Below are 144,179 nucleotides of genomic sequence, written 5' to 3'. Positions count from 1 at the left end.
GCTTGTGTGATTGAGTTTGAAGGTAGTTGGGATACACACTTGCCTTTGATTGAGTTTGCTTATAACAATAGCTACCAATCAAGCATTGGGATGCCTCCATATGAAGCTTTGTATGGCAGAAAGTGCAAAACTCCCTTATGTTGGGATGAAGTAGGTGAAAGGAAGATGATTGGGCCAGAAATTGTTCAGCAGACAGAGGAAAAGATCAGATTGATCAGAGATAGACTCAAGGCTGCATCAGACCGTCAGAAGTCCTATGTTGATCTGAAGAGAAGAGATATTGAATATGCAGTGGGTGATAAGGTATTCCTCAAAGTTTCTCCTTGGAAGAGGATTATGAGATTTTGCAGAAAGGGGAAACTGAGTCCTCGTTTCATCGGACCATATGAGGTTCTGGAAAGAGTGGGTCCTCTGACATATCGATTGGCATTACCTCCGGAGTTAGCAAGGATACACAGTATCTTCCATGTGTCCATGTTAAGGAGGTACAGATCTGACCCATCTCATGTGCTATCAGTTGAAGAGATTGAGGTAAATCCAGACCTCTCATATGAGGAAGAACCCATAGAAATTTTGGCTTATGAGGTGAAGCAGCTAAGAAACAAATAGAAACACCTGGTTAAAGTGCTGTGGAACCATCATTCAGGCCAGAAAGCTACTTGGGAATGTGAAGAGGATATGAGGAGACAACACCCACAGCTATTCAGAGACTAACGCCAGGTAAAATTTCGAGACGAAATTTTTTTAAGGGGGGGAGAATTGTAACACCCCTAAGATCAGTAGTGCGTTCTACTGTTCCAGTGACCAGTGTTGTCTGGACAGCTAGGATGCCTAGAACTACACTTCGATATGAGTGAGGAGACATAAAATAATGAAATACAAGAAAAAAAAAATACAAGAAAAACAAAGGAAAAATAATAGCAAAGAAATGTAACCAAGTTAAGCGAGCCGAGAACCCTAGCGATGGGTGACTGCATCGGGAAGTCGTGGCGTGGATCGTTGACCAGCCTTGGACCGTGGGAAACCCTGGAAAATATTTTTAGGACTTAGATAAATGTCTATTGAAGTATAAATGCCATTAGAAATATAAAAAAAAATTAATTAATTAGTACAAAGAAAAGTGAGAAATCGAAAAACGGACAAAATCCGGTGTTACCGAAAAGTCGGGAATGCAACCCGAACAGGGGCATTGTGGTCATTTGACACCCCGAGTTGTCTTTTGACCTAAATTTCCATTAAAAATACATGATATTACACTTGGAAAATATCATGAATAATTAAATTAGTGGTACCTAATGTAAATAGCAAAAATTATGAGTTAAATGTGGAAAAATGAAACCTTAGAATAAACAATGATTTAATTCCCACATAGTGCTCCACTAACTCATTTAAGTGGACCACTAAAGCTTCATTTGGGCAGAATATTTTCATCTTCTTCAACCTCCCAAACCAGAACCAGCCGAATCCTTTTCTTCTCTCAAGTTCCTCCATGGCCTTCCATGGCCAAGCTCCATGCAAGCTTGATCTAAGCTCCTTTCTTCCCACTTTCCTTCATTAAAGATTGTCCATACACCTTGGGCAGTAGATAGGCAACAAGAAGACCAAGTTTTGGAGAGATTTTGAAGAGTTTCCAAAGTGGTAAGTTTGTGTTTTTGATTATTGCTTCATTAAAGTTTGTAAGGATGTTATGGGTACTTGAATTGTGGAAAGAATTTTGGAGTTTGATGTCCTAAGGGAGATGTTTATTTTTGGCAGCCATGGAAACTCGTTGAGGATAGTTTATTCTTGCTTGTAAATGGTAGATTAAAGGGTTGATTAAGTGTTTATGTGTGTAGGAATTTATTTAGGTGATGTATATTAAGTATATGTAAATGTGTACTTGAATTTGGAAGCTTGGAAATTAATGGAGTGTGATGTATGAATCGGCAGCTTGATTTGGTGAACCATAAAAATGTTATTTCATGTTTAGTTTATGGAATATTAATGTTGAATTGTTGTAGTTGTTATGGCAGCTTGGGTATATGTATGATGGTGTGAGGTTGGATATGTAAATGAGCTAGGTTAGGTGATTGAATTGTTGTAATTTGAGCTTGAAAAATTCTGTACTAAATGGTGCATAATGAGTGTGATTGTAAGCTGCCAAAATGACCAACAATATGTTGTGAATTGTGTTTAGGTTTTGGTACAAACTAGAATTGGCATGAATGTTTAGTTTGGTAAATGTTAAAAGTGTCCTTTAATGAGTAATGAATAAAATGCAACAGGGCAGTTTATGTTATGGGCCTAGAACCTTAAGTGTGTGGCTCCAATTGGTATGAGACCAATTGGAGGTGAAACTAGACACAGAAAGTTCCAACTTTCATGAAGGAAGCTTACCAAAATTCTGCTTGTAAGGTAACTTGAAAAGTGACCAAATCCGGATTATTGCAATTAAGGCCTGAAAATTGACCATTTGGGCAGCAGTTAGTGTTTTGGCCATAACTCACTCAAAACAGGTCCAATTGACCTGAAATTTTGACCATGAATAGTTAAGACCTATATCTACAAGTATTATGAAGATACCAAAGCCCAGAAATGATCATAAGCAACTCAAACAGCTTGCACAAGTTTGGGTCCAAAAACTGGCCGAACCTAAAATGACCTAAAATGACCTAAAGTGACCAATTGTGATTCATTTTGACCAGCAATAGTAAAATGACCATAACTTGGTCTACATAACTCAGAATGACCTGAAATTTTGCCCCGTGTGCAATAAGACATAGATCTACAAGTTTGTAGTTTCGACTAAAACCCGAAAATCAAGGGAACTAGGTCCTCCGGCTAGGTCAAACTAATATCCCGAAATCTAGTAAATTGCAGTAAAATACAAAATACATGGAAATGAATTGGGTAATATGTACCAACCCTAAAAGGCTACAAATGTGACATATTAGTAATATTAAAACCTAATTTACCTAGAATGCATCAACGGTCAACATATTAGGTTGACTAAGCAAATAATAGAATTTAGTGAATTAATTATCAAGCATTAACGTTAGAGACAATTTAAACGAGTACTGAAACACTTCAAATTGTTTGTTTCAGTTAGCAAAGACTCAGGGAAGGGGAAGAAAACACTGAGTCAGAGCCAAGAGACAGTTATCAGAGGTTTGTGCACAACTAGTTTTTAACTGATTTTGTTTTGAATATTTCATATGATTAAATGACATATTTTTCTTACGTATTATATTTAACAAGCATTAGATTTAATTCAATGATTATTGAAATTGTTATAGTTTGTATGAATTTAGCTTTGTGAAATGGTATTTCCACAAGTATTAAGCATTGTTATGGATTGAATAAATTATGTTTTGGAAAATTGTGATAGAACATGTTTTGAATTGTGATTGTAATTTTCATAGAAAAATGCAAATTTATGATTTGAATTGTGATGAGCATAAAATTTATTGGATATTGGAATTGAATTTGAATCGAATTATATTGTGATTTATGCTCATTAAAGGATTGTGATATTGTTTTATATCTCACTATAGATACTTGACTAGGTTATTACCCGTCTCTCTCATTTGTTGAGAAGACAATGGAGTTAGTTGTGTTTTGATTACCATGGTACGTGCACAGGCTTAGATTTTCCTCTGATTTGAGGTTAGATCTAAGTTTTTTTATCGTTATCGCCCTTGCAGAAGATTCATTAATCAAAGTCCCGACATAAATATAACATATTTATGAATGAGATTCATGAGGAATTAATTTAATTTTGAATATTGAATTTTAGAATTAAATTTCATATTCAAGAGTTGGATGTGAAAAAATACCATGAAGAATGATCATGGACTTAGGAGACCAATGTGATTGATTTTTTATTTTATTTTATGGAATTGTAATAATCATTTTATAATTTATAAAGAGATGTATCATAAAGTTATTATGATTAGTCCTAGGTTGTAAATTTATTTGTTTAAGCTTGCATGCTCAATTTTTTTTGTATTTTTCACCTTGGTATGCCAAGAATACATTATGTAATTGGCTTTGGTGGAGATTACAAGAAGTAAAAAGAGCTTAAATCATTAATGGAGATCAGTGGGAGCACAAGACTTCAAGAGTTGAAGATTGTCAAGCAAAGCTTTAAATAGATAAATGATAACCTAGGATGCCCTTGAATTCAATCTTTGCGGCTGGGATTGGATGCCTATAGAATAGTCTTTGATCATGCCTTTTACATTACTGTTGATGAATGTATGTATGAGATATGTATATTTATGAATATATATGAGATATGCATAAAAAATTGTTAATGTGGAAAGTGAGACGAAATAGTAATTAAGTCGGCCAAGAAATCTTCCAATCAAATGATTAAGTTGGTAATGGTATAATTTTGAAAATATCATCATGGCTTTCTATTAAGGTAATTATTTAAGAAATTTTAAACATTTACATTGTTGGCTATGGTTACATAGGAATGATGTATTTGGTTTAAGACATTTTTTTAAAATAATTATTAAACATGAGATGTTGTAAGCATGTAAATACTTTAGTGATCAAGAATGGATGCACTTGAGGTCATTAAGATTCAAAATTGCAACCTTACTAACTTAGTGGGCTTAACTTAACTAATGCAAGATAAACCAAGAATAGATGTACCTAAGATTTTGAGCATTAGGAGCTAAATAATTGATGGAACCTCACATGAGATGTAATGAGTGTCACACCCTACCCCTCCGTAAAGCATAATATGATCCGTAGTATACCTAATGAATTACCAAACTTCACCTACTGATAGCTCATTAAATACATTAAAAGGGATTTTAAACATTTTCTTATTTCTCTTTACAGTAGTGAGCACTTTTGACAGGTGTTAAAAAAAAAATTTAACTGGAGTGAAACCAAATAACAAATCTGAGTATCAGTAATTTCTATAAAAATTTTGGCAGAGTGCCATCTGTATTTTGAATAAAGCAGTTCTTCAAAAACCTGTAAAAAAGCTTATATATTTCTTCAATCCCAAACTCCAATAATAGTTCAACACAATAAATTTCTCAATTCAATTCAACATCAATTTTTCAGTGTTTCCAAAAGTTGAGATAAAAGAAATATGTCACAATATTTTTACAAGCCAAAATAATTTACAATTTTAGTTTACAACTGCTCAAGACCAAGTATAATATATACATACAGTGCACATATATTACAACAAAAATTATAAAATATGGTATACTTAATATACTCGACGAAATCTCAAAATGTAGCACAAGCAGCCTACTCACGCTTCCGTCTGTCATCTACCTGCAATAAAGAATGAAAAAGCTATCGCTAAGCCAATGTCTCAGTGGTGCACAACATTAAGAAAATATAATTTAAAATCATAAACCATAAATCATATGAACTGTGGATACTTAAAATTATAGTTAAATTCAAAGGACAGAGAATGTCATAAAGAATTTAAACTCCATTTTACAATATCACAATAAATATCAATAAATCACATACACAGCTTAATCATGAATCCAAAGTCCAATTCGTCCCAAAAGCCGATGGCTAATGAGGAATAACATAGCTAGCTAGCAAATAAATGAGTACTCATCCTATTCGTCCTCAACAGGCACACACCTCAACACTTCCGCTAGAGAGGGAATTCAAAACCAATTCATCCCACTAGATAAGCTAGTGAGGAATTCAATCAAATATACATAATAGCTATGGTTTCAAACCATTTGCAATATTTTTCAAGCAATAAGTATCCATCAAATTTCCATTCAAACAATTTCCCATAATTTAAAATAATAACATACAAATTGTCATAATTTATTTCAATTAAAAATTCAAAAGAAATACTGTTATGCACAAACCTCTGAATTGTAACTTCTTGGCCTTGACTCAGTGTTTTCTTCCCCTTCCCTGAGTCTTTGCTAACTGAAAAACACAACTTGAACTATTTCAGTACTTATTTAAACTGTCTCTGACAATAAGGTTCAATAATTAATTTTTTTAATTCTATTATTTTCCTTAGTCAACCTATAATGTTGACCCTTGATGCACTTTAGGTGAATTAGGTTTAATGTTACCGATATGTCACATTTTTCATTTTAACATGCTACCAATATAGTGCAATTTACCATTTTTACAAGTTGACATTCATTGCCAAATTATTTCAAGCATTATTGTATGTAAATGTCAAGTCCTCAATTTTTGTGTACTAGATTGGTCTAGCATAAAGTCCTATTTCTCTTGGTTTTTAGCTTCTGGTCAAAGAAGCAAAATTGTAGCTCTATATCTTATTGCACTTGGGGCAAACTTTCAGGTCATTCTGAGTTGTATAGACCAAGATATGGTCAATTTACTAAAGCTGGACAGATTGCACCTTTAGTGCAAAATTTGGTAAATTTTAGGTCACCTTTAGTTCTGGCAGCTTTAGTACCCAAATTTGTGCAAGCTATTTGACTTGCTTATGGTCATTTCTGGGTTTTGGTGTCTTCATAAGAGTTGTATCTCTATGTCTAATCTAATCATGGTAAAAATTTTAGGTCATTTGGACCTTTTTTGAGTGAGTTATGGCCAAAACACTAACTGCTGCCTAAATGGTCAATTTTCAGGCTTTTAAGTCATTAATCCGGATTTGGTCATTTTTAAGGTCAGTTTCTAGGCAAAATTTTAGCAATATTTCTACATGAAAGTTGGCCTATTTGGTGTCTAGTTTCACCCCCCATTGGCCTCATACCAATTGGGTTTACAATTTTGCACTTATAACCTAATTTAGGTACTGTCAATAACACACAACCTGCACAAGACAATTACACTTCCAATTTGACATTCCTTCTCCTCCTCATGACTTCATTATTTATTCATAGCACTTCTACAAATACTAAACACAATTCCAGCAAGCATATTGGGCAGAACTCTTAAGTGCTTAATGCACACAATTCACCATTAAAGACCAACATTCAATTCCACCGAAATACAACATACTTCAACACCAATATTTCACATACACATCCATGAAAACTACATATGCTGCCCACTATTTAACACCATCACATTTCATCAATAATTCACATAAACTCACATACAATTTCATAGTATTATAGGCTACCAAACATGGCAGTTTACCAAAGTATCAAGACCCATTTTCAAACATTTAATTCAAGCAGTAACATGCACATCCTTGAATATTAACTTACTACATCTTCCATTTGAGTTAATAAACCTTAATTTCCATCCATTAGAGGTAAGAAAAACTCACACACTACAAACCTTCATGGCTGCCGAAAATGGCTCAATTCCAACACTCAACAATTCATCAATTTTTCTTCACCAAACAACATCCCTTAACTCAAGCATCACTTTTACTAAAGGAAGGAAGAGAATTGGACACTTACCACTTTTGGAGCTTGTTAAAACTTCACCAAATCTCTTCCTTTTTATTCCCTATAATCTTCCCAAGAGGTGTGGACCAACTTTAGTGAAGAAGCTTGAGAAAACTATGGTTTATTCATGGTGGATATGAAGCTTTTGCTTGGGACGTTAATGGTGGTTTTAGGAGGAAATGGGATTCGACCAAAGTGAATTATAAGGAAGAAGAAGATGTTATGGGATTACACATGTCCATTTTGTTGTTTAAATACTCCCCTTGTGGTCTACTAACTTATAATATATATTAATATAATTAAACTTTTAATTATCCTAAGTTTACCCCCCATTTCTTTCACTATTCTTATAATGTATCACAATTTAATTTTTCATGACATTTTCTAAGTGTAATATCATTTATTTTTAATGGAAATTGAGGTCAAAAGGCAACTCTAGGTGTCAAATGACCAAAATGCCCCTCTTTGGGTTGTATTCTCGATTTTTTTATAACACCGATTTTTGTCTGTTTCTCGATTTTTCATTTTTCTTTGTACTAATTTATTAATTTTTCTTTGATATTTCTAATGATATTTATACTTCAATAAGTCTTTAATTATGTCTCGAAACTAAATTTTGAGGGTTTCCTGCAGTCCTGGGGTCGACTATTGCCTACGCTATAACTTTCCCGTGCGGTCACCCATCGCTGTGGTGCTAGCTCGTTTAACTTGATTACATTTCATTGCTATTATTTTTCTTTTGTTTTTCTTGTATTTTCCTTTCTTGTATTTCATTATTTTATGTCTCCTCACTAACATTTAAATGTAATTCTAGGCACTCTAGCTGTCCGAACAGACACTTGTCACCAGAACAGTAGAACGCACTATTGAACATAGGGGTGTTACTGTAACACCCTCCCGGTAGCAACTCCGTATATTCTACTGTTCCGGTGACCGGTGTCGGTCCGGAAAGCTAGAACGTCCGGAAAAATATTTAAACTAAAGTCAGGAACCATAATTAACTCAAATATTAATAAGAAAAATTTAGGAAAATTTTTTGAAATAAAATACAACCAAGTTAAACGAGCCGGTGCCCAAGCGATGGGTAACCAGAGTGAAGTTGCGGTTCTCGCAACGAGGAGCCCTAGACCCGGGGAAAAATTCATAAAATAATTTTTGGGACTCCAGAGAAGGGTCATTGAGGTTCCTATGGCATTAGAATGCCAAGAAAATATTTAGAAAAATTTTTCAATCGGTACAGATAATTTTGACCCGTTAAGCCAAATGGAGGGCATTTTTGTCATTTCGCCTTCACAGGTGATTTTTGGCCGACTTGTCCAGTTAAGTAAATAATTATTATGATCTAAAATATGAATAAATAATGCTAAAAATTCAATTGAAAATGAGTAGAGAAGAGAAGAAAAAAAATGGAAGAAAATACCAATTATGACATCATATGATGTCATTAAACACTTACCCACCAATCACATTTAGTCAACACTTAAATTAACTAATAAAATATGTATAAGAATACAACAAAAGCTCCTAAAATTCCAGCAGCCGTCACCTTCACAAAGCTCACTCGTAGCTTTCAAATTCCATAGCCAAACCTCCATTGATTTTCAACCAAAGCTTCATTTCTCTCCTCTTTTCACCATAATTCCTCCTATTCCTTTCACTAAAAATTATACCCACACTAAGGAGAAGTGTTTGGCAGCCAAGAAAACAAAAGAAAGTGAAGAATTAATAAGAGAAAATTCTGCCACTAAGGTTAGTGCTATATCTCTCCATTTTTCTCTTTAAATTTGAAGTTAGGTATATGGATTTAGTTAGAAATTCATGAAATCAAAAGAACATATCCATGTATGGACCACTTAAAAATTGTTGGCAGCCTTAGTGATGGAAGTTTTGATGAGTGTTGAATGAATTTAAGTTGTATATGGGTGGTCTTGAACATGAGTATGAGACATAAACATCATTAAGTATGTTGAATTGATGTATGTGCATTAATGGTTATTTGAGAATTAAGGTTTTAGAGAGAAATTTGGACTTTGTGTATGTGATGTTGAAAGAACATTTTAATGGTCAATTAGTGACCATTTTAGGTAAGTTGACCATAATTTGAAGTACATTAGAGGGTTACAAAGAGTTTTGGTAGGCTGCCTAAAGACAACAGAAATGAGGCTGTGAGTCCAGCCTGTTTGGACTGCCATATCTTTGGCTGTGTAGGTCCAATTGGTGTTTGGCCAATTGGAGATGAAACTAGACTTATAATGGCACATTTTTTCTGAAGAAACCATGCCCAAAAGACCAAAGCAAGAGGACCAAAAGTTGGCCCCAATCCGGGTACCCTGTAAGCCAATTCTGCAGAATGTCCAAATGAACAGTAAGGCCATAACTCACTGTAGAAATGGTCAATTGACCTGAAATTTTTACAGCAATAAGATAAGACATAGAAAAACAACTTTCATGAAGAAACCTACCCTAAATTATGGCCAGAACCCATCCAACAAAGTGATTCCAGTCACTGTTCATGTTACTGTAGATATGGTCAATTCTGCAGTTTGGCAATCCGGCCAGCTGTGGTTTTTGGACCATATCTGGAGCTAAAAAACTCCAAATGGAGTGATTCAAAAAAGAAAATTCAACTAGACAAAATAAGGAACAACTTTCATGTTTACCATTTTCTCAAATTCCCACTGAAACAGTACTTAATGGAACAGTAAAGTTAGGCTTCAAAAACTGAAAATTCTGCCCTCTTGTTTTAAGCTTAGAAATGGTAATGGTAATCAATTCCAACAAGTTTTAAATGTAAAATGTGGTGCATTGAGAGTGTTAAAACCAATGTACCTATTTTCTATCCAAAAGTCAACATTTTTGTTGACCAATGAGGTGAATAGTGACACTAAAACTTGAAATTCAAAATTTGAAATTAGAAATGCATCTAGGGGACTTTAAATTGCAATTGGCAATTAATACTAGCAAATGTAAAACTCAAAATGTGGGATCTTGGTGTAATTAGAATTAACATATCCCTTAAGTATGAAAAAGTCAACATTTTGGTTGACTAGTAAGGTGAATAGAAATCAAAATGAGTAACAAACTAAGATGAAGACCTAGAACCAATTCTAAGCTTAAATGCTTAGAATTGTATGACAAATGTGGACTATGCATCCTAGTCAAAATTGTTAAAAAGAAATTAAGGCCATAAATTTGAAATCCATGAAATATTTATGGATTACTTGAAACATGAAAAATAAGTCACCAAATTGATGTGAATAAATAGTTAGGGCTTATATGCCCATCACAAATGGAATTCATAAAATATTAATAACTCAACTTGAAATATAAAAATTGTAATTACATAAGTAGATTCTTGAATGTATAAATGAGAAAGGAAAAATGTTTTGAATACAATGGTACATGTGAACCATTGTTTAGAATTGTGATCAATATGAATAACATAATGAATGGATAAATAAACCATATTAATGTATGAATGAGACATTAGTTCTCATTATTGTAGAGAGAAGTATTTTGAGTAAAATGGTATAAAAGGATAATTGATGTGAATTGTGATCATATGAATGATCAAATGAATGTATGAATTATAATTGAAATTTATCATGAAATAATAATGTCATAAAACATAAAATATTAATATTTAATGATATTATGTGCCCTTGTATTGCCTAGACACGTGTGTCAGATTGGATAGATTGGCATGCCAATAGGGTATTGTTTTAGCAGTACTGCGAAAGGCTTTATGCCTGTATTCATGGCTTTATGCCCGTATTCATGGCTTTGTGCCCACATTCATGGCATTATGCCAACATTCATGGCTTCTACGCCCGATTATGTGTTATCATGACTTTCTAGCCATACTGACTGCATACGTGGTTGACGTTCTGCGTCCCATGGTATGACGGCCCGAGGCACCAAGGTGTCCAGTGCCAACGACCCGTTATCCAGTTTAGTCAGCCTGTCATAGGTTACTTGGGCAGTGAAATTTATTGAGATAAGTTAAGAATATTAGCAATTTAAAATATTAGAAATTAAATAAAATAAATGAGTAAGATAACCTAAAATAAATTAGAATAGTTATTTATTAGAAAGAATCGAAATGAACTGGACAGATATTAAAATTTACTTATTATGAGATAATCTGAGACAACCTAGCAAGTATTGGGAAAATGCTAAAAGATTAGCAAAAAAAATTATAAAATAAATAAATATTGCAAATGAGACTTATATAATAATATAAGCATAAATTTATTATTTTCAGATCATTTTTTTTCTTGTACATTATTACTGTACATTGGCGAAATAAACGCTTCCAAAGAAGACTAAATTAGGATAAAACATATTAAATTTTAGAAACTGCATGTGAAGTATAAATAGATCTTAATTATTTGAATGATGTTTTATTTCTATCTTTATTTGTATATTATTTCCTTGTTATATTATTGCACCACTAAGCAGCAATGCTTAGCGCGATGGAATTGTTTCCTCGCGCAGGTACTGAAGCTAGAACCCACTGGACGTTTGACTAGAAATTTTGAGAGTTCAGATCTGCAGAGTGTCAAAGGTTGTCACCTCCTCAGCAATGCATGTAGATAGGGCTCATATTAAGCATATCATGTATTTTGTGTATGTTAATTATTTCTTATATTGTAATATAAATTAGCAAATTGTAATTAATTTGTATATCATGTAAATTATGAAATTTTGTAATTATTTTGTAAATTATGTAAATTAAGGAAATTTGAAAATTTTGCTTATGTAAATTGAGAATGTTTACATATGAATTGAGTACGAATGGAAATGTATGGAAATGATTATGAAATTGAGTTATATGAATGAGATGTGAATTATGAGAAAATTATGAGAATGATTGATGAGATAATTATGATTAGCATGGATAAGATTTTATTTTGGAAATATTATTGAAATTTTCAAACAGGTAAATAGTAAAATACGTCAACTGGTAATAAAATAAGGGAAACTCTGCTGGTTTCTCCGTCGAAGAATAATTAATATTAAAATATAACGAGATCAAAATATAAAAGGAATAAAGTAAGATAAGATAGGGTGCTCCGGCACTGAATGTAGCACACTTTGCTCAGCTACACTGTAATCGGGTGAGGGGTGTTACAGTTACAATGAGCAAAGAGTTAGTCACTTATGAATTGTTGTGAATTCAAGAATAGATGTACTTGAGAATAATTAATAATTTATATGAATTCAGTTACCCACTAGAATTCTACTCCAACTAGGATTTCCATTACCTACTTTAGAAGTGCAGGATTCACCAAATTAGTAGGAACACCGATTTGATTAAAAGACCATGATCATTTTGGTTAATTATATTATATAATATAATAATTGGAATCTTGTTATTTTCTGTAATTTAATCCGATAAACTGACAACACAAGCATCCAATGTTTTAACTGGCATACTTGATAACAATAGGCTAACTGGGCCTAATTTTTTGGATTGGTTGAGAAATCTAAAGATCGTCTTGAATTTGGAGCTTATAAAATATGTTATAGATTCCAAAGTTCCTGGTCCTTTACCAGAAGGGGCCACATAAGAGGAACAAAGCACTTTAGACAAATAGAAGGAGCATGACATGCGAGCCAGGTGCTACATGCTAGCTTCTATGATCAATGAGTTATAGAAGCAACATGGAAAAAATGCAATATGCATCTGAAATCCTGGATCACCTATAATAGTTGTATGGTGAACAAAGTAGAAATGCTAGATAAGAGATATCTAAGTAGCTATTCAGGATGAGGATGACGAAAAGGATGAATGTGGGAGATCATGAGCATAAAATGATCAGGCTTATTGAGCAGCATGAGGTACTTGATTTTACCATGGACTTCTTATTGCAAACGGATTTAATCTTACAATCCATTCCAAAGTCATTTGGAACTTTTATCACAAATTTCCATATGACAAAATAGGAATACACACTGGTTGGTTTGTTGAATTTACTAGTCATTGCACAGAAAAATATGCCTGGCAATAAAGGGAAAGAAGTTGCCTTGGTTGCTTCTTCTTTTGGAAAGTCTAAGAAGAAGAAAAGCAATAAAAGGAAAAAAAAACTTCTATCCCTGATCCTTCTGGTAGGATTGCCAAAAACCAATCCCAAAAGAGAAAGAAAACTGAAGTTATGGCTGATAAAGGAAAGTGTTTCCATTGTCAGAAGGATGGGCACTAGAAAAGAAATTGCCAAGAGTAATTGGCATCTCTGAAGGACAAGAAGGATAAGCTTTTAAAAGGTATGTCTATATCTTGTTATTTAGATTCTGATAATACTCATAGTTTATCTATAGCTTGGGTTTTAGATACTGGTACAAGTTCTCACATTTGTTTTGATATGCAGGAACTAGCAAATAGTGAAAGTTTGCATGCATAGGATGTTAGACTCCAGATTGGCAATGGAGTAACTATTGCAGCATTAGCCATAGGTTTTAAATCATTATATCTAAAAGAACTTTTTTTTTTTGGATTATGTATTGTATGTACCTGATGCTTTCAAAAATATCATTTTTATATCTAGTTTGACTAGTAATGGATATGAATTTCATTTCATAGATAATGTTTGTAATATTTATTTTAGAAATAAAATTGTTGGCATGGGTTATTTACAAAATGGTCTTTATTATTTGGATAATGAAAATGAAACAAATCCAAGTAATGAAATTGAGTTTAATGCTATCATTGAAAACAAACCAAGCCCAAAACAATTTTGGCACTTAAGATTAGGTCATATTACAGAAGATAGGATTACAAAATTAGAGAAAATGGGGATTTTCCCTCCATTAGGTTTTGAACCTACTCCAACTTGTGAATCCTGCCTTTAAGAAAAAATGACTAGATCACCCTTTATTGGACAAGGATTAAGAGCTAAAGAAGTTTTGGAGCTAGTACATAGTGATATATGTGGCCCATTTAAAAAAATATCAAGAGGCAGTTTTTACTACTTCATTACCTTTACAAATGATAAATCAAGATATGAGTATTTGTATTTGATGAAATACTATAACGCCCCACTTGGGATAGTTCCATACATTCTATTGTTCCGGCAACTAACGTCTGTCCGGAAGGCTGGGATGTCTGGAACTACCTTTGAATTTAAATAAGAAGTCATAATTTAAATTAATAAAGATCAAGTAAGGTTGAAGAAAAAATAAAAGAAGTGGAGTATAAATCAGTTAAATGTGCATAAGTCCCGATGATGGGTGACTCCACTGGGAAGTGATTATAGGTCTAGTGCCTACTATAATTTATGTAGGACTTGTAAGATTCTTAATTAAGGCTTAATTGAAGCATTATTATGAATTAATAAGTTAAAGAAATGAAAAGAAATAAGTTCAAATAAGCAGAGTAAAAATCAAAGTGAAAAACGAAGTTAGGGACTTATCGAGCATTATGAAAAAGATGAACAAAAACTTTGTAATAGCAAATTTTGGTCAATTAAATTTAAAGACCAAATATTGACAAAAAAAATGAGATTAATTAAGTAATGAAGTGAGATTAATTTAACTAATCATGATTAGAAAAATTAAACCTAATTAAAAGAATAGTCAAATGTAATGATTATGAATTTCCCCATAATTACAAGTTTGCCATTCACTAATATTTACAAGTTTGCCATTAGAAAATTAATTAATATAAATATCCAATAGAAGAGACAAAAGCTATCATCTTCTTCTTCTTCTTCTTCATCAAGTTGGTCCAAGCTTCTTTCTTCCTTTCCACCATTTTGGTTTCTTTGAAGCTTGATTTCCCACCCAATTCTCAACTTCTATTACTTCAAATAGCCAAATTAAGTTTCAATTTGGTGAGAGCACCTCTTGTGAGCAAGAAATTTGAAAGATTAGGATTGACCAAGTTGGGGAAAAACTCAAGAAAAGAGCAATAAAGTGGATTAGAGGTGATATTCAACCAAGCAAATATTAGGAGCTTAAATTTAGGTATGTGCACTCTTAATGACTTGATTTCTTCTAAAGTTGTTACTGAGGGTTTCATGCCTATTAGGGTTTTTGGCAAAATTGAGTTTATATGCCTAATTTTTATGTAGAAAAATGTTGCTTAGTATGTGTAAAGTATATATTGCTTATTGGGAATTATGTTACTTGTATATGTTGAAGTAGGCATTATGAATAGGCATGTAAAGTAATCTGGCCGAATTTGACCAGATTGAACTTTTTAGTCTATGTCTTGAGTTCTATAATTCCAAATGACCTGAAACTTATGGAAAATTAAAGCTAAGATATAATTCTAAAACTTTTGTGAAGACAAGTTGCTCGAATTCTATGTACCTTGAATAATTGCTAGAAGTTGAGTTGCAAAACCTAGAATCTAGGAGCAGGGCATCCTGAACAGTTCGGATTAAAATGGGTATAACTCACTCTAGGGAACCCCAAATGAGATGACTCTTAATTTCTTTAAAAGCTAAGACACAAAAAAACAACTTTCCTAAGAACCAAATGACAAATTCTAATTGTAACTTGTTCAAATCTAGACCCCAAAAACTACTCCAAACATGTCTTGCGATTAGTAAAGAATGCATATGAGCATATTCTGCTTGTTTGGACATAACTCACTATGTAAAATTCCAAATGAAGTGAATCTTACCTTGTTGGAAAGCTAAGGCACAGAGGAACAACTTTTATGCAGGCCAAGTTGACAAATTATGACTGAAACTTGATTGAAATTGAGTTCTAAAATCTATCCAAAGTTTGCCTTGTATTCTGAAAGAAAAAGGAAATCTGACCAGACCCTGGTTATTTGTTCATAGCTTGTGATTTATAAATTGGAATCAAGTGATTCAACAACCAAATGAAAGGCAAGACATAAATCTAAAAATCTTATGGAGAAAGCATAAGCTAACTCTTGCTTTTACCTGAGCTGATTGTTGATAGAATAATTAGAATGTATAGTTATTTTAGGAATTTCACTAGGAATTTATTTGGTTAGTTACTAGTGGAAGTTAGAATAAGTATTGAAGCTTTTAAAATTGTGTGTTTCAGTGGAGAAGAGAAGTTAAAAGTAAAGGGAGAAATAGATCAAAGAAATGAGACTAAGATAAGGTTTGTGCACAACTCTAACCTTCTTGTGTTTTAAATTACAAATGAACAGAATAGATTTTCTACAAGGTCAAATGTGAATTTCCTTGTCTTAAAAAAATGTGTGATTGTAACACCCCTATTTGTATAGCCTGGTATATTTCACTGTTCCGGTAACCGGAGTTAGTTTGGACAATTAAGGGGATTAGAACCACACTTAAGATAACTAGATAAGCCATAAATACAAATAATTAGTAATGGTCAATTAGTTAAGTATAAATAAGAAAAACAGAGCATAAGAAGTTAAACAAGCCGAGAGTCACAGCAATGGGTGACCTTCTCGGGAAGGACTGCGAAGTCAATTTAAACTCAAATTTTGAACCGTAAAATGTGATATCGCGGTCCTTAAGACTATTACGAACACAGTGGAAAAGAGAAAATCATAGAAAAAAGTTGTTAAGCTAGTCAAATAATTAGGTCAGGGAGCTGGAAGAAATATTGAATTATTTGCAAACTGGGTTGAACCGGCAAGGGGCAATTTGGTTAATTGACCCCGAGAGCTGACTCCTGATGTAATTGTCAAATAAAATCGGAGAAAAGAAAATTTCAGAGTCGAGAAAGGGAGATGACATCATGCATGACATCATGCATGATGCCATAAAGATTATAATTAATAAACTTAATTAAATTGATTTATGGTCTTCCTAAGACATAAAAAAGAAAAGAAAAGAAAAATAAAATAAAATTCTTCTTCTTCTTCTTTCCCTAAGTTGCCGCCCCACTCTCACTCTCCCTCTCCATTTCTAAAACTCCATTAAAGCTTGCATCAAGCTTTTAAATCCCTACTAAACCCTAATTTCTCCCATAATTACTTCATAAAACCTTACCACCCTCACTTGAGAAGGAGATTTAGCAAAGAAAAAAGGAAGAAAAAGAGGAAATTGAAGAAGGGAACATCCAAATTAAGGTTAGTGATTTAAGTTTAAAAAATTCAGTTTATACTTTGTGTTTAGTTCAACTAACTTAGGAATAAACTTAAAATGAAATAAACATATTTATGGAGGAACAAACTAAAAATTCGGCTAGCTAGGGTTACTATGCATATGCTTATGTTTTGATTGAATTTAATATGTTAGGCAAGCTTGTATGAATGTGGTAGTGAGATTGATATGCTTAGATTTGGTTAAATGCAACAATTTAGTGAGTTTAGGTTTTGGACACTTAGGGTTTAGAGACAAAAATGTGAGAAATTGGTAAATGATGTCTTTGACCTAGTTTGAAGTGAGAAATGATCATGTGTGACCAAATGAAGTGTGTTAGAAGTGTTTGAACCAAAAGCAAATTCGGATTCAATGTGGTCATGCTGCAGGCAGCTGGACCAAGGTCCCTTTGAGGGACCAAAACTAAAAATTTACAAGTCCAATTGGTATTGTGACACCCCTTACCCGGCTACAGTGTATCCGAGTAAGCTATGTCACACGGTGTACCGGCACACTCTATTTTACCTTAATTAATTTTTTTTTGGTCAAAGTTTTGAATATAATTTGTGAAAGATAACTCATTTAAGTCATTTATTGAAATCATAATTTATTTGAGGTTCCGAAAATTTTAAAGAAAATCCGGCAGAGTACCGACTAAAAATGGAGAAAACAGTTCTTCGGAACCTGTTAAAAACACTTCCAAATAATTTCCAAACAATCCCAACTTCAATTCATCAACAAAATCTCAATATCAAGATCTCAACAACATTTCAATTTTAGTTCTCAATAACCTTTTCATTTCTCAAACATCCATTTCTCATATACAAACAATAAATAAATGCTCAAATTTTGCATTCATAGCCATAACTTTCATTATTTACATGAACATCAGAATACATTACATAAGTTCAAATACATATGAGAAAGTAAAAATTAGCTACAAAATATCAAAATGACACCTAGTGTCCTACCAATGTACTGTAGAAGTTGAGGTGACACGGACACTGTGCAGAACTGCCGGACAGACTCACCAAGTATGCGGTCTACTGGGCTCACGATGTCACATCCCAACTTAGCGGGCCCCAGCTCAAGCCCCTCTCTGGGTGGCCATCTTGCCGGCGTACCCCCCTAGAGGCCGGCGGTGAGACTCACAGTCTTGTCGCTCTGGTGGAGTTCAATCCCTTCGCCTGCAGCTAGGATTCGAACCCTTATCACCTCACGGGTTTGCTTCGCCTCTTACCAATTGGTAAGAGGCTGCAAACCCGTGAGGTGATAAGGGTTCAATCCTAGCTCACAGGCGGCGGGATTGAACTCCACCAGAGCGGACAGTACCTTGTGAGTCGCACCACCGGCCTCTAGGGGGGTACGCCGGCAAGATGGCCACCCAGAGAGGGGCTTGAGCTGGGGCCCGCTAAGTCGGGATGTGACAGTCTTTCTCTGATTTTTCAACTTTTTCTGATTTTTCTTTTGTTTGGGTCGCTTTTGATTCAATCCTTTCTAGCTCGAGTGCTTGAGACATGAGTTCTGAAAAATTGCTATGTCTGAATCCCACTACTTGCATTCTTAAACTGGGCTTCAAACTAGTCTCAAATCTCTTGCATCTTGCCTTGCTAGTAGAAAGGAGACTCCCAGCATAGTGATTTAAGCGGGAGAACTCTCTCTCATACTCTGCCACTGATTTACTCCCTTGCTTCAGACTCAGAAACTCTTGTAACTTTTGATCCACATATGCATCTAGGACGTATTTTTGTCTGAATTCTCTGATGAAGTCATCCCAGGTCAGTACTGGTGGTTCAGCTAAGCTGTGGGGGATGGTCTTCCACCAATCATACACATCCCCTTGCAGTAGTGACACAGAGTATTCAAACTTCAGCTCATCTTGGCAGTGCAGCTTCTTAAATACTCTATCCATCCTTTCAAGCCATTGCTCTGCCTCAAGCGGGTCTACTATACCCTTAAATTCTGTAGCCTTATACTTCAATAACTTATCATACTGTCTAACTAGAGGTAGTGGTTGTGCCATAGGTGTCTGGGGTGGGGCTTGAGTAGGCATACCCCCAGCCATTTGTTGAAACATCGCAGCCATCTGCTGTACGAACTATGCAGGAAACTGCAGCATTTGTGGGGCTGGTGCTACTGATCCACTAACATTCTGTAAAGCTGGGGCTTCCCCTTATGCCTCAGCTTCAACAGATTGCTCGACTGAGCGATCCCCTTCTTCCATTTCAGTCTGAAATTAGGGTATCTCCTGAACAAATAACATATGGAGATTTCCCTCTGTTAGTTCATATTTATGATGTAATGCACTGTATGTAACAAATATGGACATTGAGCAGTTGTACTTAACAAGGAAAGACACAAATTCTCAAGTTAAAACATAATTCAAAAATTTTGCTCTGATACCAATAAAACATGTCACACCTTACCCCTCTGTAAGGCATAACATGATCTCGTAGAATACCTAATGAACTACCGAACTTCACCTACCGATAACTCAACTTCACCTACCGATAACTCATTAAGTACTCTACAAGGGATTTTAAAATAATTTTCCTACTTTTGATAAGTGGTGAGCATTTTCTAATTGGTATCAAAACATTCAATTAAAGTTGAAAGCTAGTTGAAATTTTTGGCCCATTTTATTTTTTCGCAAATTTTATAAAAATTTTGGTAGAGTTCCGTCTGTATTTTGAGAAACAGTTCTTCAAATACCTGAAAAAAAGGCACTTCCAATAATTTTTCTCAATAACTTCTTCAAATTCACAATCATCTCAATCAATTTCAATACATTATCAACTTCCAAAATTCAAATCCACCATTTCCAATATCCAACAATCATCAAATACCATTAATGAATTTCATTCAATTCAAAATAAAATACTACCATTCATATTTCATTAATGATAAAATAATTTATATACATCATTGCAAAAATTTACATTAAGAGAAATTCAAACTAAAATTTAATATAAACTTTATACAAACTTTGTACAAGCTGCTCAAGACCAATTTTTCATGTCCATACATTTATGTACATTACATACATCAAAATAAATTTTTACAATCAGGGCATAAAATAAACCCGATATAACTTTAGGGTAAGTCGCTCCACAATCTTCAGCAGCTCACTCTGCTGCTCCTCTAGTCTCTAAATTTGCGACAGCAATAACGGCTTTCGCTGAGTACTAAGACTCAGTGGTGCACAACATTCTAAAATAATCTTTATGCAGAATTTAAATCACATTTATTCAAAAATTGGACTGAACATGAGAATTAAATACAAAACATGAATTATGAGATTTTAGTCCAGAAAATTTCATTTCGAAGTGCTAAAACACATTTCATAAAACCCACAGTTATATCATGCCATCCGAAACAAATATAATGTCAATAGCCAGAGGCTAAGGAGAAGTCACATCACAAGGCTAGCTAGCTCAAATATATGGATATCCAGTCAATTTCTTCTTCTACTGGCACACACCTCAACACTTCAGCCAGAGAAGGAATCAAAATTCGAAACTGATTACCCCCACTAGTCATGCTAGTGATGTGTTCAAATATATGGTCATGATACTGTGGTTTTAAAACTTATCTTAATAATTTGCTAAACATTGCCATTTCAATATATACAAATAACTTTCAACAATTTAAATCAAAAGCATCATAAGAATGTTATAATTCAATATTTCACATTATTCAAAACAATATGCAGAAGATAATTTACAAAAATTATACGTTGTGCACAAACCTTAAGCGAGTCGCCTCTTGGCCTTGACTCGATTCTTCGGGTTCCTTTCTGGTATTCTTTTCCACTGAAACACATAGTTTCAAAGTGTTTTAGTATCATAACTTAGCATAAATCCAAAAATAAATTTAAATTCACTTTTACCTAGCTCTAATGTGCTAAAATTGACATTCTTTAAATTTTGTGTTTCGGGGTTACTATTCACTACACTATTCAAGTCAATTTGTTAATTTTTTAAGGCTTAATAGGAATGGGAATTCCAACTTCACCCACATACCACATTTTGGTAACTAAATTTGTTGGTTTTGGTTGTTTACTCAAATTCTAAGTCTTTTAGGCAAATTTGCAAATTTTCAGTTTTGGTGTCTTAAGTTGCACTGTTCCATTGGTCACTTTTCTGTTAGAATTTGGCAAAACTTCCTTCATAGAAAATGTTCCCTATTGTCTTAAGTTTATTCTCATTTTTGAATCACTCCAATTGGAGTTTTTTAGCTTAAGTTATAGCCATTTGAACCATGGCTACAGGATTGGACTTAACCAAGATTTCTAGGCAAATTTGGTTCTGGCAGTTTTAGGTCACCGAATTTGAGTGGCCAAATGACTTGGTTAATGACATAATTTGTGTTTATGTTCTTCATGAAAGTTTTAGGTCTATATCTCATCTGTCCACTGGTAAAATTTTAGGTCATTTAGACCTGCCTAGCTCATGTTATGGCCAAATGAACAAACACTATTCATTTGGTCAGTTTGTACAGGGCGGACTGAGAATTTCTGGATTTGGTTAATTTGTTCACTAGGTTTTAGTCACTTTTTGGGCATAATTCCTAAATGAAAATTCTGTCATTTAGTGTCTATTTTCATTCCCAATTGGTCTCATACCTGTAACACCCTCCCAGTAGCAATTCCGTATATTCTACTGTTCCGGTGACCAGTGTCGGTCCGGACAGCTAGAACGTCCGAAAAAATATTTAAACTAAAGTGAGGAACTATAATTAACTCAAATATTAATAAGAAAAATTTAGTAAAAATTTTAGAAATAAAATACAACCAAGTTAAATGAGCCGATGCCCAAGCGATGGGTAACCCAGTGGGAAGTTGCGGTTCTCGCAACTAGGAGCCCTAGACCCGAGAGAAAATTCATAAAATAATTTTTGGGACTCCAGAGAAGGGTCATTGAGGTTCCTATGGAATTAGAATGCCAAGAAAATATTTAGAAAAATTTTTCAATCGGTACAGACAATTTTGGCTCGTTGAGCCAAACGGAGGGCATTTTGGACATTTCACCTTCGGAGGTGATTTTTGGCCGACTTGTCCAGTTGAGTAAATAATTATTATGATCTAAAATATGAATAAATATTGCTAAAAATTAAATTGAAAATGAGTAGAGAAAAGTGTTAGTAGTATGCCCTAGAGCATATCATTTAGTATGTATCTTGTACATATTTTTATTAATAAAAGGCATTTTCACTTTTCCGTTTACATAATATATTTATGTGTAATAGAAAAGGTCCATTAATATTTTGTTAGAAATATTATTCTTAAGTTGTTAAGAATATGAGTGACAATATTTCTAGCACGAAGTATCATAAATAGGTTCACAATCGAGGATACTTCATAATAAGGACATGACTTATCCAGAAAGATTGTATTCATGTTTGTTCCCAAGTTATTTATATGAGATATAAATAAGATGGAATGGTGAGTCTCATGCCATATAACAAACATGATAGGCACTTATAAGTGATAAGTAGGCCGAATCAGTGACACTTATGACAAGCACATGGAGTTTACTCTTGTTAATGTTTTGTCATAAATCATATCAGTGCATATAATCTTTAGACCTGAGATAGCACAGTTATCTTGTATATAGGTAGTTTGAGTTTGATACTGCTTTCATACTTGTACTGTGTATGGGTATATGGGCATGTGTTGGCTCCTACTAGTTATATATGGAGGTAGGTGTTGATCAAGATGGAATCTGTTCCTCTAAGTAAATAGAGATAAAATCCTATGTTCATTTAATTGTTCTTGATGTTTCAAGTTCCTGGCCAGGACAGATAGATTTATTCAGAAAAGAGTTTCTGATGAGAAAATCTTTTTAATCAAGAACTGGAATTAAAAGAGAACATAATATTCATAGCAAATGGAGTTTGACAGAAACCATGACTCCAGCTTGAGTTGGGATTTTGTAACAGAGAGATTCTAGTGCATGGTAACATATGATTATAGGTTCATTTAAGGTAAACCTTATTACTAATTGGGTGGCCATGGCATGCTCTGCTAGGTGTTAACCATGGTCTATGAGGTTCATAAAATGATTTAGAGAAATCATTTATGGTAAGAAAGAGTTCTGATGATATTAAGAGTTGATATCATGTCTCATTGCCAATTAGTGATGAGCCTAGTAAGTCACACACATACACAAGTTATTACCTAATTAAATATGATTTAATTAATTAATTAAAGAGTTTAATTGATTAATTAAATAGGTTTGGTTTGCAATTAGATTGCAAAGTCCCTAGCATGACTTGAAACCAAATCTAGATTATTAGATGTATAATATAAGTTAAATTTATATTTAAAAAGTGTTTAAATATGAATTTAATTAATGAGAAATTAATTAATAGAGATTAATTAATTAATTTATATTTGATATAAATTAATTAGAAGAAGAAAATAATTATTTTGGGTTAAGAACTCAAAATTAAGACACAGGGGCATTTTGGTCATTTTGCAGTGTGACACGTGGCACCATGAGATGGTGACACATGGCATAACACATAAGCTTGCCAAATATTTTTTTAATCTTGTAAGATGATTAAAATCAAGATTAAATATAGGTTTGACACTTGGCACAATGTGATTGGGTCACTTAAACCTAGAGCTAATTAAAGGTGACATGTGGCAAGGGTTTAATGTGTTAACCTAGCTATTTAAGTGTTGTTATGAGAAAATAAAACACAACCAGCAGCCACACTCCTTTGTCACGCCACTTTGAGGGTTTTTATCTCTTCTTCTTCATCTCTTATCAATTCAAAGAGATTAGCCATCAATCTCTTGAATTAAGAACACTAGGAATTGTTTCTAGTGTCCTGTTTACATCTCTAATCTCTTAAAAGGCAGAACTTGAATTTCTAATTAATAGAAAAGGCTTTAGAAGCTGTTCAAGGGCTGCCATAGGTGTTCTTGGTGTGGACAAGCTAGAGGGACAATATCTGGTGTCCTGAAGACAAATCTCAAAGGCGCAGACACGCTGCAGTGCATCAAGAGGTTAGTGTAATCGTTCTTGATTTAATCTAGGGTTCTAAAATTAATCTGATTAATTTTAAAATCTTAAATGGAAAATACAGATCCAAAAACATATTAAAAGAGTTTTAATATGTTGTTTATCATTGAAATCAAATAGATAAAAATAAATCTTGCATGATACATGTGACCCTAGGTGAAAATTTTTGAATTCAATGGTATAAACTTGTATTTTTCACGCTTCCGTTCCTTCAATTTGTATCAGAGCCACTATATTTGCCATTTAGATTGTTGATTATATGATTTAATTGTGTGTTTGATCATGAGATCAAAAGTTCATTGCTGGTTGCAAAGCAAGTTGGCGGCATACTTGAAAAAACACCATCAATGGTGCGCATGGTTTGGCTTCCATGGGTGGTTTAAGGTTTGGCTTTTAATTCTGCAATTGTTGTATGATCTAAGGCCTATTCTTTGACTAATTAAAGTGTTTAATTAGTAGTTTCTATCACACAATTAAATTATGATTCAAATCAGAATTTTAAAAATTGTTTGAATGTGATTCAAATCTGAATTTTAAAAGTTGTTTGAATGTGATTCAAATCTGAATTTTTAAAGTTGCTTGAATCATATTTAAATCTGATTTTTTAAAATTGATTGAATAAAATTCAGATATGATTTTTTAAAAAATATTTGAATGTGATTCAAATCTAATTTTTTAAAAATTGTTTGAATGTGATTCAAATCTGAATTTTTGAAGTTGTTTGAATGTGATTCAAATCTGAATTTTTAAATTTGTTTGAATGAGATTCAAATCTGAATTTTTAAATTTATTTGAATCATATTCAAATCTGGATTTTTAAGTTGAATATGAGATATTCAATTTAATTTAAGTATGTATGTTTTATTTAATTGTTAAATAGTGATATGCATGATGGATGATCATGAACTATAAAAGACCAATGTGATTGGATTTATTTCTTTTATGTTTCTTTGGGATTGTAAATTAATTAATTTATTTTAATTTATTTTGGGCATGTATTATTAAGTTTGTAATAATTTTTGGGTTGTAATTTCATTTATTTAAGTTCTTGTAAATTCGCCTTGGTATGCCAAGGATTACTATGTAATATTGGATTGCAAGAAGTTCAAGGAGGTCAAGAGCATTGGTGGGACCAGTGGGAGGAATTCAAGATCAAGTGTTGATTATGTACTCCTTCAGCAACTCTTGTAAAATGAATGAATAAAATGCACCTAGGAATGCCCTGATTCAATTCTTGGTGGCTCAGAATTGAATCCCTTAGAAAGTCCATGATCATACCATATTTACTGCTTATCCATGAATGCATGAGATGTATGGGAATCTATGCAATTATATGATATATGCATGCTAAATGGATAATGTGCAAAGTGAGACCTTAATAGTAAATATAATGACCATAAAATCTTCCAAACAAATGATTAAGTTGGAAATGCTATAATTAAAGTAATTATAACATAGGCCCTCCATTGGGGCAATTATTTTAAGAAATTTTAAATAGTTGCATAAGATGCAATTTATTTAAGAGATTTTCTTAAGAATAATTGTTAAGCATGAGATGTTGTAAATATGTAAATGGTTTAGTGGCCAATATTGGATGTACCTGAGGACATTAAAATTATTTGCATAATTACTGGCTCAATGGGATCAACTTAACTAATGCAAGATAAGTCAATAATGGATGTACCTGAGATTTTGAGCATTAGGGGCTAGGTAAAGGATTGAACCGCACATGAGATGTGATGGGCAAAGAGTTGCTCACTTATAGTTTATTGTAATTCCAATAATGGATGTACCTGAGGATGATCAATAGAATTATAAGAATTCAATCACCCACTAGAAATCCATCCAACTAGGATTTTCGTTTTCTACTTTGGAAGTGTAGGATTCGCTAAGTTAGTGGGAGGACCAATTTGATTAAAATACCATAATCATTTTGGTTAATTACATGATACATTTACTACTTAATCTGGTTATTTTCTGTAGTTAATTTTCTGATAAAAATGAGCACAAAACAACCACCACCATCCAATATCCTTGCAAGCATACTTGATCACAATAGGTTGACAGGACCTAATCTGTCTGATTGGCTAAGAAATTTAAAACTTGTCCTGAACCTTGAACATATAGGATATGTTCTAGATTCAAATGTTCCTGGTCCCTTACCTCCAGAGGCCACACAAGAGGAACATGATACTTTGGACAAGTGGAAGGAGCATGATATGAGAGCTAAGTGTTACATGCTTGCTTCCATGAGTAATGAGTTACAGAAGCAACATGAGAACATGCAGAGTGCGAGTGAGATCCTCCTTCACCTACAAGAGTTATATGGTGAGCACAGCAAGAATGCTAGGTATGAGATATCTAGACAGCTATTCTGTATGAGGATGTCTGAGGGACAGAATGTTGGGGATCATGTCCACAAGATGATTCGGATGATTGAGCAGTTGGAACATCTTGACTTTAACATGGATTTCCAACTACAGACGGATTTGATCCTTCAGTCCCTTCCTGAATCTTTTGGGAATTTTGTGACAAATTTCCATATGACTAAACAGGAATGCACCTTAGCTGGTTTACTCAACATGCTGGTTATTGCCCAAAAGAATATGCCAGGCAATAAAGGAAAAGAGGTAGCTTTGGTTGCATCTTCTTCTACTGGAAAGTCCAACAAGAAGAAGGGCAATAAGAAAAAGAAACCTCGATTCTGGTCCTTCCAAGAAAATAGCTAAATGTAAAAGGAAGACTAAAGTCGATGGTGGCAAAGGAAAGTGTTTCCACCGCCAAAAGGATGGGCATGGAAAAGGAACCGCCTGCAGTATCTTGCTTCTCTCAAGGACAAGAAGGATACACCTTCAGAAGGTATGTCCATATCTTGTTATTTTGCTTCCGATGATACTCCTAGTTCATCTACAGCTTGGGTTTTAGATACGGTGCCGCTCACATTTCTAATGATATGCAGGAACTAGCAAATAGTAGCAGCGTGTGTTCTCAAGTTATTAGAGTCCGGATTGGCAATGGCTCAACTGTTGAAGCTTTAGCCATAGGATCTAAATCTTTTTACATGTTTGGACATGTTGTGTGTTTGTATAATATTTTATATGTACTGATGCTTTTAAGAACATCATTTCTATATCTAGTTTGACTAGAAATTGCTATGAATTTCAACATCGATGATGTTTCCAATATTTATTTTGGAAATAAATATGTTGGTTCGGGTTATATGAATGATGGTCTTTATTATTTGGATAATAATGACAAACACAAATTGAATGCAAGTGATCTAAAAGAATGCAATGCCATGGTGAAAACCAACTCAAGTTCAAAATATATTTGGCACTTAAGGTTATGTCATGTTGCAGAAGATAGGATTGCAAACCGGAGAAAATGGGTATTCTCTCCTCATTGGGCTCTGAGCCTACTCCAACTTGTGAATCTTGCCTTCAGGGTGAAATGACTAGATCACCCTTTGTTGGACAAGGGCTAAGAGCTGAAAATATTTTGGAGCTAATACATAGTGATGTATGTGGTCCATTTAAAGAAATGGCTAGAGGGGGTTTTCATTATTTTATTACCTTTACTGATGATAAATCAAGGTTTGGGTATTTGTATTTGATGAAATACAAACATGAATCTTTTGAAAAGTTCAAAGAATTTAAATCTGAAGTAGAAAATCAAACAGGAAAGAATATTAAAGCTCTTCGATTAGATCGTGGAGGTGAATATTTGAGTACTGAATTTGATGAATACTTGAGAGAGCATGGCATTGTTTCTCAGCTGACTCCTCCAGGAACGCCACAGCTGAATGGTGTATCTGAAAGGAGAAATCGTACCCTATTGGATATGGTACGTAGTATGATGAGCTATACCGATATGCCAATCTCCTTTTGGGGATTTGCATTAGAATCAGCTTTGTATATTCTGAATAGGATTCCATCAAAATCAGTTTCTTCCACACCTTATGAGATATGGCATGGAAGAAAACCAAGTCTTAAGCATGTTAAGAATTGGGGTTGTCCAGCTTATATCAAAAAGCTGAACACTGATAAATTGGAGACCAGATCAGAAAAAGGTCGATTTGTTGGATATCCAAAAGATAGTTTTGGATATTATTTTTATTTGCCTACTTCACAAAAGGTTGTGATAAGTAGAGATGCCACATTTCTTGAACAACAGTTTGTTCAAGAAGGAGGCAAAGGAAGGCAAATAGAGTTAGAATTGGAGAATTCTGACCAACCAATGCATCGATGGATATAGATCCATCTAGTCAACCAATACCCGTTGATGAAACATCTACACTGTTCCTCGTAGAACAACTGTGGTATCTCACCCACCAGTGAGATATGGTTTTCTTCATGAAGAAGAACAAGAGTTGTCTACTCATGAAGAAGTAGATCATGGAGATGATCCACTTACCTATGAAGAAGCTATATCAGATATAGACTCTTCAAAATGGATTGATGCTATGAAATTCTAGATTGATTCCATGTATAAGAGTCAAGTTTGGGATCATGTTGACCCACCTGAAGGTATTATACCTATAGGGAACAAATGGGTTTTCAAGAAGAAAACTGGTTCTGATGGAAAGGTAGAGACCTATAAGGCAAGGCTAGTAGCGAAAGGGTTTCGCCAAAGGCAAGGAATCGACTATGAGGAGACTTTCTCGCCTGTTGCCATGCTTAAATCAATTAGGATTTTATTAGCAATAGCTGCGTACTATGATTATGAGATTTGGCAAATGGATGTCAAAACAGCTTTTCTCAATGGATACATTGAAGAAAACATTTTCATGGAACAACCTAAGGGATTTGAATCCCAAGATGGTTCCAAGGTATGCAAGCTAAAGCGATCCATTTATGGGTTGAAACAAGCTTCGAGGAGTTGGAACATTCGTTTTGATGAAGCCATTAAATCCTTTGGTTTTATCAAAAATGAGGATGAGCCATGTGTATATAAGAAGGTTAGTGACAGTGCTATCACTTTCCTTGTCTTATATGTGGATGACATACTATTGATGGGTAATGACACAGGTATGTTGACAACTATAAAGGTATGGTTGTCAAATACATTTTCCATGAAAGACTTAGGGGAGGCAACCTATATTCTTGGGATTTGCATCTATAGAGATAGAGCGAAAAGAATAATTGGTTTATCCCAAAGTCTATACTTGGAAAAGGTGTTAAAGAGGTTTAACATGCTTGATTCCAAGAGAGGATTGTTACCAGTGAGACATGGTATCCATCTTTCTAAAGAGATGTCTCCAAATACACCTGAAGAAAGAGATAAGATGGCCAGGATTCCAGATGCTTCGGCTATTGGAAGTTTAATGTATGCAATGTTGTGTACTAGGCCGGATATCGCATATGCTGTTAGTTTGACTAGCAGGTATCAATCCAATCCAGGTTTGGAACATCGATAGTCCAAGAATATTCTTAAGTACTTGAGAAGAACTAAGGATTTATTCTTGATTTATGGAGGTGGAGACTTGCAATTGGATGGTTATACTGATTCTGATTTCCAATCAGATATCGATGATAGAAAGTCTACCTCTGGATATGTGTTCATTTGTAATGGAGGTGCAGTTAGTTGGAAGAGTTCCAAACAGAGCACGATCGCGATTCCACTACGAGTGAGTATATTGTTGCATCGATCTTGCAAAGGAAGCTATTTGGATAAAGAAGTTCGTGATGAACTTACAGAGTTCCTTCCATTGAGTCAATAGCCCACTACACTATGACAATAATGGAGCATCATACAAAGCTAAGGAACCAAGGTCTCACCGTAAATCCAAACACATAGAAAGGCGCTACCACATTATCGGAGAAATAGTTGGGCGGCGATGCGACCATGCAGAAAATAGCATCAGCTGAAAATCCAGCTGATCCATTCACTAAGCCTATGTCACAGACTCAGTTAGACCGACATCTTGAGAAGATAGGTCTAAGATATTATAATGAATGGCTCTAGTGCTAGTGGGAGATTGTTAGTAGTATGCCCTAGAGCATATCATTTAGTATGTATCTTGTACATATTTTTATTAATAAAAGGCATTTCCACTTTTTCATTTACATAATATATTTATGTGTAATAGAAAAGGTCCATTGATATTTTGTTAGAAATATCATTCTTAAGTTGTTAAGAATATGAGTGACAATATTTCTAGCACGAAGTATCATAAATAGGTTCACAATCGAGGATACGTCATAATAAGGACATGACTTATCCAGAAAGATTGTATTCATGTTTGTTCCCAAGTTATTTATATGAGATATAAATAAGATGGAATGGTGAGTCTCATGCCATATAACAAACATGATAGGCACTTATAAATGATAAGTAGGTCTAACCAGTGACACTTATGACAAGCACATGGAGTTTACTCTTGTCAATGTTTTGTCATAAATCATATCATTGCATATAATCTTTAGACCTGAGATAGCACAGTTATCTTGTATATAGGTAGTTTGAGTTTGATACTGCTTTCATACTTGTACTGTGTATGGGTATATGGGCATGTGTTGGCTCCTACTAGTTATATATGGAGGTAGGTGTTGATCAAGATGGAATCTGTTCCTCTAAGTAAATAGAGATAAAATCCTATGTTCATTTAATTGTTCTTGATGTTTCAAGTTCCTGGCCAGGACAGATAGATTTATTCAGAAAAGAGTTTCTGATGAGAAAATCTTTTTAATCAAGAACTGGAATTAAAAGAGAACATAATATTCATAGCAAATGGAGTTTGACATAAACCATGACTCCAACTTGAGTTGGGATTTTGTAACAAAGAGATTCTAGTGCATGGTAACATATGATTATAGGTTCATTTAAGGTAAACCTTATTACTAATTGGGTAGCCATGGCATGCTATGCTAGGTGTTAACCATGGTCTATGAGGTTCATAAAATGATTTAGAGAAATAATTTATGGTAAGAAAGAGTTCTGATGATATTAAGAGTTGATATCATGCCTCATTGCCAATTAGTGATGAGCCTAGTAAGTCACACACATACACAAGTTATCACCTAATTAAATATGATTTAATTAATTAATTAAAGAGTTTAATTGATTAATTAAATAGGTTTGGTTTGCAATTAGATTGCAAAGTCCCTAGCATGACTTGAAACCAAATCTAGATTATTAGATGTATAATATAAGTTAAATTTATATTTAAAGTGTTTAAATATGAATTTAATTAATGAGAAATTAATTAATAGAGATTAATTAATTAATTTATATTTGATATAAATTAATTAGAAGAAGAAAATAATTATTTTGGGTTAAGAACTCAAAATTAAGACATAGGGGCATTTTGGTCATTTTGCAGTGTGACACGTGGCACCATGAGATGGTGACACATGGCATAACACATAAGCTTGCCAAATGTTTTTTTAATCATGTAAGATGATTAAAATCAAGATTAAATATAGGTTTGACACTTGGCACAATGTGATTGGGTCACTTAAACCTAGAGCTAATTAAAGGGTGACATGTGGCAAGGGTTTAATGTGTTAACCTAGCTATTTAAGTGTTGTTATGAGAAAATAAAACACAACCAGCAGCCACACTCCTTTGTCACGCCACTTTGAGGGTTTTTATCTCTTCTTCTTCATCTCTTATCAATTCAAAGAGATTAGCCATCAATCTCTTGAATTAAGAACACTAGGAATTGTTTCTAGTGTCCTGTTTACATCTCTAATCTCTTAAAAGGCAGAACTTGAATTTATAATTAATAGAAAAGGCTTTAGAAGCTGTTCAAGGGCTGCCATAGGTGTTCTTGGTCTGGACAAGCTAGAGGGACAACATCTGGTGTCCTGAAGACGAATCTCAAAGGCGCAGACACGCTGCAGTGCATCAAGAGGTTAGTGTAATCGTTCTTGATTTAATCTAGGGTTCTAAAATTAATCTGATTAATTTTAAAATCTTAAATGGCAAATACAGATCCAAAAACATATTAAAAGAGTTTTAATATGTTGTTTATCATTGAAATCAATTAGATAAAAATAAATCTTGCATGATGCATGTGACCCTAGGTGAAAATTTTTGAATTCAATGGTATAAACTTGTATTTTTCACGCTTCCGTTCCTTCAAAAAGAAGAAAAGAAAATGAAAGAAAAACCTAAATATGACATCACATGATGTCATTTGGAAGGCTTCCACCAATCACAACTCAACAAGCCAAATTAAAAAGAGATAAAATGATAAAAAATGAAAACAATTTCTGTAATTCCACATCTTCTTCAGCCGTTTCTCTCTTCCCTCTCCCTTCACCATTGTTATTCCAAACTTCTCACTAGAAATTCTCTTGAAAAATCACCATAAAACCTTTAGTCTTCTTCACAAAAACTTGATTTTACCTCTTGGGAAAGTGTTTGGCTGCCAAGAAAATTAAAGAAAGTGAAGGAAATTGAAGGGAAAATTCTGCCCTCCTAAGGTTAGTGCCCAATTTATTCTCTCTTACTCAATTCATGTTTAAGGACATGATTTAAGTTGAAATTGTAAGTTTAATGCATAACTTAAATTTTGAGAACTTGGAGACTTGACCAAAATTAGGGTTTGCTTATGAAATTGTTAAAGAACATTCTAATGGTCAATTAGTGACCATTTGAGGTAAAGTGACCATAATTTGAAGTGCATTAGAGTGTTACAAAGTGTTTTGGTAGGCTGCCTAGTGACAGCAGCAGGGAGGCTGTGAGTCCAGCCTATTTGGACTACCATATCTTTGGCTGTGTTGGTCCAATTGGTGTTTGGCAAATTGGACATGAAACTAGGCTTATAATGGCACATTTTTGCTGAAGGAACCATGCCCAAAAGACCAAAGCAGGAGGACCAAAAGTTGGCCCCAATCCGGATACCCTGCAACAGCACCTACAGAAATGACCAACTGTTCATTTGGCCATAACTCACTGTAGATATGGTCAATTGACCTGAAATTTTTACAGCAACAAGTTAAGACATAGACAAACAACTTTCATGAAGGAACTTACCCCAAATTATGGCCAAAACCCATCCAACAAAGTGATTTCAGTCACTGTTCATGTTACTGTAGATATGGTCAATTCTGCAGATTGGCAATCCGGCCAGCTGTGGTTTTTGGGCCATATCTGGAGCTACAAAACTCCAAATGGAGTGATTCAAAAAGAGAAATTCAACTAGACAAAATAAGAAACAACTTTCATGTTTTCCATTTCTTCAAATTCCCACTGCAACAGTGCTTAATGGAACAGTAAACTTATGCTACAAAAACTGAAATTTTCTGCCCTCTTGGTTTTAAGTTAGAAATGGTAATGGTGACCAATTCTAACAAGTTTTAAACGTGAAATGTGGTATGTTGAGAGTGCCAAAGTCAATGTACATATTGTCTATCCAAAAGTCAACATTTTTGTTGACCAATGAGGTGAATAGTAACACCAAAACTTGAAATTCACAAATTGAAGAATTTAAAAGTTTCAAATGCCCTAGTATACCTAACAAGATTGGTTTGGATAGTTTGGCATGCCAATAGGGTTCAGTTAGCAGTACTGCACATGGTAGTTTGCCATTCTGTGATTTTATGGCTTTTAGCCATTCTGACCTTGTATTGAGCTTTGGCCTTGTGCCTGATGTTATCACAGCTTGTTAGCTGTTCTGTTGCACACCGGGAGATGCATATGTGACTGATGGTGTGACGGCCCGAGGTACTTGATACCCAGTGCCAGTTTACCCGTTATCCAGTCCAGTCATCTAGTGTAGGTTACTTGGGCAACCAAATGAATGAAAGTGGACAAAGATAATGAAATAATGGATACACCAATACCAAACAAAGAAATCATACACATTCTATATATACTTATTTTCTGCTATTTTCTTTTATTATACTATTGCACCACTAAGCATTATTGCTTAGCGCGTTGCTTTTGCCACGCGTAGGTACTGGAGATACAGATCGTGAGCCCAGTAGACAGCCAAATGAACAGTAACTGTTCATTTGGCCATAACCTAAATGTGACACCCCTTACCCGACTACAGTGTAGCCGAGCAAGTTATGCCACTCAGTGTGCCGAACACTCTATTTTATCTTAATTCATTTTTATTCTTCCTTTTGAATATAACTTATGAAATATAATTCATTTATTGAATTTGTAATTTATTTGAGGTTCCGAAAATTTTATGGAAAATCCGGCAGAGTACCGGCTAAAAATGGAGAAAACAGTTCTTCGGAACCTGTGAAAAACACTTCAAATATTCACATTCAATCATTTCCAAACTCCAATATCAAAATCTCATCAATATTTCTCAATTTCAGTTCTCAACATTTGTCAACCATTCATTTCTCAATCATTCATCCATCTCATATGATACCATGCATATATCATAGATAAACATTCACTTTTCCATTTACAACCACACTTTTCATTATTTACATGAATATCAAAATATATTACATAATTTCAAATACATATGAGAAAATAAAATCAATTACAAAATACCAAAATGACATCTAGCGTCCTACCAATGCATCACGATGTGAGGTGACACGCACACTATGCGTAATCGTGAATCGCCTTACCGATTGTGTAGTCTACTGGCGCTCTGTCCAATCTTCAGTACCTACACGTTGCAAAAGCGACGCGCTAAGCATAAAGCTTAGTGGTGCAAATAATAAAATAGAAAGAAATAATATGCAAATAAAAATCATAATTTCTTAGCCATTGTGTTCATAAGAACTAAATAATTACCAACTTAGTGTTTAGTCGAGGGCTAATATTGTTTTATGATATTAACTTCCTCATGACTTTTAAGTTTCTTTGTATTCTATCGTAATCATTCCTGATATTTAGTTTTCGTATTTTCTTTAACAATCAGTTCAATTACAGTTATACTTTTCCATGCCCAAGTAACCTATACAAATTGACCGGACTGGATAAACGGGTAACTAGCACCGGGTACGTGTACTCGCCGTCACACCATCGGTCACAATGTGTCTCCCGGCAGGTAAACAGAATGGCTAATAAGCCATATAAGCAATAAGGCATAAAGCCAAGTAAAACATCATAATCAGTATAGCCATAGGCTATCACATCACAGAATGGCAATGAAGCCATATATCATACGCAGTACTGCTATCAGAACCCTATTGGCATGCCAACCTATCCAAACCAATCACATTAGGCCTACTAGGGCATTTGATACTTTTGAATTCTTCAATTAATTTGAATTTCAAGTTTTTTTTATGTCACTATTCATTTCAATAGTCAACAAAAAGTTGACTTTTGCATAGAACATAGGTGCATTGGTTTTAACACTCCCAATGTACCCCATTTTGCATTTAAAACTTGTTAGTTTTGGTCACTTTCTCAAAGCTTAGGTCATTTTGGCAAAATTGCTAATTTTTGGTTTTGGTGTCACTATTCACCTCATTGGTCAACAAAAATGTTGACTTTTGGATAGAAAATATGTACATTGACTTTGGCACTCCCAATATACCACATTTGGCATTCAAAACTTGTTGGCATTAAGTGTTAATACCATTTCTAAGTTTAAACCAACACAAGCAGAATTTTCAGTTTTGGTGAGTCAACTTCACTGTTCCATTGGACACTGTTACTGTTGGAATTTGAAGAAATGTAAAACATAAAAGTTGTTCCTTATTTTGTCTAGTTGAATTTCCTTTTTTGAATCACTCCATTTGGAGTTTTGTAACTCAAGTTATGGCTAAAATAAATTTACTGTTCACGTGCACTGTTCATGCTGAGATTTTGGGTCTGGCAGATTTTTGGTTCAACTTTGGTCAGTAATATGATCAAGTTAAGTTCATAATTTGGTCTAACTTTCTTCTTATGAAATGTTCTACCATACCTTAAGTTTCCATCGGTTCAAGAATCGCCTAAATCCGAGTTTTCTAGAGAGAGTTATAGTCCTCCAAACATTGCTGCTCAAATGAAAATCTGCAGAGTTGCAGGTTTGAACAGTAAATGTGACTGCCATTTGGGTTAGGTTCTGGTCATAATTTGGGGTAGGTTTCTTCATGAAAGTTGTTTGTCTATGTCTTAACTTGTTGCTATAAAAATTTCAGTTCAATTGACCAAATCTACAGTGAGTTATGGCCAAATGAACACTGTTCATTTGGTCATTTCTGCAGAGGCAGTTTCAGGGTTCCGGATTGGGGCCAAGTTTTGGTCCTCTTGCTTTGGTCTTTTGGGCATGGTTTCTTCAGCAAAAATGTGCCATTATAAGCCTAGTTTCATGTCCAATTGGCCAAACATCAATTGGACTAACACAGCCCAAGTTATGGCAGTGCAAAGGGACTGAATTTTCAGTCCCTATGCTGCTGTCCTAGGGCAGCCTGCAATCCTCACTTTGCAATCTCATTTTTCTGTCCATTTGTTGTTCAAATTACCTAAAATGGTCACTAATTGACCATTAAAATGCTCTCTAACAATTTCCTAAGCCAAGTCACACTTTCACCTTTCCAAACCCTAATATCCAAATCAATTTACTCATAAACCTTAATTACATACTTAGTTCAATATCCATGCATTTTAATACCTTAACCCTCATTTCCAGCCACTATAAGTTTATTAAACAATCAAACTCAATCTTCCATAGGGCTGCTGAAAATTGAAGGTACCCTTAACACATGTAATTTACTTCAATTCCTTAAGATTTCTTAGCTCAAAAATGTTCTAACTAGAATTTAAAAGAAGGAAAATGAGATTGTAGGACTAACCTCAACTTGAAGAATCTCCAAGCTTGCCAACTTTAATTTCTCTTCTCCCTTTTGCTCCCAAACACCTTAGCAAGCTTCTAGAATAAATTTTTGTGTTGAGAACTTGAGGAAATATAGTGGGAGTTTAGGGCTTCATGAGCTTGCCAAGCTCATCAATGGAGGGAGGGGAAAGTCACGTTTTGGTGAAGAAGAAGAAGAATGGCTGTTGCTCACGTTTTTCTTTCCCTTTAGTCCATTTTTTAGTCTCTTTTAAGTGTTTTAAAAATGCTTGTTTGAATGCAATTGGTGGGGACTTGTAAGTGACATCATAAAGATGTCATAAATTGCTTTTTATGGATTTTTCTTTCCTTTTCTTTTCTAATCATTTTCAATTCAATTTTCAACAATATTTATTCACATTTTAGATCATAATAATTATTTACTTAAATGGACAAGTCGGACAAAAATCACCTCTGAAGGCGAAATGAACAAAATGCCCTCCGTTTGGCTCAACGGGCCAAAATTGTCTGTACCGATAGAAAAATTTTTCTAGGTATTTTCTTGGCATTCTAATGCCATGGGAACCTCAATAACCCTTCTCTGGAGTCCCAAAAATTATTTCATAATTTTTCCCCCGGGTCTAGGGCTCCTCGTTGCGAGAACCGCAACTTCCCTCCGGTTACCCATCGCTTGGGCACCGGCTCGTTTTACTTGGTTGTATTTTATTTCTAAAATTTTTACTAAATTTTTCTTATTAATATTTGAGTTAATTATGGTTCCTGACTTTAGTTTAAATATTTTTTCGGACGTTCTAGCTGTCCGGACCGATACCGGTCACCGGAACAGTAGAATGTACGGAGTTGCTACGGGGAGGGTGTTACAAAGACAAAGAGGAAAAATCAGTTAAATGAAGTTCTGGTGTTACCTCTGGAAAGAAGAAGAAATTTAGTGGAGCTAGTAGAGGTCGAGGTGGAAGATTTGGAAGGGGCCGATTCTCTGGACAGAGACCCCCTAGGTCTGGTCAGCAGTTGAGTAGAGGTTCATATCCTGCGCACCCCTGTGACACTTGTGGCAAGATTCATGGGGGAGAATGCTATTGGGCTACAGGAGCCTGCTTTAACTATGGAGGCAAGGGCCATCTTGCTAAAGACTGCACTAGTGACTCGAGATACGGTCCAGCTCCTACTACTGCCAAAGGATCTATTCAGAGTCCTGCTCCCAGAGGTTCATAATCAGTTGGCAGAGGAAGAGGTAGAGGTAGAGGCACTGCTTCTGGCACTCAGGGTACTGTTGGTCAGTCAATACAAGGAAGTGCGTCAGCCAGAGTCTACACGATGAGACAGCGAGAAGAGGCTGAGACTTCCGATGTGGTAGCTGGTACATTTTCTATCTCTGATCAAGAAGTATTTGTGTTGTTTGATTCGGGTTCAACCCATTCATATGTTAGTGCTAGCATAGTCAGTTCACTTGCTGTTCCATGTGTCCAAATGGGTTTTGAAGTACTAGTAACTAGTCCATTAGGACAAGAGGTTCGAGTCAACAGAATCTATAGAGACTGTTCTTTGGTGATCCAAGGACATGTTTTTCTGTCGGATTTGATTGAAATTCCCTTCAGAGATTATGATATTATCTTGGGCATGGATTGGTTAGCCAGGCATCACGCCATACGGTGATGTGATAATACATGGGGAGAGGCATTTACTGCCATCAAACATCATTCCGATTGCACTAGCCAGAAGGATGATCAGAAAGGGGTGTAAAGCATACTTGGCACATGTGATAGACACCCAAGTGGAAAGTCCAGCATTGAGGGACATCCCTACTGTGTGTGACTTTCCAGATGTGTTTCCTGATGAATTACAGGGATTACCTCTAGAAAGAGAGGTGCAGTTTGAAATTGATGTTATGCCTAGTGTGGACCCAATCTCCATAACGCCATATAGAATGGCACCAGCAAAATTGAAAGAGTTGAAAGTACAGTTGCAAGAGCTACTTGATAAGGGCTTTATCCTCCTAATGTGTCACCTTGGGGAGCGCCGGTGTTGTTTGTAAAGAAGAAGGATGGCACTCTCTGCTTGTGTATTGATTATCGGCAGTTAAATAAGGTGACAATAAAGAATAGATATCCATTGCCCCGCATTGATGACTTGTTTGATCAGTTGAGGGGTGCAGCCGTGTTCTCCAAAATTGACCTAAGATCAGGTTATTATCAGCTGAAAGTGCAAGAGCAGAGTATTCCTAAAACTGCCTTCAGAACCCGCTATGGCCATTATGGGTTCTTGGTTATGCCATTTGAGTTAACTAATGCTCCGGCTGCTTTTATGGATCTGATGAACACTATCTTCATACCATACCTCGACCAATTTGTTGTGGTATTTATTGATGGTATATTGGTCTATTCGAGGAATGCAGAAGAGCATGATAGACATCTGCGGATTGTACTATAGACTTTGAGGGAGAAACAGCTATACGCCAAATTGTCGAAGTGTGAATTTTGGCTAAAGGAAATATCTTTCTTAGGGCATGTAGTGTCAGAAGATGGCATTAAGGTAGATCTAAGTAAGATAGAAGCTGTCCTTAATTGGAGGCCACCCAGAAATATCACAGAGATTCGTAGCTTTCTAGGTTTAGCTAGATACTACCGTCGATTTGTGAAGGGATTCTCCATGTTGGCATCTCCATTGACTAAGCTATTTCGAAAAGATGTGAAATTTCAGTGAACGGATAAATGCCAACAGAGTTTTGATGAATTGAAGAAATGTTTGACTGAAGCTCCAGTCCTTACTTTACCTACTATGGGTAAAGAATATACAGTTTATAGTGATGCTTCTCACAATTGGTTAGGCTGTGTATTGATGCAAGATCGAAATGTCATTGCCTATGCATCACGCCAACTAAAACCACATGAAAGGAATTATCCAATGCATGATTTGGAGCTTGCAGCTATTGTGTTTGCTCTTAAGATCTGGAGACATTATTTGTATGGGGAGAAATGCTACATTTACACAGATCATAAGAGTTTGAAGTATTTGGGCACCCAGAAAGAGTTGAATTTGAGACAGAGGAGATGGTTAGAGTTAGTAAAAGACTATGATTGTCTGATAGACTATCAGCCAGGGAAAGTTAATGTTGTGGCTGACGCCTTAAGTCGCAAGACTATGGCAAGTCTACGGGTTACTCCTTTGTCTATGGTACATGAGTTAAGATCATTGCATGCCAGCTTAGAGATTAATGATGATGGGCAGACAATAGTTGCATAGCATGTACAGCTAGTGTTGATTGATCAGATCAGAATGGCTGCTCAGAATGATCAGAAGTATCAGAAGCTATTGGAAGAAGTCCGGCAGGGCAAGAAACCAGAATTCTCAATCAAAGATGATGGTCTACTGCTATACTAGAGCAGAATATGTGTTCCTAATGATATTGATTTGAGGCAGATCATTTTGAAGGAAGCAGATGAGTCTCCTTTTGCCATGCACCCTGGTGGCACAATAATGTATAGAGGGCTAAAAGAGCATTACTGGTGGATGGGTATGAAAAGAGATGTGGCAGAGTTTGTTTCCAAATGCCTAACTTGTCAGCAAGTGAAGGCAGAGCATCAAGTACCCGCTAGGTTGTTACATCCACTACCAGTACCGGAATGGAAATGGGAGAGAATAACGATGGATTTTGTGATGGGACTTTCGAGGACACAGAAGAGTCATGATGTAGTATGGGTCATTGTTGACAGACTGACTAAGTCTACTCATTTTCTACCAGTTCAAATGGACTACAGTTTAGAAAGATTGGCCAGGTTGTACATTGATGAAATTGTGAGACTACATGGAGTGCCAGTATCCATCGTATCAGACAGAGATCCTAGGTTCACTTCTAGATTCTGGGGTAGTCTTCAGGGAGCCCTAAGAACTAGATTGAACTTTAATACTGCATTTCACTCACAGACAGATGGCCAGTCTAAGAGGGTAATTCAGATCTTGGAGGACATGCTACAGGCTTGTGTGACTGAATTTGAGGGCAGTTGGGACACACACTTGCCTTTGATTGAGTTTGCTTACAATAACAGCTACCAATCAAGCATTGGGATAACTCCATATGAAGCTTTGTATGCCAGAAAGTGTAAAACCCCGTTGTGTTGGGATGACGTGGGTGAAAGAAAGATGATTAGACACGAAATTGTTCAGCAAACTGAAGAGAAGATCAGGGTGATCAGAAAGATGTGTTGGGATCACCCCTATTTGTATAGCCTGGTATATTTCACTGTTCCGGTGACCGGAGTTGGTCCAGACAATTAAGGGGATTAGAACCACACTTAAGACAACTAGATAAGCCATAAACACAAATAATTAGTAATTGTCAATTAGTTAAGTATAAATAAGAAAAACATAACATAAGAAGTTAAAAGAGCCGAGAGTCACAGCGATGGGTAACCTTCTCGAGAAGGACTACGAAGTCGATTTAAACTCAAATTTTGAACCGTAAAATGTGATGCCGCAGTCCTTAAGACTATTACGAACACAGTGGAAAAGAGAAAATCATAGAAAAAGGTTATTAAGCCAGTCAAATAATTAGGTCAGGGAGCCGAAAGAAATATTAAATTATTTGCAAACAGGGTTGAACCGGCAAGGGGCGATATGGTCAATTGACCTCGAGAGCTTACTCCTGACGTAATTGTCAAATAAAATTGGAGAAAAGAAAATTTCAGAGTCAGAAATTAAATTAAAGAACTAATAGAAAAAAAAAAGAAAATGAAAAAGTGAAGGGAGATGACATCATGCATGACATTATGCATGATGCCATAAAGATTATAATTAATAAATTTTATTAAATTGATTTATGGTCTTCCTAAGACATAAAAAAGAAAAGAAAAGAAAAGAAAAGAAAAGAAAAATAAAAGTCTTCTTCTTCTTTCCCTAAGTTGCCGCCTCACTCTCACTCTCCCTCTCCATTTCTAAAACTCCATTAAAGCTTGCTTCAAGCTTTTAAATCCCTACTAAACCCTAATTTCTCCCATTATTACTTCATAAAACCTTACCACCCTCACTTAGAAGGAGATTTAGCAAAGAAAGAAGGAAGAAAAAGAGGAAATTGAAGGGAACATCCAAATTAAGGTTAGTGATTTAAGTTTAAAAAATTCAGTTTATACTTTGTGTGTTTAGTTCAACTAACTTAGGAATAAACTTAAAATGAAATAAAAACATTTATGGAGGACCAAACTAAAAATTTGGCCAGCCAGGGTTACTATGCATATGCTTATGTTTTGATTGAATTTAATATGTTAGGCAAGCTTGTATGAATGTGGTAGTGAGATTGATATGCTTAGATTTGGTTAATTGCAACAATTTAGTAAGTTAGGGTTTTGGACACTTAGGGTTTAGAGACAAAAATGTGAGAAATTGGTAAATGATGTCTTTGACCTAGTTTGAAGTGAGAAATGGTCATTTGTGACCAAATGAAGTATGTTAGAAATGTTTGAACCAAAAGCAAATTCGGATTCAATGTGGTCAAGCTACAGGCAGCTGGACCAAGGTCCCTTTGAGGGACCAAAATTGATAATTTACAAGTCCAATTGGTATGAGACCAATTGGGAATGAAAATAGACACTAAATGACACAATTTTCATTTAGGAATCATGCCCAAAAAGTGACCAAAACCTAGTGACCAAATTGACCAAATCCGAAAATTCTCAGTCTGCCCTGTACAAACTAACCAAATGAATAGTGTTTGTTCATTTGGCCATAACATAAGCTAGGCAGGTTTAAATGACTTGAAATTTTACCAGTGGATAGATGAGATATAGACCTAAAACTTTTATGAAGAACACAAACCCAAACTATGCCATTAACCAAGTTATTTGGCCACCCAAAGTTGGTGACCTAAAACTGCCAGAACCAAAATTTGCCCAGAAATCTGAGTTAAGTCCAATCTGGCAGCCATGGTTTAAATGGCTATAACTTGAGCTAAAAAACTCTAATTGGAGTGATTCAAAAAGGATAATAAACTTAAGATAATAGGGAACATTTTCTATGAAGGAAGTTTTGCCAAATTCTAACAGAAAAGTGATCAATGGAACAGTGCAACTTAAGACACCAAAACTGAAAATTTGCAAATTTGCCTAAAAGACTTAGAATTTGAGAAAACAACCAAAACCAACAAATTTAGTGGCCAAAATGTGGTATGTGGGTGAAGTTGGAATTCCCATTCCTATTAAGCCTTAGAAAATCAATAAATTGACTTGAATAGTGTAGTGAATAGTAACCCTGAAACACAAAATTTAAAGAACATCAATTTTAGCACATTAGAGCTAGGTAAAAGTGAATTTAAATTTATTTTTGGATTTATGCTAAGTTATGATACTGAAACACTTTGAAACTATGTGTTTCAATGGAAAAGAATACCGGGAAGGAACCCGAAGAATCGAGTCAAGGCCAAGAGGAGACTCGCTTAAGGTTTGTGGACAACTTATAATTTTTGTAAATTGTCTTCTATATATTGTTTTGAATAATGCAAAATATTGAATTATAACATTCTTATGATGCTTTTGATTTAAATTGTTGAAAGTTATTTGTGTATATTGAAATGGCAATGTTTAGCAAATTGTTAAGATAAGTTTTGAAACCACAGTATCATGACCATATATTTGAACACCTCACTAGCATGACTAGTAGGGGTAATCAGTTTCGAATTTTGATTCCTTCTCTGGCTGAAGTGTTGAGGTGTGTGCCAGTAGAAGAAGAAATTGAATGGATATCCATATATTTGAGCTAGCTAACCTTGTGATGTGACTTCTCCTTAGCCTCTAGCTATTGAGATTATATTTGTTTCGAATGGCATGATATAACTGTGGGTTTTATGAAATGTGTTTTGGCACTTCGAAATGAACTTGTTTGGACTAAAATCTCATAATTCATGTTTTGTATTTAATTCTCATGTTCAGTCCAATTTTTGAATAAATGTGATTTAAATTCTACATAAAGATTATTTTAGTATGTTGTGCACCACTGAGTCCTAGTACTCAGCAATAGCTGTTATTGCTATCGGAGATTTAGAGACTAGAGGAGCAGCAGAGTGAGCTGCTGAGGATTGTGGAGCGACTTAACCTGAAGTTATATCCGGTATATTTTATACCCTGATTGTAAAAATTTATTTTGATGTATGTAATGTACATAAATGTATGGATATGAAACATTGGTCTTAAGCAGCTTGTACAAAGTTTGCATAAAGTTTATATTAAATTTTAGTTTGAATTTCTCTTAATGTAAATTTTTGCAATGATGTATATAAATTATTTTATCATTAATGAAATATGAATGGTAGTATTTTAGTTTGAATTGAATGAAATTCATTAATGGTATTTGATGATTGTTGGATATTGAAAATGGTGGATTTGAATTTTAGAAGTTGATAATGTATTGAAAATGATTGAGATGATTGTGAATTTGAAGAAGTTATTGAGAAAAATTGTTGGAAGTGCCTTTTTTTCAGGTATTTGAAGAACTGTTTCTCAAAATACAGACGGAACTCTACCAAAATTTTTATAAAATTTGCGAAAAAATAAAATGGGCCAAAAATTTCAACTAGCTTTCAACTTTAATTGAATGTTTTGATACCAATTAGAAAATGCTCACCACTTATCAAAAGTAAGAAAATTGTTTTAAAATCCCTTGTAGGATACTTAATGAGTTATCGGCAGGTGAAGTTCGGTAGTTCATTAGGTATTCTACGAAATCATGTTATGCCCTACAAAGGGGTAAGGTGTGACAGTGATTGATTGAAAATTGTTTATATTATTTTGAGAACATTTTTAATGTTAAAAAGAATTTATTATTGTGATGAAAAGGTGGACGTTTACCCATATATTATATTGTAGCATGGGGGTAGCCGGATGTGTGTGATTTACAAGTGTTTATGAAATTAATGTGTTGCCAACCATAAGTGATGATTTGAAATGTTTGTTTATTTAAATGGAAATTGTTTTAAAATCACGGTTGGCATGACAGACTTTCATTTCCTCCCTCACTTTATAAGGTTGAGATTGGATATGTTTCTCCTCCACTTGTGGGGTTGAGATTGGTTATATTATCCTCCCTTTTTCGCTTACTAGTTGAGGTTAAGATCAGATGGGTGCACTCATATTTTCTAGCTAGCTTTGCCTCTCTCATTAGTTTCAGCTAGTTAGGGTTGAGATAGCTTTGTCGTAGTGTATAACATGGCATTGATTGAAAATTTTATGTCATTGCACAAACTGTGAGATGTCAACAACACTAACTATTTTTAAATGGTATAAGAAATGTGTTATTGAAAGTTATGTATTTATTTTCGTGTTTTATGAAATTGTGAATAAATGAAATATTTTATTATGAAATGATATTTATGTTTTACGTGAGGTTTTATAAATTAATAGTTGTACAACACTGAGTCTTTGTACTCAGCAATAGTTTTTTTTTTATATCGTCGTAGGTAAAGAAAAGGAAAAGACTGTCGAGTGAGCATAATAGACACCGCATTCCTTTTTTGCAAGCGGGGTATAATTCTAGGGTTACACTTTTGAATTTTTTTTTTCTCTGATGTAAATAATGACTATATATATGCAAGAAATATTTGAGTAGTTATATAAAGGTGATGTAATATTATTTTATTAATATCAAATGAATGTAAATTTGTAAGGATTTATTTCTTTTGATTGTGAATGAGGAAAACAGTTGTTGAATTATTGATTTTATAAATTTGGTATTATAAATACATTGTTATAGTTTGTTTTCACAGGTTTAAAATTTTTGGGTAGATAGATTTTTAACTGTCACTACGCCAGATTTTCATCTAATTTCTTTAAGTTTTAAAAATACTTATTTTTTTATTTTTATTAATTTCATGGTATTTTTCTTAAACCTTAAAATAACTGTTAAACCTTTTATTGACAAGTTTAACTTGAAAATGAATTTGTTTAATGGATTATCGGTAGAGGGTGTTTCAATAAATCATTAGGCATATTGTAGCACCCCTATTTGCATAGCCTAGTATATTTCACTATTCCGGTGACCAATGTCGGTCCGGATAATTTAGGGGATTAGAACCACACTTAAGACAACTAGATAAGCCCTGAACACAAATAATTAGTAATTGTCAATTGGTTAAGTATAAATAAGAAAAACAGAACACAAGAAGTTAAATGAGCCGAGAGTCACTGCGATGGGTGACCTTCTCGGGAAGGACTGCGAAGTCGATTTAAACTCAAATTTCGAACCATAAAATGTGACGTTGCAGTCCTTAGGACTATTGTGAACACAGTGGAAAAGAGAAAATCACGAAAAAGAACTGTTAAGCCAGTCAAATAATTAGGTTAGGGATTCGAAAGAAATATTAAATTATTTGCAAACCGGGTCGAATCGGTGAGGGGCAATTTAGTCAATTGACCCCGAGAGCTAACTCCTGACCTAACTGTTAACTAAAATCAAAGAAAAGAAAAATTCTGAATCAGGAATTAAATTAAAGAACTAATGAAAAAATAAATAGAAAAAAAAAGGTGAAAGGTGAATGACATTATGCATGACCTCATGCATGATGCAATAACTATTATAATTAATAAATTTATTTAAATTGAATTGTGGTCTTCCATAAAGGATAAAAATCATAAAAAAAAAAAAACAAAAATAGTCATCTTCAACCCAAGTTGCCATCCCTCACTCTCTCACCTCTCCCACTCCACAAACTCCATTAAAGCTCATTTTTTAGCTTGAATATTACCAAATTTCCACTATAGAAAAGTAAGCCACCATAGTTAAAACTTAATTTTGCAACCAGAAAAGGAGCTTGAAGAAGAAAGAAGAAAGAAAGGAAGAGATTGTAAGGGAAAGAAATTCTGCATAAGGTTAGTAAGCAAACTTGACATTTTTAGTTTAATTATTGTGTTTGTAGCTTAACTAACTTAGAATTATGATTAAAATGAAATGAAAATAATTGTTGGAGGACTACAAGTAAATTCGGCCAGCTAGGGTTTGCCATGGATATGCTTGTGTCTTGATTGAATTCAATATGTTAGGAAGCTTAATTGAATGTGGAAGTGATGTTGGTATGCTTAGAATTAATTAAAAGTAACAAATATGTGAATTAGGGTTTTGGCACCTAGGGTTTGGAAAACAAAAATGTGAGAATTTGTTAAATTGTGTTTGACCTTGTTTAAGGTGAGAAATGGTCATTTGTGACCAATTGGTGTATGTTGGAAGTGTTAGAATTAGGTTTAGATTCGGATTGGATGTGGGCAGTATGCAGGCAGCATGACTAAGGTTCCTTTCAAGGACCAAAACTGAAAATTTACAAGCCTAATTAGTGTGAGGTCAATTGGGAATGAAACTAGACACAAAATGACACATTTTTTATTTAGGAACCATGTCTAAAAAGTGACTAAAACCTAGTAAACAAATTGACCAAATCTGGATTAGGCAATCTGACCTGTACAAAAATGACCAAATGTGTTCTTTTGGCCATAACTTGGGCTAGGCAGGTCTAAATGACCTAAAATTGTACCAGTAGAAAGATGAGATATAGACCTAAAATTTTATAAAGAACACAAACCCAAACTATGTCCTTAACCAAGTCATTTAGCCACCCAAAGTTAGTGACCTAAAACTGCCAGAACCCAAAAATTTATCCAGAAATCTGGGAAAGTCCAATCCGGCAGCCATGATTCAAATGGATATATCTTGAGCTACAAAACTCCAAATGGAGTGATTAAAAAAGGAGAATAAAGTTAAGATAATAAGGAACAATTTCTATGAAGAAAACTTAGCCAAATTCTAACAGCAAAATAACCAATGGAATAGTGCAACATAAGATACTAAAACTGAAAATTTGCAAATTTGCCTAATAGACTTAAAATTTGAGTAAACAACCAAAACCAACAAATTTAGTAACCAAAATGTGGTATGTGGGTGAAATTGGAATTCCCATACCTATTAAGCCTTAGAAAGTCAACAAATTGACTTGAATAGTATCATGAATAGTAACTTCAACATGAAAATTTGCAAGAATATAAGTTTAAACATATTGGAATTTGTTATGGGAATTATTATGAAGCAAAGATACTAAGACACTATAAATTTTGTGTTTCAACTGAAAAAGACCCGAAAGGTCTAAGAAACTGAGTCAAGGCTTAGAGGCAACTCACGTTAGGTTTGTGCACAATAAACCTTATTTGAGCATTTTTTCATTGAAAAATTGATTTAGTATAATTTATGAAAATTTGATGTTAATCATGAATTGTGTTGCCACCTTATGAATGAAACTATGAATTTGGAAATTTATTGGATGTCTCATGAATTATTTGAATAAAATGTTTGAAATTGATTTTTGATTCACACTTAGCGTGACAGTGCCTTATTATTCCTCCTCCATTTATAGGGTGAGATCGATTATTTTCCTCCCTTTCTGGTTTACCAATTGAAGTTGTAGATCGAATGAGTACTCATTAGCTAGCTAGCCACCTCCCTCATTGATTTCGATTAGTGGGGTTGTACATCGCTTTGTCGTGGTGTACAACACGGCATTGATCAAAAATTTTGTGTCATGGCTTAAGTTGTGTATAAATTGGCAATACTATGTTTATTAAATTGTTTGACCAAAATTGTGCTGTAATGAGTTTTGATGATTTGTGTAATATTTAAATTGTGATTATCAATGAATGTTTTATGTATTATATTTCAAATTTTTATTGTGTACCACTGAGTATTTTTATACTCAGCGATAGCTTGTTTTGCTATCGCAGATAAGGGCAAGGAGAAAGCAGTAGGGTAAGCTACTGAATTGACAAGGACTTCACTGATCTTTTTATACGAGTATTTGTTTATACCCTTGTAGTTGTTTGATGTAAATATTGTAATGTCATATGTATTAATTTAAAGTTGAGCAGTTGTACAGTAAATTGTAATATTGTTATTTTGGATTTTCTTTTTGTAAATTAAGATTTGTATTCGTAAATTAAGTACTATATGCAATGTGAATGAATTTATGAAGTATTTGAGATGATAAACTTTGGTTGAATTGTGGACTTAAATTTAATTGTGTTGACTTGAGTCATTTTGGTGGTTGAGAGTTATGGAAACAATTATTTGAAGTATTTTTATAGATTTTTGAGGAACTGTTTTCTCAAAATACAAACGGCACTCTGTCGAAATTTTTCCAAAATTTGCGGACAAATAAAAAATGGACAAAAATTTTTACTAGTTTTGAAACTTCAATAAAATGTTTTTAATTCCTACTAAAATGCTCACCACTTCCAAAAAGTAAGAAAATAGTTTTAAAAATCCCTTGTAGGGTACTTAATGAGTTATCGATAGGTGAAGTTCGGTAGTTCATTAGGTATTCTACGAGATCATATTATGCCTTACAGAGGGGTAAGGTGTGACATGTTTTAGTGGTATCAGAGCATGGTTTTGCAATAAATTTTGACTATGTGCGTGAATATTTCTTTGATAAGTACAATTGCTCAAGTGTCTTTAATTGATACATATGACATATTTACATCATGAATATGCACTAACGGAGGTCAACCTCCTTGTGTTTGATTTTAGGAAATAGAAATTTTTGAGAAACATAATGGAAGAGGGAGATCATTCCGTGGAACAATCTGTTGAGGCTGAGGTCTAAGGGGAAGCCCCAGCACTCCAGAACGTGAGTGGGTTAGCCACTCCAGCTCCTACTTCAGCGCTGCAGTTTCCTGCTCAGTTTGCTCAGCAGATGGCTACGTTTTTCCAACAAATGGCGGGAAATGTGCCACCTCAAGCTCAAATGCAAGCACCCATAGCACAACCACAGCCCTCAGCTCGGCAATATGAAAAATTATTGAAATTTGGGGCCACTGAGTTTAAGGGTACTGTGGATCCACTAGAGGCAGAACAGTGGTTAGAAAGAATGGAAAGGGTATTTAGAAAACTACAGTGTGCCGAAGAATTAAAATTTGAATACTCAGTATCTCTTCTGCAAGGGGATGCATATGAATGGTGGAAGAGCATCCCCCATAGCCTGGTTAAGCCACCTGTACTGACATGGACAGACTTCCTGAGGGAATTCAGGCAGAAATGGATTCCTGATGCGTATGTAGATATGAAATTGCAAGAATTCTTGAGTCTAAAGCAAAGGGACAGAACAATAACGGAGTATGAGCAGGAATTTTCAAGGCTAAGCCACTATGTGGGAAGCTTAGTCTCCACTCCCAGAGACAGATGTAAGAGGTTTGAGGCTGGGTTGAGGCCTAGCTTAAGAATGCAAGTTGTGGGAATCAGACACCAGAATTTTTCTAAGTTGTTTTCACAGGACCTGGAACTGGAAAGGATAGAATCAGAAGGGGCTGTGAAGAAAGGTACACCAGAGAAAGAGAAGACAGAAAAAACTACTGGACAAGCACCTGAAAGTGGTTCAGGGAAGAAAAAACGGTCTGGAGGATCTAACTCTCGCAGATCTAGCAGAGGCAGATTTTCTGGCCAAAGACCACCCCGGTCTGGCTAACAGAACCAGCAAGCACCTCGAGGAGCTTTATCAGTATGGCAATGTGAAACTTGTGGTAGAACACATGGTGGGGTTTGTTTCAAGGCCACCAGTGCATGTTTTAACCGTTGAGGGAGCAGACAATTCGCTAAGGATTGTACTAGTCTGCACCGATCTGGACCTTCTGCTATTTCTGAGGGATCAGCCCAAGTCTCTACATCTAGAGGGTCACAGCCAGCTGGTAGAGGTAGAGGCAGAGGTAGGGGTTCTGGTAATACTCCTGGAAGTCAAAGCATTGTTAACCAACTAATACCCAGTGGCACACCAGTCAGAGTGTATACAATGCGTCAGAGGGAGGAGGCTGAAACATCAGACGTAGTAGCTAGTAATTTCTCCATCCTTGACCAAGATGTATATGTGTTATTTAATCCTGGCTCCACACATTGATATGTCAGTACCAGTGTGATGTGTTCTACTGCAATTCAGTGTGTACCAATGGACTATGATGTGCTTGTAACTAGTCCATTAGGCCAAGAGGTCAGGGTAAATAGACTATATAGGGATTGTCCTCTGGTGATCCAAGGACACACTTTTCTGTCTAATTTGATTGAAATGCCCTTCAGAGATTATAACATTATCTTGGGCATGGATTGGTTAGCTAGGCAAGATGCAATGATTGACTGTAGACTGAAGATAGTCACTTTTGGTGTCCCTCTGTACGGTGATGTGGTAATACATGGGGAGAGGCATTTACTGCCATCAAACATCATTTCGGCTGCACTAGCCAGAAGGATGATCAGAAAGGGGTGTGAAGCATACTTGGCACATGTGATAGACACCCAAGTGGGGAGTCCAGCACTAAGGGACATCCGTACTGTGTGTGACTTTCCAGATGTGTTTCCTGATGAATTGCCAGGATTACCTCCAGAAAGGGAAGTGCAGTTTGAGATTGATGTTATGCCTGGTGTGGACCCAATCTCTATAACACCATATAGAATGGCACCTGCAGAATTCAAAGAGTTGAAAGTGCAGTTGCAAGAGCTGCTTGATAAGGGCTTTATCTGTAACACCCCTGTGTTCGGTAGTGCGTTCTACTGTTCCGGTGACCAGTGCCTGTCCGGACAACTAGGATGCCTAGAACTACATTTAAATGTTAGTGATGAGACATAAAATAATGAAATACAAGAAAAGAAAATACAAGAAAAACAAAGGAAAAATAATAGCAATGAAATGTAATCAAGTTAAACGAGCTGAAAACTGTAGCGATGGGTGACCGCACGGGGAAGTTACGGCGCAAGCAATAGCCGACCTCAGGACTACAGGGAACCCTCAGAATTTAGTTTCGAGACATAATTAAAGAATTATTGAAGTATAAATATTATTAGAAATATCAAAGAAAAATTAATTAATTAGTATAAAGAAAAACGAGAAATCGAGAAACTGACAAAAATAGGTGTTACTAAAAAATCAGGAATACAACCTGAATAGGGGCATTTTGATAATTTGACACCCGAGTTGTCTTTTGACCTAAATTTCCATTAAAAATAAATGATATTAAACTTTGAAAATGTCATAAAAAAATTAAATTGTGGCACATAATGTAAATAGTGGAGGAATGATGACAAAATTGCAAAATTGGAAACTTTGGATTATTAAATCATTAACCAAAGTTTAGTGCTCCACTAACTACATTATGAGAGACATAAAATAAGTCTTAGTGGGCAGAAATTGATCATCTTCAGCCTTCACAAAAAAACCAGCCGAAACACTCACCATTGAAAGAACTCCATAGCCGTCTATGGTGAGCTCCATGCAACCTTGATCAAGTAACCTTTTCCACTAGGTTCCTTCACTAAACCTTGTCTACACACCTTGGGCAGCAATAAGGGAGCAAGAAAGATAAGTTTTGGTGGAGTTTTGAAGAAGTCCAAAAGAGGTAAGTGGTTATTTTCAATTCTTGTTTCATTAAAAGTGTAACTAAGGTTGTGGGTAGTTGAATTATGGAAGAAGTTTGAGGTTTGATGAATGATTGGTGATGGAGCATTTCGGCAGCCATGGAACTTCATCATTTACAACTTGTCTTTGCATATAAATGGTTGTTTGAGATGTTAAATTAAGTATTTAAATGTATTGGAGTTGGTTTTCATGTATAAAGTTTGATTTGTAAGCTTGAAAAGTGAAAATGGAAGTTGATGTGTATGTGTAATTTTTGGGCAGCCTCAAAATGGAAATTGGTAATGTTCAAATTCATGAAATGTTGTTGAAGTATTATACAAAAAAATGGCAGCCTATGTGTGTGGAGTAGTAGTGATAGATATGTAATTTGATAATGGAAGTATGTGTGATAATTAGAATGTATTTATGTGTATATATTGTTGGGATTGAACTTTGTGAATTGTGACTGCATTTGGTGTATTTTGAAGTGGTTATATTCTATCCAAGTTGACCTATAATGTAGAGAATTGAATGGTTTTGGTTAGTGCCAAATGCAGAATGGTATGGAGAAGTGAGGAGGTAGTTGGTGAATGTGTGTTGGTTTGGTGTTTGAAAGGCAAGTATAGGGCAGTGTGCAAATAGACCTATAACTCTAAGTGTGTGGCTCCAATTGGTATGAGGCCAATTGGAGGTGAAACTAGGCATAAAATGTGCCAACTTTCATGAAGAAAGCCTATCTAAATTCTATCCAGAAGGTGACTTGAGAAATGACCAAATCCGGATTAGTGACTTGAAAGCCTGAAAATTAACTATTTGGGTAGTAGTTAGTGTTTTGGCCATAACTTTCTAAAAACAGGTCCAAATGACCTGAAATTTTTACCATGAATAGATTAGACATAAAGCTACAATTCTTATGAAGACACCAAAACCCAAAAATGACCATAAGCAAGTCAAATAGCTTGCACAAGTTCTGGTATAAAAACTGCCAGAACTAGAAATGACCTAAAAATGACGTAAACTTGCCATTTTAGTGCAATCTGTCCAGCTTTAGTAAATTAACCATATCTTGGTCTATACAAATCAGAATGACCTCAAATTTTTCCCCAAGTGCAATAAGACATAGTGCTACAATTTGCTTCTTTGACCAGAATCTAAAAACCAAGAGAAATAGGAGTTTAAGCTAGACCAATCTAGCACACAAAAATTGAGAATTTGACATTTATATACAATGATGCTTGAAATAATTTGGTAATGAATGCCAACTTGTAAAAATGGTAAGTTGCACTATATTGGTAGCATATTAAAATGCAAAACGTGACATATTAGTAACATTAAACCTAATTCACCTAGAGTGCATCAAAGGTCAACATTATAGTTTGACTCAGGAAAATAATAGAATTAAATAAATTAACTATTGAAACTTATTGTCAAAGACAGTTTAAATGAGTACTGAAACGCTTCAAATTGTGTGTTTCAATTAGCAAAGACTCAGGGAAGGGGAAGGAAACACTGAGTCCGGGCTAAGAGATTACTCTTCAGTGGTTTGTGCACAACAATTATTTCTTTTGAATTTTCAATTGAAATAAATTATGACAAGTTGTTTGTTATTGTTTAAATTGTGAAAATTTGTCTTAATGATATTTGATGGATACATATTGCTTGAAAAACATTGTAAATGGTTTGAAACCACAGCTATGATGTATATTGATTGAATTCCTCGCTAGCTTGTCTAGTGGGACGAATTGACTTTGAATTCCCTCTCTGGCTAAAGTGTTGAGGTGCGTGCCTGTTAAGAACGAATAGGATGAGTACTCATATAATTGCTAGCTAGCTATGTTATTCCTCATTAGCCATCAGCTTTTGGGATGAATTGGACTATGGAATCATGATTAAGCTGTGTGTATGATTTATTGACATTTATTGTGATATTGTGAAATGGAGTTTAATTCTTTATGACATTCACTATCTTTTGAATTCAACTATGATTTTAAGTATCCACAGTTCATATGATTTATAGTTCATGGTTTTAAATTGTATTTTCTTAATATTGTGCACCACTGAGATATTGGCTCAGCGATAGTTTTTTCATTGCTATCTCAGGTAGACAGACGACCAGAGCAGCAAAGTAGGCTGCTTATGCCACACTTTGAGATTTCACTGGGTATATCGAGTATACCATATTGTGTAGTTTTTATTGTAATGCATATATTGTACTTGGTCTTGAGTAGTTGCAAACTAAAATTATAAATTATTTTAGCTTGTAAAAATATTGTGATATAATTATCTTGTCTCAGCTTTTGGAAACATTGGAAAATTGATTATTGAACTGAGTTGATAATGTTGAGAAATTTATTATGTTGAACAAATTTACTGGAGTTTGGGATTGTAGAAATATATTGGAAGTGCTTTTTACTGGTTTTTGAAGAACTATTTTATTCAAAATATAGATGGCACTCTGTCAAAATTTTTATAGAAATTACTGATACTCAGATTTGTTATTTTGTTTCACTTCTGTTAAAAAAAAAAAAAATTTAACACCTGTCAAAAGTGCTCACCACTGTAAAAAGAAATAAGAAAAGGTTTAAAATCCCTTGTAGTGTATTTAATGGGTTATCAGTATATGAAGTTTGGTAATTCATTATGTATACTACGGGATCATTTTATGCCTTTCAGAGGGGTAGGGTGTGACATGTTTTAGTGGTATCAGAGCTAGTTTTTAAATTCTGTTTTGACCTGCAATTTGAATATTCTTTCTACAAAGTACAACTGCTCAATGTCATTGTTTAATACATACAGTACATTACATTATAAATATGCACTAACAGGAGGAAATCTCCTTGTGTTATTTGTTCAAGAGGTCTAAGATCCTCAAATTGACTATGGAAGAAGGGGATCATTCAGTCGATCAATCAATAGAGGCTGAGGTACAAGGGGATGCCCCAGCCCTACACAATGTTAGTGGATCAGCAGCACCAGCCCCCTCAATACTGCAGTTCCCTACTCAGTTCGCTCAGCAGATGGCTGCAATGTTCCAACAGATGGCTGGTAACATGCCTACTCAAGTCCCACTACAGACACCAGTGGTACAACCATAGTCTTTAGCTAGGCAGTATAACAAGTTGAGTAAATATGGGGCTACTGAGTTCAAAGGGACAGTACATCCTCTAGAGGCAAAACAATGGTTAGAAAGAATGGATAGGGTGTTCAAGAAACTACATTGTACAAAGGAGCTCAGATTTGAGTATTCAGTGTCACTACTACAAGGAGACGCATATGACTAGTGGAAAACCATTCCTCATAGTTTGGTGGAACCTCTAGTACTAACATGGGATGACTTTCTGTGGGAGTTTAGACAAAAATATGTCCCAGATGCCTATGTGGACTAGAAGCTACAGGAGTTCTTAAGTCTGAAACAGGGAAGTAAGTCAGTGGCAGAATATGAAAGGGAGTTTTCCCGCCTAAGCCACTATGCAGGAAGCCTCCTTGCTACCAGTAGGGAAAGGTGTAAAAGGTTTGAAACCGGCTTGAAGCCCAGTCTCAGACTACAAGTGGTCAGATTCAAGCATACTAACTTCTCTGAGCTTATTTCTCAAGCACTGGAATTAGAAAGAATTGAGTTAGAAGCAGCCCTAGAGAAAAAGAAATCAGAGAAGACAAAAAAAGAGAAAGAGGGGAAGTCAGTAGATCAGAGTTCCAGTGGTCCTATTGGGAAGAGAAAGAACTTTGGGGGACACAACAGAGGTGGTAAAAAGTCTGGCAGGGGAAGATATTAGGGACAGAAACCTCCTCCATCTGGTCAGCAAACTACCAGAAGTTCCTACCCTCCCCGCCAATGTGAAACTTATGGTAGAAGCCATGGTGGGGTATGCTATAAGGCCATAGGAGCCTGTTATAACTGTGGAGGCACTGGACACTTTGCCAAGGACTACACCAGTGCCTGTAGAGTTAGGCCACCTCCTACTACTGCTGAAGGGTTAGCTTAGAATCCTGTCACCAGAGGTTCACAACCACCTAGCAGAGGTAGAGGCAGGGGTAGAGGTAATCCAGCAGGCAACCAAGGCACAGTGAATCAATCAGAGCAAGGCAGTGCTCTAGTCAGAGTCTACGCAATGAGACAGAGAGAAGAGGCAGAGACATCTGATATTGTGGCTGGTACCTTCTCAACTTTTAATCAAGATGTGTTTGTATTATTTGATCCGGGTTCTACCCATTCCTATGTGAGTACTAGCATCATTGATTGCATTGTTGTTTCATGTGTGAAAATGGACTTTGAGGTGCTAGTAATAAGTCTGCTAGGACAAGAGGTCAGGGTCAATAGAATGTATAGGGATTGTCCTTTGGTGATCCAAGGACACACTTTTCTGTCTGATCTCATTGAAATGCCCTTCAGAGATTATGATATCATCTTGGGCATGGATTGGTTTGCTAGGCATCACGCCATGATTGACTGTAGACTGAAGACAGTCACTTTTGGTCTCCCTCAGTACAGTGATGTGGTAATACATAGGGAGAGGCAGCTATTGCCATCAAACATCATTTCAGCTGCACTAGCCAGAAAAATGATTAGAAAGGGGTGTGAAGCATACTTGGCACATGTGGTAGACACCCAAGTGGGGAGTCCAGCATTGAGGGACATCCCTACAGTATATGACTTTCCAGATGTGTTTCCTGATGAATTGCCAGGATTACCTCCGGAAAGAGAAGTGCAATTTGAGATTAATGTTATGCCTGGTGTGGATCCAATCTCCATAACACCATACAGAATGGCACCAGCAGAGTTGAAGGAGTTGAAGGTACAATTGCAAGAACTACTTGAAAAGGGCTTCATCCGCCCTAGTGTGACACCTTGGGGAGCGCCAGTATTGTTTGTCAAGAAGAAAGATGGCACTCTTCTCTTATGTATTGACTACCGGCAGTTAGTGACAATAAAGAATAGATATTCATTGCCTCGCATTGGTGATCTGTTTGATCAGTTGAAGGGTGCAGCTATATTCTCCAAAATTGATTTGTGATCTGGTTATTATCAGTTGAAAGTGCAAGAGCATAGTATTCCAAAAACTGCTTTTAGAACTTGATATGGCCACTATGAGTTTTTAGTAATGCCATTTGGGTTAACTAATGCTCCAGCTACTTTTGTGGATCTGATGAACACTATCTCCAGATCATATCTCGACCAGTTTGTAGTAGTGTTTATTGATGATATTTTGATATATTTGAGGAATGTAGAGGAGCATGACAGACATCTGCGGATTATACTGCAGCCTTTAAGGGAGAAACAGCTATACGCCAAATTATCGAAATGTGCATTTTGGCTGAAAGAAATCTCCTTCTTGGGACATATTATATCAGCTAAAGGGATCAAGGTAGACTCTAGCAAGGTTGAAGCTATCCTTAATTGGAAGCCACCCAGGAATATCCCAGAAATTCGCAATTTTCTGGATTTAGCTGGATATTACTGCCAGTTTGTGAAAGGGTTTTCTATGTTAGCTTCTCCACTGACCAAGCTACTTCAGAAAGATGTAAAATTTCAATGGACAGATAAATGCTAGTAGAGTTTTGATGAGTTGAAGAGGTGTTTGACTGAAGCTCCAGTCCTTACTTTACCTACTCCGGGTAAAGAATACACAGTTTATAGTGATGCTTCTCACAATGGGTTAGGCTGTGTACTGATGCAAGATCGGAATGTCATTGCCTATGCATCACGCCAACTGAAACCACATGAGAGGAACTACCCAACACATGACTTGGAGCTTGCAGCTATTGTTTTTGCTCTAAAGATCTGGAGACACTACTTGTATGGGGAGAAATGCTACATTTACATAGATCATAAGAGTTTGAAGTACTTGGGCACCCAAAAGGAATTGAACTTAAGGCAGAGGAGATGGTTAGAACTGATTAAAGACTATGATTGCTTAATAGACTATCAGCCAGGGAAAGTAAATGTGGTGGCTGATGCCTTAAGTTACAAGACTATGGCAAGTCTCAGAGTTTCTCCTTTATCCATGGTACATGAGTTAAAAGCACAGCATGCCAGTTTGGAGATTGATGATGAGGGACAGACAGTAGTTCCATGGCATGTACAGCCAGTGTTGATTAATCAGATCAGAGTGGCTGCTCAGAATGATGAAAAATATCAGAAGCTACTAAAAGAAGTCCAGCAGGATAAGAAACCTGAATTCATTGTGAGAGTGCTACATCAGGGCAGAATGTGCGTTCCTAATGATGTGGAATTGAGACAGATCATTATGAAGGAAGTGAAGGAACGGAAGCGTGAAAAACACAAGATTATACCATTGAATTCAAAAATTTTCACCTAGGGTCACAAGCACCATGCAAGATTTATTTTTATCTATTTGATTTCAATGATAAACAACATATTAAAACTCTTTTAATATGTTTTTGGATCTGTATTTGCCATTTAAGATTTTAAAATTAATCAGATTAATTTTAGAACCCTAGATTAAATCAAGAACGATTACACTAACCTCTTGATGTCTTTGCAGCGTCTGCGCCTTTGAGATTCGTCTTCAGGACACCAGATGTTGTCCCTCTAGCTTGTCCACACCAAGAACACCTATGGCAGCCCTTGAACAGCTTTTAAAGCCTTTTCTATTAATTAGAAGAAGAAAATAATTATTTTGGGTTAAGAACTCAAAATTAAGACACAGGGGCATTTTGGTCATTTTGCAGTGTGACACGTGGCACCATGAGATGGTGACACATGGCATAACACATAAGCTTGCCAAATAATTTTAATCATGTAAGATGATTAAAATCAAGATTAAATATAGGTTTGACACTTGGCACAATGTGATTGGGTCACTTAAACCTAGAGCTAATCAAAAGGTGACATGTGGCTAGGGTTTAATGTGTTAACCTAGCTATTTAAGTGGGGTTATGAAAAGAAAACACAACCAGCAGCCTCTCCTCTCATATGTCACGCCACTTTGAGCCTCTCCAGCTATTTCTCTTCATCTCTCATCAATTCAAAGAGATTAGCCATCAATCTCTTGAATTAAGAACACTAGAAATTGTTTCTAGTGTCCTGTTTGCATCTCTAATCTCTTAAAAGGCAGAACTTGAATTTCTAATTAATAGAAAAGGCTTTAGAAGCTGTTCAAGGGCTGCCATAGGTGTTCTTGGTGTGGACAAGCTAGAGGGACAACATCCGTGTCCTCAAGACGAATCTCAAAGGCGCAGACACGCTGCAGCACATCAAGAGGTTAGTGTAATCGTTCTTGATTTAATCTAGGGTTCTAAAATTAATCTGATTAATTTTAAAATCTTAAATGGCAAATACAGATCCAAAAACATATTAAAAGAGTTTTAATATGTTGTTTATCATTGAAATCAAATAGATAAAAATAAATCTTGCATGGTGCTTGTGACCCTAGGTGAAAATTTTTGAATTCAATGGTATAATCTTGTGTTTTTCACGCTTCCGTTCCTTCAATTGGTCTCAGAGCCACTATATTTGCCATTTAGATTGTTGATTATATAATTTAATTGTGTGTTTGATCATGAGATCAAGAGATTCATTGCTGGTTGGATCATGAGATGTGGCGTCACACATGGAGAAGCCACCATTGGTGGCGGCAATAATGGTTCCATGGGTGATTCAAGGTTTGGCTTTTAATTCTGCAATTGTTGTATGATCTAAGGCCTATTCTTTGACTAATTAAAGTGTTTAATTAGTTGTTTTAATCACACAATTAAATTATGATTCAAATCAGAATTTTAATAAATATTTGAATGTGTTTCAAATCTGAATTTTAAAAGTTGTTTGAATGAGATTCAAATCTGAATTTTTAAAGTTGTTTGAATCATATTTAAATCTGATTTTTTAAAATTGATTCAATAAAATTCAGATCTGATTTTTAAAAAAAATATTTGAATGTGATTCAAATCTGATTTTTTAAAAAATGTTTGAATGTGATTCAAATCTGAATTTTTGAAGTTGTTTGAATGTGATTTAAATCTGAATTTTTAAATTTGTTTGAATGAGATTCAAATCTGAATTTTTAAATTTATTTGAATCATATTCAAATCTGGAATTTTAAGTTGAATATGAGATATTCAATTTAATTTAAGAATGTATGTTTTATTTAATTGTTAAATAGTGATATGCATGATGGATGATCATGGACTATAAAAGACCAATGTGATTGGATTTATTTCTTTTATGTTTCTTTGGGATTGTAAATTAATTAATTTATTTTAATTTATTTTGGGCATGTATTATTAAGTTTGTAATATTTTTGGGTTGTAATTTCATTTATTTAAGTTCTTGTAAATTCGCCTTGGTATGCTAAGGATTACTATGTAATATTGGATTGCAAGAAGTTCAAGGAGGTCAAGAGCATTGGTGGGACCAGTGGGAGGAATTCAATATCAAGTGTTGATTATGTACTCCTTCAGCAACTCTTGTAAAATGAATGAATGAAATGCACCTAGGAATGCCTGATTCAATTCTTGGTGGCTCAGAATTGAATCCCTTAGAAAGTCCATGATCATACCATATTTACTGCTTATCCATGAATGCATGAGATGTATGGGAATGTATGCAATTATATGATATATGCATGCTAAATGGATAATGTGCAAAGTGAGACCTTAATAGTAATTAGGATGGCTATAAAATCTTCCAAACAAATGATTAAGTTGGAAATGCTATAATTAAAGTAATTATAACATAAGCCCTCCATTGGGGCAATTATTTTAAGAAATTTTAAATAGTTGCATGAGATGCAATTAATTTAAGAGATTTTCTTAAGAATAATTGTTAAGCATGAGATGTTGTAAATATGTAAATGGTTTGGTGGCCAATATTGTATGTACCTGAGGACATAAAAATTATTTTCATAATTAAAGGCTCAAAGGGATCAACTTAACTATTGCAAGATAAGTCAATATTGGATGTACGAGATTTTGAGCATTAGGGGCTAGTAAAAGTTGAACCTCACATGAGATGTGATGGGCAAGGAGTTGCTCACTTATAGTTTATTGTAATTCCAATAATGGATGTACGAGGATGATCAATAGAATTATAAGAATTCAATCACCCACTAGAAATCCATCCAACTAGGATTTCCGTTTTCTACTTTGGAAGTGTAGGATTCGCTAAGTTAGTGGGAGGACCAATTTGATTAAAAGACCATAATCATTTTGGTTAATTACATGATACATTTATTAATTAATCTGTTATTTTCTGCGATTAATTTTACGATAAAAATGAGCACAAAACAACCACCACCATCCAATATCCTTGCAAGCATACTTGATCACAACAGTTGACAGGACCTAATCATGCGATTGGCTAGGAAATTTGAAAATTGTCCTGAACCTTGAACATATAGGATATGTTCTAGATTCAAATGTTCCTGGTCCCTTACCTCCAGAGGCCACACAAGAGGAACATGAAACTTTGGATAAGTGGAAGGAGCATGATATGAGAGCTAAGTGTTACATGCTTGCTTCCATGAGTAATGAGTTACAGAAGCAACATGAGAACATGCAGAGTGCGAGTGAGATCCTCCTTCACCTACAAGAGTTATATGGTGAGCCCAACAGGAATGCTAGGTATGAGATATCTAGACAGCTATTCCGTATGAGGATGTCTAAGGGACGTAATGTTGGGGATCATGTCCACAAGATGATTCGGTGATTGAGCGGTTGGAACATCTTGACTTCAACATGGATTTCCAACTACAGACGGATTTGATCCTTGATCCCTTCCTCGATCTTTTGGGAATTTTGTGACAAATTTCCATATGACTAAACAGAATGCACCTTAGTGAATTACTCAACATGCTGGTTATTGCCCAAAAGAATATGCGGGCAATAAATGGAAAGAGGTAGCTTTGGTTGCATCTTCTTCACTGGAAAGTCCAACAAGAAGAAGGGCAATAAGAAAAAGAAACCTCAGATTCTGGTCCTTCAAGAAAATAGCTAAGCAGAAAGGAAGACCAAAGTGATAAAGGCAAAGGAAAGTGTCTCCACACTTAGCAGAAAGTGTTTCCATTACCAACAGGAAAGTGTTTCCATTGCCAATAAGAAAGTGTTTCCACTGGCCAGAGTGTAGCAATCTAAATGAAAGCAATGCCATGGTGAAAACCAACTCAAGTTCAAAATATACTTGGCACTTAAGGTTAGGTCATGTTGCAGAAGATAGGATTGCAAAATTGGAGAAAATGGGGATTCTATCCTCATTGGGCTCTGAGCCTACTCCAACTTGTGAATCTTGCCTTCAGGGCAAAATGACTAGATCACCCTTTGTTGGACAAGGGCTAAGAGCTGAAAATATTTTGGAGCTAATACATAGTGATGTATGTGGTCCATTTAAAGAAATGGCTAGAGGGGGCTTTCATTATTTTATTACCTTTACTGATGATAAATCAAGGTTTGGGTATTTGTATTTGATGAAATACTGCCACGTGTCACACTGCAAAATGACCAAAATGCCCCTGTGTCTTAATTTTGAGTTCTTAACCCAAAATAATTATTTTCTTCTTCTAATTAATTTATATCAAATATAAATTAATTAATTAATCTCTATTAATTAATTTCTCATCAATTAAATTCATATTTAAACACTTTAAATATAAATTTAATTTATACTACACATCCAATAATCTAGATTTGGTTTCAAGTCATGCTAGGGACTTTGCAATTTTATTGCAAACCAAATCTATTTAATTAATCAATTAAACTCTTTAATTAATTAATTAAATCATATTTAAATAGGTGATAACTTGTGTATGTGTGTGACTTACTAGGCTCATCACTAATTGGCAATGAGACATGATATCAACTCTTAATATCATCAGAACTCTTTCTTACCATAAATGATTTCTCTAAATCATTTTATGAACCTCATAGACCATGGTTAACACCTAGCATAGCATGCCATGGCCACCCAATTAGTAATAAGATTTACCTTAAATGAACCTATAATCATATGTTACCATGCACTAGAATCTCTCTGTTACAAAATCCCAACTCAAGTTGGAGTCATGGTTTATGTCAAACTCCATTTGCTATGAATATTATGTTCTCTTTTAATTCCAGTTCTTGATTAAAAGATTTTTCTCATCGTAAACTCTTTTACGAATAAATATATCTGTCTGGCAGAACTTGAAACATCAAGAATAATTAAATGAACATAGGATTTTATCTCTATTTACTTAGAAGAACAGATTCCATCTTGATCAACACCTACCTCCATATATAACTAGCAGGAGCCAACACATGCCCATATACCCATACATAGTACAAGTATGAAAGCGATATCAAATTCAAACTACCTATATACAAGATAAGCATGCTATCTCAGGTCTAAAGATTATATGCACTGATATGATTTATGACAAAACATTGACAAGAGTAAACTCCATGTGCTTGTCATAAGTGTCACTGGTTCGGCCTACTTATCATTTATAAGTGCCTATCATGTTTGTTATATGGCATGAGACTCACCATTCCATCTTATTTATATCTCATATAAATAACTTGGGAACAAACATGAATACAATCTTTCTGGATAAGTCATGTCCTTATTATGAAGTATCCTCGATTGTGAACCTATTTATGATACTTCGTGCTAGAAATATTGTCACTCATATTCTTAACAACTTAAGAATAATATTTCTAACAAAATATCAATGGACCTTTTCTATTACACATAAATATATTATGTAAACGGAAAAGTGGAAATGCCTTTATTAATAAAAATATGTACAAGATACATACTAAATGATATGCTCTAGGGCATATTACTAACAGGAAGCACATGAGTCTCCTTTTGCTATGCATCCTGGTGGAACTAAAATATACAGAGGGCTGAAAGAGCATTACTGGTGGATGGGTATGAAAAGGGATGTAGCTGATTTTGTCTCCAAATGCCTAACTTTTTAGCAAGTAAAGGCAGAACATCAAGTACCAGCAGGTTTGTTACATCCATTGCCATTACCAGAGTGGAAATGGGAACGAATAACTATGGATTTTGTAATGGGACTTTCGACGACACAGAATAGTCATGATGCAGTATGGGTTATAGTTAATAGACTAACCAAGTCTACTCACTTTTTGCCAGTCCAGATGGACTATAGTTTGGAGAAATTGGCCATATTGTACATAAATGAGATTGTAAAACTGCATGGAGTGCCAGTATCGATTGTATCTGACAGAGATCCTAGGTTCACTTCTAGATTCTGGGGTAGTCTTCAGAAAACCCTAGGAACTAGATTGAACTTCATCACAGCATTCCACCCACAGACAGATGGCTAGTCTGAGAGGGTAATTCAGATATTAGAGGATATGCTACGGGCTTGTGTGATTGAGTTTGAAGGTAGGTGGGCTATACACTCGCCTTTGATTGAGTTTGCTTATAACAACAGCTACCAATCAAGCATTAGGATTCCTTCATATGAAGCTTTGTATGGTAGGAAGTGCAGAACTCCCCTATGTTGGGATGAAGTAGGTGAAAGAAAGATGATTGGGCCAGAAATTGTTCAGTAGACAGAGGAAAATATCAGATTGATCAGAGATCGACTCAAGGCTGCATCAGACCGTCAGAAGTCCTATTTTGATCTGAAGAGAAGAGATATTGAATATCCAGTGGGTGATAAGGTATTCCTCAAAGTTTCTCCTTGGAAGAGGATTATGAGATTTTGCAGAAAGGGGAAACTGAGTCCTCGTTTCATCGGACCATATGAAGTTCTGGAAAGAGTGGGTCCTTTGGCATATCAGTTAGCGTTACCTCCAGAGCTAGAAAGGATACACAGTGTCTTCCATGTGTCCATGTTAAGGAGGTACAGATCTGACCCATCTCATATTCTATCAGTTGAAGAGATTGAGGTAAATCCAGACCTCTCATATGAGGAAGAACCCATAGAAATTCTGGCATATAAAGTGAAACAGCTGAGGAATAAACAGATACACCTGGTTAAAGTGTTGTGGAACCATCATTCAGGCCAAGAAGCTACTTGGGAACGTGAAGAGGACATGAGGAGACAGCACCCATAGCTATTCAGAAACTGATGCCAGGTAAAATTTTGAGACGAAATTTATTTTAAGGGGGGGAGAATTGTAATACCCCTATGTTCGGTAGTGCGTTCTACTATTCTGATGACCAGTGTCTGTCTGGACAGCTAGGATGACTAGAACTATATTGAAATGCTAGTGAGGAGACATAAAATAATGAAATACAAGAAAGGAAAATACAAGAAAAACAAAGGAAAAATAATAGCAATGAAATGTAATCAAGTTAAACAAGCCAAAAACCATAGCGATGGGTGACCAGACGGGGAAGTTACGGCGTAGGCAATAGCCGACGCTAGGACTGCAGGGAACCCTCGGAATTTAGGTTTGAGACATAATTAAATTCTTATTAAAGTATAAATTTTATTAGAAATATCAAAGAAAAAGTAATTAATTAGTACAAAGAAAAACGAGAAATCGAGAAACTGACAAAAACCAGTGTTACCAAAAAATGGGGAATACAACCTTAATAGAGGCATTTTGGTAATTTGAAACCCCGAGTTGTCTTTTGACCTAAATTTCCATTAAAAATAAATGATATTAAACTTTGAAAATGTCATAAAAAAATTAAATTGTGGTACATAATGTAAATAGTGGAGGAATGATGATAAAATTGCAAAATTGGAAACTTTGGATTATTAAATCATTAACCAAAGTTTAGTGCTCCACTAACTACATTATGAGAGACATAAAATAAGTCTTAGTGGGCAGAAATTGATCATCTTCAACCTTCACAAAAAAACCAGCCGAAACACTCACCATTGAAAGAACTCCATAGCCGTCCATGGTGAGCTCCATGCAACCTTGATCAAGTCACCTTTTCCACTAGGTCCCTTCACTAAACCTTGTCTACACACCTTGGGCAGCAATAAGGGAGCAAGAAAGATAAGTTTTGGTGGAGTTTTGAAGAAGTCCAAAAGAGGTAAGTGGTTATTTTCAATTCTTGTTTCATTAAAAGTGTAACTAAGGTTGTGAGAGTTGAATTATGGAAGAAGTTTGAGGTTTGATGAATGATTGGTGATGGAGCATTTCGGCAGCCATGGAACTTCATCATGTACAGCTTGTCTTTGCATGTAAATGGTTGTTTGAGATGTTAAACGAAGTGTTTAAATGTATTGGAGTTGGTTTTTATGTATAAAGTTTGATTTGTAAGCTTGAAAAATAAAAATGGAAGTTGATGTGTATGTGTAATTTTTGGGCAGCCTCAAAATGGAAATTGTTAATGTTCAAATTCATGAAATGTTGTTGAAGTATTGTACAAAAAAATGGTAGCCTATGTGTGTGGAATAGTAGTGATAGGTATGTAATTTGATGATGGAAGTATGTGTGATAATTAGAATGTATTTATGTGTATATATTATTGGGATTGAACTTTTTGAATTGTGATTGCATTTGGTGTATTTTGAAGTGGTTATATTCTGTCCAATTTGACCTATAATGTAGAGAATTGAATGGTTTTGGTTAGTGCCAAATGCAGAATGGTATGGAGAAGTGAGGAGGTAGTTGGTGAATGTGTGTTGGTTTGGTGTTTGAAAGGCAAGTAGAGGACAGTGTGCAAATGGACCTATAACCCTAAGTGTGTGGCTCCAATTGGTATGTGGCCAATTTGAGGTGAAACTAGGCACAAAATGTGCCAAATTTCATGAAGAAATCCTACCTAAATTCTGTTCAGAAAGTAACTTGAGAAATGACCAAATCTGGATTAGTGACTTGAAAGCCTGAAAATTAACCATTTGAGCGACAGTTACTATTTTGGCCATAACTCACTCAAAACAGGTCCAAATGACCTGAAATTTTTACCATGAATAGATTTGACATAAAGCTACAATTCTTATGAAGACACCAAAACCAAGAAATGACCATAAGTAAGTCAAATAGCTTGCACAATTTCGGGTATAAAAATTGCCAGAACCAGAAATGACCTAACAATGACCTAAAGTTGCCTTTTTAGTGCAATCTGTCCAACTTTAGTAAATTGATCATATCTTGGTCTATACAACTCAGAATGACCTGAAATTTTGCTCTGAGTGCAATAAGACATAGAGCTACAATTTTTCTTGTTTGACCAGAAGCTAAAAACTAAGAGAAATATGACTTTAAGCTAAACTAATCTAGCACACAAAAATTGAGAATTTGACATTTACATACAATGATGCTTGAAATAATTTGGCAATGAATGCCAACTTGTCAAAATAGTAAGTTGCACTATATTGGTAGCATATTGAAATGCAAAACGTGACATATTGGTAACATTAAACCTAATTCACCTATAGTACATCAAAGGTCAACATTATAGGTTGACTACAGAAAATAATAGAATTAAATAAATTAATTATTGAACCTTATTATTAGAGACAGTTTAAATGAGTACTGAAACACTTCAAATTATGTATTTCAGTTAGCAAAGACTCAGGGAAGGGGAATAAAACACTAAGTCAGGGCCAAGAGATTACTCTTCAGAGGTTTGTGCACAACAGTTATTTCTTTTGAATTTTCAATTGAAATAAATTATGACAAGTTGTTTGTTATTATTTAAATTATGAAAATTTGTCTTAATGATATTTGATGGATACTTATTGCTTGAAAAACATTGTAAATGGTTTGAAATCACAGCTATCATGTATATTGATTGAATTCCTCGCTAGCTTGTCTAGTGAGACGAATTGACTTTGAATTCCCTCTCTGGCTTAAGTGTTGAGGTGTGTGCCTGTTGAGGACGAATAGGATGAGTGCTCATATAATTGCTAGCTAGCTATGGTATTCCTCATTAGCCATCGGCTTTTGAGATGAATTGGACTATGGAATCATGATTAAGCTATGTGTATGATTTATTGACATTTATTGTGATATTGTGAAATAGAGTTTAATTCTTTATGATATTCACTGTCTTTTGAATTCAACTATGATTTTAAGTATCCACAGTTCATATGATTTATGGTTTATGATTTTAAATTGTATTTTTTTTAATGTTGTGCACCACTGAGACATTGGCTCAGCGATAGCTTTTTCATTGCTGTCGTAGGTAGACAGACGGATAGAGCAGCAGAGTAGGCTGCTTGTGCCACACTTTGAGATTTCACCGGGTATATCGAGTATACCATATTGTGTAGTTTTTGTTATAATGTATGTGAGTTGTATGTATATATTGTACTTGGTCTTGAGCAGTTGTAAACTAAAATTGTAAATTATTTTGGCTTGTAAAAATATTGTGATATAATTATCTTGTCTCAGCTTTTGAAAACACTGGAAAATTAATTATTGAACTGAGTTGATAATGTTGAGAAATTTATTGTGTTGAACAAATTTACTGGAGTTTGGGATTGTAGAAATATATTGAAAGTGCTTTTTACAAGTTTTTGAAGAACTGTTTTATTCAAAATACAGATGGCACTCTGCCAAAATTTTTATAGAAATTACTGATACTCAAATTTGTTATTTGGTTTCACTTCAGTTAAAAAAAAAAAAAAACTAACACCTGTCAAAAGTGCTCACCACTGTAAAAAGAAATAAGAAAAGGTTTAAAATCCCTTGTAGTGTATTTAATAGGTTATCAGTAGATGAAGTTTGTTAATTCATTAGGTATACTACGGGATCATGTTATGCCTTACGGAGGGGTAGGGTGTGACATTATCCGCCCTAATGTGTCACCTTGGGGAGCACCAGTGTTGTTTGTTAAGAAGAAAGATGGCACTCTCCATTTATGTATTGACTATTGACAGTTGAATAAGGTGACAATAAAGATCAGATACCCATTACCCCGCATTGATGACTTGTTTGATCAGTTGAGGGGTGCAGCTGTGTTCTCCGAAATTGACCTGAGATCGGGTTATTATCAGCTGAAAGTACAAGAGCGGAGTATTCCTAAAACTACCTTTAGAACCCGCTATGGCCATTATGAGTTCTTAGTCATGCCATTCGGGTTAACCAATGCTCCGGCTGCTTTTATGAATCTGATGAACACTATCTTCAGACCATACCTTGACCAGTTTGTGGTGGTATTCATTGATGATATATTGGTTTATTCGAGGAATGCAGAAGAGCATTATAGACATCTGCACATTGTACTGCAAGCTTTGAGGGAGAAACAACTATATGCCAAACTGTCGAAGTGTGAATTTTGGCTGAAAGAAATATCCTTCTTGGGGCATGTAGTATCAGTAGAGGGCATCAAGGTAGATCCAAGTAAGATAGAAGTTGTCCTTAATTAGAGGCCACCCAGAAATATCACGGAGATTTACAGTTTTCTAGGTTTAGTTGGATACTACCGTAGATTTATAAAGGGATTCTCCATGTTGGCATCTCCATTAACCAAGCTGCTTAGGAAAGATGTGAAATTTTAGTGGACAGATAAATGCCAGTAGAGTTTTGATGAATTGAAGAGGTGTTTGACTGAGGCTCCAGTCCTGACTTTACCTACACCGGGTAAAGAATATACAGTTTACAGTGATGTTTCTCACAATGGGTTAGGCTGTGTACTGATGCAAGATAAAAATGTCATTGCCTATGCATCACGCCAGCTAAAACCGCATGAGAGAAACTATCCGACACATGACTTGGAGCTTGCAACTATATTATTTGCTCTTAAGATCTGGAGACACTATTTGTATGGGGAGAAATGCTACATCTACACAGATCATAAGAGTTTGAAGTATTTGGGCACCCAGAAGCAGTTGAATTTGAGACAGAGGAGATGGTTAGAGGTGATAAAAGTGTCACACCCTACCCCTCTGTAAGGCATGACATGATCCCATAGTATACCTAATGAATTACCAACTTCGTCTACTGATAACCCATTAAATACACTACAAGGGATTTTAAAACTTTTCTTACTTCTTTTTACAGTGGTGAGCACTATTTACAGGTGTTAAAAACTTTTTTGAACTGAAGTGAAACAGCTAACACATTTGAATTATTAGTAATTTCTGTAAAAATTTTGGCGGAGTGCCATCTGTATTTTGAATAAAGCAGTTCTTCAAAAACCTGTAAAAAGCACTTCAAATATATTTCTCAATCTCAAACTCCAACATTTAATCAACACACTATGTTTCTCAACTCAAAACCACAACAATTTTTTTAATATTTCCAAAGGCTGAGATAAAAGAAATATAGTACAAATTTTACAAGCCCAAAATAATTTACAATTTATTTTATAACTTCAATGTACAATTTTAATTTACAACTGCTCAAACCAAGAACACTATATACATACAGTGATCGTACATTATAATAGAAAATGCAAAATATGATATACTCAATATACCCGATGATCTCTCACTGAAGCACTAGCAGCCTAGTCTGCTGCCTGTCGATCTGTCTACACCAATGACAATAAAAAGCTATCGCTGAGTAAAATTTACTCAGTGGTGCACAATAACAATTTGAAATGCGATACATAAATCTTTTATTGATAATTCACAAATCAAATAGTTCACAAATTAAATAGTTCACAATTCCATTTTACAATTTACAAAGTTCATATAACAAAAATTTGATCAAATAACTGAATAATACCGTTTTGCCAATCAATAACACAATTTGATCAAATAACTGAATAATACCGTTTTGCAAATCAATAACACAATTTAAATGCTGCACAATCACATTTCACAAATTATCAAAGCTCATTATAGAAAAATTTTGGGTCAAATAATTTAATAAACACAGTGTTGCCAATTCATACACAACTTAAGCCATGACACAAAATTTCCGATCAATGCCGTGTTGTACACCACGACAAAGCAATCTATAACCCCACTAATCGAAATCAATGAGGGAGGTGGCTAGCTAGCTAATGAGCACTCATCCGATCTACAACCTCAACTGGTAAACCAGAGAGGAAGGAAAATAATCACACTCACCCCAGACTGAGTCAAAGAGGGAGGAATATAATCACACTCACCCCATAAATGGAGGAGGAACATAGTAACAGTGTCATGCCAAGTGTGAATCAAAACAATTCCAAATCACAATATTTAAATATTTTATACAAACCACAAATCATATTTTATCTCAAAATTTCCATTTGCAAAGTAGGCAACACAATAATTTTCAAATAAGATTCTCAAAGCTAAAACAATCAAAAATTATTCATACCTCATTTCCCCAAATAAATTTTCTAGTAAAAGCAGTGAATATAAAAAGTATTGTGCACAGACACAATTTAAAACTATAATGTTCAAATAAATTTTTAATTAGAAAATAAGAAATCAAAATTATTGTGCACAAACACAATTTAAAGCAATAACATACAAATAATCATAACTTATTTCAATTGAAAAATTCAAAAGAAATAACTATTGTGCATAAACACAATTTAAAACAATAACATACAAATAATCATAATTTATTTCAATTGAAAAATTCAAAAGAAATAACTATTGTGCACAAACCTCTGATAACTGTCTTTTGGCTCTGACTCAGTGTTTCCTTCCCTTTCCCTGAGTCTTTGCTAACTGAGAAACACAATTTGAAGTGTTTCAGTACTCATTTAAACTGTCTCTAACGATAATGCTTAATAATTAATTCATTGAGTTCTATTATTTCCTTAGTCAACCTAAGATGTCGACCCTCGATGCATTCTAGGTGAATTAGGTTTTAATGTTACCAATATGTCACATTTGTAGCCTTTTAGGGTTGGTACATGTTACCCAATTCATTTCCATGTATATTGCGTTTTATTACAATTTGCCGGATCCCAATATACTAATTTGACCTAGCCGGATGACCTAGTTCCCTCGGTTTTCGAGTTTCGGTCAAAACTAAAACCTTGTAGATCTGTGTCTTATTGCACGCGGGGCAAAATTTCAGGTCATTCTGAGTTTACTAGACCAAGTTATGGTCATTTTACTATTGCTGGTCAGAATGTACCAAAATTGGTCACTTTAAGTCATTTTAGGTCAATTTTGATTCGGCTAGTTTTTGGACCCGAACTTGTGCAAGGTATTTGACTTGCTTATGGTCATTTCTAGGCTTTTTTGTCTTCATAATACTTGTAGATATATGTCTCAACTATTCATGGTAAAAATTTTAAGTCAATTGGACCTGTTTTGAGTGAGTTATGGCCAAAACACTAACTGCTGCCCAAATGGTCAATTTTCAGGCCTTAAATGCATTAATCCGGATTTGGTTATTTTTCAAGTTACCTTACAAGCAGAATTTTGATAAGCTTCCTTCATGAAAGTTGGCACTTTTCGTGCCTAGTTTCACCTCCAATTGCTCTCATACCAATTAGAGCTACACACTTAAGGTTCTAAGCCAAAATACACACTGCCCTATTGCACCTTGTCCATCACTCATCAAAGGATACATTTAACACTTACCAATTTACACATTCATGCCATTTCTGTTTTGTACCATAACATGAACATATTTCACAACACATTTTTGGTCACTTTGGCAGCTTATAATCACACTCAATATGCACCATATAGGACAGAATTTTCAAGCTCAAATTTCAAACAATTCAATCACCTAACCTAGCTCATTTACACGTCCAACCTCACACCTTCATACATATACACAAGTTGCCATAACAAGTACCACAATTCAACATTAATATTCCATAAACCAAACATGAAATAACATTTTTATGGTTCACCATTCAAGCTGCCGATTCATACACCTCTCTCCATTAATGTCCAAGCTTCTAATTTCAAGTATACATTCACAATATACTTAGTATATATCACCCAATTTATTCCTTCACATATAAACACATAATCAACCCTTTAATCTACCATTTACAAGCAATAATAAACTGCCCTTAAGGAGTTTTCATGGCTGCCAAAAATAAACATCTCCCTTAGAACATCAAACTCCAAAATTCCTTCCACAATTCAAGTACCCATAACATTCTCACAAACTTTAATGAAGCAATAATAAAAAACACATACTTGCCTCTTTGGAAACTCTTCAAAACCTCTCCAAAACTTGATCTTCTTGCTGCCTATCTACTGCCCATGCTATGTAGAGCAACTTTAATGAAGAACAAGTGAAGAAATTATGGCATGGAATGGTGGATTGGAATTCATGCATGGTGGGCGGCCATGGTGATTTTAGGGAGGAGTTCAATTCGGCAAAGTGAAGGAAATGGGAAGAAGATGATGAGAAATGGCTGATCTCTTGTCTTTTATATGTCCACTAAGTGTCCACTTAGTGCTCCACTAATTAACATTAACATTATAATAATCCAAGTTTTCAATTTCCACATTTAACTCCTAATTTTTGCTATTTAATTTATGTACCACCAATTTAATTTTTCATGACATTTTCAAGTGTAATATCATGTATTTTTAATGGACATATAAGTCAAAAGATAACTCGGGGTGTCAAACGACCACAATGCCCCTGTTCGGGTTGCATTCTTGATTTTTCGGTAACACCGAGTTTTGTCCATTTTTTGATTTTTCACTTTTCTTTGTACTAATTAATTAATTTTTCTTTGATATTTCTAATGATATTTATACTTCAATAGGTCTTTAATTATTTCTTAAAAATATTTTCCAGGATTCCCAGCGGTCCAAGGCTAGTCAACGGTCCACACTGCGACTTTTCGGTGCGGTCACCCATAGCTAGGGTTCTCGGCTCGCTTAACTTGGTTACATTTCATTGCTATTATTTTTCCTTTGTTTTTCTTGTATTTTCTTTTCTTGTATTTCATTATTCTATGCGTCCTCACTAATATTTAAATATAGTTCTAGGCATTCTAGCTGTCCGGACAGACACTAGTCACCAGAGCAGTAGAACGCACTAATGAACATAGGGGTGTTACAAAAAGACTATGATTGTCTGATAGACTATCAGCCAGAGAAAGCTAATGTGGTGGTTGACACCTTAAGTCGCAAGACTATGGCAAGTCTACGGGTTACTCCTTTATCTATGGTACATGAGTTGAGATCATTACATGCCAGCTTAGAGATTAATGATGAGGGGTAGACAGCAGTTACGTGGCATGTACAGTCAGTGTTAATTGCTCAGATCAGAATGGCTGCTCAGATTGATGAAAGGTATCAGAAGCTGTTGGAAGAAGTCCGGCAGGGTAAGAAACCAGAATTCTCAATAAGAGATGATGGTCTACTACTACACCAGGGTAGAATGTGTGTTCCTAATGATGTTGATTTGAGGTAGATCATCTTGAAGGAAGCACATGAGTCTCCTTTTGCCATGCACCCTGGTGGTACAAAAATGTATAGAGGGTTAAAGGAGTATTACTGGTGGATGGGTATAAAAAGGGATGTGGCAGAGTTTGTTTTCAAATGCCTAACTTGTCAGCAAGTGAAGGTAGAGCATCAAGTACCCGCTAGGTTGTTACATCCACTACTAGTACCAGAATGGAAATGGGAGAGAATAATAATGGATTTTGTGATGGGACTTCCAAGGACACAGAAGAGTCATGATGCAGTATGGGTCATTGTTGACAGACTGACCAAGTCTGCTCATTTTTTGCCAGTTCGGATGGACTACAGTTTAGAAAGATTGGCCAAGTTGTACATTGATGAGATTTTAAGACTACATGGAGTGCCAGTATCCATCGTATCAGACAGAGATCCTAGGTTCACTTCTAGATTCTGGGGTAGTCTTCAGAGAGCCCTAGGAACTAGATTGAACTTCAGCACGGCATTCCACCCACGCATGGATGGCCACGATCGAGAGGGTAATTCAGATCTTGGAGGACATGCTACGGGCCTGTGTGATTGAGTTTGAGGGCAGTTGGGACATACACTTGCCTTTGATTGAGTTTGCTTATAACAACAGCTACCAATCAAGCATTGGGATGCCTCCATATGAAGCTTTGTATGGCAGGAAATGCAGAACTCCTCTATGTTGGGATGAGGTAGGTGAAAGAAAGATTATTGGGCCAGAAATTATTCAGCAAACTGAGGAGAAGATCAGGATGATTAGAGATCGACTCAAGGCTGCATCAGACCGTCAAAAGTCCTATATTGATTTGAAGAGAAGGGGTATTGAGTACACAGTGGGTAAGAAAGTATTCCTCAAGGTTTCTCCTTAGAAGAAAATTATGAGATTCGGCAGAAAGAGGAAACTGAGTCCTCATTTTATTGGGCCATATGAGGTTCTGGAAAGAGTGGGTCCTTTGGCATATCGGTTAGCACTACCTCCAGAGTTGAAGAAGATACATAATGTCTTTCATGTGTCTGTGTTGAGGAGGTATTGATCAAACCCATCTCATATACTATCGGTAGAAGAAATTGAAGTGAATCCAGACCTCACATATGAAGAAGAACCCATAGAGATTCTGGCTTATGAGGTGAAGCAGCTACAAAACAAGCAGATACCGTTAATGAAAGTGCTGTGAAACCATCATTCGGGCCAAGAAGCTACTTGGGAATGAGAGAAGGACATGAGGAGACAGCACCCACAGCTGTTCAGAGATTGATACCAGGTAAAATTTTGAGACGAAATTTATTTTAAGGGGGGGGGGGAGAATTGTAACACCCCTACTTGCATAGCCTAGTATATTTCACTATTCCAGCGACCGGTGTCAATCTGGATAATTTAGGAGATTAGAACCACACTTAAGACAACTAGATAAGCCCTAAACACAATTAATAGTAATTTTCAATTGGTTAAGTATATATAAGAAAAACAGAACTGTAACACCCCTATGCTTGGTAGTGTGTTCTACTGTTCCGGTGACCTATGTTGTCCGGACAGCTAGAATGCCCAGAACTACACTTAAATATTCGTGAAGAGACATAAAATAATGAAATAAAAGAAAAGAAAGTACAAGAAAAACAAAGAAAAAATAATAGCAATGAAATGTAACTAAGTTAAATGAGTCGAGAACCCTAGCTGTAACATCCTCACTTTAGCTAGTCCGTGCATTCTACTGTTCCAGTGACCAGTCCCGGTCCGGACAGCTAGAACATCTGGAAAAATATTTAAACTAAAGTGAGGAATTATAATTAACTCAAATATTAACAATAAAAATTTAGGAAATATTTTAGAAATAAAATACAACCAAGTTAAATAAGCCGGTGCCCTAGCGATGGGTAACCTAGTGAGAAGTTGCGGTTCTCGCAACTAGGAGCCCTAGACCCGAGAGAAAAATTATAAAATAATTTTTGGGACTCCAGAGAAGGGTCATTGAGGTTCCTATGGCATTAGAATGCCAAGAAAATGCTTAGAAAAATTTTTGAATCGGTACAGACAATTTTAGTCTGTTAAGCCAAACGGAGGGCATTTTGGTCATTTCGTCTTCAGAGGTGATTTTTGACCGACTTGTCCAGTTAAGTAAATAATTATTATGACACAAAATATGAATAAATATTGCTAAAAATTGAATTGAAATGTGACACCCCTTACCCGTCTACAGTGTAGCCGAGCAAGTTATGCCACTCAGTGTGTCGGAACACCAATTCATGTTTCAATTTCAATTAATCCTTTTTAATTCATTTATTTATAATCTTTGATAAATCTAAATTTTTCTGCAAATTTTATAGAAAATCCGACAGAGTGCCGGCTATAAATTGGAAAAACAGTTCTTCTGAACCTGTTAAAAACACTTCCAATAATATCATCACATTATTCTCAATCAACCTCCAATATATTCTCAACAATTTCTCAATTCACTTCAGTATCTCAAAAGTTCAATTCAATTCAAAACACAATCAACTCAATGAAAAATGCTCAATTTATTACTGAACATATTCCATAGATACTTACATCAAAAGCATAATTACATGAATTTATAATATACATTACAGAAGGTTAGAAAATACAAAATATCAAAATGGCCTAATGTCCTACCAAATGCACTGCAATATGAGGTGACTCTGAACTCTGAGTGCAGATATGAAGGCTCACCCTGTATGAGGCCTGCTGGACTCCCCAGCTATGTCTCCAGTACCTGCGCGTGGCAAAAGCGACGCGCTAAGCAATTCTGCTTAGTGGTGACAATATAAAATAAAATAAAAACATGTGTACAGAATGTATGTTTACATTTTTGGGTGAACTAAGTCTCAAATATTTATTGCAATATTATTCAATTATAGTTTGGTAAGATTTATTAATACTGCCCGAGTAACCTTTACTAGTTGACTGGACTGGATAAACGGGTAAACTGGTACTGGGTACTAAGTACCTCGGACCATCACACCATCGGTCACATTGTGTCTCCCGGTGTGCAACAGAATAGCTAATAAGCTGTAATAATTATCGGAGATTAAACCCGAGCATAACAACTCAATATCATAGCCAAAGGCTATTATGTCACAGAATGGCATGGAAAGCCATGAAATACAGAATGGCATGAAGCCATATGCAGTACTGCTAACAAAATCCTATTGGCATGCCAACCTATCCAAACCAATCACATTAGGCCTACTAGGGCATTTAACACTTTCATTTATGTAATTCTTTGAAATTGAATTTTTATTATTACTATTCATTTCATTGGTCAACCAAAATGTTGACTTTTGCATTGAAAATAGGTAAATTAGTTTAAATATCATCAACATACCACATTTTGCATTTTAAACTTGTTGGTATTGGTTGCCAATACCATCTCTAAGCTTAAAGTGAATTGGACAGAATTTTCAGTTTTCAAGCTTTGGGTTGATCAACATGAAAGTTGTTCCTTATTTTGTCTAGTTGAATTTCCTTTTTGAATCACTCTATTTGGAGTTTTGTAGCTCAAGTTATGGCCTAAAAACCATAGCTGGCCGGATTAGACAGATTCCAAAATTCTGGGTAAAATTGTTTCTGCCAGATTTGGTAACTCAAGTTTGCTTGGCAATTTGACTAGGTTATGATCATAATCTGGGTCAGGTTTCTTCATGAAAGTTGTTGGTCTATATCTCAACTTGTTGTTGGTAAAATTTCAGGTCAATTGGACTTTGCTAGATTGAGTTATGGCCAAATGACCAAATACTGTTCATTTAGTCATTTTGCCCAGGCAGATTGCAGGTCACCCAGATTAGAGCAAGGTTTTGGTCCACTTAGTTTGGTCTTATGGGCATGGTTTCTTCACCAAAGTTGTGCCATTTTGTGTCTAGTTTCATGTCCAATTGGCCAAACACCAAATGAACCTCTACAATTCAAGTTATGGCTGTCCAAACAGGATGGACTCACATCCAAACCTGCATGTCACATAAGGCAGCCACTCCAACCTCAAATCCCACAACCCAATTCACTTCATTTTTTATTCAAACCAAACCAAATGGTCACTAATTGACCAGTAAAACCTATTCCCATCATCACAAGATCAAAGTCTCATTCTTCAACCCAAACCCTAACTCAACATTTCAAAACCATGTATTATCATTGCATGTATTATCAATTCACTTATAAAATACACATTAAGGGCAGCCACACTAGCATGTTAACTCCCCAAAATCATCACCATATTACCCTAACCATGGCTGCCAAAATTTAGGGTTAGCATACCAATGGTGTTTCATCAAATTTCTTTGTCATTTACATATATTTATAGTTCTTAAACATGAAATTAAAGTGAAATTCAATGTTTAGGTCACTAACCTCTTAGGGAGCTAATCCAAAGCTTGCAAGAACTCTCTCTTTTTAATTCTTTTTGCTCCCAAAAGCTTCACTAGGATGTAAGAACAAATTTTTATGTTGCTAGGTTAGGGTTTTATTGAGAAAAGACTAAGGAATTCAAGCTTTGCAAGCATGAAAATGGATGAGGGAAAGGAGGAGTGTGGGGTGTCTCTTTTGGGAAGATGAGTAGCTGCAGAATTTTTTCTAGAATTGTCTCTTTTTCTGCCCAATTTATGTATTATAAATGTCTTCCTTTAATTTGATTGCCCATCCCTTTTTAATTACCTCATGCTTACATAAGCATGAGGTAATAAATCTCATTTTCTTTCCATTTCTTATCTAATTAATTTCAATTAGGTTCCTCTTCATATGTCAAATCCAGTTGTACTTCAATTTCTTCCATGGAGATGACATGTGAAGGATCTGAGCGGTATCTTCTGAGCATGGACACGTGGAACACATTGTGGATCTTGTCCAGCTCTGGTGGTAAAGCTAGCCTGTAGGCTACTGGTCTCACACGTTCAATGACTTCATATGGGCCAATAAACCTAGGGCTCAACTTACATTTTCTTCCGAACCTCAATATTTTCTTCCATGGTGAGACTTTGAGAAACACTTTATCCCCAACTGCATACTCTATCTCTTTTCTCTTCAGGTCGGCATAAGACTTCTGTCTATCAGAGGTAATCTTTAAGTTAGCTTTGATTATTTTCACTTTTTCCTCAGTCTGTTTCACCAGGTCTGGTCCTACTAGCTTATCTTCGCCCAATTCAGTCCAACACACTGGGGTTCTACATTTCCTCCCATACAGTGCTTCATACGGAGCCATTTGAATGCTAGCTTGGTAGCTATTGTTGTATGCGAATTCTGCCAGTGGGAGGTATCTATCCCAACTTCCCTCAAACTCAATGACACAACTCCTCAGCATATCCTCAAGGACCTGACATATGTTTCATGTTATTATTATCATTTCAGTTCAATATTTGCATTAGTTCAATTGGTTTCAGTTGTTTACCTGGATTACTCTTTCTGATTACCCATCCGTCTGAGGATGAAAAGCTGTGCTGAAGTGGAGTTGTGTACCCAAGGATTCATGCAACTTCTTCTAGAATCTTGATGTAAACCTTGGGTCTCGGTCAGATATGATAGAAAGTGGGATTCCATGCAGCCTAACTATCTCACTGATATACAATTCTGCTAGCTTCTCCAGTGAGTAGTCAGTCCTAACTGGCAGAAAATGTGCTGACTTCGTCAATCTATCCACTATCACCCATACTACATCATGCTTCCTTTGGGTGAGGGGTAGACCACTAACAAAATCCATAGTGACCCGGTCCCATTTCCATTCAGGTATGTTTATAGGCTGTAACAAACCTGATGGAACTTGATGTTCTGCCTTAACTTGCTAACATGTCAAGCATTTAGTCACATAGTCAGCTATATCCCTCTTCATACCAGGCCACCAATAATGAGGCTTCAAATCATTATACATTTTTGTGCTCCCCGGGTGCATAGCGTAAACACTCGTGTGTGTTTCTTTCAGAATACTAGTCTTTAGTTCCCCATCATCTGGTACACACACTCTTCCTCTGTAGTATAGACACCCATCTACTTTCACCTCATATTCAGTTTCCTTCCCCTCAGGAATTTTAGCCATAATTGCCATTAGTTTTTCATTTGCCTTCTGCCCATCTTGTATTTGCTGTAGTAGGGTTGGCCTCACTTGCAACTCAGTCAAAATAGCTCCATCTTGAGCTAAGGACAGACAGGCATTTAGTGATCTTAAAGCTGTGATGGACTTTCTGCTTAAAGCATCAGCAACTACATTTGCCTTCCCAGGATGATAATCTATCACACAATCATAGTCCTTTAGGAACTCAATCCATCGCCTCTGTCTAAGATTAAGCTCCTTCTGGGTTGGCAAATATTTTAGACTCTTGTGGTCGGTATAGATGTAGCATTTTTCACCATATAAATAATGCCTCCATATCTTCAGTGTGAAGATAATCGCTGCTAACTCCAGGTCATGAGTAGGGTAGTTCTGTTCATGTGGCCTTAACTGCCTGGAAGCATAGGCGACCACTTTCCCCTCTTGCATCAATACACACCCTAGCCCATTATGTGAGGCATCACTGTAGACCACAAAGTCCTTTCCCGACACTGGCTATGTTAACACTGGTGCCTCTGTCAACATAGCCTTTAATCTCTCAAAACTAGCCTGACATTTGTCATTCCAGTTAAATCTGACATTCTTGTGTAACAACTTGGTCATTGGAGCAGCTATTAAGGAAAATCCCTTCACAAATCTTCTGTAATACCCAGCTAGCCCCAAGAAACTTCTGACCTCAATTGTATTTCTGGGAGGCTTCCATTCCATCACTGCTTCTATCTTTTTGGGATCCACTTTAATCCCCTCTACTGATACTATATGTCCAAGGAAAGAGATTTCACTCATCAAGAAGTCACACTTGGATAACTTAGCATACAGCTTCTTTTCTCGCAGGGTTTGCAGAACAATCCGCAAATGTTCATCATGTTCTTCCCTGGTCTTGGAATACACCAGAATATCATCAATAAATACCACTACGAACCGATCTAAGTATAGATGGAAGATACGGTTCATAAGGTCCATAAATGCTGCTGGTGCATTTGTTAACCCAAACGGCATCACTAGAAATTCATAGTGCCCATACCGGGTTCTGAATGCAGTTTTTGACACATCTGCATCCTTTACCCTCAACTGATGATACCCTGATCTGAGGTCAATTTTTGAAAATACACCGGCTCCCTTCAACTGATCAAACAGATCATCAATTCTGGGCAATGGATATTTATTCTTCATAGTTACTTTATTCAACTGTCGGTAATCAATACACAATCTCAAAGTTCCATCCTTTTTCTTCACAAACAGCACCGGAGCTCCCCATGGTGACACACTGGGGCGTATGAACCCCTTATCTAGCAACTCTTGCAACTGAGTTTTCAACTCCCTCAATTCAGTGGGTGCCATCCTACAAGGAGCAATGGAAATGGGTGTTGTACCCGGCATTACCTCAATAGCAAACTCGACTTCCCTTTCTGGTGGTAAACTAGGCAACTCTTTAGGAAATACATCTGGGAAGTCTCTTACTGTGGTTATGTCATTCAGGTTTGGCTTAGCTTGCCTAGTATCAACCACGTGTGCTAGGTAAGCTTCACAGCCTTTTCTCATCATTCTTCTTGCAACTGTAGCTGAGATAACATTGGACAGGAAATCTGTCCTTTCACCTATAACAGTGATCTCATTACCCTCAGAAGTTTTCAGAGAAATTCTCTTCAATTTACAATCAACTATTGCCTGATGACGTGACAACCAGTCCATTCTCAAAATCACGTCAAACTCATGGAAGGGCAATTCAATTAGGTCTGCCGAGAATTCATACCCTTGAATCCTCAATGGGCAACCTTTATACACCTTATTCACTATCACACTGTGGCCTAGTGGATTTGTGACCAAAATGTCTTGATCACTCTCCTCTATTGGAACTCCCCTCTCTATGGGTAGTTTGATGCAAATGTAGGAATGAGTGGATCCTGGATCCACCAATGCATGTACAGAAGTTTTGTAGAGGGAAAACGTACCCCTGATGACATCCGGGGCATCTTGCTCCTCTTGAGCTATGATGGCATAAGCCCTGGCTGGTATTCTAGTGTCTAGCCTCTCAGTTGACTCGGATGTAGGCCTCAGTGATGGACCAGCTACCTCAGGTTTACCAGGCTTCCTACCTCTTTGTGGTGCAAGAGTAGGTCTGTCAGTTTGTGTTGGAGCAACAGTAGTAGTCCTTTTCGGACAATTCTTGATCTGGTGTTCTATCGATCCACACCGTAAGCATGCACCGGTCACTCGCCAACACTCCCCTTTATGCCACTTTCGGCCGATCTTGTGGGCAGAAGATGCAGGGGCTGGTCCCCTAAACACCATCCCTGGAGAGCTGCCCATTGATGGTGTGGGCTGGCCTCTCCTAGGTTTGAACTGCGGTCTAGGCCCCTGAGACTGACCCTGACCCTGTGGTGGTCCTGAAATCTGAGCAAGAGGACCCTTACTCTTCTTACTAGGAGTAGAAAATGCACTGGACTAACCCGGACCCCTCTTCTGCTGTCTTTCCCTTCTATTTTGTTCATTGATTCTGACCCTTTCCACTTTTGATGCAGCATCCACCAGTTTAGAAAAATCTGTGATCTCCAGTGCTGTGATCATGACTTTGATGTTGTCATTGAGCCCTTCCTCAAACCGTCTGCACCTCTCTGCCTCGGTAGGGACTATCTCCCTCCCATACCGGCTCAGTCTAACAAACTCACGCTCAGACTCGACCATCGACAAGCATCTCTGTCTCAAACTGATGAATTCCCTTCTTCGCTCTTCTAAATACACTTTACTAATATATTTCTTCCTGAACTCTATGAGGAAGAATTCCCAGGTGATCCGTTCAGGTTGCACCTCACTGGTTACTGTGTCCCACCACTGATATGCATCATCCTGAAGTAGGGACACAACACCCACCAGGTTCTGCTCGGGAGTATAGTTTAGTTGTTTCAGTACTCTGATGGTTCTGTCCAACCAATTTTCGGCAGCCATGGGATCATCCTCCCTCTTTCCAAAGAAGTCTACAACCCCATGTTTTTGTAATTTCTCCAAATGGGACTTCTGTGGGGTTGGTGGAGGTTGTGGCTGTGGTTGTGGTGGTGGAATTGTGCCCATCATTTGCCGATAGAATTCGGTCATTTGCTGGAATAGAGCAAACTGAGGTTGAGCAGGTGCCTCAGCTGCTGGTGGAGCAGATTCTCCCCTGCCCCCAGACTCAGCCCTTGGTGGAGCATGACTCTCCACCTCTTCATCAACTGCTCTTTGCGAAGCAGGATCCATATCCTATTCAAAATAAGAAAACAAACAGATCTGCATCAGTGTCACCTCAACACTTACAAATGCAATGCAATGGTATGTACTCTATCTAGACCCAGAAATGCCTAAACCGATGCTCTGATACCACTAAATGTGACACCCCTTACCCGTCTACAGTGTAGCCGAGCAAGTTATGCCACTCAGTGTGTCGGAACACCAATTCATGTTTCAATTTCAATTAATCCTTTTTAATTCATTTATTTATAATTTTTGATAAATCTAAATTTTTCCGCAAATTTTATAGAAAATCCGGCAGAGTGCCGGCTATAAATTGGAAAAACAGTTCTTCTGAACCTGTTAAAAACACTTCCAATAATATCATCACATTATTCTCAATCAACCTCCAATATATTCTCAACAATTTCTCAATTCACTTCAGTATCTCAAAAATTCAATTCAATTCAAAACACAATCAACTCAATGAAAAATGCTCAATTTATTACTGAACATATTCCATAGATACTTACATCAAAAGCATAATTACATGAATTTATAATATACATTACAGAAGGTTAGAAAATACAAAATATCAAAATATCAAAATGGCCTAATGTCCTACCAAATGCACTGCAATGTGAGGTGACTCTGAACTCTGAGTGCAGATATGAAGGCTCACCCTGTATGAGGCCTGCTGGACTCCCCAGCTATGTCTCCAGTACCTGCGCGTGGCAAAAGCGACGCGCTAAGCAATTCTGCTTAGTGGTGACAATATAAAATAAAATAAAAACATGTGTACAGAATGTATGTTTACATTTTTGGGTGAACTAAGTCTCAAATATTTATTGCAATATTATTCAATTAAAGTTTGGTAAGATTTATTAATACTGCCCGAGTAACCTTTACTAGTTGACTGGACTGGATAAACGGGTAAACTGGTACTGGGTACTAAGTACCTCGGACCATCACACCATCGGTCACATTGTGTCTCCTGGTGTGCAGAGCGACTAATAAGTCGTAATAATTATCGGAGATTAAACCCAAGCATAACAACTCAATATCATAGCCAAAGGCTATTATGTCACAGAATGGCATGGAAAGCCATGAAATACAGAATGGCATGAAGCCATATGCAGTACTGCTAAAAAACCCTATTGGCATGCCAACCTATCCAAACCAATCACATTAGATCTACTAGGGCATTTAACACTTTCATTTATGTAATTCTTTGAAATTGAATTTTTATTATTACTATTCATTTCATTGGTCAACCAAAATGTTGACTTTTGCATTGACAATAGGTAAATTAGTTTAAATATCATCAACATACCACATTTTGCATTTTAAACTTGTTGGTATTGGTTGCCAATACCATCTCTAAGCTTAAAGTGAATTGGACAAAATTTTCAGTTTTCAAGCTTTGGGTTTACTATTCCATTAGTCACCTTTGCAGTGGGAATTTGGAAAAATGATCAACATGAAAGTTGTTCCTTATTTTGTCTAGTTGAATTTCCTTTTTTGAATAACTCCATTTGGAGTTTTGTAACTCAAGTTATGGCCTAAAAACCATAACTGGCCGGATTGGACAGATTCCAAAATTCTGGGTAAAATTGTTTCTGCCAGATTTGGTAACTCAAGTTTGGTTGGCAATTTGACTAGGTTATGATCATAATCTGGGTCAGGTTTCTTCATGAAAGTTGTTGGTCTATATCTCAACTTGTTGCTGGTAAAATTTCAGGTCAATTAGACATTGATAGATTGAGTTATGGCCAAATGACCAAATACTGTTCATTTAGTCATTTTGCCCAGGCAGATTGCAGGTCACCCGGATTAGAGCAAGGTTTTGGTCCACTTAGTTTGGTCTTATGGGCATGGTTTCTTCACCAAAGTTGTGCCATTTTGTGTCTAGTTTCATGTCCAATTAGCCAAACACCAAATGAACCTCTACAATTCAAGTTATGGCTGTCCAAACAGGATGGACTCACATCCAAACCTGCATGTCACACAAGGCAGCCACTCCAACCTCAAATCCCACAACCCAATTCACTTCATTTTTTATTCAAACCAAACCAAATGGTCACTAATTGACCATTAAAACCTACTCCCATCATCACAAGATCAAAGTCTCATTCTTCAACCCAAACCCTAACTCAACATTTTAAAACCATGTATTATCATTGCATTTATCAATTCACTTATAAAATACAAATTAAGGGCAGCCACACTAGCATGTTAACTCCCCAAAATCATCACCATATTACCCTAACCATGGCTGCCAAAATTTAGGGTTAGCATACCAATGGTGTTTCATCAAATTTCTTTGTCATTTACACATATTCATAGTTCTTAAACATGAAATTAAAGTGAAATTCAAGGTTTAGGTCACTAACCTCTTAGGGAGCTAATCCAAAGCTTGCAAGAACTCTCTCTTTTTAATTCTTTTTGCTTCCAAAAGCTTCACTAGGATGTAAGAACAAATTTTTATGTTGCTAGGTTAGGGTTTTATTGAGAAAAGACTAAGGAATTCAAGCTTTGCAAGCATGAAAATGGAGGAGGGAAAGGAGGAGTGTGGGTTGTCTCTTTTGGGAAGATGAGTAGCTGCAGAATTTTTTCTAGAATTGTCTCTTTTCTGCCCAATTTATGTATTATAAATGTCTTCCTTTAATTTGATTGCCCATCCCTTTTTAATTACCTCATGCTTACATAAGCATGAGGTAATAAATCTCATTTTCTTTCCATTTCTTATCTAATTAATTTCAATTAAATTTTTAACAACATTTAGTCATATTTTATGTTATATAAATTATTTATTTAACTGGACAAGTTGCTCAAAAATCATCTCTGAAGACGAAATGACCAAAATGCCCGCCGTTTGGCTTAACGGGCCAAAATTGTTTGTACCGATTGAAAAATTTTTCTAAGTATTTTCTTGGCATTAAAATGCCATAAGAATCTCAATAACCCCTCTCTGGAGTCCCAAAAATTATTTTATAATTTTTCCCCTGGGTTTAGGGCTCCTAGTTGCGAGAACCGCAACTTCTCCCTAGGTTACCCATCGTTAGGGCACCGGCTCATTTAACTTGGTTGTATTTTATTTCTAAAATTTTTCCTAAATTTTTCTTATTAATATTTGAGTTAATTTTGGTTCCTCACTTTAGTTTAAATATTTTTCCGGACGTTCTAGCTGTCCGGACCGACACTGGTCACCGGAACAGTAGAATGTACGGAGTTGCTACCGGGAGGGTGTTACATGAAATTTGGTAGAAAAGAAAAGAAAGAAAAAGAAGTTAAATTGGGAATTATGATTTCATGCTTATGTAATTAAGAGTTTCCACCCAATCACCACTTAACAAAATGACTTAAGAGATAAAAGGGACACAAAATAAGATAAAAACAAAGAAGAAAATTCCAACAGCCATTTTCTTTCCAAACCAACGGGAATATTAGAGAAAGAGAAAGAGAAAGAGAAGGAAAACTCCATGGAAGCTTAGGAAAGCTTGAAATCACCCACTAAATTACCTTAAAACTCAACATTATCTTCACAAAAAATTGTTCATGCATCTTGGGCAAGCTAAAGACAGCAAAAGGAAATAGAAAGGAGGAGCTTTGATAAGCTTGGAAGTTACTTCATTAAAGGTTAGTGACTAAACTCACTCATTCTCTTTTGATTCATGTTAAAGGAGTGGAGTGGAATGTAAATTTGCATGAAAATTAAAAATATGCCATGTGTAAACTTTTCTTAAAATTCCAGCAGTCTTAGGGTTGTTAGGGTTTTGAATATTTTCTTGAATTAAAATGGTACCCTAGCTGCCCTTAACACTAACCTATTATTTAGGATGATGAAATGCAAGTTAAATGCATGATTTGAGATGTTAGGGTTAGGGTTTGGGTATAAAATGGAGACTTTGATCATGTAATGATGAAAGTAAGTTTTAATGGTCAATTAGTGACCATTTGGTTATGTGTAAACAAGAAATGAGGTGGTTTGATTAGTGGGAATTGCAATTAGTGTGGCTGCTCTTGGTGACCTGCAGGATTGGACATGAGTCCAGCAGGTTTGGGCGGCAATAACTTGAATTGTAGAAGTTCAATTGGTACAAGGCCAATTGGACATGAAACTAGACACATAATGGCACAACGTTGGTGAAGAAACCATGCCCAGAAAACCAAACCAAGTTCACCAAAAGTTTGCCCTAATCCCGGTGACCTGCATTCTGCCTAGGCAAAATGACTAAATAAATAGTGTTTGGTCATTTGGGCATAACTCAGTGTAGAAAGGTCCAATTGACCTGAAATTTTACTAGCAACAAGCTGAGATATAGATCTACAACTTTCATGAAGAAACCTAACCTAAATTATGACCAGAATATATTCAAAAAGTGATTTGCAGTCACTGTTCCTAACACTGTAGATTTGGTCAGTCCAGAAATTCTGGAAAAAATTTCAATCCAGCTAGTTGTGGTTTTTGGGCCATAACTTGAGCTAAAAAACTCCAAATGGAGTGATTCAAAAAATAAAATTCAACTAGACAAAATAAGGAACAACTTTCATGTTGATCATTTTACCAAATTCCCACTGCAAAAATAACCAATGGAACAGCAAATACAAAGCATGAAAACTGAAAATTCTGCCCAATTAACATTAAGTTTAGAAATGGTATTGGCAACCAATACCAACAAATTTTAAATGCAAAATGTGGTATGTTGGGAGTATTAAAACCAATGTACCTATTGTCTATGCAAAAGTCAACATTTTAGTTGACTAATGAAATGAATAGTAACATTCAAACTTGAAATTCAAAAATTGTGAAATTTAAAAGTGTAATATGCCCTAGTATAACTAACAAGATTGGTTTGGATAGCTTGGCATGCCAATAGGGTTCTGTTAGCAGTACTGCATATGGCTTCATGCCATTCTGTGTTTCATGGCTTCCCATGCCATTCTGTGACATAATAGCCTTTGGCTATGTTATTTGAGTTGATATACTTGGGTTTTAACCTTGATAATTATTACAGCTTATTAGCTGTTCTGTTACACACCGGGAGACACAATGTGACCAATGATGTGATGGTCCGAGGTACTTAGTACCCAGTGCCAGTTTACCCATTTATCTAGTCTAGTCGACTAGTATGGGTTACTCAGGAAATGTTAATAAATCTTACCAAATTTAAATCGAATAATACTGTAAATAATATCAAAAATTGAGTCTACCCAAAAAAATGTAAACATACATTCTGCATAATTATTTTATTTCATTTTATTTTATATTGTCACCACTAAGCAGAATTGCTTAGCGCGTCACTTTTGCCACGCGCAGGTACTAGAGACCTAGCTGGGGAGCCCAACAGACATCAGAGAGGGTGAGCCTTCAGAGCTGCATCCAGAGTCCAAATTCACCTCACCTTTGCAGTGCATATGGTAGGACATTAGGATTTTGGATAGCATTTTGTATTTTGTATTTTGTTTTAGTTTTGGGATTGTAACTATAAACTCTTAAAATTATTTGATGATGTAAATATATGAAATTTCATGTTATTGAAATTTTCTGTATATTATATTGAGAAATATTTATGAATGTGCTCCCACTAATGAAGAGAAAAGAAAAAAATTTCTAAAAATAGTTTTGTGATTTGAGATTGAGATTTTGAGATTGACTTGAATGTGAATAATGGAGTTTGGATTTGGAATGTATATTGGAAGTGTTTTTAAACAGGTTCTGAAGAACTGTTTTTCCAATTTATAGCCAGCACTCTACCGGATTTTCTATAAATTTTGTGAAAAAATCCAGATTTATCAAAAATTGAAAATAAATGAATTAAAAGGGATAAATTGTAATAGAAACATGAATTGGTGCTCTAGCACACTGAGTGGCATAACTTGCTCGGCTACACTATAAACGGGTAAGGGGTGTCACATTTAATGGTATCAGAGCATCGGTTTAGGCGTTTCTAGGCCTAGATAGAGTGCATACCATTGCATTGCATTTGTAAGTGTTGAGGTGACACTGATGCAGATCTGTTTGTTTTCTTATTTTGAATAGGATATGGATCCTGCTTCACAAAGAGCAGTAGATGAAGAGGTGGAGAGTCGTGCTCCAGCAATGTGACACCCCTTACCCGACTACAGTGTAGCCGAGCAAGTTATGCCACTCAGTGTGCCGAACACTCTATTTTATCTTAATTCATTTTTATTCTTCCTTTTGAATATAACTTATGAAATATAATTCATTTATTGAATTTGTAATTTATTTGAGGTTCCGAAAATTTTATGGAAAATCCGGCAGAGTACCGGCTAAAAATGGAGAAAACAGTTCTTCGGAACCTGTGAAAAACACTTCCAATATTCACATTCAATCATTTCCAAACTCCAATATCAAAATCTCATCAATATTTCTCAATTTCAGTTCTCAACATTTGTCAACCATTCATTTCTCAATCATTCATCCATCTCATATGATACCATGCATATATCATAGATAAATATTCACTTTTCCATTTACAACCACACTTTTCATTATTTACATGAATATCAAAATATATTACATAATTTCAAATACATATGAGAAAATAAAATCAATTACAAAATACCAAAATGACATCTAGCGTCCTACCAATGCACTGCTGACAGTGAGGTGACACAGACACTATGCGAGCGTGAAGCGCCTTAGAATCAGTAGTCTCTTGGCGCTCTGTCAATCTTCGCACTACGCGTGCAAAGCGACGCGCTAAGCATAAAGCTTAGTGGTGCAAATAATAAAATAGAAAGAAATAATATGCAAATAAAAATCATAATTTCTTAGCCATTGTGTTCATGAGAACTAAATAATTACCAACTTAGTGTTTAGTCGAGGGCTAATCTTGTTTTATGATATTAACTTCTTCATGACTTTTAAGTTTCTTTGTATTCTATCGTAATCATTCCTGATATTTAGTTTTCGTATTTTCTTTAACAATCGGTTCAATTACGATTATACTTTTCCATGCCCAAGTAACCTATACAAATTGATTGACCGATGGATAAACGGGTAAACTAGCACCGGGTACTGTGTACCTCGCCGTCACACCATCGGTCACAATGTGTCTCCCGGCAGTAAACAGAATGGCTAATAAGCCATATAAGCAATAAGGCATAAAGCCAAGTAAAACATCATAATCAGTATAGCCATAGGCTATCACATCACATAATGGCAATGAAGCCATATATCATACGCAGTACTGCTATCAGAACCCTATTGGCATGCCAACCTATCCAAACCAATCACATTAGGCCTACTAGGGCATTTGATACTTTTGAATTCTTCAATTAATTTGAATTTCAAGTTTTTATGTCACTATTCATTTCAATAGTCAACAAAAAGTTGACTTTTGCATAGAACATAGGTGCATTGGTTTTAACACTCCCAATGTACCCCATTTTGCATTTAAAACTTGTTAGTTTTGGTCACTTTCTCAAAGCTTAGGTCATTTTGGCAAAATTGCCAATTTTTGGTTTTGGTGTCACTATTCACCTCATTGGTCAACAAAAATGTTGACTTTTGGATAGAAAATATATACATTGACTTTGGCACTCCCAATATACCACATTTGGCATTCAAAACTTGTTGGCATTAAGTGTTAATACCATTTCTAAGTTTAAACCAACACAAGCAGAATTTTCAGTTTTGGTGAGTCAACTTCACTGTTCCATTGGACACTTTATCGTTGGAATTAGAAGAAATGTAAAACATAAAAGTAGATCCTAATTTCGTCAAGTTGAATTTCCTTTTTTGAATCACTCAATTTGGAGTTTTGTACCTCAAGTTATGGCTAAAATAAGTTTATCGCTCACGCAATCGCTCATGCCGAGATTTTGGTCCGCAGATTTTTGGTCCAACTTTGGTCAGTAATATGATCAAGTTAAGTTCATAATTTGGTCTAACTTTCCTCTTATGAAATGTTTTACCATACCTTAGGTTTCCATCGGTTTAAGAATCGCCTAAATCCAAGTTTTCTAGAGAGAGTTATAGTCCTCCAAACATTGCTGCTCAAATGAAAATCTGCAGAGTTGCGAGTTTGAACAAGAATCGTGGATCGCCATTTGGGTTAGGTTCTGGTCATAATTTTGGGTAGGTTTCTTCATGAAAGTTTTTTGTCTATGTCTTAACTTGTTGTTGTAAAAATTCAGGTCAATTGACCAAATCTACAGTGAGTTATGGCTAAATGAACAGTTACTATTCATTTGGTCATTTCTGCAGAGGCAGTTTCAGGGTTCCAGATTGGGGCCAAGTTTTGGTCCTCTTGCTTTGGTCTTTTGGGCATGGTTTCTTCAGCAAAAATGTGCCATTATAAGCCTAGTTTCATGTCCAATTAGCCAAACATCAATTGGACTAACACAGCCCAAGTTATGGCAGTGCAAAGGGACTGAATTTTCAGTCCCTATCTTGCCCTAGGGCAGCCTGCAATCCTCACTTTGCAATCTCATTTTTCTGTCCATTTGTTGTTCAAATTACCTAAAATGGTCACTAATTGACCATTAAAATGCTCTCTAATAATTTCCTAAGCCAAGTCACATTTTCACCTTTCCAAACCCTAATTCAAATTCATGGTTTATGCCATGTATCTTAGTAACTACCAATGCATTGCTTATATGTTTATAACTTCAACATGGTTTCTATTTCACTCTAAGCTCATCAAATACTCCTACATATTCCTTTTCTAGGGCAGCCAACATTCAAGAGCTCATACACATAGGTTTTTGTTCATTTAAATTACAAGTCTTACTAAATTTCAAGTCCAAAATCATGAAATTTAAGAGTTTTATGTTTATAGTTGCACTAACCTCAACTTGAAGAATCTCCAAGCTTGCCAACTTTAATTTCTCTTCTCCCTTTTGCTCCCAAACACCTTAGCAAGCTTCTAGAATAAATTTTTGTGTTGAGAACTTGAGGAAATATGGTGGGAGTTTAGGGCTTCATGAGCTTGCCAAGCTCATCAATGGAGAGAGGGGAAAGTCACGTTTTGGTGAAGAAGAAGAAGAATGGCTGCTGCTCACGTTTTTCTTTCCCTTTAGTCCATTTTTTAGTCTCTTTTAAGTGTTTTAAAAATGCTTGTTTGAATGCAATTGGTGGGGACTTGTAAGTGACATCATAAAGATGTCATAAATTGCTTTTTATGGATTTTTCTTTCCTTTCCTTTTCTAATCATTTTCAATTCAATTTTCAACAATATTTATTCACATTTTAGATCATAATAATTATTTACTTAACTGGACAAGTCGGCCAAAAATCACCTCTGAAGGCGAAATGACCAAAATGCCCTCCGTTTGGCTCAACGGGCCAAAATTGTCTGTACCGATAGAAAAATTTTTCTAGGTATTTTCTTGGCATTCTAATGCCATGGGAACCTCAATAACCCTTCTCTGGAGTCCCAAAAATTATTTTATAATTTTTCCCCCGGGTCTAGGGCTCCTTGTTGCGAGAACCGCAACTTCCCTCTGGTTACCCATCGCTTGGGCACCGGCTCGTTTTACTTGGTTGTATTTTATTTCTAAAATTTTTACTAAATTTTTCTTATTAATATTTGAGTTAATTATGGTTCCTGACTTTAGTTTAAATATTTTTTCGGATGTTCTAGCTGTCCGGACCGACACCGGTCACCGGAACAATAGAATGTACGGAGTTGCTACGGGGAGGGTGTTACAACTCTTCCCCTCTTATTTAAATTTCGTCCTCGAAATTTACCTGACTTAAGTAATCGAGGAATTGCTACCTCCTTGTTTCTTCACTTCCTTGTATCGCCTCATCAGTGTCTGGGTTTGGCTCTTCCTGAGCTTTCATTGCATATACTTGTGGTGCCACCCTGACTTCGGGCTTTTCAACGGTCTCAGAAACAATCTTCTGTGAAATATCAGCCGTTTCTGCTCTACTCGATCTTTTACCCCTTTGAACTACAGGGAAAGGTCTATCAATTTGTACTGGAGCTATTGAACCACTCCTCTGAGGGCAATCTCTTATGAAATGATCCGTAGCCCCACACTTAAAACACTCTCCAGTTAACAGTCGGCACTCCCCTCTGTGTCTCCTACCGCAATGCATACATTCAGGCACTGGGGTTGATCCCCTTGTTATTGTGTCCGGAGAACTAGCTATAGATATTCCCATCTGGCCTCTGTGGCCCTGTATCTGATCTTGTGAACTGGGACCCTTAAACTTCTTACTATCAGTTGGTATACTTGACTGTCCTGGTCCAAATTCCCTCTTACGCTGCCTATCTTTCCTATTTTGTTCATTTACTCTCACTTTCTCCACTTTTAATGCAGCTTCCACTAACTTAGTGAAGTCAGTGATTCCCAAGGCAATGAGCTGGATCTTGATGTTGTCATTTAGTCCCTCTTCAAATCTCTTACATCTTTCAGCTTCATTAGGGACTATCTCCCTTCCATAGCGACTTAATCGAACAAATTCCTTCTCATACTCGCCATCGACAACCTGTCTCGCCTCGAGTTGATGAATTCCTTCTTCTCTCTTCTAGGTATACAAGACCACATATTTCTTCTTGAATTCGAGAGAAAGAAGTCCCATGTCATAACTTCGGCTGCACTTCATCGACACAGTGTCCCACCACTCATAAGCATCATCTTGCAACAGAGATATGGCGACTTCCGTGTTTTGCTCGAGTGCGTGAAGTTGTTTTAGTATCACTGCTCTGTTCAACCAATTCTCGGCTGCAACAGAGTCATCTTCTCTCTTGCCATAGAAATCCACAGCTCCAAACTTTCTTAGCCTTTCCAGGTGTGATTTCTACTGTGGAGCTGGTGGTGGTGGTGGTGCTAGCATTACCCCGGCCATTTGTCTAAAGAAATCGGCCATTTGCTGAAACATGGCCTGTGGAGGCTGAGCAGGCTCTGCTTGAGCTGGCGGAGCAGATTCTCTCATGCCCCCAGTCTCAGCTGCTGCAGGTGGAGCATGACTCTCCACTTCCTCCTCAACGGCTCTCAGAGATGGAGGATCCATATCCTATTCAAAATAAAAAGATAAACAGATCTGCGTTAGTGTCACCTCGACTCTTACAAATGCAATGCATGGTATGGACTCAATCTAGGCCCAGAAACGCCTAAACCGTGCTCTGATACCACTAAATGTGACACCCCTTACCCGACTACAGTGTAGCCGAGCAAGTTATGCCACTCAGTGTGCCGAACACTCTATTTTATCTTAATTCATTTTTATTCTTCCTTTTGAATATAACTTATGAAATATAATTCATTTATTGAATTTGTAATTTATTTGAGGTTCCGAAAATTTTATTGAAAATCCGGCAGAGTACCGGCTAAAAATGGAGAAAACAGTTCTTCGGAACCTGTGAAAAACACTTCCAATATTCACATTCAATCATTTCCAAACTCCAATATCAAAATCTCATCAATATTTCTCAATTTTAGTTCTCAACATTTGTCAACCATTCATTTATCAATCATTCATCCATCTCATATGATACCATGCATATATCATAGATAAACATTCACTTTTCCATTTACAACCACACTTTTCATTATTTACATGAATATCAAAATATATTACATAATTTCAAATACATATGAGAAAATAAAATCAATTACAAAATACCAAAATGACATCTAGCGTCCTACCAATGCACTGCTGACAGTGAGGTGACACAGACACTATGCAGAACTGTGAACTGCCTTACCGAATCTGTAGTCTACTGGCGCTCTGTCCAATCTTCAGTACCTACGCGTTGCAAAAGCGACGCGCTAAGCATAAAGCTTAGTGGTGCAAATAATAAAATAGAAAGAAATAATATGCAAATAAAAATCATAATTTCTTAGCCATTGTGTTCATGAGAACTAAATAATTACCAACTTAGTGTTTAGTCGAGGGCTAATCTTGTTTTATGATATTAACTTCTTCATGACTTTTAAGTTTCTTTGTATTCTATCGTAATCATTCCTGATATTTAGTTTTCGTATTTTCTTTAACAATCAGTTCAATTACGCTTATACTTTTCCATGCCCAAGTAACCTATACAAATTGACCGAATCGATAAACGGTAAACTAGCACCGGGTACTGTGTACCTCGCCGTCACACCATCGGTCACAATGTGTCTCCGGTGTGCAAATGTAATGGCTTATAAGCCATATAAGCAATAAGGCATAAAGCCAAGTAAAACATCATAATCAGTATAGCCATAGGCTATCACATCACATAATGGCAATGAAGCCATATATCATACGCAGTACTGCTATCAGAACCCTATTGGCATGCCAACCTATCCAAACCAATCACATTAGGCCTACTAGGGCATTTGATACTTTTGAATTCTTCAATTAATTTGAATTTCAAGTTTTTATGTCACTATTCATTTCAATAGTCAACAAAAAGTTGACTTTTGCATAGAACATAGGTGCATTGGTTTTAACACTCCCAATGTACCCCATTTTGCATTTAAAACTTGTTAGTTTTGGTCACTTTCTCAAAGCTTAGGTCATTTTGGCAAAATTGCCAATTTTTGGTTTTGGTGTCACTATTCACCTCATTGGTCAACAAAAATGTTGACTTTTGGATAGAAAATATGTACATTGACTTTGGCACTCCCAATATACCACATTTGGCATTCAAAACTTGTTGGCATTAAGTGTTAATACCATTTCTAAGTTTAAACCAACACAAGCAGAATTTTCGCTTTGGTGAGTCAACTTCACGCTCCATTGGACATCATTCTGTTGGAATTTGAAGAAATGTAAAACATAAAAGTTGTTCCTTATTTTGTCTAGTTGAATTTCCTTTTGAATCACTCCATTTGGAGTTTTGTAGCTCAAGTTATGGCTAAAATAAGTTTATCGCTCACGCAATCGCTCATGCTGAGATTTTGGGTCTGGCAGATTTTTGGTCCAACTTTGGTCAGTAATATGATCAAGTTAAGTTCATAATTTGGTCTAACTTTCTTCTTATGAAATGTTCTACCATACCTTAGGTTTCCATCGGTTCAAGAATCGCCTAAATCCAAGTTTTCTAGAGAGAGTTATAGTCCTCCAAACATTGCTGCTCAAATGAAAATCTGCAGAGTTGCGAGTTTGAACAAGAATCGTGACTGCCATTTGGGTTAGGTTCTGGTCATAATTTGGGGTAGGCTTCTTCATGAAAGTTGTTTGTCTATGTCTTAAATTGTTGCTGTAAAAATTTTAGGTCAATTGACCAAATCTACAGTGAGTTATGGCCAAATGAACAGTTACTGTTCATTTGGTCATTTCTGCAGAGGCAGTTTCAGGGTTCCGGATTGGGGCCAAGTTTTGGTCCTCTTGCTTTGGTCTTTTGGGCATGGTTTCTTCAGCAAAAATGTGCCATTATAAGCCTAGTTTCATGTCCAATTGGCCAAACATCAATTGGACTAACACAGCCCAAGTTATGGCAGTGCAAAGGGACTGAATTTTCAATCCCTATGCTGCTGTCCTAGGGCAGCCTGCAATCCTCACTTTGCAATCTCATTTTTCTGTCCATTTGTTGTTCAAATTACCTAAAATGGTCACTAATTGACCATTAAAATGCTCTCTAATAATTTCCTAAGCCAAGTCACATTTTCACCTTTCCAAACCCTAATTCAAATTCATGGTTTATGCCATGTATCTTAGTAACTACCAATGCATTGCTTATATGTTTATAACTTCAACATGGTTTCTATTTCACTCTAAGCTCATCAAATACTCCTACATATTCCTTTTCTAGGGCAGCCAACATTCAAGAGCTCATACACATAGGTTTTTGTTCATTTAAATTACAAGTCTTACTAAATTTCAAGTCCAAAATCATGAAATTTAAGAGTTTTATGTTTATAGTTGCACTAACCTCAACTTGAAGAATCTCCAAGCTTGCCAACTTTAATTTCTCTTCTCCCTTTTGCTCCCAAACACCTTAGCAAGCTTCTAGAATAAATTTTTGTGTTGAGAACTTGAGGAAATATGGTGGGAGTTTAGGGCTTCATGAGCTTGCCAAGCTCATCAATGGAGAGAGGGGAAAGTCACGTTTTGGTAAAGAAGAAGAAGAATGGCTGCTACTCACGTTTTTCTTTCCCTTTAGTCCATTTTTTAGTCTCTTTTAAGTGTTTTAAAAATGCTTGTTTAAATGCAATTGGTGGGGACTTGTAAGTGACATCATAAAGATGTCATAAATTGCTTTTTATGGATTTTTCTTTCCTTTTCTTTTCTAATCATTTTCAATTCAATTTTCAACAATATTTATTCACATTTTAGATCATAATAATTATTTACTTAACTGGACAAGTCGGCCAAAAATCACCTCTGAAGGCGAAATGACCAAAATGCCCTCCGTTTGGCTTAACAGGCCAAAATTGTCTGTACCGATAGAAAAATTTTTCTAGGCATTTTCTTGGCATTCTAATGCCATGGGAACCTCAATAACCCTTCTCTGGAGTCCCAAAAATTATTTCATAATTTTTCCCCCGGGTCTAGGGCTCCTCGTTCAGAACCGAACTTCCTCCGGTTACCCATCGCTTGGGCACCGGCTCGTTTTACTTGGTTGTATTTTATTTCTAAAATTTTTACTAAATTTTTCTTATTAATATTTGAGTTAATTATGGTTCCTGACTTTAGTTTAAATATTTTTTTGGATGTTCTAGCTGTCCGGACCGACACCGGTCACCGGAACAATAGAATGTACGGAGTTGCTACGGGGAGGGTGTTACAAGCAAGGGCTGAATCTAGGGGCAGGGGAGAATCTGCTCCACCAACAACTGAGGCACCTGTCCAACCTCAGTTTGCTCTATTTCAGCAAATGATTAAATTCTACTGGCAAATGATGGGGGCAATTCCACCACCACAACCACAGCCACAACCTTCACCAGTAATACAGAAATCTCATTTGGAGAAACTGCAAAAGCATGGGGCTATGGACTTCTTTGGGAAGAGGGAGGATGATCCCATGATAGCAGAAAACTGGTTGGATAGAACCATCAGAGTGCTGAAACAGCTAAACTACACCCCCGAGCAGAACCTGGTGGGTGATGTATCCCTACTTCAGGATGATGCATATCAATGGTGGGACACAGTAACCAGTGAGGTGCAACTGGAACGAATCACCTGGGAATTCTTCCTCACGGAGTTCCGGAAGAAATATGTTAGCAAGGTGTATTTAGAAGAGCGAAGAAGAGAATTTATCAGTCTGAGACAGAGGCAATTATCAGTGGTTGAGTATGAGCATGAGTTTGTCAGACTGAGCCGATATGGGAGGGAGATAGTCCCTACAGAGGCAGAGAGGTGCATAAGATTTGAAGAATGACTTAATGATAATATCAAAGTCATGATCACGGCATTGGAAATCACAAATTTTTCTAAACTAGTAGATGCTGCATCAAAAGTGGAAAGAGTCCGAATCAATGAACAAAATATAAGGGAAAAACAGCAGAAGAGGGGTCTGTTTCAGTCCAGTACATTTTCTGCTCCCAGTAAGAAGAGTAAGGGTCCTCTTGCTCAAAGTTCAGGACCACCACAAGGTCAGGGTCAGTCTCAAGGGCCCAGACCACAGTTCATACCTAGGAGAGGCCAGTCCACACCATCAGTGGGCAGCTCTCCAGGGACGGTGTTTAGGGACCAGCATCTTCTACCTGTCAGTACTATCAGAAGTGGCATAAGGGGGAATATTGGCGAGTGACCGGTGCATGCTTACGGTGTGGATCGACAAAACATCAGATCAAGAATTGTCCGAAGAGGACTACTACAGTTGCTCCAACACAAGCTGATAGACCTACTCCTGCACCATAAAAGGGTAGGAAGCCCGGTAAATCTGAGACAACTGGTCCATAACTGAGACCTGCATCAGAGTCAGCTGAGAGGCTAGATACTAGAGTACCTGCCAGGGCCTATGCCATTAGAGCTCAGGAGGAGCAAGATGCCCCGGATGTTATCAGGGGTACGTTTTCCCTCTACAACACTTCTGTGCATGCATTGGTGGATCCAGGATCCACTCATTCCTACATTTGCATTAAACTACCCGTAGAGAGGGGAGTTCTAGTAGAGGACAATGATCAAGACATTCTGGTCACAAATCCACTAGGCTACAGTGTGGTAGTGAATAAGGTGTATAAAGGTTGCCCATTGAGGATTCAGGGGTATGAATTCTCGGCAAACCTAATTGAATTGCCCTTCCACGAGTTTGACGTGATTTTGGGTATGGACTGGTTTTCATGTCATCAGGCAATAGTTGATTGCAAATTAAAGAGGATTTCTCTGAAAACATCTGAGGGTAATGAGATTACTGTTATGGGTGAAAGGATGATTTCTGTCGGTGTTATCTCGACCACGATTGCAAGAAGATTGATGAGAAAAGGCTGTGAAGCTTACCTAGCACACATGGTTGATACTAGGCAGGTTAAGCCAAACCTGTGTAATATACCCACAGTAAGAGACTTCCCAGATGTATTTCCTGAAGAGTTGCCTGGTTTACCACCAGAAAGGGAAGTCGAGTTTGCTATTGAGATAATGCTGGGTACAGCACCAATTTCAATTGCTCCTTATAGGATGGCACCCACTGAATTGAAGGAGTTGAAAATTCAGTTGTAGGAGTTACTTGATAAGGGGTTCATACGCCCCAGTGTGTCACCATGGGGACCTCCGGTGCTGTTTGTGAAGAAGAAGGATGAAACTTTGAGATTGTGTATTGATTACCGACAGTTGAACAAAGTAACTGTGAAGAATAAATATCCGTTGCCCAGAATTGACGATCTGTTTGATCAGTTGAAAGGAGCTGGTGTATTTTCAAAAATTGATCTCATATTAGAGTATCATCAGTTGAGGATAAAGGATACAGATGTGTCAAAAATTGCATTCAGAACTCGATATGGGCATTATGAATTTTTAGTGATGCCGTTTGGGTTAACAAATGCACCAGCAGCATTTATGGACCTTATGAACCGTATCTTCCATCCATATTTAGATCAGTTTATAGTGGTCTTTATTGATGATATTCTGGTGTATTCCAAGACCAGGGAAGAACATGATGAAATTTGAGGATTGTTCTGCAAACCCTGCGAGAAAGGAAGCTGTATGCTAAGTTGTCCGAATGTGACTTCTGGATGAGTGAAATCTCTTTCCTTGGACACATAGTATCAGCTGAGGGGATTAGAGTGGATCCCAAAAAGATAGAAGCAGTGATGGAATGGAAGCCTCCCAGAAAAACAACTGAGGTCAGAAGTTTCTTGGGGCTAGCTGGGTATTACAGAAGATTTGTGAAGGGGTTCTCTCTTATAGCTGCTCCAATGACTAAGTTATTGCACAAGAATGTGAAATTTGGCTAGAATGACAAGTGCTAAGCCAGTTTTGAGAGGCTAAAGGCTATGTTAACAGAAGCACCAGTGTTAACACAGCCAATGTCGGGAAAAGACTTTGTGGTCAATAGTGATGCCTCGCATAATGGGCTAGGGTGTGTGTTGATGCAAGAGGGGAAAATGGTCGCCTATGCTTCCAGGTAGTTAAGGCCATATGAACAAAACCACCCTACTCATGATTTGGAGTTAGCAGTAATTATCTTCGCACTGAAGATTTGGAGGCATTATTTATATGGTGAAAAATGTTACATCTATACAGACCACAAGAGTCTAAAATATTTGCCAACCCAAAAGGAGCTCAATCTTAGACAGAGGCGATGGATTGAGTTCCTAAAGGACTATGATTGTGTGATAGATTATCATCCAGGGAAGGCAAATGTGGTTGTTGATGCTTTAAGCAGGAAGTCAATCACAGCTTTAAGATCACTAAATGCCTGTCTATCCTTAGCTCAAGATGGAGCTATTTTGGCTGAGTTACAAGTGCGGCCAACCCTGCTACAGCAGATACAAGATGGGCAGAGGGCAGATGAAAAATTAGTGGCCATTGTGGGTAAAATTCCAGAGGGAAAGGAAACTGATTATGAGGTGAAAGCAGATGGGTGTCTGTATTACAAAGGAAGAGTGTGTGTACCAGATGATGGGGAATTGAAGACTAGTATTCTGAAAGAAGCACACACTAGTGTTTATGCTATGCACCCAGGGAGCACAAAAATATATAATGATTTGAAGCCTCATTATTGGTGGCCTGGTATGAAGAAGGATATAACTGACTATGTGACTAAGTGTTTGACATGTCAGCAAGTTAAAGCAGAACATCAAGTTCCATCAGGATTGCTATAGCCTATAAGCATACCTGAATGAAAATGGGATCGGGTCACTATGAATTTTGTTAATGGTCTACCTCTCACCCAAAGAAAGCATGATGCAGTATGGGTGATAGTGGATAGATTGACAAAGTCAGCACATTTTCTGCCAATTAGGACTGACTACTCACTGGAGAAGCTAGCAGAATTGTATATCAGTGAGATAGTTAGATTGCATGGAATCCCACTTTCCATCATATCTGACCGAGACCCAAGGTTTACATCAAGATTCTGGAAAAAGTTGCAAGAAGCCTTGGGCACACAACTCCGCTTTAGCACGACTTTTCATCCCCATACAGATGGACAGTCAGAATGAGTAATCCAGGTAAACTTAGAAACTAATTGAATTTTCACAATTAATAAATTGAAATGATAGTAACAATGTGAATTATGTGAAAGATCCTGGAGGATATGCTAAGTTGTTATGTCATTGAGTTTGAGGGGAGTTGGGATAGATACCTCCCACTGGCAGAATTCGCATATAACAATAGCTACTAAGCTAGCATTTAAATGGCTCCGTATGAAGCACTGTATGGGAGGAAATGTAGAACCCCAGTGTGTTGGACTGAATTAGGCGAAGATAAGCTGGTAGGACCAGACCTGGTGAAACAGACTGAGGAAAAAGTGAAGATAATCAAAGCTAACTTGAAGGTTGCCTCAGATAGACAGAAATCTTATGCTGACTTGAAGGGAAAAGAGATAGAGTATGCAGTTGGTGATAAAGTGTTTCTCAAAGTGTCATCGTGGAAGAACGTATTGAGGTTTGGAAGGAAGGGTAAGTTAAGCCCTAGGTTCATTGGCCCATATGAAGTCATTGAACGTATGGGACTAGCGGCCTATCGGCTAGCTTTACCACCATAACTGGATAAAATTCACAATGTATTCCATGTTTCTATGCTGAGAAGATGTCACTCAGACCCTCCATATGTCATTTCCATGGAAGAGATTGAAATACAACCGAACTTGACATATACAGAAGAACCTATACAGATCCTAGCTCGAGAAGTGAAGGAACTGAGAAATAAACAAATTCCACTGGTGAAAGTGCTTTGGAGGCACCACAACACTGAAGAGACAACTTGGGAAAGTGAACAGACGATGAGGCAACAGTTCCCTCAACTGTTTGCATCAGGTAAATTTCGAGGATGAAATTTTTATTAGAGGAGAAGAGTTATAACATCCTCACTTTAGCTAGTTCGTGCATTCTACTATTCCAATGACCAGTGTCGGTCCGGACAGCTAGAACATCCCGAAAAATATTTTAACTAAAGTGAGGAACCGTAATTAACTCAAATATTAATAAGAAAAATTTAGGAAAAATTTTAGAAATAAAATACAATCAAGTTAAATGAACCGGTGCCCTAGCGATGGGTAACCTAGTGAGAAGTTGCGGTTCTCGCAACTAGGAGCCCTAGACCAGGGGGAAAAATTATAAAATAATTTTTGGGACTCCAGAGAAGGGTCATTGAGGTTCCTAAGGCATTAGAATGCCAAGAAAATGCTTAGAAAAATTTTTGAATCGGTACAGATAATTTTAGTCTGTTAAGCCAAACGGAGGGCATTTTGGTCATTTTGCCTTCAGAGGTGATTTTTGGCCGACTTTTCCAGTTAAGTAAATAATTATTATAAAGTAAATAATTATTATGACACAAAATATAAATAAATATTGCTAAAAATTGAATTGAAATTTGGTAGAAAAGAAAAGAAAGAAAAAGAAGTTAAATTGGGAATTATGATGTCATGCTTATGTAATTAAGAGTTTCCACCCAATCATCACTTAACAAAATGACTTAAGAGATAAAAGGGACACAAAATAAGATAAAAACAAAGCAAAAAATTCCAGCAGCCATTTTCTTTCCAAACCAATGGGAATATTAGAGAAAGAGAAAGAGAAAGAGAAGAGAAACTCCATGGAAGCTTACGAAAGCTTGAAATCACCTAAATTACCTTAAAACTCAACTTTGTCTTCGCAAAAAATTGTTCATACATCTTGGGCAAGTTAAAGACAGCAAAAGGAAATAGAAAGGAGGAGCTTTGATAAGCTTGGAAGTTACTTCATTAAAGGTTATTGACTAAACTCACTCATTCTCTTTTGATTCATGTTAAAGGAGTGGAGTGGAATGTAAATTTGCATGAAAATTAAAAATTTGCCATGTGTAAACTTTTCTTAAAATTCTAGTATCCTTGGGCTTGGTAGGGTTTTGAAGATTTTCTTGAATTAAAATGGTACCCTAGCTGCGCTTAACACTAACCTATTGTTTAGGATGATGAAATGCAAGTTAAATGCATGATTTGAGATGTTAGGGTTAGGGTTTGGGTATAAAATGTAGACTTTGATCATGTAATAATGAAAGCAAGTTTTAATGGTCAATTAGTGACCATTTGGTTATGTGTAAACAATAAATGAGGTGGTTTGATTAGTGGGAATTGCAGTTAGTGTGGCTGCTCTTGGTGACCTGCAGGATTGAACATGAGTCTAGCTGGTTTGAGCAGTAATAACTTGAATTGTAGAGGTTCAACTGGCGCAAGGACAATTGGACATGAAACTAGACACATAATGGCACAACTTTAGTGAAGAAACCATGCCCAGGAAACCAAATCAAGTTGACTAAAAGTTTGCCCTAATCTGGGTGACCTGCATTCTGCCTGGGCAAAATGACTAAATGAACAGTGTTTGGTCATTTGGCCATAACTCAGTGTAGAAAGGTTCAATTGACCTAAAATTTTACTAGCAACAAGCTGAGATATAGATCTACAACTTTCATGAAGAAACCTAACCCAAATTATGACCAGAACATATTCAAAAAGTGATTTGCTGTCACTATTCCCAACACTGTAGATTTGGTCAGTCCAGAAATTCTGGAAAAAATTTCAATCCGGCCAGTTATGGTTTTTGGGCCATAACTTGAGCTACAAAACTCCAAATGGAGTGATTCAAAAAAGGAAATTCAACTAGACAAAATAAGAAACAACTTTCATGCTGATCATTTTACCAAATTCCCACTGTAAAGATGACCAATGGAATAGTAAATACAAAGCATGAAAATTAAAAATTCTGCCCAATTAACATTAAGCTTAGAAATTGTATTGGCAACCAATACCAAAAAATTTTGAATGCAAAATGTGGTATGTTGGGAGTATTAAAGCCAATGTACCTATTGTCTATGCAAAAGTCAACATTTTAGTTGACTAATGAAATGAATAGTAACATTCAAACTTGAAATTCAAAAATTGTGAAATTTAAAAGTGTAATATGCCCTAGTATACCTAACAAGATTGGTTTGGATAGCTTGGCATGCCAATAGGCTGTTAGCAGTACTGCATATGGCTTCATGTCATTCTGTGTTTCATGGCTTCCCATGCCATTTTGTGACATTTTTTGGCTATGTTATTTGAGTTAATATACTTGGGTTTTAACCTTGATAATTATTACAGCTTATTAGCTGTTCTGTTACACACCGGGAGACACAATGTGACCGATGGTGTGATGGTCCGAGGTACTTAGTACCCAGTGCCATTTTACCCATTTATCCAGTCCAGTCGACTAGTATGGGTTACTCGGGCAATGTTAATAAATCTTACCAAATTTAAATCGAATAATACTGTAAATAATATCAGAAATTAAGTCTATCCAAAAAAATCTAAATATAGATTCTGCATAATTATTTTATTTTATTTTATTTTATATTATCACCACTAAGCAGAATTGCTTAGCGCATCGCTTTTGTCACGCACAAGTACTGGAGACCTAGCTGGGGAGCCCAGCAGACATCAGACAGGGTGAGCCTTCAGAGCTGCATCCGGAGTCCAGAGTCACCTCACCTTTGCAGTGCATATGGTAGGACATTAGGATTTTGGGTAGAATTTTATATTTTGTATTTTGTATTAGTTTTGGGATTATAACTATAAACTCTTGAAATTATTTGATGATGTAAATATATGAAATTTTATATTATCGAAATTTTCTGTATATTATGTTGAGAAATATTTATGAATGTGCTCCCAGTAATAAAGTGAAAAATAAAAAATTTCTAAAAATAGTGTTGTGATTTGAGATTGAGATTTTGAGATTGACTTGAATGTGTATAATGGAGTTCGGATTTGGAAAGTACATTGGAAGTGTTTTTAAACAGGTTTAGAAGAACTATTTTTCTAATTTATAGCTGGCACTCTGTCGGATTTTCTATAAAATTTATGAAAAAATCTAGAATTATCAAAAATTGAAAATAAATGAATTAAAAGGGATAAATTGTAATAGAAACATGAATTGGTGATTTGGCACACTGAGTGGCATAACTTGCTCGGCTACACTGTAGACGGGTAAGGGGTGTCACACTAGCGATGGGTGACCGCACCAGGAAGTTACGGCGTGGACCATTGACTAGCCCTTGACCGCGGGAAACCCTGAAAAATATTTTTAAGACATAATTAAAGACCTATTGAAGTGTAAATATCATTAGAAATATCAAAGAAAAATTAAATAATTAGTACAAAGAAAAACGGGAAATCGAGAAAACGACAAAACTCGGTGTTACCGAAAAATCAGGAATGCAACCCGAATAAGGGCATTGTGATCATTTGAAACCCCGAATTATCTTTTGACCTAAATATCCATTAAAAATAAATGATGTTACACTTGGAAAATGTCATGAAAAATTAAATTGGTGGTACATAGTTTAAATAGCAAAAATTAAGAGTTAAATGTGGAATTTGGAAACTATTAGAATAAAGAAACATTAAAATGGTGATGGTGCTCCACTAACTCCACTTAAGTGGACCACTAAGCATTTTTTTGGTTAGAAAACTTCATCTTCTTCAACCTCCCACAACCAGTCGAAATTTACCAAAGAAATTCCTCCATGGCCGAATTTGAAGAACCTTCATGCAACCATGAATTCCACCTCCATTCCACTTGATTTCTTCACTAAAGTTGTTCTACACAACTTGCGCAGTAGATAGGCAGCAAGAAAATCAAGTTTTGGTGAGGTTTTGAAGAATTTCAAAAGTAGTAAGTATGTATTTTTTATGCTTGTTTCATTAAACATTAAATGGATGTTATGGGTAGTTGAATTGTAGAAGGATTTTTGAAGTTTGATGAGTTAAGGGAGAGGTACATTTTTGGCAGCCATGGAACTTCAATGAGAGCAGTTTATCCTTGCATGTAAATGGTAGATTAAAGTGTTGATGTAAGTATTTATGTGTGTAGGAAAAAATTAGATAATGTATACTAGATGTATGTGATAGTACACTTGATTTTGGAAGCTTGGAAGTTAATTGAAAGGGATGTATAATTCGGCAAACTTGAAGTGTAAACCAAAATGTGTTGTTTCAAGGTTTGGTTTAGGAATTATATTGTTGAATTATGGTGCTTGTTATGGCAGCATGTATATGTGTATAAAGGTATGAGTATGGACATGTAAATGAGCTATGTTATGTGGTTAAATTGTTTGTAATTGGACTTGGAAAATTCTGGACTATAATGTGCATATTGAGTGTGGTTATAAGCTGACAAAATGACCAAAAATGAGTTGCTAAATGTGTTTATATTATGGTACAAAACAGAAATGGCATGAAGGAAGTGACTTGATAAGTGTTGAATGTGTCCTTTGGTATGTGATGAAGAGTATGTTGCAGGGCAATGTATGTTTTGGCTTAGAACCTTAAGTATGTGGCTTCAATTGGTGTGAGACCAATTGGAGGTAAAACTAGGCACAAAAAGTGCCAACTTTCATGAAGGAAGCTTACCAAAATTTTGCTTGGAAGGTGACTTGAAAAATGACTAAATCCGGATTAGTGCTTTGAAAACCTAAAAATTGACCATTTGGGCAGCAGTTAGTGTTTTGGCCATAACTCACTCAAAACAAGTCCAATTGACCTAAAATTTTTACCATGAATAGTTGAGACATATATATACAATTCTTATGAAGACACCAAAGCCCAGAAATGGCCAGAACCAAGCCAAATAGCTTGCACAAGTTCAAGTCTAAAAAACTGGCCGAACCAAAAGTGACCTAAAAATGACCTAAAGTGACCATTTTGGTACATTCTGTCCAGCATTGGTAAATTGACCATAACTTGGTCTACATAACTCAGAATGACCTGAAATTTTGCCCCGCGTGCAATAAGACATAGACCTACAAGTTTGTAGTTTTGATCAAAATCCGAAAACTGAGGGAACTAGGTCATCCAGTTAGGTCAAATTGGTATACCGAAATCCGACAAATTGCAATAAAATGCACTATACATGAAAATGAATTGGGTAACATGTACCAATACTAAAAGGCCATAAAATGTGACACGTTGGTAACATTAAAACCTAATTCACCCAGACTGCATCGAGGGTCAACATTTTAGGTTAACTAAGGAAATAATAGAATTCAATAAATTAAGTATTAAGCCTTATTGTTAGAGACAGTTTAAATGAGTTCTGAAACACTTCAAATTATGTGTTTCAGTTAGCAAAGACTCAGGGAAGGGGAAGGAAACACTGAGTCAGAGCCAAGAGACAGTTATCAGAGGTTTGTGCATAACAGTTATTTCTTTTGACTTTTCAATTGAAATAAATTATGAGAATTTTTGTATGTTATTGTTTTGAATTGTGAAAAATTATTTGAATGATATTTGATGGATACTTATTGATTGAAAAGCGTTGTAAATGGTTTGAAACCACAGCTATCATGTATATTGATTGAATTTCTCGCTAGCTTGTCTAGTGGGATGAATTGAATTCCCTCTCTGGCTGAAGTGTTGAGGTGTGTGCCTGTTGAGGACAAATAGAATGAGTACTCATATTATTGCTAGCTAGCTATATTATTCCTCATTAGCCATCGGCTTTTGGGATGAGTTGAATTCCTCACTAGCCATCGGCTTTTGGGACGAATTGAACTTTGGAACATGATTAAGTTGTGTATGTGTGATTTATCGATATTTATTGTGATATTGTGAAATGGAGTTTAAATTCTTTATGACATTCATTGTCTTTGAATTTAACTATGGTTTTAATTATCCACTATTTATATGACTTATGATTTGTGATTTAAAGTTGTATTTGGTTAATATTGTGCACCACTGAGACAATGGCTCAGTGATAGCTTTTCATTGCTGTCGCAGGTAGACAGACTGACAAGGCAGCAGACTAGGCTGCTAGTGCTTCAGTGAGAGATCATCGGGTATATTGAGTATACCGTATTTTGCATTTTGTATTATAATGTATGTTCACTGTATATATATAGTGTTCTTGGTTTTGAGCAGTTGTAAATTAAAATTGTACATTGAAGTTGTAAAATAAATTGTAAATTATTTTGGTTTGTAAATATTGTGATATATATTTCTTTTATCTCAGCCTTTGAAAACACTGAAAAATTATTGTGGATTTGAGTTGAAAAACATATTGTGTTGAATAAATGTTGGAGTTTGAGATTGAGAAATATATTTGAAGTGCTTTTTACAGGTTTTTGATGTCACACCCTACCCCTCTGTAAGGCATAACATGATCCCGTAGTATACCTAATGAATTACCAACTTCGTCTACTGATAACCCATTAAATACACTACAAGGGATTTTAAAACTTTTCTTACTTTTTTTTACAGTGGTGAGTACTATTTACAGGTGTTAAAAACTTTTTAGAACTTAAGTGAAAGAGCTAACACATTTGAATTATTAGTAATTTCTATAAAAATTTTGGCGGAGTGCCCTCTGTATTTTGAATAAAATAGTTCTTCAGAAAACCTGTAAAAAGCACTTCAAATATTTTTCTCAATCTCACAATACATATCAATAAATCACACACAGCTTAATCATGTTCCAAAGTTCAATTCGTCCTAAAAGTCGATGGCTAATGAGGTATTCAATTCGTCCCAAAAGTCGATGACTAATGAGGAATAACATAGCTAGCTAGCAAAAATATGAGTACTCATCCAATTCGTCCTCAACAGGCACACACCTCAACACTTCAGCCAGAGAGGGAATTCAATTCGTCCCACTAGGCAAGCTAGCGAGGAATACAATCAATATACATGATAGCTGTGGTTTCAAACCATTTACAGTGTTTTTCAATCAATAAGTATCCATCAAATATTATTCAAACAATTTTTCATAGTTTCACAATTTAAAACAATAATATACAAATAGTCAAAATTTATTTCAATTGAAAATAATTCAAAAGAAATAGCTGTTGTGCACAAACCTCTGATAACTGTCTCTTGGTCTGGACTCAGTGTTTCCTTCCCTTTTCCTGAGTCTTTGGTAACTGAGAAACACAATTTGAAGTGTTTCAGTACTAAATTAAATTGTCTCTAATGATAATGTTCGATAAGTAATTCACTGAAAGCTATTATTTGCTTAATCACCTAATATACTGACCCTCGATGCGTTCTAGGTAAATTAGGTTTTAGTGTCATTAATATGTCACATTCGATAGTCTTTTAGAGTTGGTACATGTTACCAATTTCATTTCCTTGTTTAGTGCATTTTATTGCAACTTGCTGGATTCTGGTATACTAGTTTGACCTAGCCGGACGACCTAGTTCCCTCGGTTTTCGGGTTTCGGTCAAAACTACAAACTTGTAGATCTATATCTTATGGAACGTGGGAAAAAATTTTAGGTCATTCTGAGTTATGTAGACCAATTTATGGTCATTTTACTATTGCTGGTCAAATGGCATCAAATTAGGTCATTTTAGGTCAAATTTGGTCAACTTTGGTTCGGCCAGTTTTTGGACCCGAACTTGTGCAAGCTGTTTGACTTGTTTATGGTCATTTCTGGGCTTTGGTGTCTTCATAAGACTTGTAGGTATGGGTCTTAACTATTCATGGTTAAAATTTTAGGTCAATTGGACCTGTTTTGAGTGAGTTATGGCCTAAACACTAACTACTGCCCAAATGGTCAGTTTTCAGGCCTCACTTGCACTTAATCCGGATTTGGTCATTTTTCAAGCTACATTGCAAGCAGAATTTTGGTATATTTCCTTCATGAAAGTTGGCACATTTTGTGCCTAGTTTCACCTCCAATTGGTCTCATGCCAATTGGAGTTACACATTTAAAGTTATGGCTAAAATGCGTGCTGTCCTTAATTACATTGCTTATACATGTATCAATTACACATTTACCTTACTCTAAGTTCACTTCCTTTACCAATTCTGATTTGGTACATTACCAAAACCATTTACTACTTCACCTTAAAGTTACTTTGGGCAGAATACAAACATCCTTAATATACCAAATGAAGTCCTAACTCACAAAGTCCAAATACAACAATAGATACACATAAAACTCCTAATTATTACATACAATTTCCACAACCAATTTACATACATGTTCATCAACCCTCAATATCACAATTCATCCAACATCTTCATGAATTCAAACATTCATTAAGGAGTCCCAAGGCTGCCGAAATGCTCCACAATGCCAAAGTTTCCCACAATTCGTCAACTTCCATTTCAAGTGCACAATCACCATATACATGTGGAATTAACTTACTAGGACATTAAATCACCCTACTCAACATGATTTCCCATCAACTATATGTAAGAATAAATCATCAAATACACAACTCCATGGCTGTCCAAACTGGATATGTCAATAACTCCTCAAAACTTAAAAATTTCTTCACCAAGCAAACACCCATAACATGCTTTCAAACTTTAACAAAGAAATATTCAAAAACACAAACTTACCTATTGTTGGGACTTGCTTAATCTTCACTAAAACTTCTTAATATTTGTATCTACTTCTTCCTTGTGAAGTGGAGATAATTTTTAATGAAGCTACCTAGGTGTTTAGAGGTAAAATGAAGGAGTGGATGAAGCTTATGCAAAACGGCTATGGAGGATTTCCCATTTCTTCATTTCGGCATGGATGGATCAAGTGAGGAAGATGAAGATGCAGATTGTATAATGGACTTACACCTACCCTGTTTGTGTTTAGTTTATTCCTTAGTGGTCCACTTACACAATTTAAAGCATATTATAAGTTTAACTTTCATTTATTCCACATTAACCCATAATTTTTGCTATTTACTTTAGGTACCATCAATTTAATTTTTCATTATATTTTCCCAGTGTAATATTATTTATTTTAAATGGACATTTAGGTCAAAAGACAATTCGGGATGTCAAATGACCACAATGCCCCTGTTCGGATTACATTCTCGATTTTTCGGTAACACCGGGTTTTGTCTGTTTTTCGATTTCTCACTTTTATTTGTACTAATTATTTAATTTTTCTTTGATATTTCTAATGATATTTATACTTCAATTGATGTCTCTTTAAGTCCTATAAATATTTCCAGGGTTCCCCGCAGTCCAGGGCCAGTCAACGGTCCACGCCGTGACTTCCCGGTGAGGTCACCCATCGCTAGGGTTCTCGGCTCGCTTAACTTGGTTACATTTCTTTGCTATTATTTTTCCTTTGTTTTTCTTGTATTTTCTTTTCTTGTATTTTCTTTTCTTGTATTTCATTATTTTATGTCTCCTCCCTCATATCAAAGTGTAGTTCTAGGCATCCTAGCTGTCTAGATAACACTGGTCACTGGAATAGTAGAACGCACTATCGAACATAGGGGTGTTACAATTCTCCCCCCCTTAAATAAATTTCGTCTCAAAATTTTACCTGGCATTAGTCCCTGAACAGCTGTGGGTGCTGTCTCCTCATATCCTCTTCACGTTCCCAAGTAGCTTCCTGGCCTGAATGATGGTTCCACAGTACTTTAACCAGGTGTATCTGTTTGTTCCTCAGCTGCTTCACCTCATAAGCCAGAATTTTTATGGGTTCTTCCTCATATGAGAGGTCTGGATTTACTTCAATCTCTTCAACTGATAGTACATGAGATGGGTTAGATCTGTACCTCCTTAACATGGACACATGGAAGACACTGTGTATCCTTGCTAGCTCTGGAGGTAATGCCAACCGATATGCCAAAGGACCCACTCTTTCCAGAACCTCATATGGTCCGATGAAATGAGGACTCAGTTTCCCCTTTCTGCCAAATCTCATAATCCTCTTCCAAGGAGAAACTTTGAGGAATACCTTATCACCCACTGCATATTTAATATCTCTTCTTTTCAAATCAACATAGGACTTCTGATGGTCTGATGCAGCCTTGAGTCTATCTCTAATCAATCTGATCTTTTCCTCTGTCTGCTGAACAATTTCTGGCCCAATCATCTTCCTTTCACCTACTTCATCCCTACATAAGGGAGTTCTGCACTTCCTGCCATACAATGCTTCATATGGAGGCATCCCAATGCTTGATTGGTAGCTATTGTTATAAGCAAACTCAATCAAAGGCAAGTGTGTATCCCAACTACCTTCAAATTCAATCACACAAGCCCGTAGCATATCCTCCAATATTTGAATAACCCTTTCAGACTAGCCATTTGTCTGTGGATGGAATGCTGTGCTGAAGTTCAATCTAGTTCCTAGGGCTCTCTGTAGACTACCCCAGAATCTAGAAGTGAACCTAGGATCTCTGTCAGATACAATTGATACTGGCACTCCATGCAATTTTACAATCTCATATATGTACAATCTGGCCAATCTTTCTAGGCTATAGTCCATCCGAACTGGCAAAATGTTAGCAGACTTGGTCAATCTGTCAACTATAACCCATAATGCATCATGACTACTCTGTGTCCTTGGAAGTCCTGTAACAAAATCCATAGTTATTCGTTCCCATTTCCACTCTGGTACTGACAAAGGATGTAACAAACCAGCTGGAACTTGATGTTCTGCCTTTACTTGCTGACAAGTTAGGCATTTGGAAACAAACTCAGCTATATCCCTCTTCATGCCCATCCACCAGTAATGCTCTTTCAGCCCTCTGTACATTTTAGTTCCACCAGGGTGCATAGCAAATGGAGACTCATGTGCTTCCTTCATAATGATCTGTCTCAATTCAGCATCATTAGGAACGCACATTCTGCCCTGATGTAGCAATAAACCATCATCTCTCACAGAGAATTCAGGTTTCTTACCCTGCTGGACTTCTTTCAGTAGCTTCTGATATTTTTCATCACTCTGAGCAGCCATTCTGATCTGATCAATCAACACTAGCTGTACATGCCATGCAACTACTGTCTGTCCCTCATCATCAATCTCTAAACTGGCATGCTGTGCTTTCAATTCACATACCATGGACAAAGGAGAAACTCTGAGACTTGCCATGGTCTTGCGACTTAAAGCGTCAGCCACCACATTTGCTTTCCCTGGCTGATAGTCTTTTAAGCAATCATAGTCTTTAATGAGTTCTAACCATCTCCTCTGCCTCAAATTCAATTCCTTCTGGGTGCCCAAATACTTCAAGCTCTTGTAATCTGTGTAAATGTAGCATTTCTCCCCATACAAATAGTGTCTCCAGATCTTCAGAGCAAAAACAATAGCTGCTAGCTCCAGATCATGTGTTGGGTAGTTCCTCTCATGCGGTTTCAGCTGGCGTGATGCATAAGCAATGGCATTCCAATCTTGCATCAGTACACAGCCTAACCCATTGTGAGAAGCATCACTATGAACTGTGTATTCTTTACCCGGAGTAGGTAAAGTGAGAACTGGAGCTTCAGTCAAACACCTCTTCAACTTATCAAAACTTTGCTGACATTTATCTGTCCACTGAAATTTTACATCTTTCCGAAGCAGTTTGGTCAGTGGAGAAGATAACATAGAAAACCCCTTCACAAACCGACGATAATATCTAGCTAAACCCAGAAAACTGCGAACTTCTGTGATATTCCTGGGCGGCTTCCAATTAAGGATAGCTTCTACCTTGCTGGAATCTACCTTAATTCCTTCAGCTGACACAACATGTCCCAAAAAGGAGATTTCTTTCAGCCAAAATTCACATTTCGATAATTTGGCGTATAGTTGTTTCTCCCTTAAGGTCTGCAGTACAATCCGCAGATGTCTGTCATGCTCCTCTGCATTCCTTGAATATATCAAAATGTCATCAATAAACACCACCACAAATTGATCAAGATATGGTCTGAAGATAGTGTTCATCAGATCCATAAAAGCAGCTGGAGCATTTGTTAACCCGAATGGCATCACTAGAAACTCATAGTGGCCATACCGAGTTCTCAGCGATTTTAGAATACTCGCTCTTGCACCTTCAAGCGATAATAACCGGATCGCAAATCAATTTTGGAGAATACAATACACCTTTCAATCGATCAAAGCGGATCATCAATGCGAGGCAATGGATATCTGTTCTTTATTGTCACCTTATTCAATGCCGGTAGTCAATGCATAAGCGGAGAGTACCATCCTTCTTCTTAACAAACAACACTGGTGCTCCCCAAGGTGACACACTAGGGCGGATGAAGCCCTTTTCAAGTAATTCTTGCAATTGTATCTTCAACTCCTTCAACTCTGCTGGTGCCATTCTGTATGGCGTTATGGAGATTGGTTCCACACCAGGCATAACATTAATTTCAAACTGCACTTCTCTTTCCGGAGGTAATCCTGGCAATTCATCAGGAAACACATCTGGAAAGTCATATACTGTAGGGATGTCCTTCAATGCTGGACTCCCCACTTGGGTGTCTACCACATGTGCCAAGTAGGCTTCACACCCCTTTCTGATCATTTTTCTGGCTAGTGCAGCCGAAATGATGTTTGATGGCAATAACTGCCTCTCCCCTTGTATTACCACATCACTGTACTGAGGGAGACCAAAAGTGACTGTCTTCAGCCTACAGTCAATCATGGCATGATGCCTAGCTAACCAATCCATGCCCAAGATGATATCATAATCTCTGAAGGGCATTTCAATTAGATTAGACAAAAAAGTGTGTCCTTGGATCACCAAAGGACAATCTCTATACATTCTATTAACCCTGACCTCCTGTCCTAACGGACTTGTTACTAGCACCTCAAAGTCCATTTTTGTACATGGAACAGCAATGCAATCAATGATGCTAGCACTCACATAAGAATGGGTAGAACCCGGATCAAATAACACAAACACATCTTGGTTAAAAGTTGAGAAGGTACCAGCCACAACATCAGATGTCTCGGCCTCTTCCCTCTGTCTCATTGCATAGACTCTGACCGGAGCACTGTCTTGCTCTGTGTGACACCCCTTACCCGACTACAGTGTAGCCGAGAAAGTTATGCCACTCAGTGTGCCGAGCACTCTATTTTATCTTAATTCATTTTTATTCTTCCTTTTGAATATAACTAGTGAAATATAATTTATTTAAGCCATTTATCGAAATTATAATTTATTTGAGGTTCCGAGAATTTTAAAGAAAATCCAGCAGAATACCGGCTAAAAATAGAGAAAACAGTTCTTCGGAACCTGTGAAAAACACTTCCTATGATCATATTCAATCAATCCCAACTCCAATTATCAACAAAGTCTCAGAATAATTTCATCAATTTCATTTATTTCTCAATCATTCATCTCATGGTACTCATATACAATTCACATTTTGTATCACATCAAGTTCTGACAATTTCTTAACGATTCCTCTATTTATCATTTCACATCATCATTAGACTCAAATCATAAATAAATTCTCACATGTGATTTATAATCACAAATTACAAGTACTTACATTAATACAAAATTATATTACATTTGTTCAAATACATATGTTAAAATAAGAGTTTAATTACCAAATTTACAAAAATCTCAAAATACAAAATGGGACCTAGTGCCCTACCAATGCACTGTGGATGATGAGGTGACACGGACACTATGCAGAACTGTGAACGGCCTTACCCAATCTGTGGTCTACTGGGCCCTCTGTCCAAATCTTCAGTACCTACGCGTTGCAAAAGCGACGCGCTAAGCATAAAGCTTAGTGGTGCCAATAATACAAGAAAATACAATATGCAAATAAAAATAATAATTTCCTTGCTATTGTGTTCATAAGAAATGAATAATTACTAACTTATTGTGTAGTCGAGGCTAATCATGTTTCATGATATTAACTTCTTCATGCATTTCGTTAATTATTTTCTTCATGATATTAAGCTTCTTTGTATTTTTGTAATCATTCCTGATACTTAATTTTCGTATTTTCTTTAATAATTAGTTCAATCACAGTTATACTTTTCCATGCCCAAGTAACCTATACTGGACGACTGGATTGGATAACGGGTCGTTGGCACTGGACACCGCGGTGCCTCGGGCCGTCATACCATGGGACGCAGAACGTCAACCATGTATGCAGTCAATATGGCTAAAAAGCCATGATATCACATAATCGGGCATAAAAGCCATGCATACGGGCATAAAAGCCATGAATACGAGCATAAAGCCATGAACACAGGCATAAAGCCTTTCGCAGTGCTGCTAAAACAATACCCTATTGGCATGTCAAATTATCCAAACTAATCTTGTTAGGTATACTAGGGCACATAATATCATTAAATGTTCATAAGTTTTATTATTTCATTTTATGTTCCAATTATCGTTCATAGTATTTTAATTTTATTTATAGTAGAAGCATAAATCTTCAAATCTCATTTTTATATAATTTATGCATTCATCATACCATTCACGTTAATTGCAATTTACATCAATCGATTTTCATGTACCATTTGTACATCGAAATATTTCCATTTCTCTCATGATGAGAGCAATTAGTCCCATTCACACATCCATGTGATTCATCTAATCGTTACAATATTTATATGAATTAGTATTCACATTATTACCTCTCATGTACCAATTTTTGTACAAGGTATTATAATCCTATTTGAAGCAAAGACGTAAATCCTAATGATAACTTTATCTCATTTATACTCTAAACAATCCATTTGTGTTAATTACATTTTATATTTCAAGTTGTATTACTTATGTAATATGTGTCATTTTGTTTACTATTCACCTTACTAGTCAACTAAAATGTTGACCTTTTTATACTTAATGGATATATTAATTCTAATTACACCAAGATCCCACATTTTGAGTTTTACATTTACTAGTATTAATTGCCAATTGCAATTTAAAGTCCCCTAGATGCATTTCTAATTTTAAATTTTGAATTTCAAGTTTTGGTGTCACTATTCACCCCATTGGTCAACAAAAATGTTGACTTTTGCATAGACAATAGGTACATTGGTTTTAACACTCCCGATGTACCACATTTTGCATTTAAAACTTGTTGGAATCAATTACCAAATCCATTTCCAAGCTTATTTCAAGTTTTCATGTCACTATTCACTTCATTAGTCAACTAAAATGTTGACTTTTGCATAGAAAATATGTACATTGACTTTGGCACTTCAAACATACTACATTTTTCATTTAAAACTTGTTAGTTTTGGTCACTTTCTCAAAGCTTAGGTCATTTTGGTAAAATTGCCAATTTTCGGTTTTGGTGCTCCGAAGTTGCACTATTTCATTGGTCGATTTACTGTTGGAATTTGACAAAACTTCCTTCATAGAAAATGTTCCTTATTTTGTCTAGTTGAATTTCTTTTTTTGAATCACTCCATTTGGAGTTTTGTAGCTCAAGTTATGGCCAAAATAAGTTTACTGTTCACGTGTACTGTTCCTGCTGAAATTTTGGGTTTTGGCAGATTTTGGTCCAACTTTGGTCAGTAATTTGACCAAGTTAAGTTCATAATTTGGTCTAACTTTCTTCATATGAAATGTTCTACTATGCCTTAGGTTTTCATCGGTTCAAGAATCGCCTAAATCCGAGTTTTCTAGAGAGAGTTATAGTCCTCCAAACATTGCTGCTCAAATGAAAATTCTGGAAATCTCAGTACAGTAAACTTCACTTTGCTCAATTATTTGATTAGGTTCTGGTCATAATTTGGGGTAGGTTTCTTCATGAAAGTTGTTTGTCTATGTCTTAAATTGTTTCTGTAAAAATTTCAGGTCAATTGACCAAATCTACAGTGAGTTATGGCCATTTGGTCATTTCTGCAGGTGCTGTTGCAGGGGATCCGGATTGGGGCCAAGTTTTGGTCCTCTTGCTTTAGTCTTTTGGGCATGGTTTCTCCAGAAAAAATGTGTCATTATAAGCCTAGTTTTATTTCCAATTGGCCAAACACCAATTGGACCAACACAGCCCAAGTTATGGCTGTGTAATTGGACTGAATTTTCAGTCCCTCTGCTGCTGTCCTAGGGCAGCCTACATCTTCACTTTGCAATCCTATTTTTCAGTCCAATTCATGGTCAACATACCTAAAATGGTCACTAATTGACCACTAAAATGTCCATTACTCAATTCAAATGCCAAGTCCAATTTTCACCCTTAAAACCCTAATTTCTCATTGCAATTCACCCATACACCTTAGTTACACACTTCCATTCATTATATATGTGTTTATACACTTTAAACATAAGCTCTAATTCATTCTAAGTCCATCATCAACACTCAATCCTATTCCTTCCTTAGGGTAGCTAAAATCCATGGTATGTATACACATGAATTTAGTCCATTTAACTTACAATTTCATACTAAATTCAAGTCCTTAATATGGAAATAAAGGAATATTAGCATAAGTAAGCACTAACCTCTTGTAGGGCAGAATTTTCCAAGCTTAAACTTCCCTTTCTAGGCTGCCAAACACCTTCCCAAGATGAGTGGACAAGTTTTAATGAAGAGAATTTAAGGTTTAATGGTGAGAATTCAAGGTTTGGAAGAAAGAAAATGAAATGAATTTTAATGGAGGAAGAAAGGTTCACGTATGGAAATTGGGAAGAAGAAGAAAGCTGCATTTTTCTCTCATTTTCTGCCCATTTAATTGATTTTAAATGGGTTATAGCCATGTGTCACCATATAATTGGGAGAAGGTACACTAATGATATCATGTGATGTCATAAATTCCCATTTAATTCATTTTTTTTTCTTTTCTTTTCTACTCATTTTCAATTCAATTTTTAGTAATATTTATTCACATTTTAGATCATAATAATTATTTACTTAACTGGACAAGTCGGCCAAAAATCGTCTTTGAAGGCGAAATGACCAAAATGCCCTCCGTTTGGCTTAACGGGTCAAAATTGTCTGTACCGATTGAAAAATTTTTCTAGGTATTTTCTTGGCATTCTAATGCCATGGGAACCTCAATGACCCTTCTCTGGAGTCCCAAAAATTATTTTATGAATTTTTCCCCGGGTCTAGGGCTCCTCGTTGCGAGAACCGCAACTTACCTCTAGTTACCCATCGCTTGGGCACCGGCTCATTTGACTTGGTTGTATTTTATTTCTAAAATTTTTCCTAAATTTTTCTTATTAATATTTGAGTTAATTATGGTTCTTTAGATGCATTTCTAATTTTAAATTTTGAATTTCAAGTTTTGGTGTCACTATTCACCCCATTGGTCAACAAAAATGTTGACTTTTGCATAGACAATAGGTACATTGGTTTTAACACTCCCGATGTACCACATTTTGCATTTAAAACTTGTTGGAATCAATTACCAAATCCATTTCCAAGCTTATTTCAAGTTTTCATGTCACTATTCACTTCATTAGTCAACTAAAATGTTGACTTTTGTATAGAAAATATGTACATTGACTTTGGCACTTCAAACATACTACATTTTTCATTTAAAACTTGTTGGTTTTGGTCACTTTCTCAAAGCTTAGGTCATTTTGGCAAAATTGCCAATTTTAGCTTTGGTGCTCGAAGTTGCACTATTTCATTGGTCGATTTACTGTTGGAATTTGATAAAACTTCCTTCATAGAAAATGTTCCTTATTTTGTCTAGTTGAATTTCTTTTTTTGAATCACTCCATTTGGAGTTTTGTAGCTCAAGTTATGGCCAAAATAAGTTTCTTTGTTCACGTGTCTTTATTCTCGCTGAAATTTTGGGTTTTGTGATTTTGGTCCAACTTTGGTCAGAATTTGACCAAGTTAAGTTCATAATTTGGTCTAACTTTCTTCATATTAAATGTTCTACTATGCCTTAGGTTTTCATCGGTTCAAGAATCGCCTAAATCGAGTTTTCTAGAGAGTTATAATCCTCCAAACATTCTTTGCTCAAATGAAAATTCGGAAATCTCGATCTGATAAACTTCACTTTGCTCAATTATTTGATTAGGTTCTGGTCATAATTTGGGGTAGGTTTCTTCATGAAAGTTGTTTTTCTATGTCTTAAATTGTTGCTGGAAAATCTACAGTGAGTTATGGCCAAATGAGCGATTCTTGTTCATTTGGTCATTCTGCAGTCTTTGTTGCGGGGATCCGGATTGGGGCCAAGTTTTGGTCCTCTTGCTTTGGTCTTTTGGGCATGGTTTCTTCAGAAAAAATGTGTCATTATAAGACTAGTTTCATCTCCAATTGGCCAAACACCAATTGGACCAACACAGCCCAAGTTATGGCTGTGTAATTGGACTGAATTTTCAGTCCCTCTGCTTTCTTGTCTAGGGCAGCCTACATCTTCACTTTGCAATCCTATTTTTCAGTCCAATTCATGGTCAACATACCTAAAATGGTCACTAATTGACCACTAAAATTTCCATTACTCAATTCAAATGCCAAGTCCAATTTTCACCCTTAAAACCCTAATTTCTCATTGCAATTCACCCATACACCTTAGTTACACACTTCCATTCATTATATATGTGTTTATACACTTTAAACATAAGCTCTAATTCATTCTAAGTCCATCATCAACACTCAATCCTATTCCTTCCTTAGGGCAGCTAAAATCCATGGTATGTATACACATGAATTTAGTCCATTTAACTTACAATTTCATACTAAATTCAAGTCCTTAATATGGAAATAAAGGAATATTAGCATAAGTAAGCACTAACCTCTTGTAGGGCAGAATTTTCCAAGCTTAAAATTCCCTTTCCTTCACTTTCTAGGCTGCCAAACACCTTCCCAAGATGAGTGGACAAGTTTTAATGAAGAGAATTTAAGGTTTAGTGGTGAGAATTCAAGGTTTGGAAGAGAGAAAATGAAATGAATTTTAATGGAGGAAGAAAGGTTCACGTATGGAAATTGGGAAGAAGAAGAAAGCTGCATTTTTCTCTCATTTTCTACCCATTTTATTGATTTTAAATGGGTTATAGCCATGTGTCACCATATAATTGGGTGAAGGTACACTAATGACATCATGTGATGTTATAAATTCCCATTTAATTCATTTTTTTTTCTTTTCTTTTCTACTCATTTTCAATTCAATTTTTAGTAATATTTATTCACATTTTAGATCATAATAATTATTTACTTAACTGGACAAGTCGGCCAAAAATCGTCTCTGAAGGCGAAATGACCAAAATGCCCTCCGTTTGGCTTAACGGGTCAAAATTGTCTGTACCGATTGAAAAATTTTTCTAGGTATTTTCTTGGCATTCTAATGCCATGGGAACCTCAATGACCCTTCTCTGGAGTCCCAAAAATTATTTTATGAATTTTTCCCCGGGTCTAGGGCTCCTCGTTGCGAAAACCGCAACTTACCTCTAGTTACCCATCGCTTGGGCACCGGCTCATTTGACTTGGTTGTATTTTATTTCTAAAATTTTTCCTAAATTTTTCTTATTAATATTTGAGTTAATTATGGTTCTTTACCTTAGTTTAAATATTTTTCCGGACGTTCTAGCTGTCCGGACCGACACTGGTCACCGGAACAGTAGACTGTGCGAAATTGCTACAGTGAGGGTGTTACACTCTGAATGTTTCACTGTGCCTTGGCTGCCTGCTGGGCTACCTCTACCCCTGCCTCTACCTCTGCTAGGTGGTTGTGAGCTTCTAGTGATAGGCCTCTGAACTGACCCTTCTGTAGTAGTAGGAGGTGGTCCAACTCTGCAACTACTGGTGGAGTCCTTGGCAAAGTGTCCTGTGCCTCCACAGTTATAATAGGCTCCAATAGCCTTATAGCATATCCCACCATGATATCTTCCACAATTTTCACATTGGCGGGAAGGGTAGGAACCTCTGGTACTCTACTGACCAGATAGAAGAGGTTTTTGTCCTGAATGTCTTCCCCTACCAGACTTCTTGCCACCTCTGCTGTGTCCCCCATGGTTCTTCCTCTTTCCAGTAGGACCACTGGAACTCAGTTCTACTGATTTTCCCTCTTTCTCTGTCTTTTCTGATTTCTTTTTCTCAGGAGCTGCTTCAGACTCAATTCTTTCCAACTCTAGGGCTTGAGAAACAAGTTCAGAGAAGTTAGTGTGTTTGAATCTGACTGCTTGTAATCTGATACTAGGCTTCAAGCCGGTTTCAAACCTCTTGCATCTCTCCCTGCTGCTAGCAAGTAGACTTACTGCATAATGGCTCAGGCGGGAAAATTTCCTTTCATATTCAGCCACTAATCTACTCTCCTGTTTCAGACTTAAGAACTCTTGCAGCTTCTGGTCTACATAAGCATCGGGGACATACTTTTGTCTAAATTCTCTGAGAAAGTCATTCCATGTTAGCACTGCAGGTTTTACCAGACTGTGGGGAATGGTTTTCCACCAGTCATAAGCAGCCTCCTGTAACAAAGATACAGAGTATTCGAATCTGAGCTCCTCTGTGCAATGCAGTTTCTTGAATACCCTATCCATCCTCTCTAACCATTGTTCTGCCTCTAGAGGCTCTACTGTCCCCTTGAACTCTGTAGCCCCATATTTCATCAATTTGTCATACTGTCTAGCGAGAGGCGTGGTTGTACCACCGTGTGTCAGATTGGGACTTGAGTAGGCACATTACCGACCATTTGTTGGAACATTGTAGCCATCTGTGAGCGAAGCGAAGCTGCAGATCTTGTGAGAGTGGTCTTCTTGAACCACTGACATTGTGTAGGCCTGGGGCATCCCCTTGCACCTCAGCCTCAATAGATTGATCGACTGAACGATCACCCTCTTCCATAGTCAATTCGAGGATCTTAGACCTCCCGAACAATTAACACAAAGAGATTTCCTCCCATTAGTGCATATTTATAATGTAATGTACTGTATGTATCAAACAATGATATTGAGCAGTTGTACTATGAAGAAAGAATATTCAAGTAACATGTGAAAACAAAATTTTAAAAACTTTGCTCTGATACCACTAAAACATGTCACACCCTACCCCTTTGTAAGGCATAACATGATCCTGTAGTATACCTAATGAATTACCAACTTCGTCTACTGATAACCCATTAAATACACTACAAGAGATTTTAAAACTTTTCTTACTTCTTTTTACAGTGGTGAGCACTATTTACAGGTGTTAAAAACTTTTTAGAACTTAAGTGAAAGAGCTAACACATTTGAATTATTAGTAATTTCTATAAAAATTTTGGTGGAGTGCCCTCTGTATTTTGAATAAAACAGTTCTTCAGAAAACCTGTAAAAAGCACTTCAAATATTTTTCTCAATCTCACAATACATATCAATAAATCACACACAGCTTAATCATGTTCTAAAGTTCAATTCGTCCCAAAAGCCGATGGCTAATGAGGTATTCAATTCGTCCCAAAAGTTGATGACTAATGAGGAATAACATAGCTAGCTAGCAAAAATATGACTACTCATCCAATTCATCCTCAACAGGCACACACCTCAACACTTCAACCAGAGAGGGAATTCAATTCGTCCCACTAGGCAAGCTAGCGAGGAATACAATCAATATACATGATAGCTGTGGTTTCAAACCATTTACAGTGCTTTTCAATCAATAAGTATCCATCAAATATTATTCAAACAATTTTTCACAGTTTCACAATTTAAAACAATAATATACAAATAGTCAAAATTTATTTCAATTGAAAATAATTCAAAAGAAATAGCTGTTGTGCACAAACCTCTGATAACTGTCTCTTGGTCTGGACTCAGTGTTTCCTTCCCTTTTCCTGAGTCTTTGGTAACTGAGAAACACAATTTGAAGTGTTTCAGTACTAAATTAAATTGTCTCTAATGATAATGTTCGATAAGTAATTCACTGAAAGCTATTATTTGCTTAATCACCTAATATACCGACCCTCGATGCGTTCTAGGTAAATTAGGTTTTAGTGTTATTAATATGTCACATTCGATAGTCTTTTAGGGTTGGTACATGTTACCAATTTCATTTCCTTGTTAAGTGCATTTTATTGCAACTTGCTGGATTCCGGTATACTAGTTTGACCTAGCCGGACGACCTAGTTCCCTCAGTTTTCCGTTTTCGGTCAAAACTACAAACTTGTAGATCTATGTCTTATGGAACACGGGGCAAAATTTTAGGTCATTCTGAGTTATGTAGACCAAGTTATGGTCATTTTACTATTGCTGGTCAAATGGCATCAAATTAGGTCATTTTAGGTCAAATTTGGTCAACTTTGGTTCGGCCAGTTTTTGGACCCGAACTTGTGCAAGCTGTTTGACTTGCTTATGGTCATTTGTGGGCTTTGGTGTCTTCATAAGACTTGTAGGTATGGGTCTTACTATTCATGGTTAAAATTTCAGGTCAATTGGACCTGTTTTGAGTGAGTTATGGCCTAAACACTAACTGCTGCCCAAATGGTCAGTTTTCAGACCTCACTTGCACTTAATTCGGATTTGGTCATTTTTCAAGCTACCTTGCAAGCAGAATTTTGGTATGTTTCCTTCATGAAAGTTGGCACATTTTGTGCCTAGTTTCACCTCCAATTGGTCTCATACCAATTGGAGTTACACATTTAAAGTTATGGCTAAAATGCATGCTGTCCTTAATTACATTGCTTATAAATGTATCAATTACACATTTACCTTACTCTAAGTTCACTTCCTTTACCAATTCTGATTTGGTACATTACCAAAACCATTTACTACTTCACCTTAAAGTTACTTTGGGCAGAATACAAACATCCTTAATACACCAAATGAAGTTCTAACTCACAAAGTCCAAATACAACAATAGATACACATAAAACTCCTAATTATTACATACAATTTCCACAACCAATTTACATACATGTTCATCAACCCTCAATATCACAATTCATCCAACATCTTCATGAATTCAAACATTCATTAAGGAGTCCCAAGGCTGCCGAAATGCTCCACAATGCCAAAGTTTCCCACAATTCGTCAACTTCTATTTCAAGTGCACAATCACCATATACATGTGGAGTTAACTTACTAGGACATTAAATCACCCTACTCAACATGATTTACCATCAAATATATGTAAGAATAAATCATCAAATACACAACTCCATGGCTATCCAAACTGGATATGTCAATAACTCCTCAAAACTTAAAAATTTCTTCACCAAGCAAACACCCATAACATGCTTTCAAACTTTAACAAAGAAATATTCAAAAACACAAACTTACCTATTGTTGGGACTTGCTTAATCTTCACTAAAACTTCTTAATATTTGTATCTACTTCTTCCTTGTGAAGTGGAGATAATTTTTAATGAAGCTACCTAGGTGTTTAGAGGTAAAATGAAGGAGTGGATGAAGCTTATGCAAAACGGCTATGGAGGATTTCCCATTTCTTCATTTCGGCATGGATGGACCAAGTGAGGAAGATGAAGATGCAGATTGTATAATGGACTTACACCTGCCCTATTTGTGTTTAGTTTATTCCTTAGTGGTCCACTTACACAATTTAAAGCATATTATAAGTTTAACTTTCATTTATTCCACATTAACCCATAATTTTTGCTATTTACTTTAGGTACCATCAATTTAATTTTTCATTATATTTTCCAAGTGTAATATTATTTATTTTTAGTGGACATTTAGGTCAAAAGACAATTCGGGATGTCAAATGACCACAATGCCCCTGTTCGGGTTAAATTCCTGATTTTTCGGTAACACCGGGTTTTATCTGTTTTTCGATTTCTCACTTTTCTTTGTACTAATTATTTAATTTTTCTTTGATATTTCTAATGATATTTATACTTCAATTGATGTCTCTTTAAGTCCTATAAATATTTTCCAGGGTTCCTCATGATCCGGCGACCAACGGTCCACGCCGTGACTTCCCAAGTCTGATCACCCATCGCTAGGGTTCTCGCCGCTTAACTTGGTTACATTTCTTTGCTATTATTTTTCCTTTGTTTTTCTTGTATTTTCTTTTCTTGTATTTCATTATTTTATGTCTCCTCCCTCATATCAAAGTGTAGTTCTAGGCATCCTAGCTGTCCGGACAACACTGGTCACCGGAACAGTAGAACGCACTACTGAACATAGGGGTGTTACATTTGAAGAATTGTTTTATTCAAAATACAGATGGCACTCCGCCAAAATTTTTACAGAAATTACTAATAATTCAAATGTGAGCTATTTCACTTCAGTTTAAAAAAAAATTAATACATGTAAATAGTGCTCACCACTGTAAAAAGAAGTAAGAAAAGTTTTAAAATCTCTTGCATTGTATTTAATGGGTTATCAGTAGATGAAGTTGGTAATTCATTAGGTATACTACGGGATCATGTTATGCCTTACAAAGGGGTAGGGTGTAACAAGAACACAAGAAGTTAAATGAGCCGAGAGTCACAGCGATGGGTGACCTTCTCAGGAAGGACTGCGAAGTCGATTTAAACTCAAATTTCGAATCGTAAAATGTGACGCTGCGGTCCTTAGAACTATTGTGAACACAGTGGAAAAGAGAAAATCATGAAAAAGAACTGTTAAGCCAGTCAAATAATTAGGTCAGGAATCCGGAAGAAATATTGAATTATTTGCGAACCGGGTCGAACCAGCGAGGGGCAATTTGGTCAATTGACCCCGAGAGTTAACTCCTAACCTAACTATCAACTAAAATTGGAGAAAAGAAAAATTCAAAATCGGGAATTAAATTAAAGAACTAATGGAAAAATAAATAGAAAAAAAAAGGTGAAAGGTGAATGACATCATGCATGACCTCAGGCATGATGCAATAACTATTATAATTAATAAATTTATTTAAATTGAATTGTGGTCTTCCATAAAGGATAAAATCATTAAAAAAAAAAAAAAAAAAAAACAAAAAGAGTCATCTTCAACCCAAGTTGTTGTCCCTCACTCTCTCACCTCTCCCTCTCCACAAACTCCATTAAAGCTCATGTTTGAGCTTGAATATTACCAAATTTCCACCATAGAAAAGTAAGCCACCATAGTTAAAACTTAATTTGGCAACTAGAAGAGGAGTTTGAAGAAGAAAGAAGAAAGAAAGGAAGAGAATGCAAGGGAAAGAAATTCTGCATAAAGTTAGTAAGCAAACTTAACATTTTTAGTTTAATTATTGTGTTTGTAGCTTAACTAACTTAGAATTATGATTAAAATGAAATGAAAATAATTATTGGAGGACTAGAAGTAAATTCGGCTAGCTCGGGCCTTGGATATGCTTGTGTTTTGATTGAATTCAATATGTTAGGAAGCTTAATTGAATGTGGAAGTGATGTTGGTATGCTTACAATTAATTAAATGTAACAAATATGTGAATTAGGGTTTTGGCACCTAGGGTTTGGAAGACAAAAATGTGAGAATTTGTTAAATGGTGTGTTTGACCTTGTTTAAGGTAAGAAATGGTCATTTGTGACTAATTGGTGTATGTTGGAAGTGTTAGAATTAGGTGTAGATTCGGATTGGATGTGGGCAGTATGCAAGCAGCATGACCAAGGTCCTTTTCAGGGATCAAAACTAAAAATTTACAAGCCCAATTGGTGTGAGGTCAATTGGGAATGAAACTAGACACAAAATAACACATTTTTCATTCAGGAACCATACCCAAAAAGTGACTAAAACCTAGTGAACAAATTGACCAAATCCGGATTAGGCAATCTAACTTGTACAAAAATCAAATGAACAGTATTTGTTCATTTAGCCATAACTTAGGCTAGGCAGGTCTAAATGACCTGAAATTGTACCAGTAGAAAGCTAAGATATAGACCTAAAAGTTTCATGATGAACACAAACCCAAATTATGCCCTTAACTAAGTCATTTAGCCACCCAAATTTGGTGACCTAAAACTGCCAGAACCCAGAAATTTGCCCAAAAATCTGGGTAAGTCCAATCCGGCAACCATGATTCAAATGGCTATAACTTGAGCTAAAAAACTCCAAATGGAGTGATTCAAAAAGGAGAATAAAGTTAAGACAATAAGGAACAATTTCTATGGAGAAAACTTAGCCAAATTCTAACAGCAAAATGACCAATGGCACAGTGCAACATAAGACACCAAAACTGAAAATTTGCAAATTTGCCTAATAGACTTAAAATTTGAGTAAACAACCAAAACCAATAAATTTAGTAACCAAAATGTGGTATGTGGGTGAAATTGGAATTCTCATACCTATTAAGCCTTAGAAAGTTAATAAATTGACTTGAATAGTATCATGAATAGTAACCTCAACATGAAAATTTGTAAGAATATAAGTTTAAACATATTGGAATTTGTTGTGAGAATTATTATTAAGCAAAGATACTAAGACACCATAAATTTTGTGTTTCAGCTGAAAAAGACCCGGAAGGTCTAAGAGACTGAGTCAATGCCTAGAGGTGACTTACATCAGGTTTGTGCACAATAAACCTTATTTGAGCATTTTGTCAATGAAAAATTGATTTAGTATAATTTACAAAAATATAATGTTAATCATGAATTGTGTTGCCACCTTGTGAATGAAACTATGACTTTGGAAATTTATTGGATGTCTCAAGAATTATTTGAATAAAATGTTTGAAATTGATTTTTGATTCACACTTAGCGTGACAGTGCCTTATTATTTCTCCTCCATTTATGGGGTGAGATCGATTATTTTCCTCCCTCTCTGGTTTACCAATTGAGGTTGTAGATCGGATGAGTACTTATTAGCTAGCTAGCCACCTCCTCATTGATTTCAATTAGTGGGGTTGTAGATCACTTTGTCGTGGTTTACAACACAGCATTGATCAAAAATTTTGTGTCATGGCTTAAGTTGTGTATGAATTGGCAACACTATGTTTATTAAATTGTTTAACCAAAATTGTGCTATAATGAGTTTTGATGATTTGTGTAATATTTAAATTATGATTTATCAATAAATGTTTTATGTACTGTATTTCAAATTTTTATTGTGCACCACTGAGTATTTTTATACTCAGCAATAGCTTATTTTGCAGTCGCAGATAAGGGCAAGGAGAAAGCAGTAGGGTGAGCTACTGAATTAACAAGGACTTCACTGATCTTTTTGTACGGGTATTTATTTATACCCTTGTAGTTATTTGATGTAAATATTGTAATGTCGTATGTATTAATTTAAAGTTGAGCAGTTGTACAGTAAATTATAATATTGTTATTTTGGATCTTCTTTTTGTAAATTAAGATCTGTATTCGTAAATTAAGTACTATATGCAATGTGAATGAATTTATGAAGTATTTGAGATTACAAACTTTGGTTAAATTATGGACTTGAATTGAATTGTGTTGACTTGAGTCATTTTGGTGGTTGGGAGTGTTGGAAACAATTATTAGAAGTGTTTTTACAAGTTTTTAAAGAACTGTTTTCTCAAAATATAAACAGCACTCTGTCTAAATTTTTTCAAAATTTGAAGACAAATAAAAAATGGATAAAATTTTTTACTAGTTTTGAAACTTCTATTAAATATTTTTAATTTCTACCAAAATGCTCACCACTTCCAAAAGTAAGAAAATAGTTTTAAAATCCCTTGTAGGGTACTTAATGAGTTATCGGTAGGTGAAGTTCGGTAGTTCATTAGGTATTCTACGGGATCATGTTATGCCTTACAGAGGGGTAAGGTGTGACACATATTACGAGAGCATGTCATATCTTATGAAAGGGTAAGGTGTGACAAATACAAACATGAATCCTTTGAAAAGTTCAAAGAATTTAAATCAGAAGTAGAAAAACAAATAGAAAAAAGTATTAAAACTCTAAGATCAGATCGAGGAGGTGAATACTTAAGTACTGAATTCAATGAGTTCTTAAAGGAACATGGCATTGTTTTTCAATTAACTCCTCCTGGAATGTCACAATTAAATGGTGTATCTGAAAGGAGAATTCATACTCTATTAGATATGGTATGAAGTATGATGAGCTATACTGACTCAATCTCCTTATGGAGATTTGCATTAGAAACAGCTTTGTATCTTCTTAACCATGTCCCTTCCAAATCAGTCTGTTCCACTCCATATGAGATATGGTATGGAAGGTAACCAAGTCTTAAACATATTAAGATTTGGGGTTGTCCAACTCATATTAAAAAGCTGAAGACTAATAAATTGAAAACAAAATCAGAAAAGGTACGATCTGTTGGATATCCAAAATATAATTTTGGATATTTTTTCTATCTTCCTACATCACAAAGAGTTGTGATAAGTAAAGATGTTATTTTTCTTGAGAAAGAGTTTGTTCAAGAAGGTGGCAAAGGAAGGGAAATAGAATTAGAATTAAAATATTCTAACCAACAAACAGATGAAATGGATATTGGTCCATCTAGTGAGCCTACACCTATTGATGATGTCTCCACATCAATTCCTTGAAGATCAACTAGAATATCTTATCCTTCAGATAGATATGGATTTCTTCATAAGAATGAACAAGAGTTGTTTGTTCATGAAGAAGTAAATCATATTGATAATCAGATGACCTATAAAGAAGCTAAATCAAATATAGACTCTTCAAAATGGATTGAAGCCATGAAATCTGAAATGGATTCCATGTATAAGAATCAAGTTTGGGATCTTGTAGACCCACCTAAAGATATTGTACCAATAGGAACTAAATGGATTTTTAAGTGAAAAATTAGTTCTGATGGAAAGGTAGAGACCTATAAAGCAAGGCTAGTAGCGAAAGTGTTTCGCCAAAGGTAAGGATTTAACTATAATGAAACTTTCTCACCTGTAGCTATGTTAAAATCCATTAGGATTTTATTAGCAATGGCAACAAACTATGACTATGAAATTTGACAAATGGACGTTAAAACTGCTTTCCTCAATTAATACATAGAGGAAAACATTTTTATGGAACAACTTTTGAATCCAAGGATGGCTATAAAGTATGCAAGCTTAAAAGATCCATTTATGGTCTAAAACAAGCTTTGAGGAGTTGGAACATTTATTTTGATGAAGCTATTAAATCTTTTGGTTTTTTCAAAAATGAAGATAAGCCATGTGTGTATAAGAGGGTTAATGGGAGTGCACTCACTTTCCTTGTTTTGTACGTGGATGACATATTATTAATGGGTAATGAAGTTGGTATGCTCACCACTGTAAAAGTCTAGTTGTCTAATACTTTTTCAATAAAAGACTTAGACGAAGCAACCTATATTTTAGGAATTCGTATCTATAGAGATAGATTGAAAAGAATGATAGGTTTATCCCAAAGTCTATACTTGGCAAAAGTGTTGAAAAGGTTTAACATGCTTGATTCTAAGAGAGGATTGTTACCTGCAAAGCACAGTATCCATCTTTCCAAAAAAATGTCTCTAAAGAAACCTGAGGAAAGAGAAGATTGCAAGAATTCCATATGCTTCAGTAATTGGAAGTCTCATATATGCTATGTTGTATACAAGGCTGGATATCGCTTATGTTGTTAGTTTGACTTGCAGGTTTCAATCCAATCTAGGTTTAAAACATTGGACAATAGTCAAGAATATCCTTAAGTACTTAAGAAGAACTAAGGATTTACTCTTAATATATGGAGAAGGTGATTTACAACTAGATGAATTTAGAGATTCTGATTTTGAATCAGATGTGGATGATAGAAAGTCTATCTCAGGTTTTGTGTTTATATGTAATGGAGGTGCAGTTAGCTAAAAAAGTTCCAAGCAGACAACAACTACAGATTCCACTACAGATACTGAGTATATTGATGCATATGATGCTACCAAAGAAGCTATTTGGATAAAGAAGTTTATTACAGAACTTGGAGTGATTCCTTCGATTATATCACCAATTCCTTTATATTGTGACAACAATGGTGCTATTATTCAAGCAAAGGAACCCTGGTCTTACCAGAAATCCAAACACATAAAAAGGCGCTATCATATTATCAAAGAAATAGTTGGGAGATGCAATGTAGCCATGTAGAAAATAGCTTCTGTAATACCCCCTTACTCGATCTACAATGTAGCTGAGCAAAAGTATGTCACATCCCATGCCAAAGCACCTATTCCTATCTTATTTCATTTATAATCAATTTTTTTTCATCATAATTTAATTAAGGAAAATTTTTAAAAGGAAACTGTAAGAGTTTCCCTTGTATTATTAACATTTATCTTGTTAAAAATTGACTTGCTAACAATATTCATAGCATAAAGTCCCATATTTACTATAATTTTAACAACACAATTCATCATCTCAATTTCTCATCTATTTTTATACATAAAATTTCTTTATTTATGTTCATTTACAAAATATATGTATTTATTGTACATCTCAAAATTCAAAATTACAGACTTTATATTTAATTTTTATACATCATGAGCATGCACTACTGTGGCCCAAACGATATCTACCAGAAGTATGTGATGAGGTGACAATGATTTCTATAGTAGATTTGCGCCAAATCCCTATCTAAGTCTACTAGACCTTATCTTTTGAACCTGCGTGAGGAAAAACCATCGCGCTAAGCATTTCTGCTTAGTGGTGCACTATATAATAAAGGTACCATATACAAATAAAATAATTTCATGTTTGCAGGAAATGGGGGAAAATATATTTTTAACTAATCATGAATCATTTTAAATAATATAAACTTTATAACATCATGACATGAAAAACAATTCAATAACTCTATACTTATAAATCCCACCACTCATTGAGGTTAATTCCACTTCCTCCTATCTTATTTGGAACCATTTTCTTTATGATCAAAATTAGAAATTTTCCTCTAGAACTCATAGAAATTGATGACAGTTGGTATACAAGTTGGATGATGGGCCCCATGACACTGACCACTCAATGGCTCTAGTTAGGTAAGCACAAGCTTACATTCTCGGTATTGACCACTTGGTGGATCTGACAAGTGTAACACTAACTTTCATTCTTAGCACTGACCACTCAGTGGCTTTAGCCAATACAACACTAATTTTCATTCTCGAAACTAACCACTCAGTGGCTCTGGCTAGTAGCATGCCCACTTATCCAATCCTATACCATTATCTAAGCTCACATAGTTCATCTTTCATACATTCCAAATTTGGTACCTTAACTTCCTTAATAAATTTGACTAAGGTACAACAGGAATTAGGCTATACCTCCTTCATGAGAATTGTAGATCTATGTCTTATGTTTATTTTGGCTTTGCATTTGTGTAGTTTGATGGCTATTTTGCCAAAACTGTTCTGGTAACCAAATCTCAGGTTTTCAAGTTACTTTTAGAATTAGGGCAAATTTCTGGACTCACTTTGTCAAGTAAATTTGGATAGGTTTCAGTCATAATTTAACATTATAGTCTTCATATGAATTGTTCTCCTGTGTCTCAGTATTACACAGGTTCAAGAATCACTCAATTTGGAGTTTTGTAGAGTGAGTTATGCTCAATTTTAGTGTGTATTATTCATTTGGTCATTTTTCAAGGTTCCAAAATTTGTATTTCCAAATTCCAGCCAACATTTAGATATCTTCTAGTCAGTTTTAGGTCAAGGGTTTATCATAAAAATTATTCCTCTAGGTCTTAGCTTTCCAACAAGGTAAATTTTACCTCATTTGGAATTATACACAATGAGTTATGTCCAAGTAAACAGGACATGTTCAGGTATATTCTTTACTAATTACAGGACAGAGTTTGGGCAATTTTTGGAGCCCAGAATTAAGCAAGTTACACTTTGAATTTGTCATTTTGTTCTTCAGGGAAGTTGTTCCTTTATATTTTAGCTTTTCAACAAATCAAGAATTACCTAATTTGGAGTTTCCTAAAGTGAGTTAGACCCTTTCTAATCCAGACTATCCAGATTGCCCTGCATCAAAGTTTCAGGTCTAGTAGCACAACTTCTAACAATTTTTCAATGTATCTACACCCAGAATTTGAGCAGCTAGTCCACATGAAATTTTTATTATATTGTCTTAGCTTTAAATTGCCATTGGTTTCACATCAATTGGAGTTATGTAGCTCAAGTTATGAGTATTTAACCTCACTGGACTCAAGCTGTCCAGATTCAGACCTAAGTGCACAAAACCAACACATTTAATTTCTTCACTCTATTATTATTGTTTCTCATTAAATACTCATCAAATAGTCATAATACCAGCCAAATAGCATTAAAGAGGCTTGATATAATAAAACCCTAATTGCATGATAAACCCTAACTCAAGTGATAAAAGCTTTCAAATTTCATAAGAGCCTTAGCACTAACCTTGATTTTTAACTCCTAGCCACCTACAAATCCACCTTCAATCCAACACAACTTTGATCCCCTTACTAGGTCTCCCAACCGAATTCTTCGCCTTTAAATACACCCACAATTTTAAATCAATTTTCATTTAAATCCTCACAATCAAGCATGAATTCCACAAATTTACAAGTAGACAAGCTTAAACCACAACTTACCTAACTTGACAAATCCTCCTTCTTCACCAATCTTCCAAATTTCCTTGAAATTTTGCTTGCTTTCTTCAAATTAGAGCTCAATACCAAGTTTTCTCTCAATTTCCTATAGGTTTTATGGAAGAAACTTAGGGTTTTAAAGCTTGGTTTTAAGCTTTAATGGAGGAAGATAAGAAAGAGATGGAGAGAGAGAGTGGACGACTTGAATGAAGGAAGAAGAAGACAATTAATTCATGTTTATCTCTTTTATTTGTTATTTATATTTATTAAATTTTATAAAGGCAAAATTGTAATTAAGGGGAATGGCAAACTTATAAATAACTGGAAATTTCTAATCATTAGTTTGACTAATTAATTTAATTATATTTATTTTTCATTATCTTAGTTAATTAAATTAATCCTACTTTATTAACTTAATAAATCTCATTTTTGGTCAATGTTGGACCTTTAAATTTATTTGACCAAAATTTTCTCTTACTAGGTTTTCTATTCATCTTTTCCAAGTGCAGTTACCCATCGTTGTGTCTTGTGCTCATTTAACTAATTATATCCCACTTCTTTTATTTATTCTTCAACCTTATTTGATCTTTATTAATTTAAATCATGGCTCCTTACTTAAATTTAAGGGTAGTTCCAGACATCCCAGTCTGTCCGAACAGATGTTAGTCATCAAAATCGTAGAATGTACGGACTACCTACAGTGAGATGTTACAGCTTTAGTTGAGAATCCAGCTAATCCATTCACCGAGGCCATGACTGTAACACCTTACCCCTCTGTAAGGCATAACACAATCCCGTAGAATACTTAATAAACTACCGAACTTCACCTAGCGATAACTCATTAAGTACCCTACAAGGGATTTTAAAACAATTTTCTTACATTTTGGAAGTGGTGAGCATTTTGGTAGGAATTAAAAACCATTTATTCAAAGTTTAAATACTAGTAAAAAATTTTGTCCATTTTAATTTTGTCGCAAATTTTACAAAAATTTTGACAGAGTTCCGTTTGTATTTGGAGAAAATAGTTCTTCAAATACCTAAAAAAAAAACACTTCCAATAATTTTCTCAACTCCCAACCTTCAATTAATCTCAAATCAACTCAATTCAATTCACTTCAAAATAATTCCACAATCCAAATCAAAATTTATCATCTCAAAATATTTAATAACTTCATTCACAAGGCATAAAGTATGAAATTCACAAGTACAAATATTAATTTACAGAAGGAAATCCAAAAATAATATTATTACAATTTATTTTACAACTGCTCTACTTTACATTGATACATAAAGCGTTATAATATTTACATCAAAATTAACTACAAGGGTATAAAATAATACCCGTACAAAAGATCAGTGTGGTCCTCAATTCAATAGCAGCTCACTCTGCTGCTTTTTCCTTGCTCTTATCTGCGACAGAAAAATAAGCTATCGCTGAGCATAAAAATACTCAGTGGTGAACAATAAAAATTTAAAATACAATACATAAATCATTCATTGATAAAACACAATTTAAATATTTCTCAATCACATTTCACAAATTATCAAAGCTCATAATAACACAATTTAGTCAAGTAATTTAATAAACACAGTGTTGCCAAAATCATATACAACTTAAGCCATGACACAAAATTTCTGATCAATGCCGTGTTGTACACCACGACAAAGCAATCTACAACCCCATTAATCGAAATCAATGAGGGAGGTGGCTAGCTAGCTAATGAGTACTCATCCAATCTCAATTTCAACTGGCAAGCCAGAGAGGGAGGAAATAAACGATCTCAACCCCATAAATGGAGGAGGAATAATGTGATACTGTCAGGCTAAGTGTGAACACAAAATCAATTCAAAACAATTTATTTAAATAATTTATGAGAAATCTGATCAATTTCCAAAGTCATATTTGCGATTATAAAATGGCAACACAGTACATAATTAATCATAGAAGTTAAATTTTTTAGAATAAAATATTTATACAAGAATTATTGTGCACAGACCTAACGTGAGTCGCCTCTAGGTCTTGACTTAGTCTCTCAGAGCTTCCAAGCCTTTTTCAGTTGAAACACACAGTTTCACAGTGTTTCAGTACCGTAACTTAGCATAAATCCAAAAATAAATTTAACTTCACTTTTACCTAGCTTTAATGTACTAAATTCGATGTTCTCGAAGTTTTTGTGTTTTGGGTTACTATTCACTACACTATTCAAGTCAAATTGTTGACTTTTTAAGGCTTAATAGGTATGGGAACTCCAACTTCACCCACATACCACATTTTGGTCATTAAATTTGTTGGTTTTGGTCATTTTCTCAAAGCTTAAGTCCTTTAGGCAAAGTTGTCAAATTTTTAGTTTTGGTGTCCCTAGTTGCACTGTTCCATTGGTCATTCTACTGTTAGAATTTGGCAAACCTTTCTTCATAGAAAATGTTCCCTATTGTCTTAAGTTTATTCTCCTTTTTCAATCACTCCAATTGGAGTTTTGTAGCTCAAGTTATGGCCATTTGAACCATGGCTGCCGGATTGGACACAACCCAGATTTTCTGGGCAATTTTGGTGCTAGCAGTTTTGGGTCAGCAACTTAGGGTGGTCAAATGGCTTGGTAGCTGGCAGACTTTGGGCTTGTTTTCTTCATGAAAGTTTTAGGTATATATCTCATCTAACCTCTGGTAAAATTTCAGGTCATTTTGACTTGCCTAGCTCGAGTTATGACCAAATGAACAAACACTGTTCATTTGGTCAGTTTGTATAGGGCAGCCTGCAATTTTTCAACTTTGGTCAATTTGTTCACTAGGTTTTGGTCACTTTTTGGGCATGCTTCCTGAATGAAAATTGTGTCATTTAGTATCTATTTTCATCCCCAATCAGTCCCATACCAATTGGACTTGTAAAATTTCATTTTTGGTCCTTCAAAGTTGACTTGGTCATGCTGCCAGCAGCATGACCACACTCCCTCTGAATTTGACTTTAATTCCAAACATTCCAACACAACTCATTTGGTCACAAATGACCATTTTTCACTTCACAATAGGTCAAAGACATCATTTACTCATTTCTCACATTTTTGGTCCATAAACCCTAATGTTCAAAGCCCTAATTCACCAACCTCATGCATTTAACCACATTTAGTGCTTTTAATCCTAACCATTCAACTAAATAAAGTTTCTAAACTCATTTAAATCCATCAAACCATGAAAAACACACTCCCCATCATGCTGGCCAAATTTCAGTTTAGTCCTTTACAAGTGTTTTTATTTCATTTCTTTAGTTTCTAAGCTCATTTCAATAACTAAATATGCATTTGATTAGATAATTGGTAGTTAGAAGACTAACCTTTACTTGGAGGGTTTCTAGGCTTTCCTTCTTCAATTCTTTCTTCTTCTTTTTACTCTCTAATGTTTCCTCAACATGTAAGGAGAATTTTTTTGTGTTGGGACTTTGTGAATTTATGGGATAGAGTAGGGAAATTCAAGCTTCCTTTCCCTTAACAATGGTGGAACAAGGTGAAAGAATGGGGAGAGAGAGGTGAGGCGGCAATGAGGATAAGGAAGATGACTTAATTTTTTTTTTCTTTTCTTTTCTTTTATTTAATTTGTCTTATGGAAGACCCCAAAAAAATCTAATTAATTAAATATATTAATTATTACTTTTATGGCATCATGCATGATGTCATGCATGATGTCATCTCCCTACACTTTTTCATTTTCTTTTTTTTTCTATTAATTCTTTAATTTAATTCTCGATTCCGAAATTTTCTTTTCTCCTATTTTATTTGACAGTTAGGTCAGGCATCAGCTCTCGGGGTCAATTGACCAAATTGCCCTTCACCGGTTCATCCCAGTTTGCAAATAATTCAATATTTCTTCCGGCTCCCTGACCTAATTATTTGACTAACTTAATAGTTCTTTTTCGTGATTTTCTTTTTTCCACTATGTTCATAAGGGTCCTAAGGACTGCAGCGTCACATTTTACAGTTCGAAATTTGAGTTTAAAATGACTTCGCAGTCCTTCCCAAGAAGGTCACCCATCGCTGTGACTCTCGGCTCGTTTAACTTCTTATATTCTGTTTTTCTTATTTATACTTAACTAATTGGCAATTACTGATTATTTATATTTATGGCTTCTCTAGTTGTCTTAAGTGTGGTTCTAATCCTCTTAATTATCCGAACCGACACCGATCACCGGAACAGTGAAATATACCAGGCTATACAAATAGGGGTGTTACAATGACACAAAACTAGTTAGATCAACATCTTGAAAAGATGGGTCTAAGATTTTATAATGATTGGCTCTAGTGCAAGTGGGAGATTGTTAGTAGTATGCCCTATAGCCTATCATGAAATTGTATCTTGTAAATATTTATTTCTTTTTAATGACATGTACACTTTCTTTTAATATAAATTGTTTATATTTAATTGAAAATGTCCCTTTAACAACTTGTTAGATGTTCCATTCTTAAGGTATTAAGAATATGAGTGACGAAATATTCTAATATAAGTGCTATAAATTTTAGTGCACAATCTAAAATATCTCATTGAGTATGATTTATCCAGATAGATTGTCACTTCTGTTTATTTCCATTGTGACACCCCTTACCCATCTACAGTGTAGCCGAGCAAGTTATGCCACACAGTGTGCCGGAGCACCAAATCACATTTCAATTCAATTTACCTTTTTACTTAATTATTTACAATTTTTAATTAATCTAAATATTTTCGCAAATTTTATAGAAAATCCGGCAGAATGTCGACTGTAAATTGGAAAAATAGTTCTTCTGAATTTGTTAAAAACACTTTCAATAAAATCATCACATCATTCTCAGTCAACCACCAATATATTCTCAACAATTTCTCAAATGATTTCAGTATCTCAAAATTAAATTCAATTCATATCATAGTCAACTCAATGAAAAATGCTCACATTTATTACTAAATATAATTCGTAGATAATTACATCAAAAGCATAATTACATGAATTTATAATATACATTACAGAAGTTCACAAAATACAAAATATCAAAATATCAAAAGTGGCCTAATGTCGTACCAAATGCACTGCAATGTGAGGTGACTCTGGACTCAGTATGCAACTCTGAAAGTTTACCCTGTCTGATGTCTGCTGGGCTTCCCAGCTATGTCTCCAGTATCTCCGCGTGGCAAAAGTGACGCGCCAAGCAATTCTGCTTAGTGGTGACAATAATAAATAAAATAACTAAAATAAAGTAAATATACAGAATGTATGTTTACATTTTTTATAGACTTAATTTCTGGCATTTATTTCAGTATAAGTTGATTAAAATTTTGCAAAATTCATTATCATTGCCCAAGTAACCAATACTAGACGACTGAACTGGGTAAACGGGTAAACTGGCACTGGGTACTAAGTACCTCGGACCATCACACCATCAGTCACATTGTGTCTCCCGGTATGCAACAGAAAAGTTAATAAGCTGTAATAATCATCAAGGATATAATTCAAGTAAAATAATTCAATTAACATAGCCAAAGGCTATTTTATCACAGAATGGCATGGGAGGCCGTGAAACACAGAATGGCATGAAGCCATATGCAATACTGCTAACAGAACCCTATTGGCATGCCAACCTATCCAAACCAATCTTGCTAGGTATACTAGGCATATTATACTTTTAAGTTTCACAATTCTTGAAATTCAAGTTTTGGTGTTACTATTCAATTCATTTGTCAACAAAATGTTGACTTTTACATGAACAATAGGTACATGGGTTTTAATACTTCCAACATATCACATTTTGCATTCTAAAATTGTTGGTATTGGTTGCCAATACCATTTCTAAGCTTAATATTTATTGTTCAAAATTTTCAATTTTCAAGCTTTGTGTTTACTGTTCCATTAGTCATTTTTTCAGTGGGAATTTGGCAAAATGATCAACATAAAAGTTGTTCCTTATTTTGTCTAGTTACATTTCCTTTTTTAAATCACTCCATTTGGAGTTTTGTAGCTTAAGTTATGGCCCATAAACCACAACTGGCCGGATTATAATTTTTCCAGAATTTCTGGACTGACTAAATCTAGAGTAATTTGAGAAGTGATTGCAAGTCACTTTTTGAATATGTTGTGGTCATAATTTGGGTTAGGTTTCTTCATGAAAGTTGTAGTTTATATCTCAGCTTGTTAATGGTAAAATATCAGGTCAATTGGACCTTTCTACACTGAGTTATGACTAAATGACTGAATACTGTTCAGTTAGTCATTTTACCCAGGCAGATTGCAGGTCACCCAGATTAGGGCAATCTTTAGGTCAACTTATTTTGGTTTTATGGGCATGGTTTCTTCACCAAAGTTGTGCCTTATGTGTCTAGTTTCATGTCCAATTGGCCTTGCACCAATTGAACCTCTACAACTCCAGTTATTACTGCCCAAACCTGCTGGACTCATGCCCAGTCTTGTAGGTCACCAAGGGCAGCCACACCAAACTCAATTCTCACTACACAACCCACTTCATTTTTTATTCAAACAAAACCAAATGGTCACTAATTGAGCATTAAAATCTACTTTCATCATCACATGATCAAAGTCTCATTTTCATCCCAAACCCTAACTCAACTATGTCAAACCATGCATTATAACATGCATTTCATCACTCCACTTAAGAGATTAATACCAAGGGCAGCCATACTACCATTTTAGTTCCATTAAAACCATCAAAATCTTACCGCAACCAAGGCTGTCGAAAATATGGGATGAGCATACACATGGTATTTATTAAATTCTTTGTAATTTTTGCACTCAATCATACTCCTTTAACATGAATTTAAAGAGAAAATCAAGTTTAGGGCACTAAACTCTAATGGAGTGAAATTCTAACTTACTAGGGTTCTTCTTTTTCTTTTCTTTTTGCTCCCAAAAGACTCACCAAGATGTAAGAACAATTTTTTGTGTTGGGAACATAGGGTTTAGTTGGGTAAAAACTATGAAAATCAAGCTTTAAAAAGCTTGATAATGGTGGCCATGGAGAGGAGTGAAACAGCAAGGAAGGAGATAAGAAGCTTTTGATATTTTTTTTTTTCTTTTGTTTTCTGCCCATTAAGTCTTTTTAAACATATTAGTGCCATGTGTCAACATGTGATTTGTCACACCCTACCCCTCTGTAAGGCATAACATGATCCCGTAGTATACCTAATGAAATACCAACTTCGTCTACTGATAACTCATTAAATACACTACAAGGGATTTTAAAACTTTTCTTACTTCTTTTTACAATGGTGAGCACTATTGACAGGTGTAAAAAAAATTTTATCTAAAGTGAAACCAAATAACACATTTGAAGTATTAATAATTTCTGTAAAAATTTTCACAGAGTGCCATCTATATTTTGAATAAAACAGTTCTTCGAAAACCTATAAAAAGCGCTTCAAATATATTTCTCAATCTCAAACTCCAACATTTAGTCAACTCAAATCCACAATAATTTTTCAGTAATTTCAAAGGCTGAGATAAAAGAAATATATCACAAATTTACAAACCAAAATAATTTACAATTTATTTTATAACTTCAATGTATAATTTTAATTTACAACTGCTCAAAATCAAGAACACTATACACATATAGTGAATATACATTATAATACAAAATGCAAACTATGGTATACTCATTATATTCGATGATCTCTCAGTGTCGTACTAGCAGCCTAGTCTGCTGCCCTGTCTGTCTGTCTACTTGCGACAGCAATGAAAAGTTATCGCTGAGTAAAATTTACTCAGTGGTGCACAATAACAATTTGAAATGCGATATATAAATCTTTTATTGACAAATCACAAATCAAATAATTCATAATTCCATTTCACAATTTACAAAGTTCATATAACACAAATTTGATCAAACAATTGAATAACACAGTTTTGCCAATCAATAACACCATTTGATCAAATAACTGAATAATACAGTTTTGCTAATCAATAACACCATTTAATCAAATAACTAAATAATACAGTTTTGCCAATCAATAACACCATTTGATGAAATAACTAAATAATACAGTGTTGCCAATCAACAACACAATTTAGGCCATAACACAATTTTTCTGCACATGCCTTGTTGTACACCACGACAAGACACACTCACCCCAATAATCGAAATCAATAAGGGAGGAAGCTAGCTAAATAATGAGAACTCATCCACACTCACCTCAGACTGGCAAGTCAAAGAGGTAGGAATATAATCACACTCACTCCATAAATGGAGGAGGAACATAGTAACATTGTCATGCCAAGTGTGAATCAAAACAATTCCAAATCACAATATTTCATACAAACCACAAATCACATTTTATCTCAAAATTTCTATTTACAAAGTAGGCAACACAATAATTTTCAAATAATATTCCCAAAGCAAAAAACAATAAAAAATTATTCATAACTCATTTCTCCAAATAAATTTTCTGGTAAAAGCAGTGAATATAAAAAGTATTGTGCACAAACACAATTTAAAACTATAATGTTCAAATAAATTTTTAAGTAGAAAATAAGAAATCAAAATTATTGTGCATAAACACAATTTAAAACAATAACATACAAATAATCATAATTTATTTCAATTGAAAAATTCAAAAGAAATAACTATTGTGCACAAACCTCTAATATATGCCTCTTGGCCCTGACTCAGTGTTTCTTATGCTTCTCAATATCATTTTCAACTGAAACACACAATTTAAAGTGTTTCAGTACTCA

This window comes from Hevea brasiliensis, chromosome 6, assembly GCF_030052815.1.
Source record: "Hevea brasiliensis isolate MT/VB/25A 57/8 chromosome 6, ASM3005281v1, whole genome shotgun sequence".
NCBI classification, from domain to species: Eukaryota; Viridiplantae; Streptophyta; class Magnoliopsida; order Malpighiales; family Euphorbiaceae; genus Hevea; species Hevea brasiliensis.
This window is presented reverse-complemented; position numbering follows the sequence as displayed.